Source organism: Ornithorhynchus anatinus, chromosome X2 (assembly GCF_004115215.2).
Source record: "Ornithorhynchus anatinus isolate Pmale09 chromosome X2, mOrnAna1.pri.v4, whole genome shotgun sequence".
NCBI lineage: Eukaryota > Metazoa > Chordata > Mammalia > Monotremata > Ornithorhynchidae > Ornithorhynchus > Ornithorhynchus anatinus.
This window is the reverse complement of record NC_041750.1, coordinates 7,789,469-7,926,118: the sequence shown is the minus strand read 5'-3', so window position 1 is coordinate 7,926,118 and position 136,650 is coordinate 7,789,469. Positions and strand designations below refer to the sequence as shown.

The following is a 136,650-nucleotide window of genomic DNA, read 5'->3' as shown; positions in this document are numbered from 1 at the left end:
ACTAAGGGCAGGGATAGATACAAGATTATCAAACTGGACACAGTCCCTGTCCCACATGGGGCTCAGAGGGTGGAGAGAACGGGTATTGAAACCCCATTTTATAGATGAGGAAACTGAGGCCCAAAGAAGAGAAGTGACTTGCTCAAGGTCACACAGAAGTCAAGCGGCAGAGTCGGGATTAGAACGCAGGTCCCCTAACTCCCAGGCCTGGGCTCTTTCTGCTAGGTCGTGCTACATCTCCTCATTCCAGAGACCCCCTCCTTGTTACTCCTTCCTCCTGGGATAGCTGCTGTTCCTAGAGGACCCAGAGACCATAAGAGACCTCCAGAGACCATGAGACAAAGCCTAGTGGACCCAGCGAACACTCCAGAGACCAGGAGACAAAGATTGACTCTCCCCCTCAGCCTTCTCTTCTCCAGGCTGGAGCCCCCTTTCCACCCCCCCTCCAATCCTTTACCTTTTCCTCGTGGAGCCTTCAATTCTGCCACACTCTGCTCTGGACCACCTCCCATGATTCTGCTTCCTATTTGAAGTTCAGGGCTCAGGACTGGGCTTAATTAACTAGGACATCAATAAAGATTTTCATTCTATGGTCCCAAGCACCCACTGCACCCAAAAGATATGCTAGATACTGATGATGATGATGTTTGGTGATGAGTCAGTTTCCTGGACCACAAAGTTGAAGAATACACCAGAACAAATGGAAAGGCGGCAGAACACTACTCTGTTAGACCAGGACCTGCCACAGACACCACATCCTACCAAATTTATTTTCAGGTGGCAAGACAGAATGTCATGTGACAGGGTTCCACCGCGAAGTCAGTCTCCTGGCACTGAAACTGTTTCCCTGAACCCGGCCTCGTGGGGGGGGGCGGCATGAGAGAAAGGTGGACAACGCTTGGCTACTCAGACACCTGTTGGACAGCGGTCTAGGCAGGGGCTACTAAAGGTAAGGGAACATTTTCAAGCACAGTCGCAAACGACGTGGCACCTCGGGGGGAAAATGGCAAAGGGCAAATCAGCCTGTCGGTCAGTGGGTCGTATTTATTGAGTGCTTACTGTGTGCAGAACACTGTACTGAGCACTCGGGAGAGTACAGCGTAACAATAGACAGACACGTTCCCCGCCCACATAAAGCTTACAGTCTAGAGGGGGAGGCAGGCATTCGTAGAGACCGATAAATTACAGATCTGTACATAAGCGCAGTGTGGCTGGGAGGGGAGATGAATAAAGGGAGTAAAGTCACAGGGAGTGGAAGAAGAGGGAAGGAGGGCTTAGTCGATGCCACAGACTGGAAAGGAGTGGTTCTTTTTGAGAAGAAGCTCTGGGTGGATCAAGGCGTGGGGAGATAAAAGGGAAAAGTTTTTTTCCTTTTCCCTGCATGGAACTTCCTCTCTTAATACGCGTAGAAGGAAGGCCAGCCCAAGAGGATGGATTTCAAAATTCTGAGGATAGGAGGTGGGGAGGGCCTAGGGAAAGAAAATGAATTTTATGACAGCAAAAACTAGCAGGCCGAGGACACCGGTGGGAAGGCAGGCCCACGGTGTAAAGGAATCCAGGCAAGGGAGCTGCTCTTCAAGCTGACGGTTTTACAGGTTCGGGAACAAACCCTCCCGTGGCACCCACGGGCCCGGGGTTGAGATTCGCCCCTCGGGGAGCCGCCGGGGATTCCGGGTCTAGTCAGTATCTTTATTGATGTCTTGGATGATCAGGCCCAGTCATTAATTCATTTAATCGTATTTATTGGGTGCTTACTGTGGGCAGGGCACTGTATTAAGCGCTGGGAAAGTACAATTCGGCAACAGAGAGAGACCAACCCTGACCACAAGTCGGGGGGGGGGGGGCATCAAAACAAGTAAAGGGGCGCAGTCCCGAGCCCTGCCTTCAAAGGATTTACAATTCTAATCGGGGGAGTTTGGCTTTGGAGGATTTGAGGGGGGCCTTCACTGTGCCTTGGGTCCGTCATCTGCAGCCCGGGGATTCCAAACCCGTTCTCTCTTCTACTTGGATGGGGAGCTCCGTGGGGGGATTACGTTGGATCTACCCCAGCGCTTAGTACAGTGCCCGGCACACAGTAAGCGCTCCGCAAACACCGTGATGACTGTCATTTAGCGAGTCCTTAACGGACAACCACAGTTATCACTGACGGGTTGGAGGCGAGGCTCTTCCCTAGCTTAAACCCCGCGTTGGGGGCTCCACTGCAGCTTGGAGCAGCCGCGGGGGTCCCAGCCCCCCTCCCGACGCCCGGCTTTTCCCCCTCGCCCGGATTCCCAATTCCGGCCCGGGGGAGAACGGGCCTGGGACCCTTCGGCAGACCAACGGGGCCCGAAGGGCGTAGCTTTAAGGCGCTGGACCAGAGGGCGATCGATAGGCAGAGCCCGCCGCCCCGCTGCCATTGTGCAGCTCGAGCGGGGGGTCCGTTAAGCCGCTCGTTCTCCTCAGCGAGCCTCCGGTCCCCCCCTCCCCTCTCCCCCGCCATGGTACGGCCCACCTCCCCACCTCGGGGTCGCCAAACCATCTCCCCGAGTCGAACAACGGAAAAGCCGCCCTCGTGGTGCCTTCCGCTTCCTTCCGTTCCCCCCGGGGCCCGTGCGAATGGTTCATGCCTTCCCCGGCTCCGTCGGGCCGTACGCTCCTCACCCCACCTCCTCTCCGCCGATGGTCCACTCCGCTCCCCCCCCCGATCCGCCCCCTTCTCCCCCCTCCCCGTTTCCCACCCCCTTCCCCCTCCCCTCGCGGCGGCTCTGGTTTCCGCGCGAAAAGCCGGCGGCCCGCGCGTTCATCTCCACCGAGACGAAGACGCAGCCGAGCCCCGGAGTCCCGGTCCCCATCTTTCCCACGATGCCGGCCCGCACCGCCCCGACCTCGCTCCCCACACTCCCGCTGCCGGAGGAGGTCCGGAGGCGGTAGGTGTCCGTGTGGCTGCCCTTTATCGTCACTCTCAGCCCCCTCCTCTCCCCCCCGCCCCTCCGCCCCATTTCGCGGAGGAGGGGGTTGCTCGGGCCGGGAGGCGTGGGGGATACTCGCAGAGCCCCAGAGGGGAAGGGCGGTCGAGGGACGGGGTGGGGGGTGGGGGCCGGGCTTCGTCCGGTCGCTCCACACTGACAGCGGGAAGGTGTGCGGGGGGAGTTGTGGAGAAGGGGTGCGCCGGGGGGCGGGTGGGGGGAGGTTCTGCCTCGCATTGGCGGCCGGGGAGCCCGTGCACGCCGGCCTCCGCCGCGGCTCTCGGTCCCTCGGTCCCCTCGCGTCCCTCGGTCCCTCAGTTCCGCCTCCCCGCGGAGCGTTTGGCGCCAAAACCCCCGGTGGAGGCTCCGAGGGGCCTGGGGTTGGAGACTGTAAGCGGTCTCCCTGTCCCTTGGCCACGAGGAAGGTGCGGGACCCTCCCGGGGTGAGGGCTGTCGTGGTCCCGGAGGCGGGGGGGGGGGGGGGCGGGCACGGACGGAGTCCCCGGCATTTCGGGGAGGGGGAGAGAAAGAACGGCAGGAAGTGGGTTTGGGGCTCCCCTCTCCCCCGCCCCCAACCGCTCCACGGTGTCCCTTTCCTCACCCTTTCCGGCACCAGGCCGGCCTGGGCCGTCGAGCCCGCCCTAGGGCTTTGTGCGCCGGGGCCTTAGGCCGCCCGGGCAGGCAGCTCTCCCCTAGGTCCGACAGCCTCCGTCCCCCCGGATCTGAGGAGGGTTTCCCTCGGATTGGGCCCCGGTCGACCTTTTGGGGATCCCCGTCCCCTCCGCCCTTCCCCCTCGCGAGCGGCGGGCCAGGCCGGGCCGGGGCGTGTACTAAAATTAAATTTCGAGGTAGGTTTTGGCATCAGGTGAGACGGGAAGGCCCGGGGTCAACTAAAACACTGCGGCTTCTCCGCGCCTCCGAATCCCCTCCTCCCCCGCCTTCCCTCTGCCCGGGCCCGGTCCTCCGCCCCCTCAGAATCACCTCCAGCGACGTGGGCCAAAACGCTTCATCGAGTGGCCTTTGTCGCCCGGTCGAAACACTTTGTATCACGTCTCCACATTCGTCTTCGGGAAGGAATGGGAAAGCGAGGGTCGTTGCCAGGGTGGATACACTTCCCGTGCCAAGCCTACTGTTGCCTGGCATTCTTTTCCCGAGGGAGCCCGCGGGCTCTTATTCAGGCCGGTGGGTTTGGGTTGTGTTGGAGAAGTTAGGCCGTCACGTGCTAGGGAGAATCATTTTTAGCAACTCGGGTCGTCGTCGGAACTCGGAACTTTCCTTCGCCCCGAATCCGACCTCGGCAAGATGTTGGCGAAGAAATTCAGGTAACTGTAAATAGCCCTCTCTCTCGGGGACTCGTGTGAAAAGAGGCCGCCCCATCTGTCTTCAGGCAGGGGGTGGTGAAGAGAGTTTTCTCGTGACGCCATCGACATCCTACTTTGAAACTGACCAGTGGGGTAACTCCAGATGAACACCGGGAAAGAAAAATGGCCTGGCAACCAGTCTAAATCTATAGTCTGGAGGTTAGAGCTGGGGGTGTGTCTCAAGGCCTGTTTTAGCCCGCTGACCGACTCTCCGTGGCCGGGAGCAAGACCCTTAACCCCTGCCTGTTTTCCCGTCGGGGAAATGGGATAATACCTACCTCGGGAAACCTGACTAATTAGTTGTTGATGGCCACCCCTTTACATCTGCCCGGTGCTAAATGTAGGCCCTTGATGGCTTTGACTGCTTTCCCCGCTGCCCATTAGGCCAGCTGATTATTCAAAAGAACGCCCTCGAAATAACACCACACCGAAGTTATAATGCCGCCGGTTAGAACGTATAACCGAGTCGCATTGGAACTGGAAGCACACTAAGATACTGTGGCGCAAGCCGTGTGGGTCGTGACCCCAGAAAAGGCAGATTGGGTCTAGCTGTTGTTATAGTGCGGAAAGCCTGAATGGATTTTGTAGTTTAGAAGATTTTGTGTTTGAGAATCTTTTGTTTCTCCACCCTGTGGAAGATGGGGTATCAACAGCCAGCTTTGCAGTCTGTTTGCCTGGGGAAGTGAATCCGATGCTCGGAGTTTGAGAGTTTAAAGAATTAGTCGACAGGGTCAGGGCATTTGTAGTCTTCACTAGGTAAGCTCTTTTTTTTTTAAAAAAAAAACAAAACAACAAACCAATTGGGGAGAATCTGGGCAAATTCAGGAACCCATCCCCATTTTCCAGAGTGCTTCAGGATGACCTAATGGAAGGGGCATGAGGGGACTGAGAGGAAGGCAGTCTGGCTTCTAATTCCAGCTTTGTCATTGGCCTGCTGCGTGACCACTGGCTAGTTACTTCTTCGTGCCTCAGTGTCTTCGTCTGTAAAACAGGCATGAAATACTTGCACTCTCTCTGTTGCTTAGATCGCGAACCCCTCGAGGGACGGGGATTGGGTCTCATCTGATTATCTTTTTCCTGCCCCACCGCCCAGCACAAAGCTTTGGCACGTAATGATTGCCTAGAAGATATTATTATTATCATTATTATTGTTGTTGCTATTAATGACCTCAACCGTGTACAGAGCAGCATTGGAGAGATACTGATTCAGATTTTGGCGGGGACACCTAGGGAAGATACTTCATTTCAAACTAGGGTTCCTCTTCTGACTAGGAAGTCAGCGTTAGGCCCCCGTCTCGGAAATGGAAACACATGAAGTACTTTGAGCTTCATGGAGGAACAAAGTATCATTATGAAAACACAGGCCTGGGGAGGATATTCCCTCTCCTCCCCTCCCCCCGGGACATCTTGCTAAGTATGCAAATCGGCACACTCACCCTCAGGAGTTTCAAATAGTTTAGGACAGGAAATTACTGAATCTAAGAGCAAGTTGCTAAACTTGCTGCCCTTGCCAGGTGGAAAGGAAAAGAAGGCAAACGAGTAGCTTATATGCACCGGTTGATTTGGTTGAAATGAGCAGAGCTTTCATTTCTGGAGGCTGGAGAAAGTGTTACACTTCAAAATAAGAAATCTTTGTTTAAAGTTATTTAAAATGCATAACTAAATGATTAAAGTCATATCCTTGAACATCTAGGAGGCTATCCAACACATTCCAAAAAGCATAAATTTCTTTAGGGACCTGTTGGTACATGTGAAAAGGATGTATTGATTTTGAGATGATTAAAATCCGTTTATAAATATTTCCAGGGGTGAAAAGAGTAATCAACTGGTACTTTACTGGTAATCAAATCATGCCCCTTTTTTCGTCTGGGGGTTTCCCAACCTGTTAATCCACCCAAATTATAGCTCTCCCAGGATTTGGTGCCTCTGTGTTTGTTGAAACTTAACCTGTGGTTGTGCTAGCAACTGTGCTGCGTAGCCTTATCCAGGACAGCTTGAAGGGGATTTAGTTAATGTTTACCTAGGCTTTTTTCTGGCCCTCTAAGTGGATCCCAAACGGTATCTAGGTGGTTGAGAGGAGTAGCCTGCAACTCCATTCTCTTTCAGTGACTTCCGTTGCTTCTTGTTTGTGCAGCTTGTCTGTGTATCCAACAATTGCTGAATATTTTATGGTTGCGTGTAAGAAGGAACTGCAAGTGCGCTTCTCTCCTATAACCAGGAGATGGAGAGAGACTTCCTGGAGAAGGTGCAGAGAGAATATTTTGTTTATTATTTTGGTGTTCAGATTCTCCCTTCGGGTGAGTTTGAATGCTGATTTCACACTTCATGGGAGTTTCACTTCTGTTATTGATTTTAGCTGGCGGGCTCAGGTAAACTGAACCATCCAGATGTGTTTTCCTCTAGCAAAAGCTTAAGATGAAATTGATCTTCATGGGCGTGGAAGAAAGAGTTACTTTAAATGGATTTAGGGAATGTTTTTTGAGGTTCCCAGACTTGCGGGAGCTTTGTCATCTCCGATCAGTAACGACCAGCAGATTTCATATCATTGGCCCCCCCAAAAGTATCGCTTAGGCTGTCACTGCCATCAGAGGATAATAGTAGTAAGGAGTAACCAGGTGCTGTGTGCTGCAGTAGGCCCTTTGGAAGGGGGGAGGGGCAGGGGGAAGTTCCCACAATATATTTTTTTTAAGTGGTATTTGCGAAGCCTTTACTTTGTGCCAGGCACTATTCTAAAAGCTGGGGTGGATACGAGCTAATCAGGTTGGACAGAGTCCTTGTCCCCCATAGGGCTCACGGTATTAATTCCCATTTTGCAGATGAGGTGACCGAGGCACAGAGAAATTAAGCCACTTGCCCAAAGTCACCTAGCAGACAAGTGGCAGAGGCGGGATTAGAATCCAGGTCCTTCTGACTGTCAAAGCTCACGCTCTCTCTGCTAGGCCACACTGCTTCTCACTATCGGAAGACTGTATGTTGGTTTTCAGGAGTGGTGATGAGCTGCCCTAAGCCGGGCGTGCTGGCATCACCTTTTGAGTTCAGAAGACAAAGAGACTTAACTTCGACGTGTATCCCTCTGTTCGAGTTGATTTGTTGTCAATGGAGTTCAGCGGTCCTTTTAATTGGAAACGTACATAAATATACATATATATGGTTGCCCTTTGGACCTGAAGAAAATGGCACTGATGGTGAAGAGTGTGTGTGTGTGTGTGTTTTGTGTTGCTGAAAAGACCACTGCCAGAGACTCTTCGTCCTCTGGATTATTCCTTCATTTGTGGGGAATGGGGAGCGGTGGTTTAGGTCACCTCTCCAAAGGTTGTCTCCCATTTTTGGTAGATCCAGTTCCCAGATGCGATATGTTAAGAATTCATTTCCATTTTCTTCCTTGACTATAGAGAGGCACAGACTCATTTTGCAGTCGTGCTAAACAAGAAAGAAAAGGAAAGATCGATTTTTAAACCAGCATTTATTTCCTTACAGGCTTAAAGACTTGGAAAAAGATGGGGATAGTCGGACTGAAAAGGTAATAATAGTCAAAGTTTTGGGGTTTTATACTTTCAAGTTGATTTATTGCATATGTTGATATCTGATTAGCTCTTTCTCATCGATGAGAGTATTCTGTTCCAAAGGGGAGAATCTGGACACTTGTCTGAATGTTCTGGCGTTAATTGTGATTTCAGGAAATTCTTATTTTCTAAATTAATTCGACTTCCCTGGGTCAACTAAACCTAACCCACTGAGTCTTCACATGCAGATTTTTGTTCAGGAATTTCCGTAGTCTTTGTCCCATTCTCTCCTCCCCCCCCCCCGCCTGCAGAATGTCTGCTTTCACGAGTTTGTCCGGTTTCCCAGAGAATCTTGTTCCTTTCTGAATCGATAGGCTCTCGCACCACTATACATTGCTGTTGTATGGCAGATAGTAGCATCATGGTTCTTGAGTGTTAATTTGCTTAAGGATTGCTTCAGTTTGTTAAATTGCTAAGGTTTTTTGTTTTTTTTTTCCCATGCTGTTGTTACCCATTTGCAAGTGTACCCTGAAAGGGCATGCTCTAAATCAGCACATTTCTCCCCCCTCCTTAGGAGTGCATGAAGGAGAAATTGAGCCTTTTGCATGGCTTTCTGCAAGCAGATGTACAGAATCAGTTGAATGCTCTGGAGACCAAGCTGCATAAAGAGGAGCTTTCTGAGGTAGGTCATTTTTCCAGAATTCACCGTCTGATGGGGGCTTGCCTTTCTTCCCGGAGGCGTTGTGGCATGTGGGTCCTGGGTCCCCATGCTCCGCCCCTCGTGGCCTGTCCCTGGCTCATTTGTGGGGAGGGAGAGGGGAGAAGGATAGTCTTTTGGTCTGCTGAGCTGCTTTCTCAGCTACGGGTCATTTCTTCCCCAGGAGGGATACCTGGCCAGAGTGAAAGCCCTGCTCCATAATGAACTGTCGGTGGAAAATGGCGATCATGCCCACAATCAGAAATTGAACGGCTGGTCAGAAAATGGCGCCTACGTCAGCGACGAGGATTTGGAGAAAAGTGCCCTTGATGTGGAAGACGACAGTACAATGGATATGGAGGAAGCCGCCGTATCACCTTCGACATCTGGGTCCAAGCCCCGCAAACCCAGAAGAAGCAAATCCAATGGAGAAAATAAGAGTAATAACGCTTCAAAAATTCACGTTACTTAAAAAAAAAAAAAAAAAGTTGTTCAGCGTTTACTGTGTGCCAACCACCGTGCTAAGTACTGGGGCAGATACAAGACAATCAGGTTGGACGCAGTCTGTGTCCCAAACAGAGCTTGCAGTCTTTAAGTGGGAGAGAGTAGGATTTCATCCCTGTTTTACAGACGAAGTGAAATGACTTGCCTACCGTCACATAGACAAGTGGCAGAGCCAGGATTAGAACCCAGGTCCTCCTACTCATTCGTTCATTCAGTCGTATTTATTGAGCGCTTACTGTGTGCGGAGCACTGTACTAAACGCTTGGAAAGTATAACTCAGCAACGACTAGAGACAATCCTTGCCCACAAGGGGCTCACAGCCTGTATTGGGGGAGACAGACATCAAAACAAGTAAACAGGCATCAGTAGCATCAATGGAAATACATAGAATTATAGATATATACACATCATTAATAAATAGAATTACAAATATGTACACATATATACACACAAGTGCTGTGGGGCGGGGAGGGGGGAAGAGCAGAGGAAAAGGGGGGCTTAGTCCGGGAAGGCCTCCTGGAGGGAGGTGAGCTTTCAGTAGGGATTTAAAGGGGGGAAGTGTTGCCAGTTCGGCGGATTTGAGGTGGGAGGGCCTTCCAGGTCAGGGGTAGGACGTGGTCCAGGGGTCGATGGCGGGTCAGGCGAGAACGAGGCCCAGTGAGGAGGTTAGCACCAGAGGAGCGGGGTGTGTGGGCTGGGCTGTAGAATGTGAGAAGGGGAGGCGAGGTAGGAGGGGGCAAGGTGATGGAGAGCCTTGAAGTCAACAGTGAGGAGTTTTTGCTTGATACGGAGGTTGATAGGCAATCACTGGAGATATTTGAGGAGAGGGGTGATATGCCTGGAACGTTTCTGTAGAAAGATAATCCAGGCAGCAGAGTGAAATATAGACAAAGTGGGGAGAGGCAGGAGGTTGGGAGATCAGACGCCCAGGCTCTTCATTAGGCCGTGCTGCTTCCCTGTGGGAAACATCCCCGAGTTTCAGTCAGTTGGGATGAGTTGTTTAGGAAGGGATTGTGAAGACACAGAAAGCTCTATCTAAAATATGTATTCCAATTGATCTGTAGTTTCATTCTGGTTTAGCATCAGGTTGCGCACATGAGAAATCCCAGGCTCTTGCTACAACCAAGAGCGGTCCGAATAGACTTGGCTGACCAAGTCCGTGTTGATTCTTTTGTGTGTTTTGGACGGAGGGAGGTTTAATGTTCTCCCTCAACCGTTTGGAATTTGTATCCATCTGTTCAGGTGGCATCTAAATTAAATTTCTGCATTTCAATTTTGAAGAACGCTTTGCACCAGTGTGATAGTGTGACGCAAATGATCACTCCACTTTAAGAAGTCAGAACCGGAGAGGAGGCTTCCTTCATCCTAAGAGTTTTTAAAAAAATTTGCTTCTGCTTCCTTTTTCTGTAAAATGGTGAGCTAAGTGGACAAAGGATTTCTAACTTAAGGAGTGACAAGAGAACATCAGGCTCTGAGTAAGACGGTCGTCATAGGTCAGACAGTGGGTCGCTCCCGTCCAGGACTCCGTCTCCGATAGTGGCACCAGAGTTCTTGGAGAAAGGCCGTCAGGGCTACCCTCTAGGATGTCCATCTTCATGGCTAGTGAGTAGATCCCCTAATATGCTCAATTTTTCCCGAGTATCACAAGCTCTACCCTCTTATTACTTGTTACGGTTCCCTCATTCGTAACTAAATTCTCCTTCAGCCTGTAGTTAGCTGTGAGGTCTCTCTCATTGTTCTAGTCGTGGTTTTTATATTTTAAGAATTGCTGAACCAAATTAAATGTATTTTTCACCCATAAGTAAATATATACATACATATATATTTTTTTCTTTTGCATAGAATCTCCAGCTAGCTCAAGGGTTACAAGGAGTTCGGGCAAGCAGCCTACCATCTTATCCCTGTTTTCTAAAGGGTCAGTATGTTTCTGTGACACAATTTTTCTTCCACCAGTGAAATTTCTTCTTTTTTTCTTTTTTTTTAATCGTTTCCTTTCGTTTTTGTGAACATGGGTGAAAGCATAAATGCCAGAAGGGGGGGTGGGTGGGTCATTTTTAGAGAGGGATGTGGACTGGGAAGGGGATAGGCCTCAAAGAGTGAACAGGCCGGAAAGCTGCCATTTTGGATCTCTTTAAATCCCCTGCTTGGTCGCTCTGTGATCTCGTAAGAGACCTGGGGGTGAGTGAGGTTTGTGGGGGGCGTCCAACTCAAAAAGTCCCGGGGCCAACCCCCCTCCTTGCTCCCATGGAGTCGGGACCTATCGGTGGAAGGCATTTCAGTGTTTATTTTGACTTTATTTTCCCCTCCAGGGATCCTTTTGACTCTGAGCTATCTTGTTGAATATGTAGGAGCTAGCGGCATCTGGCATTTGGTCTCAATTTCCTTCTATTTTGTGGGGGCTGGTCTCAGCAGCTATTGGGGATGGAGGGGGTGGTGGGGTGGGGGGGGCAAGCTGGGCGATTCCCTGCTTCTGGATTTTTTTGTTTCCCTTCCTGCTGCTCTTCCCTCCCTGATTTGAGGTAACTCAGGAAGCCAGGGTCTCTTCCCCTCAGTACTATCACAGTCTAGAGTGATGCTGTAGCTGGACCCGTTCTGGCAGTGACTGTCGGCCTTTTGGCACTAGGGAAGGCAAGTTATGAAATGACTCTTCATCTGGCTGAATGGGAGGGCAGTCAACTATAAAATGAGTGGAGCTCGTTTTGCCAAGTGCTCAGTGGCAGCTACTGAACTTTTGACTTCTCTTGAGCTTTTGGGTCATCTTGTTGGTGAAGTCTTGAAGAAGCTGGTTCCATTTAAAGTAAAGGCTTGTTTTGTTTCACTTTGAATGTATTAGAACAAATAAAAGGAAGTCAGAGGAGGTGAATGGTGAAATAAAGCAGGAAGTTAATCTGGAAAAGGAGGAAGAGAATACTGAAGAGAAGGTGAGCTATCAAAATATCTCGATTGCTATGTTCTTTTCATACACACTTTTGGGGGAAGAGGTAGACTGAGCTGGAGGTTCACTTTTGACATTAGGAACTGGGCACGCACTGCCTTTTTGAATAGTGGACTCCACCATTGACCCTGGGCTGCATCTTTTAATTTTTCATTTTTTGGCTTGGAAACTGTCCTCTTTGACAGGTTTTTGGGAAGCAACTACTTGTTTTCCCTTGAAATTATTTCAAACCGGTTGCCCACACGTCCCATCCATCCTTTTTAGCTGATGGCACTGGTCCTCCAAGAGCAAACATATCCTGCTGTGGTGTTTCGGCTGTTGGCGTTCTGGCAGCAGGGTTGGCAGTGTGGGAGGCGAAGGGGTGTGGCACAGTCAATAACATTTTGGCCTCCGGGGCGGGTGGGGGAGGGGACAGAGGTGCAGCAGCGAGATCTGAATGGAGGTTAACTGGGAGTTTGCTGAAGGAGACCACCTGTATCCAATCATGAGATCTGGCTATTGGGTCCTCCAATATAATGGCTGAAACAGATCAGCAAGAGACCCAGAGTTAATCTGGTGGTGTAGACATTGATGAATATCAACTCCCAAGACCCGTCCAACCGACCAGACATGCAAGTTAATATTCACCGTTGAGGTAATGGTGTTAAACGAGAACTATTCTAGAGAGCCTAACTGTTTAATCACCGAACCTGCCCGTTGCAGTAGCTGAAGTACTAATATCTTTAGGTCTTTGGTTTGTTTCCGGCTCAAACAAGCACGGAATCCGGCCCCTCCTCTCCATTCCGACAGCCACCAGACTGGTCCAGGCCCTTGTCATATCCCATCTGAACTACTGCATCGGCCTCCTCGCTGGCCTCCCTGCCCCCCAGTCTCTCCTCCCTCCAGTCCATACTCCGCTCGGCTGCTTGGATCATCTATATAAAACGCCATTCTGCACTGCACGTGTCTACTGCTCCTCAAAAACCTCCAGTGGTTGCCCGCTCCTCGCTGCAGCGAGCAGAAACTCATGATTTTTTTTTTTTTTTTAAGCCAGTCAGCTTCTCCCCCTCCCCCATGTATTCCCTCTCTTCTCCCACCACACTTCAGCTCGCAATCTTTGTTTCTCCCAAGCCGGCCTACTCACCGTGTCCCACCCTTGTCTCTTCCACTGCTGACCATTTGCTCACACCGTTTCCCATGCCTGGAACTCGCTCCCATTTCGTGTTTGACAGACCACTGCTCTCTCCCCATCTTCTAAGCCCTCTGAAATCACATCGGGGGGCCTGCTTCGATTAGTTACTCATTTCCCCTTTTCTAATTCTCTCCCCCCACCCCCAATCGAGATTGCCATTTCAGTACCACTTGAGCACTTGGGCCCTTAGACCCCCCTTCATGCTCTTCATGCTCTATTGCATCCTCCTATCTGTGATTTATTTGTGTCTATCTCCCCTGCTAGATTGTAAGCTCCTTAAGGGCAGGGATCGTATATCCTAAGTCGTTTGAACTCCCCTCAAGCACGTAGTACAGTGCTCTGCATACGGTAGGTGCTCAATAAATACTTTTGATTATTAAATATCATCTTGGTGCAATGCACTGTACCAGGCGCTCCGGAAGTTCAGAACCAAGAAGTGACACATTCCCTGTTCACAGGAAGCTTCCGCTCCAGTGGGGGAGACAGATGTAGAAATACTTAAACAACTAGAGTGTCATCAAAGTGAAGAATTAAATGCCCAGTTGGAAAAACAGCTGAGGATGGACATAGATAAAATACCATAAGTCCTAGAAATGGCTGGTGGGTTTGAACGGTTTTTGGGGTGTTAGGGGGTTAAGCGGGGGAGGCCTGTCGAAGGTGGGATTTTAGGGAGGACTTTGAGTCTGGGAAGGGCTGGCGATCTGACACATCTGGGGAGGGAGGAAGTTCTGGGCAAGCCAAAGTAGGATTTTGAGGAGTGAGGAGATGTATGCCGAACGAGGCTTCAAGAAGGTGAAATGTGCCACAGTGTGAAATATGGGTTGGAGGGGAGAGAGGCTGGGAGGAGAAGGCCGATACAGTATGACGAGAGATTGGACTGGCCGTTTGGGTAGAGAGGAAGGGGCGGATCCAGGAGGTGTGTAGGAAGTATTGGCAGGATTTGGCGGCAGAGCGAATGTGGGTTGCAGGCTTCTGGGACACGGAGGATGGTGGCGTTCTTGACAGAGATGGGAAAGTGGAGGAGGAGGAAGAGTGGATTTGGGATCCAGGATGACCAGTTCAGCTTTAGCAGCCATGTTGAGTTCGAGGTGCCGGCCGACATCCAAACGGAACGTCCCGGAGGCAGGAGGAGGTGTGGGATTGCAGGTCAGATGAGAAGTCTGGGCTCAGGAGGTAGATCTCCGAGTCATTGGCTTAGAGGTGGTCCTGGCTCTTTTTGTGTTTGCAAATAAAGAATTTCCTGGAGTGGCCTTCCTTGAGGTGGATCTCAAACTCGCAGCACTAAGTGGGGGCTAACTTGAGGATTGAGCAAAGCTGTGCAGTGCCTTATGTCAAAAAGCAGGGTGTTACCAATTTGAGAGAGTGATTAGGAGGTTGGAACTGGACCCTTTCTGAAGAGGATTTCTATTCTGGATTGCCACTTTGGTGGTGGTAATGGGAGGAGGGGAGGGTGGCCTCTGGTGCCACAAACAAATGACCCTTAATAAATGTTTTTGATGATGGCTCTGGCTTCAATCTTTTGTTCTTATTGAGTTTGCCATTTTCAGTTTTAGTGATTCTTGGTTTTTTTTTTGTTTTTGTTTTTTTTTTTTTCCTTTAAGGAGCAAGAGGAAAAGAGAATTAAAATTGAAGCCAAAGAAGGGTAGGGATATTGAATGTTTTGTGTTGTCATGGGTAGTTAATGAAATGACTCTGGGTGCTTTGGTCTGACGCAAAGGGTGGTGATAAAGTGATTTATTATGGTGTCCACACATCAGCTCTGTGTGAGCCAGAATTGAATAGGGAGTCAGTGGAAATTACCTCTCTTGTTCTGTTCCAGACTCTTGGGCCAGACTCTTATTTCTAACGCTTGGGGGTGAATCCTCGTAAAGCTGGGTAGAGTGAGACTTTGCCTCGAACCAGGTTGAGATGAACACAAATGGCTATTATGCTTGCTGGTTCCTTTCAAAAATGCGATTTTTCTCGCCTCTGTCCCCCCTACGAAAGTGACTTTTTTTTTTTATTTTTTTACAAAGCACTTTTCCCATTGGATCAACCTAAAGTGGGGGCAGGTCTTCCTGTTTACTCATGACCTGCAAGGGTGCAACATGGAGCGGTTGAGAGACTTGCCACCCAACAAGTCGCTGGCAGAGCTGGGGTTAGAACTGAAACCCGAGCCCTGTTTCAGGCTCTGCAGCTACATGGCTTTGCAGAGGTTGGTTGTGGTCTCATGGTTTTGCTGGAGACCATTACTGTAGGGTTTCATTGCTTCTCTTCATGTGCTTTTGCCTAGGTCGGAAGTGAAAGAAGAAGAGACTCGGGTTAAGATGGTCCCTCCTGCAAAGGTAAGTTGTGTTGTCTTCCCTTAGAGCATGTTTTTACAGCTTTCAGGCTTTTTCTTTTTTTTAAAAAAATGGTGTCTGTTAAGTGCTTACTATGTGCCAGGCACTGTACAAGCTAATCCGATTGGACACAGTCCACGTCCCACGTGGGGCTTGTAGTCGTAATCCCCGTTTTACAGATGAGAGAACCGAGGCCCAGATAGATAAGTTAAGCGACTTGTCCGAGATCCCACGGCAGACAGGAGGCGGAGTTGGGATTAGAACCCAGATCCTCTGACTCCCGTGCTCTTTCCACTGAGCCACATCATTTCCCAAGGCTGAACAGTGGAGTGGAATTGCATGTCAGTCATTCTAGTTTCAATGCCGTAGCCATCACTGCTGCTTGCAGATTCTAGAGTAGGAGCTCAAACAGTAGGTCCCCCTGTCAGGGCTATGGGGCCATCGTCTCAAAATCTCCTCATCTCCATGAATGGCGGCCGGTGGGAGGGAGGGGAGGTGTCGGTGGTGGGGCGGGAAATGACTTAAACATTATCCCCTTGCCTCAGGAACTGGAGGCATCGCCTAAATAATTGTACTACCAGGACTCATTGGGTCCAGATTTTCAAAGCTCCCCCCCCCCGCCCCCCCCACTCCCCTATACCATCTGCGTGCGGCTTTGTCCCGTGAAAGGTGGGCCGCAGACGGCAGGCGTGATTTTTCCCGGAGCCCATGAGCCCGAAGAAGGGGGCTCCTTATAGCTTAGGAGGGTTTGATTGATGTGCTCGGTTTCTGATGTATCTCTTCCTAAAAGCTGACTCAACTGGTGCTTCTTGCAGACCACTCCTCCCAAGTGTATGGATTGCAGGCAGTACCTGGATGACCCCGACCTGAAGTATTTTCAGGGGGATCCCGATGATGCGGTAAGTTTCCCCACCCCTCATTCGCTTGTTCCTCCCCTTGTTCAGTTTTTGGACCATGCAGATAACTCTTAATTGTCCCCCAGCTGGATGAACCAGAGATGCTGACGGATGAACGGCTATCCATTTTTGATGCCAATGAAGATGGCTTTGAGAGTTATGAAGATCTCCCCCAACACAAAGTAACGTCCTTCAGGTAATGCAGACCGCTTGGGGAAATTGGGGTGGATTGTGTCTTGCGTGGGTTTTGAGGTTCACTGAGATACAGATGGAAGGCTGTAAGTATTGGGAAGAAGAGCTCTAAAATGGATGTAACAGGAACCCAGTTTACATACGTTGGGTTTTCCTATCTGTGAGGAATGATATGCTGCTCTTCCACGGGTGACGCTCTTAATCGGGTCTGTGAAACCGGGCTTAAGGCGAAGGGTGCCAGGCGAAGTATCATCTCACATAATATAAAGAGTGTTGCTGTGTTCTCAAGATCCAGAAGATTCAGTCAGTAGTCTTCATTGAGTGTCTGCTGTGTGCAGAGCACTGTACTAAGCACTTGAGAGAGAACAATAGGATGAATAGACACAGCCCCAGCCCCCAAGGAACTTTCAGTCTAGCTGGGGGTGGGGAAGCAGACACTAAAATAAATTACAGATAGGAGGAAATAAGAAAGTACAGGGATGTACCGCGGCGGGTTGTGAGTACATGAGGGCTTCGGTGATGTGGAAATACCGAAGTGGCAGTTGAGGAAATAGATTGGGGAAGGAGGTATGATTTCAGAAGGGCTTTGAAGGTGACTTGGGAGGGATGAAGAGTGTGAGCTGGGGTGTATCGGGAGAAGGGAGCTGATAAGGGTGCCTTAAAGCCTTTGGCCAGGAGTTTCTTTTTGATCTGAAGAAGAACGGGCACCCATTGGACACTTTGAAGGAGTGGGGAGACGTGGGCAGGATGATGATGTAGAAGCCCCTTGTGGGCAGGGAACGTTCCTGTTTATTGTATTGTCTCCCGAGCACGTAGTACAGTGCTCTGCTCATAGTAAGTGCTCCATAAATACGATTGAATGAAAAGGGATCTGGGTGGCAGAGCGAAGTTCGGACTGGAGGCAGGGACGTCAGTGAGGAGGCTGATGCGGTCAGTAGTTGAGTCGGGATGAGGTAAGTGCCAGGTTCATCGGTGTGAAGACTAGATGGAGAGGATGGGGTGGATTCTAGAAAGGTGGAGAACCAACAAGTGTTAAGAGAGGGAGGGATCAAGGACAATGCCAAGATTTGGGGCTGGGGAGATGGGAAGGATGGTGGTGTGTCAATTGATGGAAAAGTGAGGTGGAGGGAGGGATTTGGGAGTCTGGTTTTGGACATGTAATAATAATTGAGCTTGAGGTGCTGGCAGGATATCCCTATAGAGACGTCCCGAAGGCAGGAGGAAATGTGAAATTGCAGAGAAGGAGAGAGGTCGGGGTTGCGAGGGATATGGGGAGTCAACCTCACAGAGATGGAAGTTGAAGCTGTTTGAGTGAATGAGCTCCCCGAGGGCGTAAGTGTAGATTGAGAAGAGAAGGGGACTCAGAGGGATACTCACAGATAGGGGGTGGAAGTCAGAGGAAGAGCTGGTGAAAGAGATTGAGAAGGACTGGCAAAGAGGGAGGAGAGCCAGGGGAGAAACCAAGATGAAGTGGTGTTTTCAGGAAAAGTTGCGGTCAACAAAGTCAGAGGCAACCAAGATGTCAAGGAAGATTAGGATGGAGTTAGAGTCTGTTTTATTTGGCGAGAAGGTGGTCATCGGGGCCCTTGAAGAGAGTGGTCCTGGGGTAAATGAAGCTGGTTGGAGAAGGAAGCGAGATGGGATCGAGTTGGAGGTAAAGGTGGAGTGGGGAGATTTTGAAAGCAGGTGGGTGATCTCTTCTTGAGATCACCGTTGAAAAAGATGAGACAGTGGATGTTGGGGTGGGAGGGAGCTGGAGAGGTGAGGGGGAGATTTTAGGGAGCTCCCGTCTGGTGGCTGCAACTTTGTCAAAATAGTTGGCAGATTCATCAGGGGCGAGAGGGGGTAGAGGTTGGGACACTGAGGGTTTCAGGAAGGAGTTAAAACCCCGGATCAGTTGGAGAGGGCGCAGTGGGAGTGAGAGTCAGTGAGGGAGGAGAAGTAAATGACAAAAACAACGTAAATCTATTTTAAAACAGTGCTTAAAAGCATAATAGTTACATGTTCAAATAGTGCCGTTTTGTATGTACCAATAATAAACTATTTTGATCTAGATTTTTTCCGCGTACCTTTGTATCCTCCTCATTTTCCAAGTGTTATTTAAAAGATCTGGCATTACGAAATGCTCATTTGAAATGGACTTTAATCAGTCTGTTCAAGGCCGTCGGTCAAACCGCTTTAAAGGTTGCGAAGGAAGACGTTTAAAGCCCAAGTAAGCTTTGCAGCTTTACTTCAAAGCCAGAGGTCATATAACATTCAGTAGGACTCTCTCCAAAGAAGAGTTATAAGGGGGATGGCTGTACCAAGACCCCAGACTGACTGAACACATTGGCTGCAGGAATTTATGGGAACCTGATGTGTTATGGGGGAGAATCCAGTTCTAAGATTTGAAGCCAAGGCTTATGCAGTTGAAGGCATTGGGCCCAGCTAATCTCTTTCCATCTGCTGCCTGTGACCCTCCCCTGCCTCAAGCCCATTAGTTGGGCCCCCTCTAGATCGGAAGTTCCTTGTGGGCAGGGAATGTGTCTACCCACTCTGTTTTATTGTACTCTCCCAAGCCCTTGGTACAGTGATCTGCACACAGTAAACACTCAGTAAATACCATTGATTTACTGGGATACCCTTATCTGCTGCTTTGCCCCGTCCTCCGTAGGCCACTTCCCAAAAGCCCACCTCCAGCACGACGCTTTCCCTAACTAGCCGTTCCTCGACCCCACTCAATGTAACCTGCTACAACCATCCGAGAACTCGTCTACACGTCGCTCCTTAGAAACAATTAAGTTCTTATATTGTAAGGAGCTTTCTGTGTTGGTGTCTATATTTTCCTCGTCTCTGCGTTTCACTGTAAGCCCGTCATCTTTGCCTTCTTTGGGAAACTCCTTCGAGGCCTAGTGGAGTACTGCCTGTAGCAGGCACTCGATGAATACGGGGACGAGAAGGTTAGGATAGTTATTTGAAAATATTCCATCTAGCATGTTACATTTTCTTCCCTCTCCGCCACAGTGTTTACGATAAGCGGGGCCATCTGTGCCCGTTCGATACCGGCCTCATTGAGAAGAATATAGAGCTCTACTTCAGTGGCGCAGTGAAGCCGATCTATGATGACAATCCTTGTCTGGATGGTAAGAGTTTACAGACGGTATTTCCCAATTATTTACATATCTAGTCACAGGGTTTCCATGATTTAGAATTCGAAGCCGTGGTGACAGTTTGCCGGAGTGTTAGGAATTCTGATCGCCAGTTTAGAATTTTATTCCTTTTAGTAAGTGGCTCAGTAGAACGGCTATCCTTTTTTGGGTTTGTGTGCTAAATTACTGCAGGCCTTGTTTGCCTAGCGTGATTGGATTTAACCTGAATTGGGAATAACCGTTCTTCCATTGGACTCGGGGGACCTTGCACAACTCCCCTTGGGTGTGTGTTGGAAGCCACAGTTGTGTGTTGCCTTTTCCTGTCCCTAAAAGGAAAAGCAAGGAAATGTTGTAAGTGCGTTTACTTCACTCTTACATTTTTGTTCTTTTAGGTGGGGTTAGAGCCAAAAAGTTAGGCCCCATAAATGCATGGTGGATCACTGGCTTTGATGGGGGAGAGAAAGCTTTGATTGGCTTCACTACAGGTGAGTTTCTCCCACTTATCGTGAACTCCTCAAGATGAAGGCGAGGGGGGGGGATGTATCTTTTTTTCTTCTGCCGATTTCCCAAGCACCCAGTATAGGTAGCACTTTGCACAGAATAGGCATTTAGTTAATACCGTTGATGTGGATGGTGAGTGTTTTAAGTGAGGGGAGAGAGACATGGAGGTTGGTAAATTTGATTTTTAGCTACTGACCACTGAATAGTCATAATATTAGTCATCCGAAACCCCTCACCAAGTCCTCCTGCTAGGTCTGGCTCATCTCGAAGGATGTTTCGAAACAGTCAGACGTGTTTGCCGGACATTTAGCATTATTCCTGGTCTCCAGCAAACAATAAGATGTATTGGTATCCACTTATATTTTTGCTCATTCCTTGGGGCCTCTTCTCCAATTGAGTGACGGGCAGAAGATGAACCCTCTTCTTCTCTAAATGGTCTTGAGAAGGTGGCCTGCAGGGGAGGAGAAGGCCACATCTTCATTCAGTTCAAATTAGAAACCAAACTCAAAATAGAAGCGAATCCCATCGTATACTGGGTCGAAGCCTTCTCCACCCACACGCCTGTCCTCCAGGATCTATTTAGAGGCTTCACCTCAGGGTGAAAGCTCTTCCTGAATTATTGAGTTCCTGCTTGTGCATCTAGCTACTTTTGGAGTCCTTTTAACGAAACTCCTCATCTTCCCTCACAAATCCTTTCCTCCCCCTAACTTTTCCATCCCAGCTGGGCTTCCTCCCTGTCTCTCTAGCCGGTCCCGGCCCTTGTCATAGGCCAGCTTGGCTACTGTATCGGCCTCCTTGCTGGTCTCTCTCCTTTTTCCAGTCCTTACTTCACTCTGATGCCCAGGTCGTCTTTCTAAAATGTTCTGCCCGTGTCTCTCCACCCCTCAAAACCACCAACCAACCGTTGCCCATTCCTCTCTGCATCAAGTAGAAACTCTTGACCGTCGGCTTTAAGGGATGCAATCAGCTCTCGTCTTTAGAAGCAGTGTGGTCTAGTGGAAAGAGCCCGGGCCTGGGAGTCAGAGGATCTGGGTTCTGATTCTGGCTCCGCCGCTTGGCTGTCTTATCCGGGGCAAGTCACTTCACTTCTCTGGGCCTCAGTTCCCTCATCTGCAAAATGGGGATTCAGTCCCTGTTCTCCCTCCTACTTAGACTGTGAGCCCCGTGTGGGACCTGAAGATCTTGTATCTACTCCAGGGCTTGGCACATAGTAAGCACTTAACAGTTGCCACAATTATTTTTCCACTCTCTTCCCACCTCACCCCAGCTCGCGTGATTCATTCCTCCCGGGCCGACCTATTAATCGGGCTCTTCTCGCCTCCCTTCCACCACCCACCTCTTGCTCATACCCTCCCCGCTGCCTGGATCTCCCTCCCCATCCACCAGACCCCTTCTCTGCACATTTTCAAAGACTTTCTGAAATCCCATCTCCTCCAGAAGGCTTCCCTGATGAATTTCTCTTCCTCCCCACTCTATCTCCCCACCAACTGTCATTTCAACACTTCTGTGTTACCCAAACCTTTGGGTTCTTCCCCTCCCCCCACGTGCACCATAGCATGTAGATCCATATCTTTATACTCTTATTTCCTCCTCTCTGTAACTTATTTTAGTGTCTTTCCTCGCTAGATTATAAGATTCTTGAGGGCAGAGATCATGCCTATTCTGTGGCCCTCTCCTGAGGGCTTAGTACAGTGCTCTGCACACAGTGGGTGCTCAGTGAACACGATTGATGAGATTGTGGCCCATCTCTTTGCAGTTGTTCATTTTTTAGGATACTCAAGTCCTAGCCCAGAAGTGTAGGCTTGTATTTGAGCAACATTTTGGATTGTAACTTTATATATATATATAAGCAGAGCTACAGTTGTGACCGTCTGTCTTTCCGTTACAACTTCCCGTCTTGCCTTTCAGCATTTGCCGACTACATTCTGATGGACCCCAGTGAAGAATATGCTCCCATCTTTGCACTAATGCAGGAGAAGATCTATATGAGCAAAATAGTTGTTGAATTTCTTCAGAATAATCCTGATGTCAGCTACGAGGACCTGCTGAACAAAATTGAGGTGAGAAGGTTTCTGGATTGTTCACGCTATTTGCCCCTGGCACTCTCAAAGCATTTTTGGCAAACATAAAAGCACCTCAGGGCAGTTTAGGAATCTGACCATGTTTTAAGAATGGGTCAATGAAGAGAGAAGGTAGGCTTGATTTGGGAGTAGCCATTTTAGGAGTAACGTGAAGAATGGGCAAGCCCCACATCGAGTCTAAATTTAGTTTGGCTGGTTGCTTTAGGAGCCAGGATCCCAAATGTGTTCACTGTTTGGCATGAAAAATGTTTTTTTTCCTTCTTTGAAAAGACTACAGTTCCTCCTGCTGGATTGAACTTCAATCGGTTCACAGAAGATTCTCTCCTTCGGCATGCCCAGTTTGTGGTGGAACAGGTCGAGAGTTACGACGAGGCCGGAGACAGCGATGAACAGCCGGTTATCATTACCCCCTGCATGAGGGATTTGATTAAACTGGCTGGTGTCACCTTAGGAAAAAGGTAAAGAGCAGTCATTGCTTGCTCACTACTCCAGCCTTAGTAGGTAGGCACATCAATCAGTGGTATTTATTGGGTGCTTATTGGGTGCAGAGCACCGTACTGAGCACTTGAGAGGGAGCAATATAACAGAGGTGGTAGACATGTTCTCCGCCCACAACAAGCTTACGGTCTAGCAGGAAGCCGAACAGAGTCGACGCTTCTCAATAGTCCACCTGGCAGAATCGATGAGATGGCAGTGACTCTGTAATGGTGGTTCAGTGTGTGTTTGACCCCCCCACTCTGCTGACAACCACTTTCTATACATATATATAAGCATAGCTACAGTTGCGACCATCTGTCTTTCTGTTACAACTTCCTGTCTTTCAGCATTTTGCTGACTACATTTGCTGACTCCTAGGTTCTTGGAAGGTGGTTTCTGGGGGCGCCCTGGGGTCAGATCTGGGATGGGCAGTGGTCTGCCTGGTAAGGCTGTCTTCTCGGTCCCCTGGGCCACGGGCCACCAACAAGTTAGATCCGTTTCAGGCTTTCCTTAGACTCGGAAGCCGCTTCTCTCAATTCTGATGTCTTTCCCTGCGCGCACCCCCAGGCGAGCAGCAAGGCGCCAAGCCATCCGGCACCCCACCAAAATAGACAAGGACAAAGGCCCCACCAAAGCCACCACCACCAAACTGGTGTACCTCATCTTTGACAAGTTCTTCTCCGAGCAAATCGAAAAGAATGAAAGGGAAGAGGACAAGGAGAATGCCATGAAGCGGCGTCGCTGTGGCGTCTGTGAGGTAATTTGGGTCACCCGGGGCGCGGTTGGCGTTGATTCGGCGTTCTGAGCATCCTTCCGGCCCCGAGCCTACGCCATGTTTATAAACATATCCCTTGTGGAACAGGTTTCCCCTCTTCCTTTGAGCCGGGCCTCGTTTTTATTGCCTGTAAAGAGCCGCCTTCTGAAGAGAAGTCGGGATTTACATTTTGGCTACCTGATCAATTATCCCGAGGAAATCGGGAACATCGACAGTTGCTGTAGGATGAGGTGGTTCTTATCCTTTGGCTCTAGCAATTTGAATGCTCTGGAAAGAAGAAAAGAAAAGCCATTGATAATGCTTCACATGATTCCTCAATGCAGTGAATTATTATTATATCCACTGTAATAATAATGATAGAATTTGTTAAGCCCTTACTATCTGCCAAGCACTGTTCTAAGCACTGGGGTAGATACAAGATAATCAGGGTGTCCCACGTGGGGCGCACGGTCTTAATCCCCATTTTACAGCTGAGGTAACTGAGGCACAGAGAAGTTAAGTGACTTGCCCAGAGACACACAGCTGACAAGTGGCGGAACTGGGATTAGAACCCTCCACCTCTGACTCCCAAGCCGGGACTTTTTCCACTAAGCCACGCTGCTTCACTGTACTAAGCAATGGGGTAGGTACAGGAAAATCAGGTTGGACACAGTCCATGTCCCACAAGGGGCTCACAGTCTTCATCCCCATTTTATAGATGAGGTAGTTGAGGCACAGAGAAGTGAGGTAACTGAGGCACAGAGAAGTGAAGTGACTTGCCCAAGGTCACGCAGCAGACAAATGGTAGAACCGGGATTAGAAGCTTCTGACTCCCAGGCCCCGTGCTCTATCCACTAGGCCCTGCTGCTTTTCATTATTTTGTGCAGAGCTCTCTGCTGGGTGCTTGGGAATAGCCAAAAAATATTTTAAGACACTCCCTTGGCCCCTAGGAGTTCACAGTTAAGGAACGGGAAGTGGGGAAGAAGATGACAAATCACACAAAATGACTTAACTTTTAAGTACAAAGTAACCATTATCTTCGCTTCCCCCAGCCCCAGTCCCGAAACAGTAAACTCCCCAACAACCTACATCTTTTTCAAAGCCGGGTTCCTTGTTCCCCTGGCTTCCACCAAAGCGGAAGGGTAGGCTTGGACACCTTGAGGGCAATACTCGCCAGAGGAGTCTCGAGTCCCAAAACAGTCCAGCTCCGTTGGTGAAGGGTTCAGGCCACTGCTCGCCCAAATGGAATATTCTCCCAAAGGTTCTGCACACACTTCTCAACAGTGCAGTTTCTCCAGAATCAGCCCGTGCTGCCATTTGGTGGGTCTCCAGGAGGAAGGAGAAAAAATATTCATCGAATCACATGAAATTGTTCCTGTTTCTCTGGGAACGTTGGCATGCCTGGCGGTCTCCCCCTAGCTTATGTTTATTGCTATTATTATTTTTATTATTGTAGTATTAAGCACAAATTAATTGGGTTGGACACAGTCCGTGTCCCACACGGGGCTTCACATTCTAGGAGGGAGGATAGGGATTGAAACTCCGTTTTACAGATGAAGCGACTGAGGCACTGAGATGTTAAGTGACTTGCCCAGGGTCACACAGCAGGAAGCTGGCGGATCCGAGAGTTAGAAGCCAGGTCTCTGACTCCCGGGCCTGGGCTCTTTACACTCGGCCATGCTGCCGTGGCCTAAATGAGGCTATCTATGCTGTAAGGCTTTTTCAGGCCCCCCAGTTTTCCATTTCATTTTCCTCTCATAACCTCAGTGGTTCCTATGGGGGAAGGCGGGGAGAAGGGTTCCTTTGCCCCCGGCCACAGAGAATGAATGCCCTATTTCTTTCAGGTTTGCCAGCAGCCTGAGTGTGGGAAATGCAAAGCCTGCCAGGATATGGTGAAATTTGGTGGGAGTGGACGAAGCAAGCAGGCTTGCCAACAGAGGAGGTGAATATGGGCCAATTGGGGGCTGGAGTGGGCTCGTTTTCTTGGTTCCCCTGTTTTCGCTTCTGACAGGCCCAGTGAGGGAGCCTTTGATCTAGGCCTCGGCCCTGTTCTGCCATCTAAGGAAGAAGCGATTACATTTCTTTCTGGACAGGACATCTGTGCCATCTCCAATTAGGGATGCCACCACAGAGTCCTGTGTGCAAGGGGAAAAAGGACCATTTTTTATTTGTTTTTTTTTTCAATTCTTCCCCATTCCCCCAGTTATCAGAGTGGTCCCTGACTTCAGAAGCTCTTCTGAAAGCCTATAATGAATGTTGGTGGTCTTCTAGGTGCCCGAATTTGGCTGTGAAAGAAGCCGATGAAGACGAAGAAGTGGATGATAATATCCCCGAAATGCCATCACCCAAAAAAATGCTTCAGGGTCGGAAAAAGAAACAAAACAAGACCAGGATCTCCTGGGTTGGGGACCCAGTGAAGGTAAGATTCAGAAAAGGTTCTGTGGCATGGATCTCCTGCCCTCCTCCTCCTCATTCCTTCCCTTCCTCCACCTCTTCCCTCCGACTCGGGCTGTGAGCCCCATGTGGGACAGGGACTGCGTCTGACCTGATGATCCTCTCTCTCACCCCAGTGCTTAGTACAGTGCGGCGCGGCTCGGTGGCTAGAGGCCGGGGCCTGGGAGTCAGAAGGAGCTGGGTCTCTACGAGAGAAGCAGCGTGGCTCAGTGGAAAGAGCGCGGGCTTTGGAGTCAGGGTTCATGAGTTCGAATCCCAGCTCTGCCACTTGTCAGCTGTGTGACTGTGGGCAAGTCACTTAACTTCTCTGTGCCTCAGTTCCCTCATCTGTAAAATGGGGATTAAGACTGTGAGCCCCACGTGGGACAACCTGATTCCCCTATGTCTACCCCAGCGCTTAGAACAGTGCTCGGCACATAGTAAGCGCTTAACAAATACCAACATTATTATTATTATTATCTCCTGGTTGTCTCGGGTTCGCTAACCATAAATGCCCAGTCTCTTAACTGGCCAACTCATTTCCAGCTGACTTAACAGGGGAGCTGCCTAACCAGCTTGTCAACTTCTCTGAGAGGAGCAGGAACAGCTGAAAGTCCGCAGAGCACTTTCTTCATGGCCTGTTCTCGTTCTTTGGAAATAGTCTTGGCAAATGCTCCCCCCTTCCTGTCCCCGATCTCTTAGTGACTCTGTCAACATAACCACTGCTTTATATACCTTTGCAGATCTATAATTATGGTCTCCAACACCAGCTTCAGTTTACTGGAATCTTCCAGGGAGGTTGATGTGTAGGTTGCTTGAGCGCTGAGTTTATTTTGTAAATCTGTATTTGTCTCTGGTCTCGCGATCTTTTGAGTTTTGCTGGCAAAACGTGTAGCTCTGGAATGGGAGCTGGCAAAATGACTCTCGGGAGAACGTATTCCGTTTTCTCCCTTTCATTAAGGAGGTGAAGACAAAGGCAGTACAGGGTATTTCGCCTTCAGAGTCACTCAGCAACCCAGATCAAGGGGGAGCCAGCTCTGTACTATTTTTAGTGTCCAGTGGAGTGGTGACGCTGTTACTGCTGTTGATAACTGGAAGGGTAAACGTGGGTGGCGGGGAGGGAATGTGGATTTGGGGCAAGGTTCTATGGAAACGGCAGGGTCAGCGGGGGACATCCCGCTGCCGCCCGGGGAGATAACAAGCCTGTTTGTCTCCAGAGTGATGGGAAGAAGGATTTCTACCAGAAGGTGTGCATTGACTCCGAAACCCTTCAAGTGGGCGATTGTGTGTCTGTCAGTCCCGATGACCCTACGAAGCCCCTGTATCTGGCAAGGTAACAACAAGTCCCTGACAGTACTGGAGGCGGGGAGGATTTTCCAAGATTGGGGGGATAAAGAAGAGATCGTTTTTGATTCAACTTAGAGGAAGAAAATGATCATTTGAATGAATGTAGCAGACCCTCCTTTAAAAAAAAAAAACAAAAAACAAAACCTTCTCCTTAGAGAAGTGAATGTGATCATTTTCCCCGATTCTAGAATCACCGCATTGTGGGAAGACAGCAGCGGGCAGATGTTCCATGCCCACTGGTTCTGTGCGGGCACAGACACTGTTCTCGGGGCCACGTCCGATCCTCTAGAGCTCTTCCTGGTTGACGAGTGTGAAGACATGCAGCTCTCCTACATTCACGGCAAAGTGAATGTTCTTTATAAAGCACCTTCAGACAACTGGTCGATGGAGGTGAGTAGCCCTTGGGTGGACCAACTTGGCTTCCCTCCCAGACAGTGGCTAGCAGCAGTTTTACAATTGGCAGGGAGCGGGCAGTTGGTTCCGCCACAGTGTGGGTTTCTTTATGCCATTTGGATTGAACAGAGTGTGGCACAGAGGGCCTTAACTGGGGAAGGAAACTGACTTTAACCTGATGCTGCGGTGCCTGGAGTGCCGATTCAAGACAGGATTGGTGGAAATTGCCAAGGGAACTAAGTGAATCTATTTGGCTATTTTTTTTTTTTAAGTAGTACAGAAATGGCAGAAAAACAGCTTGTTTCATTAGCCACATAACTTGAAACAAGCTTTGCGAGGCTTTCGTCTTCTGCAGTAATAACGATAATAATTGTGGTATTTGTTAAGCGCTTATTGTGTGTCAAGCACTGTTCTAAGTACTGGGGAAGATACAAGGTAATCAGGACAGACACAGTCCCTGTCCCTCACAGGGCTCACAGTCTGGAGGAGGAGAGAGAACCGGTATTACATCTCCATTTTACAGATGAGGGAACTGAAACACAGAGGAAGTGAAGTGACTTGCCCAGGGTCATTCAGCAGACAGGTGGCAGAGTCAGGATTAGAACCCAGATCCTCTGACTCCCAGGTCCACACTCTTTCCACTAGGCCATACTGCTCTGCCACCTTTGTGAATTCCCCCTGGGATATCAGAAGTCACCTACCAGTTCAGTTGTCTTCTGATCTTCTTCCTCTCTCTCCTTATTTCCCATTGAAATGGTTATCGTGGCTCAGTGGAAAGAGCACGGTCTTTGGAGTCAGAGGTCATGGGTTCGAATCCTGGCTCGGCCACTTGTCAGCTGTGTGACTTTGGGCAAGTCACTTAACTTCTCGGCGCCTCAGTTACCTCATCTGTAAAATGGGGGTTAAGACTGTGAGCCCCACGTGGGACAACCTGATTCCCCTGTGTCTACCCCAGCGCTTAGAACAGTGCTCGGCGCAAAGTAAGCGCTTAACAAATACCAATATTATTATTATTATTATTATTATTATCATAACACGGTTTTGGGACGACACGGAGGTCGGAGGGCACACACCCACGGTGAGGTAGGACAGTCATCTGTGGGTAACATCTTTTTCCTCCTCTCCCGCCTTCTCTCGTGCCTCTTTCCCGTCCCCCTCCTTTGAATCCCTAAAGGGTGGCTTGGATATGGAGATCAAAATGGTTGAAGACGATGGCAGGACCTATTTCTACCAGATGTGGTACGACCAGGACTATGCGAGGTTTGAATCGCCTCCCAAGACCCAGCCCACGGAGGACAACAAGTACAAGTATGTGCACCCCAGCTGTCATCCGGGAGAGATGTTGGGTGCCACTGACCATTCCTTTGTGACGTCCTCTTCCAGTTGTTACAGAGATCAGAAGCACATCTGCTTTCTGTAACCAGTGGTACTTGGGTGGGAGAAGTGGACCGTTCCCCTGACCCGACCTGGCACTCCGTGTTGTCAGCAGCATGATCACATCACCAGTACTCATGGAATGTCTGTTGTGTGCAGAGCCCTGTCCTAGGCACTTGAACATACAATAGAAGTAGAAGACCTAGTCCCTGCCCTCAAGGAGGTTACGGTGTAATGATCGTAGCAGTGGAATCTGAGCGGGGCTGGACTGGCTCAGGAAATATTACCAGGAAAGCATTAGACTGGTTAGTCTTCTCCCTTCATGAATGCTTGCTTGAGAGCAGGGTGGGGAGGGGTCTTGAGGAATGGCGCCCCACCCCCGGGCCTTCCCCCCAATCCCCCCCCGCCCCTTCACTCACCACTCACACGTCCCGCGACTGGCTCCTAGCGGCACCCTATCATCGCCGTCGCCCGGCGGCTCGTTCCCGGGGCCCAGACCCGGCTCAGGCCGGCCGTCTCCCTGCAGGTGGATACGGGGTGGGAAAGACAACTGGTCTGATTCCTCCTCCGTCAGCCTCGTCCTCATCCTCCTCATCGCCATTATCTATTGGGCCCCTATCGTGTCCAGAGCGCTGAACTAGGGGCTTGGGAGCAGCCCATAGTTGAGGGCACCATCTCTGTTGACGATCTAATGACCCAAGGTGGCACTGTCTGTTCCCTTACGCCGTCCAAATGGGAATCGGTCAGGTCAGCGACTCTCTTAACCCCAAGTCCCAGAGTTCTTCCTTTTCCACGTCCAAAAAGACAGTTCTGAAACCCCCGTAGAGAGGTGAAAGAGAAAGGCAGGCCCTTTCTTCATCCTGGTTCCTCGTGGCTTCGGTCTTTCTTCCTCCATCCAGCATTCAGCCCTCCCGAGAGCTCTGCTTTTCTTCACTGCCCTCCAGGTTCTGTGGAAGCTGCGCACGCTTGGCTGAGATGAGGCAAAAGGAAATTCCTAAAGTGCTGGAGCCCCTGGAGGAACTGGAGAACAAGGTGCTTTATGCCGGGGCGACCAAGAATGGAGTGCAGTACAGGATAGGAGATGGAGTCTTCCTCCTGCCGGAGGCTTTCTCGTTCAAGTTAGTATTGCCCCTTCAGTGCCGGGGGTGGGGGGGGCACAGAGGATTTGTCCCTCCTAGAAGAAACTTCCCCGATCAGTTGGCCGGCAGGGCTTACCTCCTTCCAAGCCATGCGTTCGCCGGCTGAGGGGCCGCTGTGGTCGGCTCGCTTTCCGTCGTGGGCGGAATCTTGTCGAGGCCATCTCAACGGGAGGGCCACGACAGCTCGCTTCCAAAGACTGCCGCCTGCCTGCCTCTTTTCTTTTGGCCAAGGGCCGTTGGCCACGGGAGTGGGGCGGGGGGCACCTCTTGCGGCTGGCCAAAGAAGAGGTGAAGTTGGGGATCAGGAGGCTGCCCTTATAATCCAGACGTCTCCTGCCCCTGCCCCCCAGCATAAGGACATCTGGTTACCGCCTCTCCGCAGAAGACAAACGAGTGATGAGGGTAGAAGAGCCTTTGAAGCCACATTAAGTGAGGGCCCGTTGGGGCGTGCAGTGGGCCTAGGGGTCCTTGGACACGTGGCAACCTGCAGTAGAAGTAGAAGACCTGGGCCCTGCCTCGGAGGAGCGTACACCGAATGAGGGAGAGAGGCAGGCAGGCACGGATAAAATGCAAATGAGGGGAAGGATAATACGCAACTGGCAACCACAAACAATAAGAAACTAAGAAGTAAATGAAATAATAAACCAAAATCCACCCAAGTGCTATAAGTGGCTGATGGACAGCCGTGATCAGGCAGGTGGCTGTGCATTTACTGAACACTTGCAGTCTGTACTAAATGCCTGGGAGAGTACAATGCAAAAGCGTATTCTTTGGTGGTGGTGTGGGTTTTTTATGGTATTTTGAGCGCTTACTACGTGCCTGGCACTCTACTAAGTGCTGGGGTAGATTCAAGCTAAATTAGGTCTATGTCTCACATGGGGATCACAGTCTTATTCCCCGTTTTGCAGTTGAGGTGAGACCCAGAGAAGTGAAGTGACTTGCCCAAGGTCACACAGCCGACAGGTGGCGGAGCCAGGATTAGAACCCAATATATTTAGAGTTGGTAGGTGGGGTCCCTGCCAATCACAAGGGGCATATTGGGTTTGAGAGAGAATTTGGTCTTGTCTTCAAATACGAAAAACCATTTTTTAGGTGTGACTTGGAAAAAGTTTTCTTCTTCTTTTTTATGTCTCCAGCATGAAGTTAGCCAGCCCAGGAAAGCGGTCTAAGAAGGATTCTGTGGATGAAGAGCTCTACCCAGAACATTACCGAAAGTACTCAGAATACATTAAAGGCAGCAACCAGGATGCCCCTGACCCGTATCGTATCGGCCGTATCAAGGAGGTCTTCTGCCATAAGCGCAGCAATGGCAAGCCCAACGAAGCAGATATCAAACTGAAAATTAATAAATTCTATAGGTAGGCAAGAGCGGTCGATAACCACGAGCCTCCGTCGGGGGCCAAAAGTGAAAACAATGAAGCTCAAGAAGAGTGATACTGACTGTTGTTCCTGCCCCCCCCCCTTTTTTTTTTGTTAAATTGAAGCAATGCTGTTAAACTTTTAAGCTCCCATTACCTAGGGTTCAAGCGTCAGTAGGGTGGAATTAAATGGCAATAGGGATAGGCAAGTGAAAGTGACTCTAAAGAACCAAAATTGTGTTCAACATCTCACCTCCTTCATGAGGAAATACTCTCTAAACCCACACAGGGAGCTATAGTAAGGGCTATTTCTCTTGATCTCAGTCAGTCAATCATATTTATTATTTACTGTGTGCAGAGCACCGTACTTAACGTTTGGGAGAGTGCAATATAACAGACACGTCCCCGGCCCACAGCAAACTTACAGTCTAGACTAGTATTTCCGTCAGCCGGAAAGGAGCACTTGTCTGCAGCATGTATTTACCCTCTTCCCTTAGACCCGAGAACACCCACAAGTCAATTAAAGCAAGTTACCACGCTGATATCAACCTGCTGTACTGGAGCGACGAGGAAGCGATCGTGGAGTTCAAAGCTGTGCAAGGCCGCTGTACCGTCGAGTACGGAGAAGACTTAACCGAGTGTATCCAGGACTACTCTGCGGGTGGCTCAGATCGCTTCTACTTCCTCGAGGTGAGGTTTTCCCCTCACCGTGCAGCCTGAGGGAAGGCGGTCATCGCATGGTTGGGTTTTGTGGTGACTCTGGGCTGATAGTTCCCCACAGACTGGTTAATTGGTAGGAGCCACACGGTGACTTCTCTGAAGCGTTTACTCCGTTCCAAGCCCTGGGCTAACGTGCTGGGGCAGGTACAAGATGAGCAGGTCAGACACAGTCGGCTGTTGGGGTAAGAGGATGCGGTATCCTGGTTTAGACTGTGAGCCCGTCATTGGGCAGGGAGTGTCTCTATCTGTTGCCGAATTATACATCCCAAGCGCTTAATACAGTGCTCTGCACATAGCGCTCAATAAATACAAATGAAAATGAATGGTTGTGCTTGAGCGCTTCTTTTGCAGATGGAGCAGGGCTTCATTCAGGAGAAAAATTAAGCTTTTGGGGTGCTTTTTTTTGTTTTGCTTCTTTAATTCTTTTTCTTCCCCCTCCCCCCGCTCCTCCCAAATCCATCCCAAGGACACCTGTTCTTAAGGTAATAATTATTCGTGTCAGTCTGAATAGCCAGACATGGGCACCGAAAACTGGCCAGGGAAAGTTCTTGAATCGGAATCCTGGTTCAGTCTTGACCCTCCTGTAGAAATTGAGCTCTCTCTATCTCTGGTGTTTTAATCGATCTAGGGCTTGCTTGCGGAGAAGGGCTCACAGCATCAACAATGGTCGTCGCTTCCCCTTTCCCGTGAAATATAGGGTTTGAGACTTCCAGAAATATCTTCTTTGGGAAAGACTTTGTTTTCAGCCAAACCCCTAAACTTTACTCCTACCTTCCGATTTACTGATTCTATGGTTTTCCCACCTAGGATGATCTTCGATTTTTTTTTTTTTCTTCCGTCTTTTCAGGCTTACAGTGCGAAAAGCAAAAGCTTTGAAGACCCTCCAAATCACGCCCGCAGCTCTGGGAATCGAGGGAAGGGAAAAGGGAAAGGAAAAGGTGAGCCGTGGGTTGGATTTGCTTTACTTTCCCAAGACTTTGCCACTCGTGGGCTCAGTAAAAGAGAACTTCTGAAGTTGACTTTGAGTTCATGGGGCTCTTGGTTGGGAGTTCTGCTCTGATTTGGTTGGCAGGGAATTAACTGCTGGTTCCTCTTCCCGGTTTGGAGGGAGCGTGTGCAGGGCGGAATCGTTCGTACAGAACAAGGGAGAAGGAGTTCTTGTTCTCTGTGGGAGGGACTTTGAATCGGGTGGGGCCGAGGCAGCGTGACCTAGAGGAACGAGCACGGGGCTTTGGAGTTGAGACCCAGTTTCTAGCCCTCCACTCTGTCCTGCCAGGTGGCCGTGAAGAAGACTCCTAACTTCTCAGTTTCTTGGTTTCCTCTTTTGTCAAATAAGGATATTATCCTCCCAACCTCACGGAGATGGTGTGAGGGTAAAATGTGAGGATCCGGTAAGGATGATGTGAGGTGATTGATAGGAAAGTGCTTTGGCTGGTGATGGTAATTACTAAGTATTACGTGTGCAGCACCGAGCTAAGCGCTGGGGTAGAGTTAGGATAATCGGACATGGGCCCCATCTCTCAAGGAGCTTACCTTCTTAAGAGGCAGGGAGAGCAGGTATCTTAAAACAGAGCTTGGCGCATAGTAAGCGCTTAACAAATACCATCAATATTATTATTATCATCCCCGTTTTTCAGATGAGGAAGCTGAGGCGTGGAGAGGTGAAGCGGCCTGCCCGAGGCCGTGTGACAGGCCAGTGGCAGAGCTGGGCCCCGAACCAGGGTCTCTTGACTTCTAAGTCCCGTGCTGTCTCCACTGAGCCCCGCTCCTTGGGTGGCTTTGGAAACGTAGGCGCTTTATTCAGACTCAAGGAACAATTATTGTCTTTATGAGATGGACTGAGTGGCTGCATCTTCTTCCCCTTACCCCTCCCTACTCTCTCTTCTCCCCCCCACCCTCCCCCCCCAGGGAAGGGCAAGGGCAAAACTCCAGTGGCCTCTGAGAAAAAGGAGCAGGAGACGGTGGGTGTGAAGCTGCCAAAACTGCGCACGCTGGATGTCTTTTCTGGCTGTGGAGGGCTGTCCGAAGGGTTCCACCAAGCAGGTAGGTGAGGGTTCGGCTGCCTTCTGATCGCTGGGAAAAAAAGGCCCACCCCCAGGCCTGCTTTTCTGCAGTCTTCCTTTAACCCTCCTTTCTGCCTGTAGAAACCCAGGGCTTAGCATGTGGCTGAGAAACTTCCACCCATTCTGAAAGCCCTTCTTGCCCTTCTTGCCCTCCTTCCCCTCCCCTCCCCTCCCCGTGTTTCCCAGAAATCTCAGAAACTCTGTGGGCTATTGAGATGTGGGAACCGGCTGCCCAGGCCTTCCGTCTGAATAACCCCGGGACCACAGTATTCACGGAGGATTGCAACGTCCTCCTGAAGCTGGTGATGTCTGGGGAGAAGACCAATTCCCTGGGCCAGAAGCTCCCTCAGAAAGGAGATGTGGAGATGCTGTGTGGGGGGCCGCCGTGCCAAGGCTTCAGTGGGATGAACCGTTTCAATTCTCGCACGTACTCCAAGTTCAAAAACTCCTTGGTGGTCTCCTTTCTCAGGTGAGCCAGTAGGGGAGGGCGTGACGGGGGAGGGGAGGTGTCCGTCAAACCACAGACCAGGTTCAGCCAGGCCCTAGGCCCGGTCGGTTGGGACCAGCCCACGAGCCGGCCAAGGAGGCGAGCCGCCGCTTCCTGGGACACGGACAGGCTCCGTGAGGGGGCTGCCAGCGGCTTCCGCAGCCGCCCCAGAATTGGGAAGGAGACTCCTCAGGTGGCAGTGGCTATGCTTTTCCAAAATTCCAGAGTCTTAACCACAGCCCGGGGGGGCGGGGGACGTGATGAGGTCTGCCCCCAGCCCTTTGGGTCCCAAGAAGTGGTTCTTGTCTTTTTCACCCCACGTCCCGCCCAAAGTCTTCCCCCCCACAGCTCTCCACTGTGGGTTGGCCTATAGCCACTTGGAAGATTTGGTCTCAGATGATCACCCTCCCTCAGTTTGGAGGGTCGGCATTCACAGGATCCTGGAATCTCAGAGGGTTGCTTTGGGACCCCCTTGGGTGCTCTCTCTGGTTCCGCGGTCTTGCTCCCGGACTCTTTGCCTTTGTTCTTTCTCACCTCAAGAGGCCGTGTGTGTGGGGGAGGTTTTGGGTGTGTGTGTGAGTGAGATGAGCTCTCAGAAGAGAATGGCTGTGGGAAAAATTCCCAAAAAAGAACAGTGGATTAAGCCTTGGATGTCTTGGGGGTGGGAATCCGAGTCGGTGGTGTTCTTCCATTCTGAAGGGGGTGGAAAAACTGTTCTAATCTTTTCCATTTAGATGGTGAGCCCCTCGTGGGTGAGGGATTTGATCTTCTTGGCAGTTCCCCCAGCACTTGGTACAGGGCTTTGCCCATTATAAGCACTGGAAGAAATGCTCGTAGTAACAACAGTCACCTTCTCTTTTTGCAGCTACTGCGACTACTACCGACCGAGGTATTTCCTCCTGGAAAACGTCAGGAACTTTGTCTCGTTCAAGCGCTCTATGGTGCTGAAGCTTACCCTCCGATGTCTTGTGCGCATGGGGTATCAGTGCACCTTTGGAGTGTTACAGGTAGGGTCTCAACTACAGCCCGGGGGGGCGGGGGGGCGTGACGAGGCCCGCCCCCAGCCCTTCGGGTCCCGAGAAGTGGTCCTTGTCTTTTTCACCCCACATCCCGTCCAAAGTCTCCGTTGGGACCCTTCCGGACTAGACCCGAGGTTGGCCGTCTTGGCTCAGACCGGATCCGGTCCTCTCGTGGAGTAACAGATTGGGATCGGAAGGGACAAGATGAGATGAGGAGGACAGGAGAAACAGCTTTCACCTTTTCCCCCAAGGGAAAGACCTGATGATTATTTAGGCCACTTGGAAATTCTTACCACCTGCTAGATCCAAGGTGCTCGATGAACCGGTCAGGGGGTGCCTCAGACCTGTAGATCTGGGTCTCTTCCCTTGCTGCTGGACCCACTGAAACGTGGGCGTGACAGAGGATTGATTGCCCAAGCCCGGGAAGAAAAGAAGGGTCAGCCGGCTGACCGGGAATTTAGAGGGGAAGTTACTAACTAGAGAGTGAGCCATGGTGGTGAGGAGCCAGTGGGTGATTTGGGGGAGTTTGAGTAGGGGCTTGTGGTCAGCACTGCAAGCAGACATGTAATTCAAGAGCTTCGTACTGTAGCTTGTAATTAGGTGACCCAGCAACTAATTCTGAGTGAGATTTTTTGGTTCCTGAGGCAAATGCTGAGAATTCCATCCCGGCCTCATGAACTGGAACCATTAATCCAGTGATTCGCCGACTGCAGAAATTTGGTTCCCACACGAACATCTCCCTCATCGTGCTTGCTGGTGGTCCCTCCAGAAACCCTAGTTGGTTTCTTTTCCCCCGCCATCACAAACCCAAGAGTCACGTGGCCAGTTTGGTTAAAACGGCGGGGGTGGGGGGGGTGGGGGCGGTGTAAAGGGAGCTGGCATCTGGGTAGCAGGGCTTGAGCTTTCTCCCTTTCGCCAGGCTGGACAGTATGGCATTGCCCAAACTCGCCGAAGAGCCATCGTCCTGGCCGCAGCTCCCGGTGAGAAGCTGCCCATGTTTCCAGAACCCCTGCATGTGTTTGCTCCCCGAGCCTGCCAGCTCAGTGTGGTGGTGGACGACAAGAAGTTTGTGAGCAACATAACAAGGTAGCCACGTTCCAGAAACCATTCCCATCCTCTAGACAGTAAGCTTGTGTGGGCAGGGAATGAATCCGTTTGTTGTTATATTATACTCTCCCAAGCACTTAATACAGTACTCTGCGCACAATAAGCGCTCGATAAATACAACTGACTCTCCTCCCCCCGCCACTTCTCCTGGGAGCCTTCCTCTAGCCGGCCAGCAGAGCTAAATCTCTGTCGATGGGTTTGGTCAGGTGGTATCCCGCTGATTTTTGGGGAGGGAGAGAAATGCACAGGTATTTAGAAGAAGTGGTCTACAGATTTTAGTGAGAAGAGGTTTGGGATGTGAATTTGTTCGGATGAATTAAAGAACTCCCAGACCTGATCTGGTACCAAATGCGATATGGTCTGGTTATATGGTTGGAGTCCTCAGTCTAATTGAGCACCGTACTTTAGAAAATGTGATGCTGTTAGAACATATTTAGGAAGCGGAGAGTGGAGTAGTTAATCCTAATGACAAAAATCCACTTTTTAAAGTCAGATCAGACTTGGGGGTGAGGGGGCTTCGCGTGGCATTCACTCTCACAGGAAATGGGGCAGCGGGCTCGAGGGGTGTTCGGCTAGTTCGGGGTGTTCATCCGCCAGGGCAACCCTTCCATGGTTCCCTGCAGCGTTCTGAGTGGACCAGGGACATTGCCGCTTGGCCTGGTGGAAAAAGTGTAAAGAGACCCCGGGGTCTGATCCGGACTCTCCCTTTGCCCCTGCTGTGTGACCTCAGGCGAGTCACTTGATTGCTCTGGGCCTCAGTTTTCTCAACTGGAAAATGGGGATTCAACACCTATTCATCCCTCTCCCTTAGACCGGAAGCCCCACGTGGGACGGGGACCGCATCTGAGCCGATTGTCTCGTACCGAAGCGCTTAAATGCCGTCGTTCTTGTTGCTGTTATTATCGTCACTGTTACGGTCTCGCCATCGAGTGGGTGCTCAGAAGGAGGAGCTGCCTCGTAACCAGTCGTTGCTCGTTTCAGGATGAACTCCGGTCCCTTCCGAACCATCACAGTGCGGGACACGATGTCGGATCTTCCGGAGATCAGAAATGGAGCTTCTGCCTTGGAGATCTCCTACAACGGAGAGCCCCAGTCCTGGTTTCAGAGGCAGATCAGAGGCTCCCAGTATCAGCCTATTCTCCGGGATCATATCTGCAAGGTATCTCCTCCTCCATTCCTTGTCACTGCCTCTCCCCCACTCAAACCACCTGAAGGAATCATTGCCTGGACTGTTCCCCCATCCTCTGAGTATAGCTTGTCTTTAGAGACGATCCCACAGACCTCAGCCACCATTTTAAGCATCGACGCACCCCCCAGAGCCCGGGGCAAAGGCGAGAAGTGGGTCCGACGGTCATTCCCCTCCTGGTTCACAGGATATGAGCGCGTTAGTGGCCGGCCGGATGAGACACATACCCCTTGCTCCCGGCTCAGACTGGCGCGACCTGCCCAACATTGAGGTCCGCCTCTCGGATGGCACCACCACCAGGAAACTCCGCTACACCCACCATGAGAAGAAAAATGGGCGTAGCAGCACCGGGGCCCTCCGAGGGGTCTGCTCCTGCGCAGAAGGTAGACCCTCCCCTCCCCCTCCAAACCCCCAGCCTCCTCTCTGCTAGCGGACAAGGTTTTACCCGCTGAGAGCCGGTTTATCCCAGGAACGCCCCCCGGCCTTTTGAGACCAGTGTCTCGTCATGGTGTGGAACGTGGGGTCAAGATGAGCTCTTGCCAAGCTCTTCCTCCCCGACCCCCTTTTTCTCTCTCTCTCTCTCTCCCTACCCACGTTTTCCCTGGGCTCGCCCCTTATCTCGGCTTGTCTTTCCTGGTAGGGAAACCTTGTGACCCCGCGGATCGGCAGTTCAACACGCTGATTCCGTGGTGCCTGCCCCACACGGGGAACCGGCATAACCACTGGGCAGGGCTGTACGGAAGACTCGAATGGGATGGCTTCTTCAGCACCACGGTTACCAATCCCGAACCCATGGGCAAGCAGGTACGAGGCGGGCTTGGAGTGGAGAGGGGAAGGGGCGGGAGGCGGAAGAGGTTAGCTGGATTGAGACCGGCGGAGTCTGCAGCAGAGGCACCTCGCGAGAAGGGATGTCGGGGGGGTGGGTCTGCCAGAGTAGGGTGTGGGCCCCGAGACGGACTAACGGCGGGGGAGGGTCGTGTGCGTGTGGGTGGGCGGGTGTGCATACGTGTGCTCTCTTCTGGAACGCAGGGTCGCGTGCTTCATCCAGAACAGCACCGGGTTGTGAGCGTTCGAGAATGCGCCCGGTCCCAAGGGTTCCCGGACACCTACCGCCTGTTTGGCAACGTCCTTGACAAACACCGCCAGGTCAGTCAGTATCTGCCTCGTCGGACGGATGGCTCATCGGAGGCCCTGCTGGCAAAGTGGGGCGGGGGGGTGGGGAAGGGAGAGGGGAGGAGAGTTTTTACTTAGGTTACGGGACTGAGAAATCCTGGAGCAGCCACTTAAATAGATTAATGAGACAGTGTGCTCATTTGGGGGAAGTGGGAAGTAATGGAGATTGCCATGCTCCGAGGGGATCGGTGTCACCTTCACGGCCTCTAAGAACCAGTGATCTAATCAAGAGGAGAGGAACTCTGGGTGATTTTTGTCCGCGTCCCATCCCCAAGGACCACTGTTAGACCGGCTCTAGGGATAAACTTCAGGAAGGCCTCGAAAGCGAGTGGGTGGGCAGGAAAGTGCCAGGTGATGCCTTCCAGGAAACCAGATCCAAACTACAGCAGCTGGATGGGTGGGCTTGGAGCACCTGGTAGAGCACCCTGCCTACAGTAGGAGCTCAACAAATACGGTCGGTGATGCAGTGAGGCTGAGGAAGGGGGAAATAAAGCTGGGGTGGGGACAGAGGCAAAACTTCCTTCTTTTGGACTTGGATCTTGTGACCTTGGGGCATTTGATGTTCGCCCCACCCTCAACCCCACCGCACTTACGTACATATCTTTAAATTATATAATATAAATCCTTCATTTATATCAATGTCCCCCTCTAGACTGTAAGCTCATTATGGGCAGGGAACATGTCTGCCGGTTCTGTTGGAGGGTGCTCTCCCGAGCGCTGAGTACAGTGCTCTGCGCGTAGTAAGTGCCCAATAAATACCATTGATTAATTGATTGGCTGTCACTTCCTTGTGGGTGGGGAGCATGTCTGCCAACTCCGTAGTATCGTACTCCCCAACTGCTTAGTACAGTGCTCTGCAGACCGTAGGCGCTCAATACCGTCGATTGATTAATTGTCGACAGACCGAAAGGATCCCAACAGGGCTTTCGGTCTGCCGGGACCCAGGCTGAGGCGACAGAATCGACAGTTGCAAAAGATTGAACGGGGCGAAGCCTTCTGGGGCCGACTGAGGCCGCTCGGTTGCAGGGTAGGCCCGCTAGACCGTAAGCCCCTTGAGGACGGGGAGAGTGTCTCCAGTATACTCTCCCAGGCGTTTGGTACAGGCCTCTGCACACACCGTGTGTTCAATAAGTACCATTGCGCTGAGCCCGGCGAGAGCCGACTTGGGACAGGTGGAACCGGACTGCTGGCGTGTACATCTGTGTGTATAGCTGTAATTCATTTACGTATTTATATTAATGTCCGTCTCACCCTCTAGACTGTGAGCTCATTGCGGGCAGGAATGTCGGTGGTTCTGTTGTACTCTCCCCAGCACTTGGTACAGTGCTTTGCACACAGTAAGCGCTCAATAAATGCGGTGGAACAAACGAATGGCATCGGGCCCGGCCCGCACAGGGTTTCACCAGGGAGAAGGGAGGCAGAGGGCCGTACCACATGGTCGATGAGTCCTTGTGCAAAACCGCTCCACCTTCCATCCTTCCCCACCTCCCGCAGGTCGGCAACGCAGTGCCTCCGCCTCTTGCAAAGTCCATCGGCCTGGAGATCCGATTGTGTGTGCTGGCCAAACTGAAAGAAAACTCCTTAGGTGCGTTGCTGCCCCTTGACTGGCGTGGTTTCACGTTCCTGGTGTAAGCGGCTCGGTGTTTCTCGGGAAGCCGGGCCACGCGTGATATCGGCTCCGCTGGCCCCGGGTTTCTTTTCCCATCACCGACCCTCTGATTCGCTCTGTCCCACCTGGTCGTGGGATCCAGGGGACTTTTGAGGGGGTGGGAGTGTCAAGTATTTGAATAAAGACCCAGTTGCTGGGACACCCAAGCCCTGGCAGGTGGCCCCATCTGAACAGGCGCCAGCCTCTCCCCCCACCCCCCAGCCCCCCTGTCAGGCCAGGGCAAATCAAGCAGCTCGATATCCGGCAGCTCCGGATTGAACCAGGATCTCTCTCTGGGTAACTTTTGGGCCCTCCCTTCCAGCGCCAAAACCATTTGTTTGCATCTGGGGTCCCTCACAGATGGTTTCATTTCTCCACAGACAACATCAAACTGGAGAAGATGGAGACGACAGATTAGTCCTTGCCTCTTCTGTCCTCGCTCGCCCAACCTCCACCACGTGCCCCTCCCCCGCCCCAGGACCCCTAAACGTGTGCACTGACTGATTTTTTTTTTTTATTTTTTAAATTTTTTACTTTTTTTTTTTTTTTTTTTTTTTGGGACATGCTGAACTATGTACTCGTAAACAGTGTTTGTCTCCGTGGCTGGCGTGGAGCTGTTATGTGATGTCCTCTCAACTAATAATCATCTAGTGATCCGACTGCAGTGCTCTCTGGATTTTAAAAAGAAACTTTTTATTATGCCCCGTATCAAGAATAATCTGCCACTTTGTATAAGTGGAAATTAATACTTTATGTAGTTTTTATATGTTGTAATATTTCTTCAAATAAATCTCTCCTATAAATTAGCTTGGGGTGTTGAGGTGGGGCTTTGTTCTGCTTGGTTCTGGCCGCGGCCACCTCTGCTCCTCGGTTGGCACAAAAGGGGAGTGGCGCCAAGCCGGACATGGAGCCATTAGCCAGTCAGTTGTATTTTTTGAGCGCTTACTGTGTACAGAGCACTGTACTAAGCGCGTGGGAGAATAGGCATTGGATTTCCAGAAGCAGAGCGGTGGCCATGGGAGCCAGTGACTAGTTCCACCACCTCTCGCCCGAGCAGTAGCCGCACAGCATCCCCTTAGGCCAGGTCAGCTGAGTCCCTTAAGATCTGAGCTTTGTCGGAATTCCCCCCTTGCCATCTCGATGGAAGCTTTAGGCAGCCACTCTCATCGTGCCCCATTTGGGCTCCCGACCCAATCCACATCTCTCCTGACGCACAAATCCACGCCTTCAACTCTGGCCTCCCCACTGAACGAGGCTCCCTTGCCACCCTGTCCCTCGGACCACCGGCCCGTAGCCCTGGATCACCTCCGCTCGAGCCGTGGAGCGCTGCGAGCGGCGATTCGGACTCGGGACCGACCGTGTCCATCTCAAATAGATCCTCATCTGCTTGCTTTAACTCTTCCTTCTCCACCTGGCAACATTTCTCCATCTTTGACTCTGATGCCGTTGCCCGTGCCAGCTGTTTCTGACTTTTAACTCCCTCCTCAAAGCCCGGGGCCTCTGTTCCACCATCTCGCGGGCCCCAATGATCTTAACTGCTTCACTAAAAAAAATTGAAGCCAACAGGTGTGATTAACCCAGTCCCAGCCCCCTCCTGCCCACAACCCACACTCATCCTTTCCAGCTGTCTCTAGATCTTCCACCCCCTCTTGAAGCCTACCCTTTGCACCGTACCAAAACACTTCCAGCCTTCCCTGACTGCCCTCTTCAGCTTCTCACTCTACAGTGGCTCCTTCCTCTCCACTTTCAAACACATCCACTTATCCCCTACCTGGACAGCAACCCTTCCATGACCCCAAGGCACCCTCAGCATGAGCCAGGGGAAAGAATCCTAGCCTGGGACTCAGTCTTATATTCTAATCCCGACTCTGCTGTTCACCTGCAGTGTGACCTTGGGCAAGTCACGTCACTGGCCCTCAGTTACCTCCTCCGTAAAGTGGGGATTAAGACCGTGAGCCCCGCATTAACAAATACGATTATTATTGTACTATCCCCTCCCCAAGCACTTACTACGTGCAGAGCACTGTACTAAGCACTCAGTAAATACCAATGATTATTGGTTATTGCCCCATCTCTCCTACTATTTCTTTCCAAACTCCTTGAATGAGCTGCTTCCACTTCCTCTCCTCCAGTTCTCTCCTTGATGACTCGCAATCTGGCTTCCATCCCCTCCACTCCAGAGAAAAATGCTCTCCAAGAATTCCAATGAGCTCCTTCTTGTCAAATCCGATGACCTCTACTCCATCCTAATCCTTGACCTCTCCGTATTGGCCATTGTTTCCCACCCCCTTCTCCTGGAAACATCATCTGACCTTGGCTTCACTAACACCGTCCTCTCCTGGTTCTCGTCTTTCTCTAGCTGCTCATTCTGTCTCCTTCGCGGGCTCCTCTGCCTCTCCCACTCCCTAACTGTGGGAGTCCCCAGGGGTTCGGTTCTAAGTCCTCTTCTATTCTCCACCTGCACCCACTCCCCCGGAGAACATATTTGCTCCCACAGCTTCAACTACCGTCTTTATGCAGGTAATTCCCAAATTTGCTTCTCCAGGCCCGTCTTCCCTCCTTCTCTGCAGTCTCACATTTCCTCGTACCTTCAGGACATCTCTACTTGAATGTCCGGCCGACACCTCAAACTCAACATGTCCAAAACTGAACTCCCATCTTCCCTCCCAGGCCCTCTCCTCTCCTTGACTTTCCCATCACCTTGGACACCACCACCTTTCTCCCAGTCTCACGAGCCCATGGCTTCGGCATTATCCTCTCTCATCTCGCTTCTTCAACCCACCCAGTCTGTCACCGTATCCTGCCGGTTCCATGTGCAAAATCAAGCAGTGATATTATTTGAGGCCTACTATGTACAAAACGCTATACTAAATCCTTGGTGAAGTACAGTAGAATTAGTAGAAATGATCCCTGCCTTCAAGGATTCAGTCACCAAGTCCCGTTGAGTTCTACCTCCACGGCTTCTCCAGAATCCACCCCTTCCTCCATCCAAACCTCTACCATGCTGGTCCAAGCACTCGTCATACCCCACCTCGACTACTGTGTCAACCTTGCTGACTTCCCTGACTCCAGCCTCTCCCCTCTTCAGTCCATCCTTCACTCTGCTGCCCGGATCATTTTTCTTAAAAACCATTCAGTCCCATGTCTTCCCACTCTCCAAAAACCTCAAATGGCTGCCCATCCACCTCCACGTCGAACAGAAGCATCTCACCACCGGCTTTAAGGCACTCAATCAACTCTTCCCCCGCCTGTCTTACCTCGCCCATCTTCTACAGCCCAACCCACACACTTCATTCCTGTAACGTTACCTACACGCTGCACCTTGATCTTGTCTAGCTCACTGCCGATCTCTTGCCCACATCCTCTTTCTGGCCTGGACCTCCCTCCCACCTCATATCCACCTCTCCTCATCTTCAAAGCTCTACTAAAATCACACATCCTCCCGGAAGTCTTCCCTGACTAATCTCTCTTCTCCCTCCCTGTTCTCCTTCCCTTCTGTGTCATCTGCCTACACCCTAAGCACTTAGACACTCACTCCTCTCCCAGAGCACCTCCCTGAATCGCCTTTACCTCCGTCGCTTCCCCTACCTGTAATTTATTTTAACGTCTGCCTCCCCCGCTGGTCTGTAGGCTCCCTTAGCAAGGGATCGTGTCTACCAACTCTCTTGTATTGCACTCGCCTAAGCGCTTAGTACAGTGCTCTGCACATGGAAAAGGCTCGATAAACACGATTCACAGATTGATGGATTGATTGAATGAACAACATGGCCAGGTGGATAGAGCAAGGGCCTGAGAGTCAGAAGGACCTGGGTTTTAGTCCCAGCTTCACCACTTGTCCACCGTGTGACCTTGGGCAAGTCACTTAACTTTTCTGTGCCTCAACGATCTCATCTGTAAAATGGGGATTAAGACCGTGAGTCCTGTGTGGGACGCGGACTGTGTAACTAGCCCAGTGTTTAGGACGGTGCCTGGCACATAGTGAGCCCAAATATCATCTTAAACACCGCCCCCCTCCCCCCCCAATCAAAAACATACAAGGTCGCACATCAGTCGATCTGTTGCCCAGCAAACTGTTTATCTAAAGCCCTAGTGGGCATTTGAGCCACGCTAGGCCCTTTGATAGAGAGGGGGAGAGGGAGACCCCCATGGGCTCAGCCTGGGCTGGTGGGATTGTAATCATAATTACGATATTTGTTAAGCACTTACTATGTGCCAGGCACCATACTAAGTGCTGGGGTGGATACAAACAAATCGAGTTGGACACACTCCCTGTCCCATTTGGGGCTCACAGTCTCATTCCCCATTTTACAGATGAGTTAACTGAGGCACGGAGAAAAGCGACTTGCCCTAGGTCACACAGCAGACAAGTGGCCAGAGCGGCATGGCCTAGTGGAAAGAGCACGGGCCTAGGAGTCAGAGGTCTTGGGTTCTAATACCGGCTCTGCCTCGTGTCTGCTGTGTGACCTTAAGCAAGTCACTTCACTTCTCTGGGCCTTAGTTATCTGTAGAATGAGGATCAAGATCGTGAGCCTCACAGGGGACATGGACTGTGTCCAACCCGATGACCTTGTTTCTACCCCAGCGCTTAGAACAGCGCTTGGCACATAGTAAGCGCTTAAGAACTGCTACAGTTATTATTATTATTAATAATCCATGGCCTTCTGATTCCCAGGTCCATGCTCTATCCACTACGCCACGCTGCCGTGCTTGTAACTGAGGCTCGGTGGGTGCTGGATCCCGGGGCCGGTAGGGCTGGGTACTGTTCCCCCGCCACCCCCTGGCTCCGGGCCCTTGGGCAACCAGCGGTTTTGCTCTCTGCCTTCCAGCCACAGTCCCAACGCCCAGCCTCTCCGGCCGAGCCTACGACGGGCAGAGGGGTCGCGTGGCATAGTGGACGGAGCACAGGCCTGGGGGTCAGAAGGTCATGGGTTCTAATCCCGGCTGGGCCACTTGTCTGCTGTGTGGCCTTGGGCAAGGCACTTCACCTCTCTGGGCCTCAGTTACTTTATCTGTAAAATGGGGATGATTTGCTTGACTCCACCCCAGCGCTCGGTACGGTGCCTGGCGCCCAGTGAGCGCTTAACAAATACCATAATTATTGTTAATACTATGACTGTCTCGAGTTGCTGCTGCATTATACTCTCCCAAGCGCTTAGTCCGGTGCTCTGCACACAGTAAGCGCTCGATAAATACGATTGGATGGATGGATGGATGGATGGATGGATGGATGGATGGATGGATGGATGGATGGATGGATGGATGGATGGATGGATGGATGGATGGATGGATGGATGGATGGATGAGGGGCAGAGGGGCAGAGGGACGGAAGGACGAGGGGAAAAGGCAGCGACCTCCCGGAACGTAGGGGGCGCTGTCTTGGCGCCTCCGAAACGGAACCTCTCTGGGCGGCGGCGGAAATCGAGCTCTCTCTCTCTGGCCCGCCCCCTTTCCGGTTCCTAGGCCCAGACCTCTGCTGCGTGGACGAACCGAAGCGATGCCGACCGGGGACTTCGAGTGAGGACGGGGCTGGCGGCGGCCAGAAAGGCGGAGCACCCGGGAGGCTCTGGGGGGCTTTCTAGGCCGGAGATGTGCGGGAGGGCGAGGCGCATGGCGAGCGGAAGGCCCTCGGGGAGGGGGGCGCGTGGCAGGAGGAAGGGGCGCGTGACGAGCGGAAGGAACGCGTTTGGGGGAGGGGGGCTGTGAATGATTCTCCGCTGACCCTCCCCGTTTTCCTTCCCGGCAGCTCAAAGCCCAGTTGGGCCGACCAGGTGGAGGAGGAGGGGGATGACGGTGAGTCCGGTGTCGCTCCCGCCCGGGCTTTGGCCGCGGCGGCCGGTTCGCGGCCGTCCGGATGGGACCGCGCCTCGGCCTGCCCCCCGGGATGTGCCGAATGGGGGGTGTGGAGTGGGTGAGGAAAAGCTCCCTCCCTTCCGCCTTACGATCTGCTTCTGTGCTCCCGCCTCTCCCACCAGACAAGTGCATCACCAGCGAACTTCTCAAAGGGATCCCACTCGCCAACGGGCCCGACCTCAGCCTCGAACCGGAATTGTTGCCGGGGGGTGAGTCGTGCCGCGCCCCCGCCACGGCGGAGCCCCCCGGATCTCGTCCCGGCCCTCGCCCCCCCGCCCGCCCCGCAAGGCAGGTTGGCCAAGAGGTGACCGGTTTCATTTCCTCCCCCCCGCCACAGCTCCACTCCCTGCCCCAAAGGAGGTGATCAATGGGAATATCAAGACCATTACGGAGTACAAGGTGGAGGAGGATGGCAAGAAGTTCAAGGTGATGGCCGACCCGTGGGGGAGGGGGCGACCCCGGTCGGTCCCTCAGATCCCCGACTCCATTCTCCTCTCCGGCAGATTGTCCGCACCTTCAAGATCGAAACGCGTAAGGCTTCCAAAGCTGTGGCGAGGAGGAAGGTGAGGACCTCCCCCGCCTCCCCGACTAGAAATTGGGAAGCAGCACGGGCCTGGGAGTCAGAGGACCTCGGTTCTAATCCCGGAGCCACCGCTTGTCTGCCGGGTGATCTTGGGCGAGTCACCTAACTTCTCGGGGCCTCGGTTCCCTCGGCCTCAGAATGGGGATTCGGTACCCGTTCTCCCCCCACCCCCCAATAGACCGTGAGCCCCATGTTGTCGGCAGTGTGGCTTAGTGGATAGAACGTGGACTTGAGCGTCAGAAGGACCTGGGTTCTAATCCCAGCTCCACCACATCTGTTGTGTGACCTTGGGCAAGTCATTTCACTGGGCCTCAGTTACCTCATCTGTACTATGGGGATAAGAGTGTGAATCCCCTGTGAGACAGGGACTGTGTCCAACCTGATTAATTTGTATCTACCCCAGTGCTTAGCCCACAGAGCTTAACAAATATCATCATCATTATTATTACGTGGGACAGGGACTGGATCCGGCCTGATTTAACTTGTATCTGCCCCAGTCCCTAGAACACATAGGAGGCGCTTAATACGTGTCATAATAATAGGAAAAACCTTCACCTCGCATATCTGGAAAGGGCTCTTGTTATTTGGGTTTTCCCCCCCATCTCCAAACTACTGTCCCCTCCCTAGAACTGGAAGAAGTTTGGAAATTCAGAGTTTGATGCCCCAGGTCCCAATGTAGCCACCACCACAGTCAGCGATGATGTCTCCATGACCTTCATTACCAGCAAAGAGGTAATGTAGAGGTGGGGTGGGGGAGGTGCTAGGGTTCAGGTAACGGGGAGGTCCTCGGGCAGGGGACTGGGGAAGGAGGGTGGCCCATAGCCCGGGTGCTCTCCCTCCAGGACCTCAACTGCCAGGAAGAGGAAGACCCCATGAACAAGCTGAAAGGCCAGAAGATCGTATCCTGTCGTATCTGCAAGGGCGACCACTGGACCACCCGCTGCCCCTATAAAGACACACTGGGCCCCATGCAGAAGGAGCTGGCTGAGCAGTTGGGGCTCAGCACTGGCGAGAAGGAGAAGTTGCCCGGAGGTGGGTGGGGGCCCGGGGATGAGGTCGTCAGCGGTTCTGGTCAGGTCAGTAGGGCAGCGGGGAGATCCTGGCACTGGGCGGACCGCGCTGGGGGTGGGGGGAAGGGGCACCCGGACCAGGGAGGGGAGGAGAGGCCGGCTTAGTGGCAAGAGCACGGGCTTGGGAGTCAGAGGATGTGGGTTCTAATCCTGGCTCCGCCACTTGTCTGCTGCGTGACCTTGGTGGACAAGCCACTTCACTTCTCTGGGCCTCAGTTACCTCATCTGGAAAATGGGGATGAAGACGGTGAGCCCCACCTGGGACAACCTGATTACCTTGTATCGATACCAGCGCTTAGAACGGTGCTTGGCACATAGTAAGGGCTAACACATACCGTCATTCTTATTCCCGACTTCCCTCGTATCACTGTCCACATCCCACAGAGCTGGAGCCCGTGCAGGCGGCGCAGAACAAGACTGGGAAGTACGTCCCGCCCAGCCTAAGGGATGGGGCCAGCCGCCGGGGGGAGTCCATGCAGCCGAACCGCCGAGGTATTTGGGGTTGGGAGACCGGCTGTGGGCTCTGGGATGGGCAGGTTCTGGAGAGCGTTCTTCCTGACGGTGGCTCTCTCTTCCCCCTACCCAAGCCGATGACAACGCCACCATCCGAGTGACCAATCTGTCGGAGGATACCCGCGAGACAGACCTGCAGGAGCTATTCCGTCCATTTGGCTCCATCTCCCGCATCTACCTGGCCAAGGACAAGACCACCGGCCAGTCCAAGGTGGGGGGCCTCGGGCAGCTGCTGGATTGCTTTCCGAAAGCGGGGCGGGAGTGAGGGGGGAGAGATTTTGGGAAGCGATGAAATATGACGCCTCGCTTCAACCCTCCCCCCAGGGCTTTGCTTTCATCAGCTTCCACCGCAGGGAGGACGCGGCCCGGGCCATCGCAGGGGTGTCTGGCTTTGGTTACGACCACCTGATCCTCAACGTGGAATGGGCCAAGTGAGTGATGGTTCCCCACCCTCTGGGCTGTGTTTCGGGCTCCCGACATTCCTGGTTGTTGGAGGTGGGCAGCGGCTAAGGGATTTGATTGGAAGGAGGCAGCCCCGACTATCCCACACCCACCCTCTCCAGCTGCTAACCCACCTCTCTTTTCCCACTACAGACCTTCAACCAACTGAGGCAGCTGCCCCCCGCACCCCATCCTGGGGAAGGACAAGTCACAAGAAAGAGAGACCCTAGCGCCTCCCTTCCCCAGCCCCAAGGAATAAACTGCAATCAACTGACAAATGTGTCAAACTGCCTATATTTGTATAGTCTTTGTCATTGCTCTGCAGGGGCCTAATGGCCATCCACCTACGTGGCTCAGTGGAAAGAGCACGGGCTTTGGAGTCAGAGGTCATGAGTTTGAATCCCAGCTCTGCCACTTGTCAGCTGTGTGACTGTGGGCAAGTCACTTAACTTCTCTGGGCCTCAGTTACCTCATCTGTAAAATGGGGATTAAGACTGTGAGCCCCATGTGGGACAACCTGATTCCCCTGTGTCTACCCCAGCGCTTAGAACAGTGCTCTTCAGATAGTAAGCGCTTAACAAATACCAACATTATTATTACCTTAGGGACTACCTACCTTAGCTGGGAAGGAGTGGGGCAGAGCTGGTGTTTTCATCCCACTGGGAGCCAAGAAGCAACTGAGGATGGGCTTCCAGTGCTCCATCTCTGGCCTCCTGGCACCGGGAGCCAGGTCAGCTGGTTTCTGATGTAGGGAGTTTGATCCGCCACCACCATCTCCCAGTTTAGGAGGGATGGATGCGGCCTGATATCCTCCCCACCCCACCCGTCCCCCCACTGGTCACGGGGTGGGGCCGAGTACTGGGCCTCTACCTCCCCATCACACTTCCTGTCCCAGGCCACTCCTGCTCCTAACCAGTGGCATTTATTTAACCCATCCTGTGTGCCTGGGAGAGTCCTTGCCTGCAAAAACCTCACAAGCTAACGGACACAGGTGGACACAAGCATCTCCAGGGAGTGGGAACAGGAAGAAACACAAAGACTTCATCTGCAAGAGTGAGAACAGAGAGAGGTGAATAAGTATAGGTAGATAAAGAGTAATTGTGGTTAAGCACTTACTCTGTATATGCATTTGTGCTAAGCACTGGGGGTGATACAAGAAAATCAGGTCAGACACAGTCCCTGTCCCACATGGGGCTCACAGTCAAAGGGGGAGGGAGAACAGGGATTGACTAAGCTCGCTGTGGGGGGCAGGGTGTGTTATATTGTACCCTCCCAAACGCTTAGCACAGTGCTCCGCACACAGTAAGCACTCAGTACAACTGAACAACCAATTGATGCCTTCCAGATGAGGAAGCAGGCCTAGAGCTCACAGAAGGAAAGAGGTAGCTGGTGTAATATTTAATAATTGAGTTTAAACACTATGTGCCAGGCACCATTCTAGGCACTGGGGTGGATACAAGCAAATCAGGTCAGACACAGTCCCGGTCCCACATGGGAGACTCAGTCTTAATCCCCATTTTACAGAGGAGGTGATGGAGGTCCAGAGAAGTGACGTGCCTTACCCGAGGTCACACAGCAGGCAAGTGGCAGAGCCAGGATTGAAACCCACGTCTTTCTGCCTTCCAGGTCCACACTCTAGCCACTAGGCCACGCTGGGGGAAGTAGGTCTTCCAGGCAGGCTGCAAAGGAGAGAGCTGAGTGTATCGCCAGTGCTTCTTCCCAGCTGGTTTTGGGTCTTGGCTGGGTGGCTCTGGGGAAAAGGGGCAGAAGGCATCTGTGGGGCTGCTATTGCAGGTACCCCACGGGCAGCCCCGGCTAAAGATTAGGTCAGTTCTCCCTGCCCCAGCCCCAGACTTCCACAGGGACAGGCCTGTCACGCTCCCCCCTGCTTAACTTGGGGATCTGTTGCTGAGTGCCAAGCACTTAGTACAGGGCTCTGCCCTCAGAAAGCACTCAAATACCACTGGCTTGATTTAGGCGGCCCTAGCCCGGGGTCAGTGTTGGCTGTAGGGGGCCAGAGTTGAGTTTGGAGCCCCAGCTTCCAGTGGGCAGGAGGCAAGGCGGTCATGGCGCCCTGGAGGGAGGACGGGCACAAGCCAACCCAAGTGGTGGAGGTGCCGCTTCCTCCGCCCTTCAATTTGTCTGCCGGACAGGGCTTGGGTGGGGGGGGGAGGGGGGGCGATGTCCACAGGGGCAAGCCGACTCCTTTGCCGCCTGCCTGCCTGCCGCTACCGTGCAAGTCAGCAGTAAAAATCCACTACCGTCTTCCCAGCAGTGGCCATCCAGGGCAGGATGCGTTGGCGGAGCCAGGCATCGGGTAGCCCCGGTTGCTCCCCTCCCCCAGCTCCGAGAAGCTCCAGGCCACGTGGTAGCCCTCCATTTTCTGTTCATCCCCCACTCCCGCCAGGGCCATGGCTTTCGTAGGGCGGCCGTGCCCAGGCTTGGCAGGCTCCATGGAGAGAAGGGGGTGGGGGGTGGGGGGGCGGGAGAGACTGCAGTCGGTCTAGAGGTAACCAAGGCAGCTGGCACACAAAACCCGTTGGAGGAGTTTGGAGTGGTAGCAAGAAGATGGGGCGTGCCGTCCCACATTAAGAGGTTAGAGACTTCGGCAAGGGCGGGAGAGGGGCAGCTCGAGGCAAACTGCTTCAGCCCCAAACCCCCACGATGGCGCTTACTGCCTGCCCCATGCCAGCCGCTAAATCGGCAACTCTTTAGGGCAGGGAACCCGTGTCCACTCCCCCATGCGCTCGGTACGGCACTCTACCCTGCAAACGCTCAAATCCCGATTAACACTTTGCCCACTCCTGACTAGCTCCAGTCGAGAGCTTCCCCGATAACGGCCAAGGAATTCACTCAAGACTCTTGCCTGGACTTGGACACCCCCACCCCCACCCCCGCTTTCAAAAGGCCCGGAGCCTTCTGGAGGGTTTGCTGCTGACGCACACCCTCCACGTTCAGCAGTTAGGGAGAAAACCGATTGGCTGGTAGTGAGCACACACACGCGTGTCCCCACACACACATCCCCCCCCCCCGCCGCCCCCCATGCCCCCCATTATACAGACAAAAGTATCTAAGTCAGAGCCTTCTGTTTCCCTTAGAGGAAGTGAGTCAACGAATCAGCAACAGTAACGTAGGCAACAGAAAAGTGCAGACAATAACAGTCTGGTTCTGCTCTTTAGTTTAATCTGGGTCATGCCCAAATTTAGCAACATCCATTTCTCTTCTCCCCGTGGAAAGCTTTTTGGGCTCGAGAGCCAAAGCACTGACCTTTTTGCCATTTGCATCTGGGAGGCAGAGAGAAGCAAGCCTGCCCCGGGTGTCCGGTTCATTTAACCCTTTTTTCTGACATCCCTTTGGCCTCAATTCTTTGTTCGTTCATTCGTACTTATTGAGCGCCATGTGCAGAGCTGCCTACTAAACCCTTCCAAGAGTAGAATAAGCACATTCCCTGCCCACAACGAGCTTGTTTGAACTGACAGTTCCAACTAACGTCAAGCAGTTGAGTTGGCCCAAGAGCAACCCATCGACAATCTATCGGTATTTACTGGGCATTTACTATGTTCAAAGCATTCCACTAAGCGCTTCGAGACTACACTACAATAAAGTATGCATACGGATTGTGGCCTAGTAGAAAGTGCACAGGACAGGGAATCAGGAGACCTGGGGTTCTACACCCTCCTGCCCTTCACCTGCTGGGTGACCTCAGGGCAAGTTCCTTCCCTGTGCCCATTTCCCCATCTGTAAAATGGGGATTTGATACCTGTTCTCCCTCCCCCTTTGCCTGAGCCCCAGGTGGGGCAGAGACTTAACCCCTCCCCCACCCCCAGCACCCGACCCAAGTGCTTAAAGACCACATCATTATGAAAACTGGTGTCCTGTCGTGAATCTGGGTAGACTGTCAGATAAGGGGACAGACAGTAGACACAGTAAGATCGAGAAAAGACATATGTAGCCAAAGAGATATGAGCTTGAGTCTTAGGGAAAAGGTCAGGGATGAGCAGAACCACTCATGCCCGGGTCTAGTGCCCAGAAAGGCATTGGTGGAGAAAGAGCAACATGAACCGGTACCTTTTACTTCCATCTCTTCTTCCCTTGCCCCTCTACACCCAAATTCACCATGACAGGTTGGCATCCCGGGGTGAGGAGATGGACATGTGGTGGGAGGTCGGGTTCTTGCCAAAATGGCATATCCGAGTTGTTAAAGTGAAGGGAGAGAGCACTGTCTTCTGGACTGGGGTGGAGAAGCAAGCCAAGCAGGGGTCACATCCTCACTGTGGATGCTGGATAGTCCCCAAGGGACAGTGGAGGTGGGAATGAGAGATGAGAGTAAAGCAAATATTTCCAGAAATAGAGGTGCGTCGTAAACCGACCCTCTCCTTGTGAAGTGGAAGGGGAAAGTAGGAGGCGGCGAGGTGAGGCCACCTTGGGAGAGAGGGGCAGAGGACAGTGTCATCATCTGCAAGTCAGAGCTTGGGGAGGAGAGAGTTGAAAACAAACTAGTATTACGTAGGGCAGAGGTAGGAATATAGTAGGTGGGTAGCGGCTGCCGCCGTGACCCACACGTACTGGCCGCACCCTAACTTCGCATAGCCTAGTGGATAGAGCACGGGCCCGGGAGTCAGGACCTAGGTTCTAAATCTCGTCTCCGTCACTTACCTGCTGCGTGACCTAGGGCAGCTCACTTAACTTTGCTGGGCCTCATCTGCAGAATGGGGATTCCCTCCTACTTAGATCGTGAACCCGACGTAGGACCTGATGAGCTTGTATCTACCCCAGAGCTTAGTACACAGTGCTTTGCACATAGCAAGCACTTAAACATCACAATTATTAACTCATCCACTCTCCGCGCCGCCCCCCCAGTTCCTCCCTCTCCTTCAAGTTAGGCAAAGTCCAGTCTGTCCATCATTTATTACAATAACCCCTGCCCCTTTATGAAAGGGGCGGGAGCAGGGAAGACTTGAGGTATGACTACAGCCGCCTCCTCTCAGTCCATCTGTGTCTATGTCCCCTTGTGGGAGGGTGGGGGAGGGGACCGGGCAGGTGTCAGTGTCTGGCTGGGGTCTTCTTCCCTGTCCGTCCGTGGGGGCCGGACCCCCTCTTCCAAAGCCGGGGACCGGCCACGCCCGGTGCCGCGTTTCGGGATCTGGAGGACTGAGGATCCCTGTGTCGGTGGCTCTGGGGATGAGGCTGCTTGGACTTGGGACCGCACGGGGGACCGGCCCGCCTAACCTTCTTCTGTGACCGTGTGGCTGGCTGACCTTGGCTCTGCCTCTTCCTCTGGCCAGATGGCTGGTATTTCGCCCCTGGGAACAAATCTGGGGGAGACAGCGGGTGTGGGTGGGACTGGAGCCAAGTCCAGTCTCTGTCCCCGACACCCCCAGCTGCCTCACCATCTTAGCTTACCCTCATCTGGCTCCTCCCCGACAGCCTGACGAAAATACTCCGCCTCATCCTCCTCGTCTTCTGGCTGGGTTGCCTCTTGCTGCCCACCAGTGGGGGGGCCGGGGTCCTCCGCATCACTGTCGCCCTCCTCCTGCTGCCTCTTCCGCTTCATCCCGGCAAGGCTTCTCTTCCTACGGATACCCGGGGAGAGCCCCCATCCCCACGGTCAGGTCTCCCCTGGTGGCCCCCCTGGAACCAGATCCCACTCGACTCGGCCCTTTCGGAACACACTTGTGAGCCTCCCGCTGCTCCTCCTTGCGCCGGATGTTGCTCTCCTGAAGGTTCCGTCTCTCTGCCTTCAGCTGCAGTTTCTGCTCCTTGAGGGCCAAGGTGGCCTGGATCTCCTCCTCTGTTTTGTGGACTGGATTGGGGGGAGAAGGGAGAAAGGAGAGTCAGGTCAAAGGTCCTCTCTACCACCCCCCCCCCCCGCACTCCCCAGTCCTAGGGGCTGACTGGACACCCACTGAAGCTGTGGTATAGCACGTTCCCCTGGCAAACGCCTTCCTGGATTTTAGTCAACTGAAGGGTCATCCTGGGGCCAATCTGTGGGAGAGAGGAGGGGAATGGGGACAGACGGGACACAGACAGATCAATTATGTTACTTCTTGTCCCTGTCCCATGTGGGGGGCAGAGGGATCAGAACTTTCACTTTGAGCTCTCACCAGCTTCACATTTCCCGTTCTCAGTCACCCCTTCCCCCCAATCGCACCTCAGTGAGCCGCACAGCACTCTGTTGGGCCTTCATGTTCCCACGTCCAGAGTACACCTGTGGCAACTCCATCACGTTATGGTCCCCGTCCTGCTCGGCCTCACTGTCCGACAGATTGGCGCCCCTGCCAGAGAAAGAACAGATTCCGGGGTCAGTTAGGACCCAGACGAAGATCCCTGTTGGGGCTCCCCCACTCCCCTGGCCCCATCCTCACGTGACGAGCAGTTCACTGATGTCCTGCAGGCGCCGCATGTTAGGGAATTTCTCCTGCAGCAACTTCTTCAAACCTCGGCTGGCTCCCACCGGCACAACCTTCAGGCTGCTGTAGTGAGGAAGGGACGGTCAGGGTTGGGTTGGGTTCAGACTCATCACCTCCCTCCTCCCTTCTGGTCCTCGAGGGTCCTGTCAGGCCACAGGCCCCAGGCTTTCCTCTAGTCCCCTCTCGTGGCTGACCCCCCTGGCTCACAGGTGCTTCCCACCGGTTACCCCGGAAGGACTGCCCCCTTCCCCTCCGCTGCATCAGCGCGTTTACTGAAACCAGTCATGATATTTCAGCCAGTAATTTGTCATCATGACAGCGGGGGTAAGGGTGGGGATGGAAAAGGACTCACTAATGCCGGAAGTCCAGGAGCTGTGTTTCAGGGTTGTAGCTGATGAGCAGGCAGCGCTTGATAGTGTTGAGGCTGACCTGGGGACAGGGGTGAAGAGGTTGGTGAGGTGCCCCTTCCCCCTGCTTCCACTCCCCCCATCCCTCATTCTCTCCGCGCTCACCTTGTGGACGTTGATAGACGGGAACATGTTCTGGAACATACTGGCCATGAGCTTCACCTGCATCCCCTCGAGGCCCATGTTGTTGAGCACGAGAAGCGGATGGTGGGTGAACTGCTGCTCGTGCATCCGGTGCCGCCGCAGCGCAGAGATCACGTCCTTGATCAGCGCATACTTTGGGGGGTTGGGAGTGTCAGAATGAATGGATGGATGATCACCCCCCCAACGGCTTGCAGCTGTTAAGGCCCCGGGCCTCCTATCCCTGCACCCCACTGACCTCAGTGACTCGGAAGGTGAGCGTTGGGCCCCCGGGGAGTCGGACCAGTTTCTGTGAGACAGAAGAAAAGATACAATTGTTGAGGGAAGAAGAAATGGTTTTTTTGGGGGGGGGGGGGGAGAATTAATCAAGCCCACCTCATTTAGAGCAGTGGGTGGCTGGATATCAGAGCTTCCAAATGCCAAGAAACATTTTTTATGGTGGTTATTAACCACTTATTTTGTGCCACGCACTGTATGGTGTATTGGGCTAGAGACCTGGGTTCTAATCTCTGCTCTGTCACTTTGTGTGACCTCAAGCAAGTCACTTAAGTTTTTTGTCTGTTACCGCATCTGTAAAAGGGGGATTAAGGCTGGGAGCCTCACGTGGGACAAGGACTGTGCCCAATCTGAATGGTCTGTATTTACCACGACGCTTAGTATAGTGCCTGTGATAAGTGCTTAAATACCATTGAAAAAAATACAAGATGGACGGTCCCCATTCCTGACGGGGCTCACGACTCAAGTAGGAAGGAGTAGGATTGAATCCATTTTACATATGAGATGACACATAAGAAGCAACTTTCCCAAGGTCACGGAACAGACAGGTGACAGAACCAGGATTACAAGTCAGGTTCTCCCAGGCCACTCTTTCCGCTAGGCCATGATGATTCTTTAAAGTCTGCCCTCCTCTGCCCTTACTTTGAATTTGTCCATAAAAGTTTGAAGATCAGTAACTCCTATTCATATCCTCTGTGTGAAAAGAAAAGAAAAATATCTCTGGGCAGTTGGCAACCCTGTACAGAGGACCCTAGAGCTGTGATCCCCGGGCACATCAGAGCGTTTACTTTGTTAGTCAAGTCACCGCGTGGCTCAGCGGACAATGGATTCATCACATGTGCCCGAGGGGGGTGGGCTGGGGATGGGCCGAGGAGGTTTACCAGGTGGATGTTGTTCTCGGTCTTGGTGAAGATGAGGAAATGGGTTACCCCCAGAGGGCCGGCCACGGCCACGCAGTCTTTCAGCGAGTTCTTCTTCCGCACCTGGAGGAGTTCGGGAGGGAGGTGAGGGGGACCGACGGGTCCCACGAGGTGGCCGTTTCGGGCATCTCCGGAGGCCGATTTGCGGAGGGAGGTACCTGAAGGGCGCTGGCCGTGTAGGGCTCCATAACTCGCCGCAAATCCAAGCTGAGCTGTCGGATTGTCTTGCCCACGGCCCCGCGCGAGAACACGAACGAGTGGGGGGCCGAACCGAAGGCCTCCTGGGCTCGGAGGAGGGCGGCCGCGCGTCCCCGTTTCTGCCGCTGCGTCTGGAGAAAAGAGAGTAAGGTCAGCGGGGAGACGGCAACAGCTCCCCACTCCCCTCCACTCCCGACTCCTACTTTTCCGTTGCGCCCCATGGCTCCGGCCGTAGGCCTCCTTCCGAAGGCTCCACGCGTCTCCCCAGGAGAATGACTTCCGGTGGCCACGCGGGGCTGGACACCCCCCTCCCTCCTGGCGCACTTCCGGGGCGGGACTTCCGGCAAACGGCGTTCGGCCTTTTCCGGCGGGGGCGGGAGCTAGTGTGTCCGCCAGTGATTGGCTCCCGAACGGGAGGGGCGGGCGCGAAAGGTAGAATCGAGGTCCTGACGAGAGCCCTGGTGCCTCACTGGAAGTGGAGTTTTGTTTATTTGCGTTATATTATTTCTAATCGCCGTCTAGTCTGTAAGCCTGTTGTGGGCAGGGAGGGTGTCCGTTTATTGTTGGATTGTTGTCTCCCAAGCGCTTAGTACAGGGCCCGGCCCACAGCAAGGACGCAGTAAATACGATTGACTGACCGACTGACTCCCCCGCCTCGTTCATTCACTCACTGGTACTTATTGAGCGCTTACTGTGTGCAGAGCACTGTACTAAGCGCTTGGAAAGTACAATTCAGCCACAAATAGCGACAATTCCCTGCCCACAATGGGCTGATAGTCTAGAAGGGGGGAGACAGACAGCAAAACAAACAGGCAACAATAGCATCAGTAGAGAGTTCTAGATCTATACACATCGCTAACAAAATAAATAGAATTCTAAATATGTACATCTATAGACAATATACATGATATAATGCTGCCTCGATGTCTCCTTGCTGTTGTCCCGGAGCCCCCTTCCCGGAAGACATGGCGGGGGCTCAGTCGGGGGGCTAGGGCCGGGGGAACGTGCGGCGGTCAAAGGCCTGGGCTCTGCTTACTCCCCTACTACTCGCTTACGTGGCCTGCTGTTCACTCAGGGAGGAGAGAAAAAAGAAGGAGCGAGAGACGTTCCAGGGATTCGTTCACCACTTTCTCCCCAGGCCTGAGCCCCATGGGCGCCTCCCCGTCCCCCTTTCCCCATCCGATCTCTTCTCTTACTGCACGGGCACCGGTGTTTGGCCCTGGGTGTCTGAGACAGACAGACAGTATGTGTGTGCGTCTGCGCTCCGGCACTGCTGGGTAAAGAATGTGCCTTTCCGTGCACTGTGGAACCTTGGTTAGGCTACTGGTAAAGCCCCCTCCGTACCTTCATCGACTTCTCGACTGAGCTCACTGTGGGCAGGGAATCCCCCCGCTTCTGGACTGTGAGCCCGTTGTTGGGTAGGGATTGTCTCTGTTGCTGAATTGTACTTTCCAAGCGCTTAGTACAGGGTTCCACACGCAGTAAGCCCTCAATAAATCTGTTACCTGTTGTTACCTGTTACCGATTTGTACATTCCAAGCGCTTAGTACAATGCTCTGCACATAGCGCTCAATAAATACTATTGAATGAAATACTATTGAATGAATAAATACGATCGAACGAATGGCACTGTTTATTGTTGTACTTTCCCAAGCGCTTAGTACAGTGCTCTGCACACAGTGAGCACTTAATAAATATGATTGATGAATGAATAAAATGGGGCAAATAATAATAATGACGATGGTGTTTGTTAAGAGCTTACTGTGTGCCAAGCACTGTTCTAAGCGCTGGACAAGATACCTGCCCTCCAATGGCTCCCTCCACATCAATCAATCGATGGTATTGAGTGCTTACTATGTAAGAGCACTTAGGAGCACACTCACTGGAAAGAGCCCCGGCTTGGGAGTCAGAAGTCATGGGTTCAAATTCCGGCTCAGCTGCTTGTCAGCTCTGTGACTGGGCAAATCACTTAATTTCTCTGTGCCTCAGTTACCTCATCTGTAAAATGGGGATTAAGATTGTGAGCCCCACATGGGATGACCTTGTATCCTCCCCAGTGCTTAGAACAGTGCTTTGCACATAGTAAGTGCTTAACAAATGCCATTATTATTATTATTATGAGTACACTGTACTAAGTGCTTGGGAGAGAAGCAGCATGGCCTAGTAGATAGAGCAAGGGCTCTAGGGGCGGAAGGACCTAGATTCTATTACCGGCTCTGCCGCTTGTCTGCTGAGTGACCCTGGGTAAGTCATTTCACTTCTCTGGGCCTCAGTTACCTCATCTATAAAGTGGGGACCAAGACTGTGAGCCCAAATGGGGCAAGGACTCTGTCCAACCCAGTTTGCTTGTATCCATGTCCAGCACTTAGTACAGCGTCTGGCACAGAGTAAACAGTTAAATACCACAGTTATTATTATTATTATTCTTACAACAGCACTCTCAGACATTCCCTGCCCCAGGCATCAACCCCGCTGCCCTGGGGAATGCTAAAGATCTGCAAATGTTTCTGCCTTTAGCTAGATGAATATGTGTTAGCCAATAGAATCAAGATGTTAATTAGGAATGGTGTATTTTTTTGATGGTATTTGTTAAAGCGTTTACTATGAGCCAGGCAAGTTATTCAGCAATGGGGTAGATGCGAGACAATCAGGTAGAACACATTCCAGGTCCCACATGAGGCTCACAGTCCTAATTCACATTTTACAGATGGGGTAACTGAGGGACGGAGAAATCAGGTGACTTGCCCAAGATCACACAGCAGAGCTGGAATTAGAACCCAGGCCCTCTTACTCCCAGGCCCGTGCTCTTTCCACTGGGCCATGCCGCTTCTTTGTTAACTGGGAAGTTGGAAATGAGCTAGCATGTTAAGCCTTGAGCCCAAACAATTAAAGCCCTCTGGCTAGCTGAATCCCAAGGGGCTTGTGGGGCTTTAATCCCTGTGGAAACTGTGGGTGTGGGGGCCCAACTAAAGGCTGCACTCCAAGTCTGTCTCTCAGAGTTCTCTCAGCATTTGGAGACACTGGTGGTGGCCGGGTCGAGTGGGGGCCCTAGGGCAGGGTCTTCTGGTTGCCCTCTCCGCCTCTGGGCCTGGTTTCTGCTGATGGGCAGGATATGTGTTCCTCGCTGGACAGCATGAGAGCCCCACCCCCGATGCTGTAAGGTCAAAGCTCCACACCCACACCCACACGCTCATCTGCGCATGCGAGAGGGGAAAAAAAATCGCTGAAGAACAAAGTGCATATGCCCGTTGGTTGGGGCCCTCACGGTTTCTGGCGCAGTCAAGATGTGGCTTTGGATCAGCCCGGGCTCATCTTTAAACTTCTAAACCTCAACTGGTAAACAGAGCAGTCAGAAGTCACACCACAGCTGAGCCAGCAGATCCAAACAATTGAGCAACGGACCGGATTCCCGCCAAGACACCATGCATGCCGGGTGGCCCTGGCTCCCCCTCCACCCCCACTTTCCCCCCCGCCCCTCTGCCTTCTCCACCCTCCCTTGGAGAATCAGCCCACACCCTGGGGCCAGATCTGGCCCTCCTTCCTTCCTTCATTATCCCTCTCTCCATGTTCTTTTGCTCATCCTACTCTCCAACCCTCCCCTCCACCCCTTCCCTCTCAACAGTAGTCATCGATGCCGAAGGCATTACTCTCCCCCTTCGAAGCCTTATTACCGGCACCTCTCCTTCGAGAGGCCTTCCGAGGCCTTCCCTGACTACACCCTTCTTTCCTCTTCTCCCACTCTCTTCTGTGTTTCCCTGACTTGCTCCTCTTATTCACCCCCTCTCCCAACCCCACAGCATTTATGTACATATCTGTCATTTATTTATATTAATATCCGTCTCCCCCTCTAGACTGTAAGCTCTTTGTGGACAGGGAATGTATGTATTATATTGTACTCTCCCAGGCACTTAGTACAGTGCTCTGTACACAGTAGGTGCTCGATAAATGCGACTGTTAGAGCTATGTACCACGCACTGTGTTAAGCACAGGGATCGATACAACATAGATTGGACACAGTCCCTACTTCAAAATCTAAAAGGGAGGGAGAGCAGGTATTTTATCCCCATTTTACTGATGGGGAAACTGAGGCACAGAGTGGTTAAGTGATTTGCCCCAACATCACACAGCAAGAGTATGTGCTGAGACTAAAACCTCCCCCTCTATACTGCAAACTCCCTCTGGGCAGGGAACGTGTTTACCAACTCTGTTGTAGTGTATTCTCCCACATGCTTAGCACAGTGCTCTGCACACAGTATGTGTTCAATGAATTCCATTGACTGATAGAATCCAGATCTCCTGAATCCTAGTCCTATGCCTCTCTTCTTCCAGGTGTTGTGGCCACCCCAGAAGTGGCGGCATTTCGGGCTCAAGCTGGCTAGGCTGGCATGGCTTGGACAGTGCTTGAGTTGGGGGGGTGAGGGTGGGCAAGACTCAGTGTGGACTCCCATCTGCCTAACCCCGGGGAGCCCGGTTACCCCAAGCAGGGCCTGCCACGCACTGTGCCAGGCTGGGTGGCCCAACCTCGACTGGCCCAGCTACTTGGCTATGGTGAGGGGGACACGCAGGCCACCAGGGTGCCATCGGGAACTTCAGACCTGCCCGGGCCTGTGCCGACTGGGGTAACTCGGGCCACTCAACAACGTCATGGGCTACGAAGCACCGTGTTGGGCTGCCCAACGCCATCCCGGGGCCCCTGCCGCTGGTGTCCAGAGGTTCCCGGGGAGCAGAGGCAAGCCACAGTGGCCCCGCTTCCAAAGCTGCTGACTCCCTCGTCCCTGGGCATCGGGGCTACCAGGGCGACTGAGCTCACAGTCCGGCTCGGCAGTTTTGAGGCAAGGTCGGCAGCCGTAGCTAGCCCGGAGCCATGGGTGAGGAGAGCCACGAAATAAGTTGGAGAGGGCTGCCGGAGAACCTTTAGGCTAATTCATTCGCTGGTATTTATTGAGAGCTTTCTGTGTGCAGAGAGCTGCACTAAACGCTTAAGAAGTACAATTTAGGAGCCATGTCTTTGACTAATATTGGGTGCTCCCAAGTGCCTAGAGCGGCGTTCTGAGAATCGCTCTGCGCTGGGTAGGCGCTTAATAAATCTTGGTGATGGAAGAGTTTGGGAGGTTGGGGGTCAGAAACCAAACTGTTTCAGGAATGAAGGAGAACTATGGGGACACCGAGTGGATGGGTCTGGGAATTACAAGGATTTTCCAAGGATTGAAATAAATCAATGGAATTTTCAGGGAGCAAGACAGCCCCGAAGAGCAGAAAAAAGGCAGAAAGGGAAGTTCGCGGAAATCCAGATTCCGGGCCTACCTCGTCCATCTCAAACTCATCCTCACCCGCTATAATTGGGCCCGGCGAGGAGCGTGGCTCGGTGGAAAGAGCCCGGGCTTGGGAGTCAGAGATCATGGGTTCGAATCTCGGCTGTGCCACTTGGCAGCTGTGTGACCGTGGACAAGTCACTTTTCTGGGCCTCAGTTACCTCATCCGTAAAATGGGGATGAAGACTGTAAGCCCCATGTGGGACAACCTGATTACCCTGGATCTACCCCAGCGCTTAGAACAGTGCTCTGCACATAGTAAGTGCTTAAGAAATACCGGCATTATTACTATTATTTCTCCACTTTCGTTGACTCCTATGCCCATTGCCTGTGCAAACTCTTTCAGACTTAATTCCCTCCTCAAACCCTCATCCCTCTGCCTCTCCCAATTCTTGACCATAATGATCTTGCCACTTTTTGCATCGAAAAAAATTGAAAGCATTATGTGTGAAATCCAAAATATCTCCCCTTCTTATCTCCACTTCCCTTTCCTCCTAACCTCTCTTTATCTTCCTATCAGACAGTATCTCGAGATCTTTCACCTCCTCTTAAAATCTACCCCCTCCACCTGCACCTCCAACCCCAGCCTTTTCCACTTTATTAAAACATTTTACCCCCTCCCTTTTTCCCTCCCTGACTGCCATCTCCAACTGCTCACTCCCTAATGACTCTCGCGCTGCTTTCAAATTTGCCCGTGTATCCACCATCCTACCAAAAAGACCCTTAGCCCCCACAACACCTGCCAGTTCTTGCCTCATCTCCCTCCTATCTTTCCTTTCCAAACTCCTCTAGTGAGTTGTTGACACCCACTGCCTCCATTTCCTCTCCTTGATCTCCTGCAACCTGGCTTCCACCCGCTGCTTCACTCCACCAAAACTGCCCTCTCTAAGCATAACAATGACCTCTTTGTTGCCAAATCCAATGGCCTCTACTCCATCCTAATCCTCCTCGACCTCTCGAATGCCTTCGACACTGTCGACCACCCCCTTCTCCTGGAAACACTATTTAACCTTGGCTTCACTGACACCGTCCTCCCCTGATTCTCCTCTTAACTCTCTGGATGCTTCTTCTCAGTCTCTTTTGCAAGGCTCTTCCCCTGTCTCTAATCCTCAAGGCTCAGTTCTGGGTTCCCTTCTATTCTCCACCTCCACCCACTTCCTTGTAAAACTCATTCACAACCACGGCTTCAACTACCATCACTACATGGATGATTTCCCAAATCTACCTCTCCAGCCCTGACCTCCTCTGCATCCTCGCGTTTCCTCCTGCCTTCAGGACATCGCGACTTAAATGTCATTCATTCATTCAATCGTATTTATTGAGCGCTTACTGTTTGCAGAGCACTGTACTAAGCACTTGGGTGAGTACAACACAAAAAGAGACACGTGCCCTGCCCACGACCAGCTTCCCGACACCTCAAACTTAACACGTCCAAAACAGAACTCCTCATCTTCCCACCCAAACCCTGCCTTTCCCATAACTGTAGTCAGCAGCACCACCCTCCCTGTCTCACACGACTGTAACTGGCATTACTGACTCATCTCTCTCATTCAACCCACGTATTCAGTCTATCACCAAATCTTACCCGTTCTTCCTTTACAACGTCTTTAGATTCTACCCCCTCCTCTCCATCCAAACTGGTACCACACTGGTCCAAGCACTTTTTCTATCGCGTCTCAACTACCGCATCAGCCTCACTGACCTCCCTGCCTCTGGTCTCTTCTCACTCCAGTCCCAAGTTCAGTCTGCTGCCCAGGTTATTTTTCTAAAAAGTTTTGTACACAACTCCCCATTCCTCAACACCTTCCAATGATGGCCCATCCCTCTCCGCATCAAACAGAAACCCCTTACCATCGGCTTTAAGGCATTCAGTCAGCTCCGGCCCTCCTACCTGACCTTGTTAATCTCCTACTCCCCGCCCCCCCCCAACCCTCCACCCGCAGCCTGCACACTTTCCTCTTCTAATGCCAACCTACTCGAGCTCGCTTATCTTGCTGCTGATCCTTACTCACATCCTCTTTCTGGTCTGGAACTTCCTCCCCCTTCACATATGACAAGCCACCACTTTCCCCGTGTTTAAAACCATCCTAAAATCACAGCTCCTCCAGGGAGCCTTCCTTAACTAATCTCTCATCTCCCCACTCTATTTGCCCTCCCTTTCTGCCTCACCTATGCACTTAAGTCTGTACCCTTGAGCACTTTAATACTCCACCCCACCCACAATCCCACAGAATTTATGCACGGATCCTTATACTCTGTTTCCTCTGCTACCTGTAATTTAATGCCTGCCCACCCTGTTGGATTGTAAACTACCTGAAGGCAGGGTTCATCTTTGTGCTCTACACACAGTAAGTGCTCAGTAAATCCCATTGATCGATTAAATGTTACACTTTCCTGGCCACTCCACCTCATGTGTATGTCTGTCTTTTTGTTATTTAGGCAATTGCTTATTCAATTATTTCATTTTGCTTTCATCACCCATGTCTACATTCTAACTCTTGTTTAGTCATGTTGTGCCCGCTCGCCTCCCGTATGACCGGAAGCTCCTTAAGGGCAGGGACTATGTCTTGTTTTTTTCTTTATGGTAATTGCTGAGCACTTACTATGTGCCAGGCACTGTACTAAGCGCTGGGATAGATACAAGCTAATCAGGTTGGACACCGTCCCTGTCCCACGTGGGGCTCTCAGTCTTAATCCTCATTTTACAGATGAGGTAACTAGGATACGGAGAAGTTAAGTGACTTGTCCAAAGTCACACAGCAGAGAAGCAGCGTGGCTCAGTGGAAAGAGCATGGGCTTTGGAGTCAGAGGTCATGAGTTCGAATCCCAGCTCTGCCACTTGTCAGCTGTGTGACTGTGGGCAAGTCACTTAACTTCTCTGGGCCTCAGTTACCTCATCTGTAAAATGGGGATTAGGATTGTGAGCCCCATGTGGGACAACCTGATTCCCCCGTGTTTCCCCCAGCGCTTAGAACAGTGCTCTGCACATAGTAAGCGCTTAACAAATACCAACATTATTATTATTATTATTACAGCAGGCAAGTGGCAGAGCCAGTAGTAGAATCCAGGTCCTTCTGACTCCCAGGCCTGTTCTCTATAATAATAATAATAATTGTGATATTTGTTAAGCACTTACTAGGTGCCAGGCACTGTACTAAGCGCTGGGTTGGATACAAGCAAATCAAGTTGGACACAGTCCCTGTCCCAAATGGGGCTTACAGTCTCAATCTGCATTTTACAGATGAGTTAACTGAAGCCCAGAGAAGTGAAGTGACTTGCCCAAGGCCGCACAGCAGACAAGTGGCAGAGCTGGGATTCCAACCCTGGTCCTTCTGACTCCCAGGCCCATGCTCTATCCACTAGGCCATGCTGCTTCTCGTGTCTCTTCCTCTTTCTACTCCTCCAATGTCCCAGTTCAGCTCACTGAAGGAGCACAGTGCAGAAAGATCCTGGGATAGGCCCACCCACCCTCACCACCTCCCAGCCTCAGGGAGGGAATCGGCCCAGACTTCCACTACGACAGGCCAGCTGTCTTCCTCTAGGGGCAAGCAACTGAAGGGGCACATGCACACATGTAAACACATACCCGAGTGCCATGGTGGAGGGTGGTGAGGGGTCCCTGTTCCATATCTCAGGCTTGTACCGGCCTGATGAATCCTCCTGTCTGAGCCCCATCTCCTCTTGTGGGAGATTTTCCCTCTCAGCCACATCAGGTCTCTCTTCTCCCACCCCCAGCATTGGAGAGACACACGAGGCCTCTGGCTGAAGGAGTCTGGCCCATCGCTCACTCTACTTGGGCAGAGGAGGAGTGATCCCTCTCCACCCCCTTCAGTGGGTCAGGCAGAGGCCCTGCCTGGAAGAGACCAGACCAGCCAGGGTCCCATTTAACCCCATCCTCTTTTTTGCCTGGGGACTGACGGACTCAGGGTGTTGGTAGGTGGAAGGGAGCAGGACATGGGCCCAGCTTGGCATATATGCATTTATTACCTCTCTGATCCCACCGAGATGGCCAGGAGTTGGAGGAAATGTCCAAACAGTGAGGATGAACGGCCTCGGCGTCCCGTCTGTCCCCCTCCCCTTCCCCCCCACCAACCACTCAGCTAGGCCTCACCATCATGGCCACCCGCTTCAGCGAATAAGCCCCGCCACGGAACGCGGCCCAGTAGACGCCATCCTGGAAACGGCTGCGGTAGTGGCCGCCCCGGTACCAAATGCCATTGAGGTTGGAGTGGGCGCATGTATGGTACCACCAGCCTCCCTTATGGTAGTGGGCACAGTTCCCTGTGGGAGTGGGGGTGGGGGAGAGAGAGCGAGAGCGAGAGATCGATCAGAGGTTGGAGATCCCGTGCTGCTGACCCTCAGTCCCTTCTGGGGTCCAGGAAGCTCCGGCTCCTCCTCCTCCGGCACACTGTGTCCCGTCCCTACTCCTCCTCCCAGGGGAACCCTTGAGCTGGGTGGCGCCCACCCCCCTCAGGGGGTGCTCCCATACCAGCGTAGGCATCGCGGTCCCGGTCCTGGGTGGTGAACTGCTTGTCGCTGTGCCAAGAGAGCGAGTCGCCGGCATTGCCGTGATACCGCCCCAGCCGTAGGCGGTAGTGGTCACTCTCGGGCTCCACGGAGAAGCCGCTGTAGCGGGCGTGGGCCCATCGGCCCTGCCAGTCCTCCAGCAGCACCAGCAGCTCGTGGTCTCCTCGTTTGGTCAGCTGGTGCAGGGTCTCCAGCCCCAGCCAGTGCTCCCCTTCTGGGCTGCCAAAACCATGCTTGGGGGTGGGGTGGCAGGGGGGAGGGCATGTTTTCAGCTGGGCAACCCCCAGAATCTCCCCCCTCACCTCCTCCGTAATTTCACATATACCTGGTTCTATGGCAGTGGCCCGCCTCATCCCCGTACAGTCTCTCCCCCGAACTCCTGCCCCAACTGACCTTATACTCCTGCCAAGTGGTGAAGAAATTGACTGAGCCATCCTGCCGCCGCTGGATCAGGGTCCAGCCACCACCTTCATGCTGCTGGTCACACCAAACTGGAACTGGACGGTGTCCGGGGTGAGGATGGATCACATACACACCGCTGGACTCCTGACCACTCTGCTGAAGCTCAAGACAGTCCCGCCGCGGGCCTGTGGGCCAGGGGAAGCGGGGGGGATCGATGTCGGGGCAGTATCTTCCCAATCGCTGCTCACAGCCCCACCTCCCTCGCTCCTTTCCAAGGGGTTAATGAGCTCTCAGCGGCCAGCTCTCCTAACTTCCCACATGGGAAGCCCCTGCTATCTCTGATTCTGTTGGGGAAGAGGGGGCGGGGATGGAGAGCAGATTCCCAGGGAGGGGGAAGAGGAGGGAGTGAACACTAACCCTTCAGCTCAGGGCTCTCCCCCCACCCCCCCGCCCCGGTCTGGGGGAAATCGCCTTGTTTCTCCAGCAGCCAGGGAAGGGAAAGGGTTGGAATCCCGTTCCCCCCCGCCCCCCCCAGGCTCCACAGGCTTCTGGGAATAGGGCCAGAGCGCCTAAGTCTGGGGTCAAGACCTCTTGAGCCAGAACAGGAAGCAAAGGATGCAGGGTCCTCCGGCCACTCTAGGGGACACTCAGCAGACACAGATCATGAGGAGGATCCCTTGGGGCGGCGAGAGCTCGAGAGCTGTTTCCCCTACCCTGGGTGGAGGGTGGTCTCAGGCTCAGGGAAAGGGATGGAGGAGGAACAGGGTCCCTCGATCTTACCGGGCGCCTTGGTGGGAGCCCCGGGGGGAGGCGGAGGAGACAGCGGAGTGGAGGCCAAAGATCCATCACGCCTTTCAGTCTGATCCTGCTGAGGTTCACCAGCAGCGCCCTGGTCTCCTTGGCCCTCGTGGGAGCCAGCTGCTGGGCTACCGGGCACCCCCGGCACCCCCGGCAAAATGGGCAGGGCCTATGGGGGCAGAGTCACAGCCAGGTTGGGTGTCCAGTGTCCGGCTACCCCCGTCCTCTGGTGGGCCGGATTGACCTCTCCCACTCCCCCCCAGGGCTTCCGAGCCCCTCCCCAGTTAGGACCGCCAGCTATCCCGGAGAGGGAGTTGGGGAGGGGAGTCGGGACCTAGACAGACCAAAGGGGGGGGAGGCTGGGCTGTTGGGGAGAGGCCCAACTCCAGAACCCTGTCTGCCCCCCCTCCTCTGGTAGGTGGGCAGACGCGGACCTCCCCCCTGCCCCCGCGTTCCCCAACCCAACAGGGGGCTCCCGGCGTCATGAATACAAGCCCACCAGAGGGCAGCACTAGCCAGAGCAGAGCCTTCCTAGTCCGGCTTCACATCTCCAGGGCAGGGCAGGGCGGGGAGGGAGAGCCTTGGGTGGAGGGGGCAGGCGGATGGGGGCTAGGGGGGAATGGATGAGGCAGGAGGGGAGGAAAGGCTGGATGGTGGGGATAGAGACCCTCAGGGCTGTCGACCACCCACACCCCTCCCTCCCCCAGAGACCTGGACTGGAAGTGCCCCCGGCCCGCCTTCCCACCAAGTACCTGTTCCTGGTTCCTCCCGCCCTCCGCTCCCTGGCACCTCCACTCCAGTCGGGCGATGGCCACACTCTGCTGCTCGACCAGCCCGGCCAGGGCCCGGTAGCGGCTCTCCAGCTGGCGGTACTGGGCAGCCACCCTCTGGGCCCAGCTCCCCGGCCCGGGCCCCTTCCCGGCCCCGGCCCGCCACTGCAGCTCCTCGATCTGCGCCTGCTGCCGCCCCACCTCGGCACGCAGGGCCCGCAGCCCCTGCAGCTCGCTGGCGTTCAGCCCCGCCGGGGCCAGGTGGGGGGATCCGATCCAGCAGGCGGCCCCCGTCCCTGACCCCGGCGGGACCACGAAAGCGTAGGTGCAGCGCGAACTGCCGGCCGAGGCCTCCCGCGCTCCTCGCCAGCCCGCCAGAAGGGTGAATGTCAGCATCAGCTGCCCCAGCACCGCCATAGAGCCTGCTGCAAGAGATGGGGAGGGAAGAGAAATGGCGGGGGAAGGATGGTTGGGGTCCCATTAGCTCTGGTTCTGTCTTCCCCACAATACCGTCCCAGGCCGGATTTGCTGCTTGGTCCACTGGGACTGGGTCAGTGATCGGGTTTGTTCCGAGCCTCCGGTTCCACCAACTGAGCTTTAGGCCAGCACGGGGCTGGGCCCCGTCCCCCCAGCCAGCCTTCATCCTCCCTTCCCCTCCGCCACTCCAGCCTATAGCTTGCTTTAGGGGCCAAGCAAATTGTGAGGTAGGATGGGGGAAGGGGACAAAATTTTTGTTTCTTCTTTCTTTCTTCTCCAAGCCCCCAGCACCCCTCCCCTCCTCACCAGCCTGAAACAGGGAGGGGGGAGAGTGAGGGGCCCTGAGGGAGCTCGGAATTGTGTAGAGATCAGGATCAATTATCTGAACTGCACGGGAGAGCCTGGGCCCCTGGTTAGGCTTGAAATTGACAGGGATGTGTTAGGGTTCTGCCAATCGAGCAACAAAGAGCCCCCTCCTCACTCCCCGCCTGTTAGGGTCACCCCTACATACACACACACCACAGCCATACAGTCATAATCACACAATGTCACAAAGTCTCATATTCAGTTACGCATGGCTTCAGAGTTGCACACACATGGTTTGTGCTGGTACATACAAGTATATCTGCAGACCCATAAAAGCATCAATACATACCCACACCCAGATACACAAATATGGGTAAAGGCAGGCACACACATGCTTAAACTCACAAGTACACCTAAAACCACATTTGAATTCCCCCACCAACTTAAGTACACACACACGTAGAAACCCAGGCACCGACAGAATCTCTCTCTCTCTCTCTCTCCTCTCTCTCTTCCCCCTTACCCCCTAATGCCTCCACCTTGGCCAAAATTCCTTGAAATTCCTTGATACAGTATGAAATGGAGGCGGGAGACTAACCAGAACCAAACAGCCCCCCTCAAACCCCTCCACTACCAGTTCTGTGGCTACTGACCACTGTCCCCCCTGCCCCACAACATCAGATGAGATACTGCTAGTGAAATATAGCGCACAAGACAGTGAGGGGGTCGTGGGGGGGGTGACCCCACCCTCCTGCCTCTGCCCTACAAGAACAACCCCTGGGTGTATATCTGTGTGTTCATATACCCGCCCAGGACTAGGAACATTTCTCTTCTGCTCTGCAGATTCCCCCACCTCCTCTGGGTCCCCTCCTCCTACTCTCTGCACAAATAACCCCATAATCTCTCCCCCCGCCCCATCTTGAAAGCCTCCCTTCCGCCCTGCTTCAGGGCCGATGGAGGCCCCCAGCCCTGTGACTCACAGTCCATGGTCTCAGTGCCGCCCGTTCTCTTGAGCACCGTCCCCTGCGGCTCCTCAATCCTGGCCACAGCCCAGAGCAGGGACAGCAGAAGAAGGATGAGAGCCCCCAGGCCTGCCTCCCAGTCACCCCCCCCTCTCCCCTCCCACCCAACTTCCCCCATCCAGATCCCTTACACAGTGGAGACAGGGCAATCATTTGTGCTGTAAACATCTGGAGACAGGGCAATCTGTGCTGTAAACATCTGGCAAGGAGGGGTGGTGGTTCCTGCAAATCTTCAATAGGGGTGGTGGGGGTTACTTCCTCTGCATCCCCTCTGTCAGTCCCTCCCTGCCAGAGACTCAGCAAGATGAACTAGGCCCCAGGGGGAGAGACTTGTGGGGAGCAAACAGGAGAGAAGCCAGTTGGGAAGGTCCCCATCCCCTGCGTGTCACTCTCCACCCAGGGTGGTGGGGGTTACTTCCTCTGCATCCCCTCCGTCAGTCCCTCCCTGCCAGAGACTCAGCAAGATGAACTAGGCCCCAGGGGGAGAGACTTGTGGGGAGCAAACAGGAGAGAAGCCAGTTGGGAAGGTCCCCATCCCCTGCGTGTCACTCTCCACCCAGTTCCACTCCTGCTCCCCACCAGTCCACGGAAATCTCCACTCCTTCCACCCTGCCACCAACCGGTCTGGAACTGGGGTACTGGCATAGAGTGGGGAAGGGGCATATTTCACACTTCTGCCACGGCTAGCTGGGTCCAGAGATGCCAGTTCTGTGGGATCTATGCCAGGCAGGGTAACCTGGAGCAGAAGGAGGGAGGGGCGCTAAAATGACCGAGAGTCAGAGTTTCTCCTCTTGGGATAGGAGTGGGGGACAAGGGGAAAGGGGGGGAATCATTCAGGCCATAGGGAGAGGAGTCCAGAGGAAGGAAAGGGGATCAATCTGGTCCCTCTCCCTGCTCCCACTCTCCCCTAAAGACATCCTCAGGCTGTACTTCACAGGGTCTATGTCCAGGCACCAAGCATCCTGTCTCCACTCCCCAGAGAGGCACTGATAGCTGGGGCTGTCGGTATAAGAGATGAATTGAGAGAGAAAATGAGAAAGCTTCAGCTGCAGAGGGGGTCTGAGCAGGAGTTGCTTAGGGACAGGGGTGAACCACATGTTGGGTGTCTGAGCTAGGGAGCAAGTCAGGGCGACGCAGAAGGGAGTGGGAGAAGAGGAAAGTCAGGGTTGTAGTCTTTCAGAGCTGATTGAGTCATCCACACCCTGATGACTCTCGATTCCACCTTCTGCTCTTCACAGCTCCCTGGGCCCCTCCTTGGGCTCTGGGCTTATAGAGGGTGTCACCAGGTGTTAAATGCCTACTTTCAGGGCCTGCACAAGCCAGGGTACGACTCATCAACTGTCTTTTTTCTCCTCTTCCTGTCTATAAAGGGCAAAGGGTGTCTTCAAGCCCACCCACATACACGCATTCACAAGTCGTCCTCCACCAGGGCAGGTTAGAGGGCTGAGGTAGGAGCCAGCCAAAAAACTTTCTCGCTCTCATACCACCAATCCACAACCCTGGCTCCCCACTACTCTTCTCTTGTGCTGGAGCTGCAGAGCACTGCTGGTGGAAATCCAAACATCAGGCTAACCATGTCCATCTCAAATCAATCAGTGGTATTTATTGGGCACTTACTGTGTGTAGAGCACTGTACTGAGCATTTGGGAAAGTACGACAGGCTTGGTAGACACGATCCCTGCCCGCAAAGAGCTTCCAGTCTAGAGGGGGAGGCAGACATTAAAATAAATGATGGATAGGGGAAATAAAGCATGAGGATCTGCACATAAGTGTTGTGAGGTTGGGGTGAGTGTCAGAGTGTTTAAGGACTACACAGTCAAGTGCATAGTCAACAGAGGGGAGGGCGGTTAGAGGAAATGGGCCTCCACTTCCTCCCCTCCAATACTCTCCTTGTCTCCCTGCAAGCTGGTTTCCACCCCCTCTGCTTTACAGAAACCGTCCCCTGTAAGGTCCCCAATGAGCTCCTTCTTGCCAAATCTAATGGCCTTTACTCTATCCTAATCCTCTTCGACCTCTCAGCTTCCTTCAACACAGTGGACCACCCCCCTTTCCTGGAAACATCATCTGACCTTAGCTTCACTGACCCTGTCCTCTCCGGGTTCATCATCAATGATATTTACTGAGGGCTTACTAATGTGCTGAGCACTGTACTAGGCCCTTGAGAGAATACAATACAACAGGGTTACCAGACATATTCCCAGTACAAAAATTTACAATCTAGAGTCCTGGTTCTCCTCGTATCGCTCTTCTCTCATTGTCTTTCACCAACTCCTTCTCCGCCTCCCGCCCCCTTAATGTGGGAGTCCCTCAGGGTTCAGTTCTGGGTCCCCTTCTATTCTCTATCTACACCCACTTCCTTGGAGAACTCATTTGCTTCAACAACCATCGCTATACAGACGATTCCTAAATCTACCCCTCCAGCCCTGACCTCTCTCTGCAGTCTTATTTCCTCTGGGCCTCAGGACAGCTCTACAGGACATCCCACTGACATTTCAAACTTAACATGTCCAAAACACTACTCTTCATCTTCCCACCCAAACCCTGTCCTCTCCCTGACTCTTCCATCACTGTAGACACTCTCCTCCCTGTCTCACAAGCCAGTAATCTTGGCATCATCCTCAACTCCTCCTCTCATTCAACCTGCATTTTCAGTCGGTCACCAACTTCTGTCAGTTCTACCTTCACAACATCTCCAAAATCCATCCCTTCCTCTCCACCTAAACTGCTACCTTGCTGATCAAAGCACTTGTCATGTATCATCTCTACTACTGCGTCAGGCTCCTCGCTGACCTCCCTGTCTTCTGTCTCTCCCCATTCTAGGCCTTACTTCATTCTGCTGCCCGGATTGTTTTTCTAAAAACTGCTCGGGTCATATCTCCCCTCTCCTCAAGAACTTCCATTGGTCGCCTATCCGCCACCATATGAAACAGAAACTCCTTACCGTCGGCTTTAAGACACCCAAGCAGAGGAGGAATTAGAACCCAGGTCCTCTGACCCCCCAGGCCCGTGTTCTTTCCGCTAGACCCTACTGCTTCTTCGTCTGATTGTGTATTTTTCTCCACCCAAGCTGTACCTGACAGCCTGGGAGCCAGAAGGTCATGGGTTCTAATGCCGGCTCCACCAGTTGTCTGCTGTGTGACCTTAGGCAAGTCACTCAGTTCTCTGTGCCTCAGTTACCTCATCTGTAAAATGGGGAATAAGACTGTGAGCCCTATGCGGGTCAGGGACTGTGTTCAATCTGATTTGTTTGTATCCACCCCAGCGCTTAGGATGGTGCCCGGCACATAGTAAGTACTTAACAAACACCATAATAATTATTACTAATGAAAAGGAAGCTAGAGAGTGATCTCCTCCTACAACCCACTTGCTCCTCTAACTCCAATTTACTCGCTGTACCTCAATCTCTTCTATCTCACCGCCCACCTCTTGCCCACATCCTCCTGCTGCCCTGAAACTCCCTCCCCCTTCATATCGGACAGACCACCTCTCTCCCCACCTTCAGACCCATATCTCCAAAATCATATCTCCTCCAAAAGGCCTTCCTTTCTAAGCCCTCCCTTAATGCGTCACCTACGCTCTGCCCTCCCTTAATGCGTCACCTACGCTCTCCGGTCTCTTCCCCTCAAGCGCTTTTATATTCCACTCCTGCCACAGCCACCCAGCCCTTATTTCCAAGGCCGTGTGTAATTTATTTTAATGTCTGTCTCGCCCTCTAGTGGGAAGAGATTATGTCTGCCTACTTTACTGTACTTTAGGCACACAGTGAGTGCTCAATAAATACCATGGCTTGATTGATTACAATGGGTGATCTCTAGGGACTGCAAGACAAAAAGTAAACCGTATATAAAGCTGACCCCTTTCCCACATCCTCCCTCTGGCCTGGAACTCCCTCCCCCTCCACTTATGCCAGACCACTTCTCTCCCCTCACCCCCCTCCACCTTCAAAGCCTCATTAAGGTCACATTTCCTCCAGGAGACCTTTTTCTACTAAGCCCTCATTTTCTCAACTCCCTCTCCCTTCTGCATTGTCTAACCACTTGGATCCGTCCCCTTTAAGCACTTGTTATTCACCCCACCCTCAGCCCCGCAGCATTTATGTCTATAGCCATAGTTCATTCATTTATATTAATGTCTGCCTCCCCTCCTCTATTGTAAGTTCCTTGTGGGCAGAGAATGTGTCTACCGATTTCTCTCCCAAGTGCTTAGTACAGTGTTCTGCACATAGTAAGGACTCAAATACCATCGACTGAGTGGTGGTGGGAGGCGAGGGGCAGGGAAGGAAGAGGCTCACTGACCTGTCTACCATTTTAAGAGGGGGCTGAAGAATGCTTGTGGTTTCCTTTCTCTCTGGCTCCTTCACCTTATTCACCTTATTCCAGTTTATACTACACGTTGCTGAGTGTAGTATATCCCTCCATTCTTCAAACACCTCCAATGGCTTCCCCATGTTTAAAGCCTTCCTAAAATCCCCATGTCCTGCCGCTGGCCTGAAGCATCCTCCCTCCTCAAATCCAAGAGACAATTAATTATTCTCCCTCCTTTCAAAGCCTTATTGAAGGTACAGCTCCTCTAAGGGGCCTTCCCTGATTAAGCCTTCCTTTCCTCTTCTCCCTCTCCCTTCATTCATGCCCCCTCCCAGCCCCATAGCATTTATGTACCTATCTGTAATTTATTTATATTAGTGTCTGTCTCCCCCTCTAGACTATAAGCTCCTTGTAGGCAGGGAATGTGTCTATTATAGTCTACTCTCCCAAGCACCTAGTACAGTGCTTTGCACACAGTAATGCTCAATAAATACAATTGACTAAGTCCTCCCTGATTAGCTTCCAACATCCTAAGTCATATCAACCCACCAGCCACCTATAGGAACTTTGAAAGGAGCAATTTGGGCATCATCTTAATGCAGGGGGGATTTTAGATCAAACCCTATTTCCCAGCTTTACCTAAAGCAAAGCTCTCAGGCAGTACCTTCCTCACCTGTAGAAATAGGGATTCGATACCTGTTTTCGACTGTGAGCCCCATGTGGAGCAGGGTCTGTGTCTGATTTGATTATCATACTCACGAGTGCCTTTTACACTTCTGCTCCAAAAATATTTCTCTCTTTTCACTTCACCTGATCCCTAAACTGCCTCTTAATCAGCAAATCCACTTTGCTTATTGACCTCTTCCAACCAATAAATCTACAAAATACCCCTTGGAGACACAGAGATAAAGAACTAAGGGGAAGGTGGTGATTAGCACCTATTTATATCAATCACATCCTCCACAGCTGAGCTAACTGAGAAGACTGAAGAGAAGGTTGAAGCTGCCTGGATTTTAAAGAAACAACTCCGGGACTTGTAAACTACCCTTTTGTGCTGACAATTTCCAGCAATTTAAAGGGCAGCTTCTCTGGGCTGTTTCAAAAAGCACACTATTTTCATAATATCTCAAGAATTATGATTTAGACTGTGAGTCCTTTGTGGGACAGGGACTCTGTCCAACCTGATAAACTTGTATCTACCTCAGCGCTTGGAACAGTGCTTGACACATAGTAAATGCCTAACAAATACCATCAAAAAAGTGGTGACTACGTGGATGAGATCAAGAGAGGGTATGATTTGGGCGGCTACCCAAGGCCCCCCCGTAAACCTGAGGCCCCAGGCTGAAGCCTAATTTGGCCTTTGTGCTAATTTATCCCTGATCTCCCTCCCCCTTGGACTGTAAAGTCCATAAGGGGAAAGGGGTGGTGCCTGACCTTTCATTCATTCATTCATTCATTCATTCATTCATTCATTCATTCATTCATTCATTCGTATTTATTGAGCACTTACTATGTGCAGAACACTGTACTAAGCGCTTGGAATGTACAATTTGGCAACCTGTTTCTCTTGTATCAACCCTAGCGCTTAGAACAGTGCTTGCCACATAGTAAGTGTTTATCAAATATTATAATATTATTATTATTATTACATTCATATTGGGACTACATTAGTGAGGGATAGGGCTTCAGAACATCCTTCTGAACATAGCTATCAGCCCCAGTATAGAGCAGGGTTGGATAATGAAACCCTGTTTAATTCCTGGGCCTTTCAGGAGTCTGTTAGACTCCAATTTGTGGGTTTTTTTTCCCTCAATGAATCTAAATTGGGGCCACTTTGCTGTATAACACTGCTCTAGGGCTAAATTAATCTATCAATGGTATTTATTGAATGCTTACCATGCATACAGCACAGTACTAAGGCTTGAAAAGTACTGATCACCCAGTGTTTGATATCCTGGGCAGATATGGTATGAAAAAATCACATCAGGACCCCCTGGCTAGTCAGTGACCATGACTGATCCAAACTCCCAAACCAGATGAGATGAGATGAGATGAAAGTTGGGATCTTTTCCAATGGGAAAAGATCACAACAGGGAATCCGAGGACCAGGTTTACAAACAATATTTACAAACTCTGAGGTTTCAGAGTGCCAGACATCCTCTAGTTTCCTTTTTATTATTATTAATAATGATAACAATTATGGTATTTGTTAAGAGCTACTACATGCCAGGCACTGTACTAAGCGCTGGGGTGGATAGAAGCAAATCGGATTGAATACAGTCCCTGTCCCACATAGGGCTCACAGCCTTATTCCCCATTTTACTGAGGAGGTAACTGAGTTACAGAGAAGTGAGTGACTTGACCAAGGCCACACAGCAGACAAGTGGCAGATCCGGGATTAGAACCCATGACCTTCTGACTCCCAAGCTCTCAGGTACAGCTTGGGTGGAGAAAAATACACAATCAGACGAAGAAGCAGTATGGTCTAGTGGAAAGAACATGGGCCTGAGAGTCAGAGGACCTGGGTTCTAATCCCTCCTCTGCCATTTCTTTGCTATGTGACCTTGGGCAAGTCACTTGAGCAAGTGCCTCAGTTTTACCTCAACTGTTAAATGGGGATGAAGATGGTGAGCCCCATGTGGGGCAGGAACTGTGTTCAACCTAATAAACTTGTATCTACCTCAGCGCTTAGAACAGTGCTTGACATGTACTAAGGGCTTAACAAAATACCATTAAAAAATCACTTCTAACTGGCTCTCAGGAAGGAGGCGGAGCCCAGAACTCAGACCACAGCCAGCTTTAAACTTTCTCAGGGGAACTCAACTTTACTTCTGGGTGGGGGCAGGGGGAGGCGGTGAAAACGCGGTCTTCCTCTCCTGGCCAAGAGGCCAGTCCCTTCCCAGACTATTCCTAATGACCCTTGAGGAGGGGGGTCTGGCCCTGTGACCTTGGTCTGGAACAAATGATGGTGGGAGCGATTTACCGGAGAAATCTCTGGGGGGCTCTAGCTGGGAAACATTTCTGCAGGAGCTCGGAAGTCTGCAACAAACAACAAACTCTCACAGTTCAGGGCAGGAGTGAGGTGGTAGTAAGCCTCAGTACCCCAAGGAGTGCCCAGGAGGAGGGCAGGGTAGGGGTTTAGTCAAAGAAGCCCCAGGCTACCCAGCTCCAATTGCTATAATATCTGGTTGAGAGCATGGGTCCCTGTATGTGCGTGCCTGTGTATATGGGAGGTTGTGTTTAGGTAGTCATTCATTCATTCATTCATTCATTCATTCATTCAACCGTATTTATGGAGTGCTTACCCTGTGCAAAGCACCGTACTAAGCGCTTGGGAGAGTACGATATAACAGCAGACACATTCCTGCCCACAACGAGCTCACAGTCTAGACGGGGAGACAGAGTGTACATCTCTGTGAGTACGTGTGGGAAAGTATCTGTGCGTGTGTACATGTGATGTAGGACTGTGTATATGAGAGTGTGTGTGTATAGGTGTATATACGGCACTTACGTATATATCTGTTATTAATTTATTTATGCATATTAATGTCTGTCTCCCTCTCTAGACTGTGAGCTTGTTGTGGGTAGAGAATGTGTCTGTTTATTGTTATGCTGTACTCTTCCAAGCGCTTCGTACAGTACTTTGCACACAGTGGGAGCTCAATAAATATGATTGAATGAATGAATGAATGAAGGTGTATCCCCAGGATACCGATGTACTACGTTCCTCAAAAATGTGGTGTATTGTAAACCATTGCAGTGTGGGGTTTTTTTTTCCCCCTTAGACTTAAATGAAAAGATGGACAGATACCTGACTTCTGGCCCTGCCTCCTGGTCCCAAACACTGGCGAGTCCATTTGTTTTGACCCAGCCACATTCCTTGCCTGTTAGGCTCAGCTAAGAGGCTGCAGTTTTTATTGCCATGGAGACCAGGCATTGCTTTGGCCCATTTACAGCTGCTTAGGATTTGAAAGCTACGACAACAGATAGCAAAGACTTGAAAGCAGTTAATGAATGGAAAGTGGGGAAGAGGGGAGGAGCTGAGTGGGTTTCTCTTATTTTGGTGGAAGGCAGCACAGAATCCGAGCCCGAGAGAAGAGAGCTCCATCCTTTCCATTCCCCGCCATTCCTGCCCCACCACACAAGTCACTGATGGGCAGGCAGGGCAAGGGGAGGAAGCAGGGGGTAGATACAAGTTAATCAGATTGGACACAGTCCCTTTCCTACATGGGCTCACAGTCTAAGTACGAGGGAGAACAGATCCCAGCAGCCTTGTGTGCAGTAGAATGTTGGATATATGCTCCAAGCTCACATTGTAGTTTAGAATCATTATTCTGAAAAATGGCCTCCAAACCACCAAAACAGCTGATCATTAAGCTGGCGGAGAATGAAGATACCTGCAAGAAGCTCTGCAGCAACATTACAACAGCCCTGACTGAGACAAGAAAATGAACACTCCAAGGTCAACAATGACCTCCTCCTTGCCAAATCGAGTGGACTCTCTCCTAAATCCCCCTCGACACTCTCTAACCTTGGTTTCACCAACAAGGTTCTCTACTGATTTTCCTACCCCTCTGGCCACTACTTCTCAATCTTTTTTTCTGGTTCTTCTTGCCCTTCTCACTCCCTAACCGTGGGTGTCCCTCAAGGCTCTGTTTTAGGTCCCCTTTCCTTCTCACTTGACATCCATTCTGCTCTCATGGCTTCAACTACCACCAAATCTACCTCTCCAGCCCTGCCCTCTCACCTCCTCTGCAGGCTCACATTTCCTCCTGCCTCCAGACCATTTCTACTTAGCTGTCCTGCCAGAACCTCAAGCTCAGTATGTCCAAAACTGAACTACTCATCTTCCTGCCCAAATCCTCTCCTCCACCTTAATCTCTCATGCTAATAAAATGTGTCATTTGTTAAGCTCTTACTATGTACCAAGCACTGTACTAAGCGCTGGGGAAGATGAAAGCAAATCGGGTTCGACACAGTCTCTGTCCCACATGGGGCTCACAGTCTCAATTCCCATTTTACAGATGAGGTAACTGAGGCCTAGAGAAGTGAGGTCACATAGCAGGCAATCGGTGGATTTATTTATCTTCCTCCCAAAGTTATATCTCCGCATCTACCGCCTCAGTGCTTCTGCACCACGTACACATTTGTCTACTCACAACTACCCATAGCATTTCTGTACATGTCGACTTACATATCCTACTATTCAATCAGTAACTTATGTACATATCCACTTCTCCTTCTTCCTCCTATCCATTAATAATTTTAATGTCTGTCTCCCCCACTAGATTGGTAGTTCTTTGAGGTTAGGGAATCAGCCTACTAACTCTATTGTACTCTCTCAAACACTTAGTACCACGTTCTGCATTCAGTAGGTGCTCAATAAATTCTACCGACTGAATGATTGATGTGAAGGTTAATAATAATAATGATGGGCTATAGATAGATGTGTGTATGTGAATATTTTCACATGAGTGTCTGTGAATGCACATGTGCGTGTCTACCAAGAAGCAGCGTGAGAAGCAGCGTGGCTCAGTGGAAAGAGCCCGGGCTTGGGAGTCAGAGGTCATGGGTTGGAATCCCGGCTCTGCCACTCGTCAGCTGTGGGACTGTGGACAAGTCACTTCACTTCTCTGTGCCTCAGTGACCTCATCTGTAAAATGGGGATGAAGACTGTGAGCCCCACGTGGGACAACCTGATTATTCTGTGTCTCCCCCAGCGCTTAGAACAGTGCTCTGCACATAGTAAGTGCTTAACGAATACCAACATTATTATTATTACCATGTGTGTATCTGTGTATGAGTTTATGTGGGTGCGAGTGTGTTTGCACAAGATTTTTGTGAGTCTCTGTATGTTTGTGTGCTTGTGCATATGACTGAATGTGAGTTTGTGTGTGGGTGAACCCCAGAAAGGGCTGGGGTGGCTTAAGAGGAGGCGGTGACTCTTCTTTGTTATGTCTGTCCTTACATGGGGACTCTGTCGCCATTAATGTCCATCTGGCAGCCAGACAAAGAGGATCCCAATCACTGGGTTGATGTTTGCTGGTGCTCAGGCCAAGTGATAGGTCATCCTGTCCTGGAAAAGACCCAGACCACCCAAAGACCAGTTTACCCTCCCTACCCTGCTCACCCCTACCCCCAGACCCCCTCCCACTCCCCTTCCATGACCCCAGCTGAATCAGGGGATAAGGATAGATAGAACTCGCATCAATTTGGGGAGGGATTTTAAACTGAAGATCTACTGGGTTCGTGGAGGCAACAACTGAGGCTGGGGACTCCCTCTGACCTTCCCTCTCTTGCCCCCGCCCCCTTCACTCGGGGATGATCCTGCGGCGGAAGCAGTTGCAGGTGACGCAGCGGAGGCAGCAGAGGCTGAGGCGGAACAGGGCTCCGTAGTTGAAGAGCAGGCGGTAGAAGGTACGGACGGAGAGGGTGCCAGAGGGATCGGCGTACTTCAGTGCGGTCAGGGGCGTGTACAGAAGATTGGTCTGGGTGCGGAATGGGGGCTGCTCCAGGTCAATGACGTGAGCAATGGCCTAGAAGGAAAAGTTGGGCACTTAGAGGGAGGGAGCCAGTGGGATGGAGATCGGATAGACCACAGGGATTGAGCCAGGGGAGTGTTGCTTCTCTGACTCCAGTCCCCCTCCTCCCAATTTACGATCCTAGATCGTGAGCTCCTCGAGGGACAGGGTCCCTGTCTAATTCCCACCTGTGTACTTTTCCAGTGCTTTGCCCACAGTGAGTGCTTTAGTACTGTTAGTATTGGTGGGATGAATTTATCTAAACCTTCCTGAACTTCTTAAGCTTCACAACATTTCCTTCTAATGATTCCTCGTCTGCAGATCTACCCAAACCCTTCTTGAAACTGCTGGGTTTTCCACTCACCTAACTTCCTAGGGGGATGGATCCCCCGGGGTGGGTGCTGACCGTGGACGCCTTGGGGGAAATCCCCATCCTCACCTGGGCCACGGTTTGGGGACTCTGCCCCATGGTCATGAAGATCTCTCGGGAGGCAGGAAGGTAGATGTCCTTGAAGTAATGGATGGTGTCCAGGTCTGTCCCTGGAAACTCCGAACGGGAGATCTCATCCATTAGCTTGGCCTCGAACTTTGTGTTCACTGGGCCGGGCTCCACCATGGAGATGCTGGTCGGGGCGGGAGGAAAGGTGTAAGAGGAGGAGATCGAAAAGAGGGAAAGAGGTCATCCTGCATCCCTTTCCTATCCCAAGTCAGCACAGGACTACACCATCCCAAGGCTACGGCTTACAGTCCTTTAGACTATAAGCATCTTGTGGGCAGGGATCGCGTCTACCACTTCTATCTTAGCATACTCTCCTAGGTGCTTAGTCCAGTGCTCTGCACACAGTAAGTGCTCAATAAATACCATTGCTCGATGGATAAGATCATGAGCACAACACAGTCCCCTGCCTCTCTCCCCTTACCCTCCCTCTTCTTCCTTTCCCTCCCCACTCCTCTTCCTCCCTTCCTAGCTCTTCAAGGATTGTCTGCTTGGGGCAGGAGGGCTCTTTTGATCATTCAAAGCAGGCTGTGCTGGAGTTTGGGGATCCTGGGGCAGAAGGTGGGGGCATGAGACTGATCGTTCGCCCTCTCGTCACCTTCCATTCTCTCCCCTTTGTCCCCTCCACCTCTTCATCCTCCAACCCTCCACCATGGGGCCCAACAACTCACAAGATATTGAACTGGAGGAGCTGAACGGCTAGACTCTCGCAGAAACCCTCTATGGCAAATTTGGAGGCCGCGTATAGATCATTGAAGACAACACCTGGAAGGGATATGGTGCAGGGTGTAGGTAGGGTGTGTGTATGTGTGGGAAATGGTCAGCAGGGAGAGTGAGGACAGTAGTGTGGGGGGGTGGCGGTGGAGACTTTCCAGGCACCCCATCTGAGGTGGCCCTGAGCCACTTAATGGAGAGAGAGAAAATTCAAGTGCCTGGGTCCTGCACAAAGTGGACAGCCTAGGGGGCCACGTAACCCCCTCCCCTCCCCATCACCTCCCACAGAATTTGGTCTCAGGCTGGGTTTGAGGAGAAGCCCCTGGCTTCGACCAGCTGAGGAAGAGTTCAGTACCTGGATCCCGCCCTGAGTGGGCAGTCTGAAGGAACCAGAAGCCTTCACCCTGGCCTAACCTCTATTGTGGGTCAGGCACCAAATGAGGGGGCTGTGTGGAGGTTAGGATGGGGTCCATTTGACCCAGCATCTAGGGCATCTCCCCACCTGCACCATTCTCCCCCCTAGTGGTCCTCTCTCACCCTGCAGTCCCATAACGCTGCTGACCACCACGATGTGCCCGCTCCTCCGCTGCTTCATGCCAGGCAGGATGGCCTTAATGGTCCTCACAACGCCAAAGAAGTTGGTTTCAAAAACCTTCTGCATTTCATCCAGGCTGATGCTCTCTATGGGACCAATCTGGCCAATTCCAGCATTGTTCACTGTGGGGAGGGACCCCCATAAGGAGGGATCAGCCCACTAGCTCCTCCTCACCCCACTCCCACAAAGCCTAGTACTCTCCCACCCATTTCTGCCCTCCATATCTATGGCAGAGGGTCAGGCACGGGCCCGGAGTCAGGGGATCGTGGCTTCTAATCCTGGCTCTACCACTTGTCTGCTGTGTGACCTTCACTTCTCTGGGCCTCAGTTACCTCATCTGTAAAATGGGGATTGTGACTGGGAGCCCCATGTGGGACAGGGACTATGTCCAACTCGATTTGCTTGTATCCACTCCCGTGTTTAGTACAGTGCCTGGCATACAGCAAGCACTTAACAAATACCACTGTTATTATTATTAGGTGGCAGCAGGAGAGACTTAGAGCCAAGGGGGACTTTTTCTACAGTCAAGGGGGAAGGAGCAAGGGAGAACATGGGGCTCCCTTCCTTTACCAACAGGAGGGCCCCCGCCTCACGGGTTGGACTGGATTAGGGCTAGTATTCATTAATATTGTTGGGGGCATGGGGAGGGTCTGAATGACCTCTGCAGGAGAGTAAAGGGGAGGAAAGGGAGAGGACCAAACCTTCATCTCACCGAGGACATCGACTTCACCACCCAAGTGGCCGCTCAGACACGCAGCTACGGACTCGTCCCTGCAGACATCAAGTTGGGCCACGGTCAGTGTCTGGCCCAGGGCCTTGCCCGCAGCTGCTTCCAGCTCTTCCTTCTTCTTCAGGTCCCGCATAGTGGCTATGACTGGAAAGAGAGGGTGGAACTGACTGGGCCTGGGCCCTAGGAGGGTAGGCTGGGGAGGGACCTTTGCCCAGTCTCCTCCCACATTATGCTCAGCCACCTGCTGAGGAGTGTCACTGTGTGGAGTGGGGGGTGGTACCGTAGAACCCAGCTGGTGAGGACTTCTTGTCCAATCCTAGGGTGCCCCACCCTGCCGGGGGGTCAGGCGCCCGCTACAGGGTGTAAGCGATTCTGGGTAGTAGGGGAGTAGTGGGGGTGGGAAAACCAATTGGGACAGCCAAACCTTAGCAAAGTGAGCACTGAAGAATCTCCACATCTCTTGAGCAACAGTTCCTTTTCACTCACATCAGTCCTGGCACCCAGCATTGGTAACTAGATGTGTTAGTCTGGGGCACAGGGCCCCTGGCTCGTGTCCCTTCTTGTTTCTGTCCTCTTGCTCTCTTCTCATCTCCTATAACCCTCCCGAGCTCACAATCATTCTTCTTTCCCTTTTCCCTCCTCTCCAGCCCCCCTCCAGTCCCTTGGGAGAAATAATGGGGAGTGATTTGCAGGGCCGGGGTGTAATTCTCCTGCTAAGTGGGGGATAACTCTGTAGGGGTTACTCTTGGATGGCTGCCCACCACCGAGACCCACAAGGCTTGGCTCAGACCACCCTGGCCCTTAGGCTCCTGATCTGAGGGGGAGAGACCGGGCAAATGGTCAAGCTGCCCAGCCCCTCCTGCCTGCATGAGGACTAAGGTCATAAAAGGTGGTTGTGTAAGAAGCTTAAATCTTCAGCCCTTAATCCTGAGGAAGGGGCCAGGCATCTGTCTGGGGCTCAGCGGCAAGCCTTGGGGGGGTGGGAGTGGAAAAAGGGGAGAAGAAGGAGAGTGGGTCAGGGTGTTGGGATAGGAAGGGGTGTGGGGGCCCATCCTGTGATGAAGATTCTGATCCCCTTATCCCTGAAACGAGCAGGTATGAGAGGAAGGGATGGCATAAGTGGGCATGGGTCTGAGGGGAAAGCCATTGGTGTACTTGGATGTCCTATCCCTCTTTCCCTGCCCAACTGCACTGTTCCATTCCTCTCCTCCACTGGTCGCCGGGTGTTAGTGGTCCATGAGTGGCCATGGGTGAGCATGCGGACGTGGGACTCGGACAGGTATGGGAGTGCACGTGCAGGAAGGTATAGGGATGTTACATGTGCTGGTTTCCTTCACCTGCTCCTGGTGCTGAGACCATTTAGGACTCCAAAATGCGAGGAGTCTCCTCCGCCTCCCCCCTCCCCCTCCCCCCCTCCCATAGAGATTCAGCTTGCTGGAGAATCCCGGGGCACTCGTGTCCCCTCCCAAGCCCCATCCCTAACCCAGCAAGAAGCTCACCCTGGTAACGCTGCCGGGGGTCGTGGGCCAGTTGGACGGCCAGCTGGAGGCCAATTCCAGAGGAACAGCCGGTGATAAGCACGGTCCTCTTGCGGCTCTCTGTGTCTCGGCTTCCAGCCATATCTGATCACCACCCCTTTCTCTGTCTGTCTGTCTCTCTCTTTTTCTCTGATTAGCAGTCCTTCAGTGGATGTCTGGGTCCTGGCTCTTGGTCAAGACAGATGTCCCCCCCCCCTTCGCTCCTTGAAGGATGAGACGCTTAATGGCTGGGTGGAGGTCATGTGACTTGCTAGGTGCAGGCAGGGCAAGACCCCGACACTTGGGAACAGGTGCTCATGCAATAGCTGGGAGGGCTGTGGGGAGGAGAGAGGGTCATTGGCCTCCTCCCCTATAGTTGATCATGGACACTGACTGTCCCCAAATTATTAAAGGAAGGGGGCTACAGAGGCTCTCGGAATCTTAGGGAACCCACTCCCCCAGCCAGTGTTTCTTCCTGTTACTGTCTCTGTATCTTCAGTGGCATTTATTGAGCATCTATTAAGTGAAAAGCACTGAACTAAGTGTTTGGGAGAGTCCAACAGAAGCAAATCACATGCCCCTGCCCTTAAGGAAGTTACTGTTTAAGCGCTCTGCTCTGCTCTCTCTTTCTGTATCTCTGTCCTCATTGACTTTGTCCCTGTGTCTCATTGTCTCTCTATGTCTCTGCTCTGGGTCTCTGTCTCTCTATTTCCCTGATTCTCTGTCTCTGCTTCAGTACCTCTTTGTCTCGGACTGATTCTCACTCTGCCTCTTACCGTCTCTCTCCATCTCTTGGGCAGTGCACGTCTCTCTGTCTCTCTCGATCTCTCTCACGGTCTCAGTGCCTCTGCCTGCAACCTGCCACGTCCTTATCTTCCCCAAATCAGGCGACATTTACAACCCTCTGAGCCTACACGTCCCCCTCTCCCTCCCGCAGCAAGGCACATTCGAGTTAGACGTAAGGAAGAACTTGCTTCTCCAGTTTGGGATGGGAAAAAGATTGGAGGAGGAGAAGAATGGGCCAGGAGCTGTTCTTGCGCTCCAGGGCCGCATGTGGGGAGGGAGGGGGGGAGGACCCAGAGTTCTGGACCTGTATTGCTCTGCGTGCCTTCCCGCTGCAGTTCTCCTGGTCCCTGAACTCGAAGTGCCCCCAAGGTCCCCTTCTCCTAACCTGTCGGAGTCACCTTCTCCAAGAAGCCTTCCGGATTGCCCCCAGGCAGCACTTCCCCAAGCCCGCACGCACATACACGGTTGTGCACACGAAGATTAGACTGTAAACCCGTCAAAGGGCAGGGACCGTCTCTATCTGTTACCGATTTGTACATTCCAAGAGCTTAGTACAGTGCTCCGCACATAGTAATCGCTCAATAAATACTATTGAACAAATAAATATTTGGGGGGGTGGTCTGCCTGTGACCTTGCTCGAGAGATCTGCAAGCTCTCTTCCCCCTCTATCTCTCCGTCCCCCACGGTCTCTCTCTTCAGTCTCTTCAGTCTGAGAGGATGGTCCCTGTTTTTACCATCTCCTCCCCCGCCTCATAGAGAGCCCCGGGGTAGGGGTTAGGGGTGGGGGAGAGATGGTCCCCAATTACTTCGTTCCCCCGCCCCGGCTCTGTCTTATTTCTCTGACGGGTGCATCTAGGTGTGAGTAACAGAATGACGGCCCAATCGGGGAATGGCTAGCCTCCCTCCTACTCCGCCCCCCTCACACCCTCACCCCCCGACGACTCCCCCCACCCCCCACGCCCACAACGACTCCGAGTGGATCGAGGCCGGGAACCGTCCGGGATTCCCGCTTCCCCCACCACCACGCCCGTCCTCCCTCTTGGCACGAGAGGGGACGGGGGCGATTCAGGAGGAAGGAGCGGCGGCGGCGGAGGAGGAGGAGGGCAGAGGAGGAGTCAGGATGGGAGGGGGAGGAGGGAGGCATTGGGGAGGGGGCGCTGGGGGAGAGGCGGGGGCGGGGGCTCCGGGGAAGTTTCCTAGCCGACTTTGAGCACCACTGTGAGTATCCGGAGCGGAGCGAAGCGAGGTGGAGAGCCCCCCTCGCCCCCCGAGAAACACGCCCCCCAATCCGCACTCCTCGCCCGCCCCCCCACCCCGGCCCCCAGCCCGCGACAAAGGGCATCCGGATCGGAAACGACCCGCTCAGATCCCGACCCGGACCCGAACGGGAAGCTCATCTGACCTGGAGAACCCTTCCCCCTCACTGTCCAGGCGGAGCCGGGGATGGAGAGGCGGTGGCCAGGAGGCCGCCGTTGGGGCGGGCGGGCTCTCTGCCTGATGATTGCCGTCCTGTCGGGGCTGCCCCGCGGCCGGACAGGTGAGCGGCCCGGTGTAGGATCCAGCAAGGAAACCCCACCCACCCGTCCTCTGGGACCCCGGCCTGCGGGGAGGGGTGGGATGGGGCTGTGGGAACGGGGAGGGCAGTGGGAGGGGGGCGGGACCTGCCGGGGGCCTTCTCCGGAGTGCTCTCCTTCCCTCCTTCCCCACCTTCCCCTTCCCTTTTCTCCTTCCTTCTTCCCCCTTTTCGTCCTTTCTTTTCCCTTTCCTCCCCCCTCCACCCCCGCCCTTCTCTTCTCGTCTTGCAATTGGGTCAGGGAGCGGTGAGGAGCGCAGGGATGGGAGCGAGAAGGAGACGGGGGCGGGGGGCGGCGGTGAGGGACCAAAGGGCAAGGTAGTCTAGGGTGGGCTCCGGCCCCTTCCTCATCTCCCGGGCTTTGGGGGTGGGGGGGCTGGGGGGGTGGTCCCTGCCGCCGAGGGTCCTCCTCGCACCCCTGCACCCCCGTCTCCGGTTCTCCGACCCCCGATATTCCATGATGGTTCTTCGCGGACTCCTGGCCGCTGGATTCCTCCTACCTCCCGGGTACCCTCACCCTTCCCTCCCCACCCCCCCCCCGGGCTGGGGGCCAGAAGATCCCGCGGGGCTCAGCACCATGGACAGGGCCCCCCGACAAGGTGCGACCCTGACACCCCACACCGATGGCCCGGACAGGGGGTGTGACCACCGAGTTGGGCTGGGAGGGCAGGGGGAAAGAGGAAAGACGGACTCGTCTCTTTTCCCCGTCTCTTTCCTCTTCCCCTCTCTCTTCCTTTCCCCTTTCCTCTTCCCCTTTCCCCTTCCTCTTCTCCCTGCCCTTTTCCTCCTTCCTCTTCCTCTTCCCCCCCCCTTATCCCCCCCTCCCCACCCCACTTCTGGTTGTGCCCTCTTCTCCTGGAACCGCTGGGGATCAGCTGGACCCCGAGTTTAATTTGTTTTTCCTGAAGAATTTCCCTTGCTTCTTTCCCCCTCCCCTCCCCGCTGGGAGAGAGCCGTGGCTTTGGGCCTGGTCTGGGATGAGTCAGTGTGGTTACACACAGCCAGCTGCTCACATCTGGCACGGGGGGCTCCTCACCCCGCTTTGGCAACGACGCTGTGGATTATAGTTAGGGGTTTTGGAACGAGGGCATCCCCCGAGAAAACTCCCCCACTCGGATTCCGGAGCCAGGGAATTCCCTGGGGAAATTTATCCGCTCTCAGATTTTAGACTGAGGGAAATCCCACGAATTGCCTCCGTTCTCAGTTTCCAGTGGACTCCACTCTAAGGTTCGCCCCTCCACCCCGCCCCTCCTGCCCCCATCCTTAACGGCCTTGCCTCTCCTTCCCCCTGGCCTCAGACATCTCGGCCTTGTTTGCAGACATGCCCCTGCCTCTGGCCACCCTTCCTCCAACCTTCCCTCCTCTGTTTGTGCTCTAGTCCTCCTCCTCCTGCTCCCCCTTCTCCTCTTTCTCCCAGGAGTGGAGTTTCCTTCCCCCCTCCTTCCCCCTCCCCGGGGAGTGTCAAGACAGTTCCTGGGGGAGGGGTTGGTGGGATGTGTGGGAGATAACGTCAAAACTTCGATTCACTGTCCCTCCCGGCCCCCTCTGGCTTGTGCTCTTGATTCCCTCTTCGTGCCACCCCCTCCCAGCCACCCCCATCCAGGAGACTGAAAGGACCTTGTGTTCTGGTCCATGGCATGCAGGGGAGGGGTGGGGAGCAGTTGGGGCTTACAGAGAAGGAGCCAATCTGGATTGGGCAGGAAGGGAGGGATGGGGTATCTTGGATGGGAGAGGAGGGGGTTCTGGGGCCGGCAGTAGGGCTGGGGAGGTTGGGGAATGGGGAGGGATGGACATAGGGTCGTGGGCCCCACATTCCATCAGGAGCATGGGGGAATACTGGCTCGTACAGTAGGTGGTGGAAGATCAGATCTTGGGTAGGACTTGGGCTCAGGAATGGGTGTGCTACTGGGTAGGCCAGGGGCTTTTTTTTAAAAAAAAAAGGTATTTATTAAGCAGTAACTATGTGCCGGGCACTGTACTAAGCCCCTGGGGGCGGGGCGGGGGGGATGTGTAGATACAAGCTAATCAGGTTGGACACAGTCCATACTCCACTTGGGGCTCATGCTCTTAATCCCCATTTTACAGATGAGGTAACTGAGACACAGAGAAGTGAAGTGAAGTGACTTTCCCAAGGTCACACAGCAGACAAGTGGTGGATAGGGAATTAGAATCCACGTCCTCTGACTTCCAGGCCCATGCTCTTTCCACCAGGCCATGCTGCTTCTCTTTTGGAGAGATTCTGTCCGTCTATCTGTCTGGACAGGGGAAGCGATGAGGGGGCGGATAGGCCCAGAAGGGTTCTGGATAGGCTAAGGTGGGGGGTTCAGCCCCCGGCAGTTATGTGGGGAAGGGGCTGGCCCTCCCACAACTTCGCTTCCCACTGCGGGCCCGAGAGAGAGAGAGAGAGAGAGAGAGAGAGAGAGAGAGAGGACAGAGAGGATCATGATCCCAGCCCTTGTTCCTGCTCCTGCCCCTGTCTTCGACCCTGTCTTCCATCCATGCTCCCCTCCCTTCCTCCCTTCCCCCCGTCCCGGTCTCTGCCCTTATCCCTGACCAAGAGACCCTACCCAGGTTCCCTCCCAAGCCTTGGTTCCTGACCCTATCTCCTGTCCCTACTCTGCCCCCATTTCTCTCCCCGTCCCTGCCCCAATCAGTGCTTCCCCCCTGGCCCCCACATCCTCCTTCCTTCTTCCCTCCCGGAGCCTCAACTCTCTCCCCACCACATCCCAGGAACCCTCCGAGGCTTCTCACAGCTGTGAGGTCAGTGGCCAGAACGGGTGAGATCACCGTCCGGCCGCTGTCGGCTGCTGTGGAAATCTCAACCTCCGCCAGCACTCACGGGGTTGGGGGTCAGTGGGACAAGGCGGATGGAAGGGTGAGGGGGGAGGGAGGCCCCGAGGGCTCTTTACCCCTCCTTTCACTCCCCTCCGCCCCGTCCCCCCAGCGGGCTCTGCACCTGGGCAGCTTGGCCAGAAGGGAAGGTCCGTTTGGTTCCGCTTAGTGTCCCGAGGAAGTAGGGGGCGGGGGCTGAGCTGGGGGTGGCTACTGCTCCTTCGTACATCTCCAAATGGGCAGGTTTGATCGGGGTGGGCACGATTCTGTATGTACCCTGGGGGGAGGTGCTGAGGGAAACTCGAGGGTGGGGGGCAGGCAGGCAGGCTGCACAGAGCCAGCAGGCCCAGAGAAACCCAACTGTCAGTCTTCCGGCCGCTCGGGAGCCCCGCTTAGGAGTTCACGGGGGTGATCGGAGACTGGGGGCGAGCCAGGGCCCAGGCCCAGCCCAGATTGCCCGGCGGAAAACGATGACCTCTCTACCCCCAGCCCCAGCACCCCCTGTCCTGTCTCCCTATGCCCCCTTCCCAATCCTGGGATTTCAGACGTAGGAACTGACCCTAGGTGGGGTGGGGCGGGGGAGGGAGAAGAGGGGGATTGAAACATCTGTAGGGGGCGGGGGGTGGGGCGGGCAGTGGATGGCTGACAGAGAGGAAACGGCTTGGGGGGCGTTGGGGAGGCTGGGAGAAATGGCGGGGGGTGGGGATAGGGACGACACAAGCTCAGTACAATCCCCTTTAGAGCCTAAACTTGTCCCAGCTCCTGGTCAGGGAGGGAGGGGAGTGAAGGAGAGGGGCAGGGAGGGGAACCCTTGGGGCCGGGGTTGGGAGGGCTGATTCATCCTTGAAAGTAGGTCAGAGACTTTTCCCATTGAAATAAAACAGGAATCTTGTTGGGGGGTGGTGGGCAGGAGTGGATGGTCAGGGGATGTCCAGGGGTTCCATTTCCTCCCTTGGGGTCTTGCATCCGCTCTCTGTGCACCTCTTCTTTTCTCAGCCTCTCGGGCGAGCCTGTCTCTGAAAAGCTGGTTTGAAGACACTCCCTACTTGCTTGCCCCCATAAAGGAATATAAGGCTGCTATCCTCTGCCCCTGTTCTGCCTCCCCCAACCCTTGATGCCTTCCTAGGTAATGCTATGCTGCCACATTCCCTTGCAGCTGACCCCGTGGACATCCTGGAGGCCCTGGGGGTCTGGAAGGGTCAGAATGGACTCCCCATGGTCCCTGGATTCTGCAACCAGACGGGAAAGGATCAGGGTCCCGGACAGGCCTTCTGGGTGGGGAATGAGACCCAGCTGAGCATCCCTACCAGACTTCTCTTCCCAGGTGTGATGGTCGGGGAGAGAGACCAGGGTGGGGGACTGAGGGCTGAGGGGGCAGGTTGGGGTTGTGTCCTGAGACTGAGTCACCCCCCACAACCACCCCTCTCCCCCGAGCAGATGGCCACTTTCCAGACAATTTCTCCCTGCTGACCACTCTGCGGAGCCTTCCGTCTGTCCACCCCATCCTGCTGTCCATCTATGATGAGTGGGGGACCCGGAAGCTGGGGTTGAGACTGGGGCCGGACTCTTGGCCCTCCCTCCCAGAAACCTTTGGTTCCCACTCACCCCCTTCGCTGACCCCAGTGGTCAATCTCACGGATGGTAGGTAAGTTCGGCCACCCCAAATCCGCAGGCTGACCGGTAAGCTCCTGGAGCTTGGGGTGGGTGGGAGGAAGACTGGTGGGAGAGGCCAGCCGAGCCCTCCTCCCTTCCCCTTCCCCCTCCCCCCACAGGTGGCACAGGGTGGGGGTCAGCGTGGAGAATCAGACGGTGACACTGGTGGCCGATTGTGAGCCGCAGCTCCCCCTCCCCCGGATGGTTCAGGCAATGATTGGTGTAGATGGGGACGCTGTGCTGGACACCAGGTTGGCAGCTGAGTCAGCATTTGAGGTGAGGAGGATGAGGCAGAGGAGCAGTAGGTGTGGGTGTTTCTATGTATTTGTGTGTTTGTGTAGGGGTGTTTGTTTAGACGTATGTATGTGCATGCATAGATGTGTGTTTGGGTGTATGTTTGTGAATGTGTGGGTCTGTGTCTTCGTGTGGGCATGTCTGTGGAAATGCCTGTGTCTACATGGGTGAATTTGGGAGTGTGTTTTGTCTGTGTCTGGGGAGGTGTCTCTGTATGTGCATGGGTAGTTATGTGTGTGTTACTGTTGAGTCTGTGTGTGTCCAGTATGTGTTTGTGTGCAGTTGTTTTGTGCTTGCATGAGTGTAGGCTCCTGCGCCTATGTGCCTATGTGCATTTGTGTGACCTTTGGTCTGTGCATATCTGTGTGTTATTGCATGTGTGTGCGTGTTATGTGGATTACTCGGATCTAGATGTCTGAGTTGCTGTATGTTTTTGTAGGTGTCTCTGTGGGTTTGAGTTCGTTTATGTTTGTATGCATGTGGGTGTGTGTACTTGCCTATGTTTATGTATGTGCATGTCTCTGAGTAGGTGTGTTTAGGAGTACATGTTTGGGTGTATGTCTTTGTGTTTGTGTGTGTGTGTGTATTTAAGTTTTGGAATGTGGGTGTTAGTGTTTATGCCTGCATGTGTGTGTTACTGTGTGTCTGCATCTCTGGCAGTGAGCGTTTGTATGTATGTATATGTATGAAGGGATGTGTTTCTAAGGGTATGTGGGTGTTTGTGTGTGCATTTATATCTTTGTCTGTTTGGGAGTGTGTTTATACCCGTGTACGAAAGTGCTTGTGGAGAATAAGTGGGTGGAGGGTGCCAGCCAGTCTGTTCTGTGGGAGAGGTCAGAAGTGGCTGGTCTCATTGTAACTCTTAGGCTCCAGTGTCAGCTCCCAGCGTGGGCACCGAGTAATACCGCGTGCCCGGTCTAGGGAGCAAGAACTCCGATCCCTTGCTGCTCCTCTCTCTCTGTCCCCGTCTCTGTCTGCCTGTCTACTTCTCTCTGAGACCCACTCTCCCTGTCTCTCCCTTTCCTGTGAAGATCTTTGCACAGGATGAGGAGGAAGGGGAGGAAGAGGAGGAGGAGGAATCCCATTTCCCAACAGGCAGGGGGCTAGTTGGGATAAACCCTAGAAGACGGGTCCTGGACAACCCATCGTAACCCTCTTCTTTTTCCCCGTCCCTGTTTTCCTAGGCTGTGGATTGGGAGGTGGCCAGGGGGTGGGGTGGGGGGAAGAACGGGTGAGGAAGCTACAGGAGCTCAAGGCCCTGGACTGTGGGAGAAAATGTGTGGGATCGTGTCAGGAGGGAGGGAGGGGAATCAGAAAGAGAGGGAGGAGCGTGGCCTGAACTACCCCTCTCCCTCCCACGTCCCAGATCTCAGGCTCTTGGCCCCAGTCCCCTCTTCCCCCACCCACTTGCCCCAGACCAGCCGCTCCTGTGACTCACTCTAGAGTCATGCAGTGTGTTGGGGGGGCGGGGGGCGGGAAGCGGGGGTGAGGAGTAGGGCTGGGAGAGGGAGGCGGGCTGGACCATGACCTCTGGCTCTGATGGCCCCCCTTCCACCCTGAGACCTCCACTAACCTTTCCCTCTCCTCTCTCCCGGGACCCCGCCCAGCCCCGGCCTGCCCCTGGAAGATGGGAATGGTGGGTTTGACGATCTGTGTCCCTGGGAAAGGAGTTGGGGTGGGGAGGAGTGGGGCTCTCAGGACTGCCCTGTCTCTGCGTCCAAAAGCCCCTCCCCTCGGGGAGCAATGGGAAAGTGAGGTCTGGGGCTGTGGTGATTGGGATTGTGTGCATGGCTGTGGCTGGAGTTGTGGTTGTAGCTGTGGCTGGGGAGGGGTTTCCCTGTCTGGGAGTGGCAGCTCTGGGGGTCTCTGGGACTGCAGGGGACCTTAGGACCCTACAGACAGCTCAGCACCATCCCTTCCCCCCTTCCCTTCCCTCTGTTGGAATTTCCTGGTTGGTCTCTGGGGGAAGAGAGAGTGTGTGTGTGTGTGTGTGTCCATGTGTATATTCCCGAGCATTCATGTCTGTGGGTGCATATGTACTTGTGTGAGTGCACGTGTGTTAATGTGCACATATCTGTACACATGTAGGTGTGCTTGCATTTGTGTGCTGTTTCTTGGGGGACTCGAGTCTATGTGCGTGTGTGTCTGCACACCGACTGGGTCTCTGCGTGTTTGCAAGTCTGCATGGAGGGGTGTTTGTGTGTGTCTCTGGGTGTGCTGTGTGCATAATTCTGTGGGTATGAGGTGGGGGGATCAGAGGATCAGCTCGGGGTGAAGGTGGTGGACAAGCTGATGAGCAGGGGTGGGTGGGCAGGGATCCCCCATTCTTCCCCTCCTCCATCTGACCCTGCCCTATGCACACAATGGCTCTTCTGTTTTCGCGGGGGGGGGGCGTGGGGGGAGGCGGGCCTGATCCCGAGGCAGGGGAGGGATGGCATAACCAGGGGGTAGGAGAAGTTTCCAGTTTGGGGCAACTGGACAGAGGGGTCATTGTCCTGGTGATGAACTGGAGACCACTGATGTTCCTGGGGCCTGGGGATGGGAGTCGGGGATCAGGACCGGGACCTGGACTAAGGTGGTGGAATCCAGTGGTTGAAATGAAGGGCGGGGCCAGGCAAAGCGGAGACAGCTGCACTAGGATAAGAACAAATGGTCCTGATCAGTGGTCTGGGTAGGCTAATGATGATGATGATAATCATAATAATGACACTTATTCAGTGCTTATTATGTGCCAGGCACTGGGGTGGGTACACGATGATCAAATCGGATCCAGTCCCCCTTCCACACAAGGCTCACAGTCTAAGCGGGAGGAACAGGCATTTTATTGCCATCTTACCGATGAGGAAACAGAAGGTGTTTTTTTTTTTATGGTGCTTGCTAAGCACTTACTATATGCCAGGCACTGTACTAAACTCTGGGGTAGATACAAGTTAATCAGGTTGGACACAGTCCATGTCCCCCATGAGGCTCACAGTCTTAAACCCCATTTTACACCCAATCCTGTGCTTGTTCCACTAGGCCACATTGCCCCTAAGCTAGAGGTGAGGGGGGTTGGTCCAGAGAACCAAGGCACCAGGGAAGGTAGTGAGGGAAACAAGAGGCAACAGAGGCCCGAGTCAATAGGCAAGCAGGAGGAAGGGCTGAGAGCTGTTTCCGGGGATCTCATGCTAGTCGCCTACTGAGCGGGCTGGACTGACTGGTCCTGGGGATTCATTTCAAGAAGGAGGTGCGTGTGCGAGGTGGGGAATGGACGGATTGGGTCTGGGTCCCCATCTCCTCCAGGAGGCATTCCATGATTAATCTCCCCATCTTCCCGGTCATGTCACCCCGTTACACTCCTAGGCACTCACCGATCTGTCTGCACGTTGGCGATTGATTGCGCCTATTATTTTTCTCCTTGCTCTCACTCTGAATTATGGAATACATGCCCTGTCTCCTTCATCAGAGGCTCCGCTTCTCGAGGGCAAGGATTAGGTCTTTTACTTCTGTTTATCTCCCAAGTGTCCGGCACTGTCTTCTGCACATAGTAGGCCTTCAGTCTACCCTGTGAATACTGGTCTGATACAGGAGGCTGGGTCCGATTTAATTATGTGGTACCGACCCTAGTGCTCAGCACAGTGCCTAGCACCTAGGAAGTGCTTAACAATTACCATCATTATCATTATTACCATCATTTCCTGCCCTCTCTGCCCCCGTGTCCCCGGGCACGTCCCCACCCCAGCTCTGCCCTGTCCTCACCCCAACCTCTCTGACCACTCGTCCTTCCCAGGGCAGCATCCAGCACCTGCTGATCGTGCCTGATCCTGGTGCCGCCTTCCAAGCCTGCGAACGCTTCCTGCCTGACTGTGCCAGCCTCCAGCCCGTGTCCCCCCTGCCCGTGTCCCCCCTGCCCGTGCAACCCACTGCCGTGAGCGACCTGCTGGAACCCCCGGGGTGGGGGGTGGGGGAGGCGTGGTGACGTGAGGAGCCAGGGGGATGGAGGCACGGGCCTGAGTTGGACTTTAAATAAAGCTGTATTCCCCCTATCCTCCTTCCTGTTCCTCTAGAGCCAGCTGGAGACCTCACGCCCCCGAGGCAAAGGAAAGGGGAAGGGGAAAGGAAAGAGGAAAGGGAAGGGGAAAGGCCGAAAGGGCAGGAAGAAGAACAAGGAGCTGTCCGAGAGGCCGGGCCACCCCCCTGTTGAAGGAGACCAGGTAGGGGATTGAGCATGGTCGTGTCTGGGGAGACTTGTGACCCTAAGAGACTCCATCTGGGTGGGCTTGGGAGAGTTAGCTGTGAGAGACTCCCTCTGAGAGGGTCTTGGGCTCCATAGTCTTGAAGCCACAGGGCCCTGCAGTTGCTCCCCATGTGGCAGCCAAACCATGGAGCGAGGGAATGGGGAGGTAGGAAGGGCTGCGGTTGGGGGAGTTGGAGTTTAAATGTCAATCAGAGCCAGGGGAGGGCACCCACTTCCCAAACATGCTGACCAAATACCCTCCTCACCCTTTTCCCTCCCCCAGGTGACCCCTCCCCCGACTGAGGAGACCCAACTGGGAACCGCAGCCCCCAACCCGACCCGTGAAGATGCCCTGAACCCCTCCCTTGGGACCGTCTCAACTAATGAGGTTCAGGTGGGTGTGGGCCAAGAATTTGGAGGGTGGGACGGGATGAAGGAGAGTGGCTATACTTTAAATCCCCCATTCAGTCTGTCTCTAAAGGCTTCCTTTTTTTTTTTCTACACATTTCCCCGATTGACCCCTTCCCATCTACCCAAACAGCTAACCTCTTGTCCAGGTGCTGGTCCTAACCCTGCTTGGCTACTATATCAGCCTCCTCATTGGCCTCCTCACCTCCAGTCTCCCGTGTCTCCAGTCCATATTTCACTCTGCTGCCTGGCTCACCTAACCCAAATGTTGTTTGACACGTGTTTCTTCCTTTCTCCTCAAAAAACCTCCAGAAGTTACCCATCTCCCTTTGCATCAAGCAGAAACTCATGACCCTTGGCTTCAAGGCACTACCTCTTTCCCTGTTATATACCAGCTCTCTTCACCTGCTACTCCCTAGTTGGTGTTCTTCACTCTTCCCAGTGAACCGTCTTACTGTACCTCAGCCCTTAGTACAGTGCTTGGCACACAGTAAGCGCTTAATAAATACTGTTATTACTATCTCTGACCCAGTGCTCATGCCCTTCCCACTTCCTGGAACTCTCTCCTCTTTCAAATCCATCAAGCCACAGCCTTCCCCATATCAAAACCCTTCCTGAAAACCCACCTCCTCCAGGAAGCCTTCCCCAGTTAAATTCCACCTCCCCAACCATCACTTTTGCTCTTAGGTAAGTACAGCCATCCTTGGCCCATGGGTACATCCATTTCCACACATGACTTATTTATTCACATATTCACATATGCATCTTTCCTTACTTTTGCTTGTCCGCCCTCCTGCTCCCACTGTTTGTGTCTGCCTGTCTTCCCCATAGATTATAAACGCCTTGAGGGCAGGGGCTGTGTCCTTTACCTCCCTTGTTCTCTCCCAAGCATGTAATATAGAGCTCTGCATGCAGTAAATGCTCAATAAATATGATTAATCAATTGACAGGGGTTGGGTGTCAGAAGAGAAAGACGAACAGGATTCTCTGCTTCACTGATCACGTGGGGTGCCCCCCCCCACCCCTCACTTGCTCCCCTCTAACTTCCCAGGATCCTGGAGCAGAATCAGCACCCGCCAAAGGAGAGGAGTTGAGAGGGGGCGGACAAGAGGAAAAGGGGGCAGCAGCCAACATCTCCGTGGATGCTGTGGCCCCTGGTTTCGGTCCAGAGACCCAAATCCATATCTTCCCGGTAAATAGGGGTGAGGTGTGGTGGGGAGGTAGGAGGAGATTGCTGGGGGTGGAGGGCGTGATCGGTAGCACAGGTACCCCTAATGATTGGGGTCATGGGACTGGGCAGTGGAGAGGGGACTGTTCCACTGGAGGGGAGGGGGATCCAGACAAATCACGAGGGGTAGTCAGCGGTGGGCTGCGGGCTGTGAAGGCAGGGTCTGAATCTCAGCCTTTTCCCACCAATGGGTTGGGTCTCTGTGGAGGTGGTGTCAGGGCTTGGGAGAAGGGGAGTGGGCCTAGGTGGCTTTGACCTCCTCTTTCTTCCCCTGCAGGATGCTGGAGAGAAGGGGCAGAAGGGGGAGAGAGCAGTGATTGAGCCAGTGAGTGGAGAAGAAAAGGGGGGGAGAGGGGACGTGGGGGTGGGGCTGGGGGCAGGATCAGCTCACACTCTGTCTCTCCTGCAGGGTCAATTCTTCGAGGGACCTCCAGGCCCTCCTGGCCCCATGGTGAAAATCAGCACCCTCCCCCATTCTCTCCTTCCCTTCCCCAACACTGGACCCCCTCAGCTCCCCACTGGCTCTTCCTGATCTGTTAGCCACTCTTAGTTTGACAAACCTTCCTGGTTCCCAAGGACTGGAGCCACAGTAAACTTGTTGCTGGGGAGGTTGGGCTGGCTTGAGGGTCCGGCGGCAGTGGGGGCAGGGGTGGGAGTAAGGGGGATGATGATGAGGGAGGCAAACACGGTGTCTCCATCCCCTTTCCTCTTGTATCTGCTTCTCTGACTGTCTCTACTTCTCTCTCTTTCCCCCAGGGTGTGGAAGGCCCCACCGGACCCCCTGGCCCTCCGGGTTTTCCTGGCGACCCTGGTGACAGAGTAAAACCTGTTCTCTTCTGGTCTTGAGGGTGGAGGGAGAGAGACGGGAAGGGGCAAAGAAAGGAGAAAAAGAGTTGAGGGAATGGAGTGAGGCCTGGGGAGAGGCATGTTATCTTGGAGTGGGAACAGGGAGATGGGTCAGATGCTGCCTGATGTCTCTGAGTCTCTCTCTGTCTCTGTGGGTCTGTCTCTTTATGTTTCTGCCCTACCTCTGTGGTCCCTATCTCTCTGTGCATCTCTTTTATCTCTCTGACTCGCTGTGGCTCTGTCTCTCCCTACTTCTCTTCTGTTTCTCTGTCTCTGAGTCTCTTTGAGTGTCTTTGTGTGTCTGGGTGTCTCAATGTTTCCCTGAATCTATCTTTGCCTCTCTTTCCATATTGGCATTTCTCTTCATCCTTATGCATTTCTGCCTCTCTATTCCTCTCCCTGTGCTTCTCTGTGTGTCACTGTTGCTCTCTGTGTGTCTGTCCGTCCATCTGTCTGTCTCTGTTCCCAGGGCCCGGTTGGGCGCCTGGGTCTCCCAGGGACGGATGGTGTCCGTGGTCTTCCTGGGAATGTGATCCTCATGCCTGTGAGTGTTTCTCAAATTTGGATGGCCTGGGAAAGGGGTAGGAGTATGTGGGAGGGCCTGGGGGAACTGCTGGCTTCCGGAGGGGTGGTGGGAGGGGTCAGGGAGGTGTGTGTGTGGGAAGACCAGGAACCCTCTCCCTCTACTGTCCCCCACCCTCCAGTACCAATTTGGAGGTGAATCCCACAAGGGCCCCTCAGTGTCCATCCAGCAGGCCCAGGCCCAGGCCATCCTGCAGCAAGCACAGGTGAGGAAACTCAGGGTGGGGAAGGGGGCTGGGGGTGGCCCTCCTGACTCATCTCCTTGTGGTGGGGAGCTGCTGACATGTGGAGCCCCCCTAGGGTCGGGGGAAGGTTAGGGTCCCTCCTCACTCCCATTTCCTTTCAGCTCTCCATGAAAGGGCCTCCTGGCCCCACTGGACTCACTGGCCGTCCTGGACCCCTGGTGAGTTTTGGGAAGGACAGTGCTGGGGTGGGTCTCTTGGGGCTATGGGTGTTGAGATACTGGGAGGCTCAAGGAGAAGTCTGGCGGTTGGGAGGGGGGCTGTGCTCAGTGGTGGTGATTATGGTTTTTATACTTGGAACTGTTCCTTTGCCTCCCCCAGGGCCCCTCCGGATACGCAGGTCTGAAGGGAGAGTCAGGGCCAGTGGGGCCACAGGTGAGGAGTGGAGCAGAGGAAGATGGGGAGGGGGTTCCGACCAGGGCTGGGAGGGGGTTGTCTCTGAGTTAGAGGGTCCTAAAGAGAGTTGGTTGAGGAAAGGGGAGGAGGGTCGGCGGCGTCTCTGTGATAGAGGGCCCTAAAGACAGCTGGTTGAGGAAAGAGGAGGAGGCCCAGAACCTCCTCTCCCCAACAACCAGGGACCCAGGGGACTGCAAGGACCGGCTGGCCCCCCCGGCAGAGAAGGAAAGCGGGTGAGTGACACTGCCTCCCCCCGACACTGCTGATCTCTCCCCCTTTGCTCCCTCTCTCCTATTCCTGACTAGCAGGTAACTAGCCCCACTGACCAATGTCTCTTCTCTCGGGGACTCACAGGGTCGCTCAGGAGCAGATGGAGCTCGGGGCCTTCCTGGGGACACAGGACCCAAGGTGGGTGATGGGCAGGGGATCCTTAGGTGAGGGGACTTGCATGGTGGTGTGGGATGAAAGCTGAACTCTCCATGGGGGCCTGGGGGGTGGAGGATCCGTGGGAGACCGAGGCTCAAAAGTCTCTCCTGCCAGGGAGATCGGGGCTTGGATGGACTTCCTGGTTTGCTGGGGGAGAAAGGCCAGAGGGTGAGTGTCCAGAGTTTTGATACATCCCCATTCCCTCCCACCCCAAGCCACTCCACCTTCCGACCTCCCCCAACCTGTTCCAGAATATCTACCCTCAAGTGTCAATTCTTTGGTTCCCTCCCAGAGCATTTAACCCTTCTAAATTGCTTTTCTCTGACCCCAATGGTACTCTCTGCTTTTCTCACCTCCCCGATCCAGGGAGACCTTGGACCCCCAGGCCGCCCAGGCCCCCCGGGTGAGAGTGGAATAAAAGTGAGTAGAGTAGGGCTCTAGCAGGGGCCCAGCCCAGTGGGGGGGGGGAGTGGTGGGGTGTTTGGCTGGGGGTGTCGAGAAGAGGTTCTGCTGGAGACTGTAGCAGCATACTCCTCCCCCCTTTTCTCCACCCCACAAACATTTGCCCCCCAGACAGACACATGCAGTGGAGCGGGGGTGGGGGGTGTCTCTTTGACAGGGCACAGAGGGACCCTCCGGACCGATGGGACAGGCCGGAGAGCCCGTGAGTATCTACAGACGCTCCCTCACCATTCTTCCCTCCCTCCACCTCCCCCACCAAGGGTGGCTGAGTCCTGGAACTCCTGGGTCCAATTCCCAACCCTGACACATGCCCCTCCACCAGGCCCCTCTTCTCTAGGCAAGAGGCCCGGGGATGGAACCAGCCCCCTGACAAGGTCTCTTCACAGGGACCCCGCGGTCTGATGGGCCCACGTGGATCCCCTGGACCCCCTGGGCAGCCGGTAATGAACCCTCCCCAACTGGGGGGGTGGTAAGGGGAAGGGAAACTCACATTCCAAGTCAACTAGAAACAAGCAAGCTCTCCATCAATAACCATCTTCCTTTTTCCTCCTCCCTTTTCACTCTGTTCACTCTTTTCACCCACTCCACCCCAGTTCACTCCTCCCAGGCTAACTTTCATCCAGTCCTTCATTCTCAACTTTTGTCTCCCTGGCTCTCCTCTCTCCCATCTCAGATCCATTGCCTCATGCCCTTCCCCCTGCCTGGAACTCCCTCCCTCTTCAACTCTGCCAGATCACAGATCTTCCTATCTTCAAAACTCGGCCGAAAAGACTAATTAATCCTCACCTCCTCAGTCATGTTCTCTTGCCAACCACCCAGGGTGCTTCTTACAGGTTTATTTCCTCTCCTCGGCACTTATGTACATACGCAATTATTTATTCAGCTATTTCATCTCATTACCTTCGTCCTACTGCCGGTTCTCACCCTCTCCCCCCAACTATTTGCAAATCGATTTTGTCTTTCTACCCCATCGAACTGTAAGGCCCTGGAGGGCAGTGAGTGTGTGTTTTGCTTCTGTTTTCTCCCAAGCACTTAGTACAGTATTTCATGCTCAATAAATGACTTTGATGCAGCAGCTGTTGCTGTCCATAACGAGGGTGACATGCATTTATCTTTGGTTTACTTTTTCCTCTTGTTCCTACTGCATGTTTATGATCCTCTAGACCATAAACTCATTATGGGCAGGGAATGTGTCAGTTATATTGTTGTGTTGTACTCTCCAAAGCGCTTCATACAGTGCTCTGCACACAGTAAGTGCTGAATGAATACGATCAATTGATTGATCTGTGCCTGCCGGCCTGCTTTCTTTCCCATTAGATTGTAAACTCCTCAAGGGCAGGACCTTTGTCTTTGATTTTTACAGCATGTTCCCAAATGGCTAGTACATTGCTCTGCACATAGTAGGCAGTGCCAGTACCGTGGCTGTGGGGTCTGTCTCTGTCTCTCCTTGTGTGCCTCCAAGTTTTCTTCTTTCTGCAGGGTGTGGTTGGAATTGATGGTGCTCCAGGAGCAAAAGGCAATGTGGTAAGAGCCTGCTGCTCCCTCTCCATCTATCACCCCCATCCCCAGCCTCACAGCCTCCCACTCCCCTAATCTCTCCCTCCCCATTCTAGTCTTACACTGGGACAGCAGCTCGAGGTTCAGGGTGGGGCTCCTCCATTCCCAGCCCTATCCCTAGCTGATCCCTCTGACTCCCATCCTGATCCTTCCTTTCATGGCTGACCCTTCACCCCACCACTGTTTCCATCACAGGGGATCCAGGGGGAGCCTGGCCCTCCAGGTCAGCAGGGGACTCCTGGACCCCAGGTATGAACCCATTCCAGGTTTGGGGAAAATGGATGGGTGGGAAGGGTTGGGACGGTCTCACAGGGGTATATATCCCTCCCGAGCCTGGCTGGGATCTGATCCTTCTAGCCACCCTCTCCATCCCCAGCAGCCTCTCACTGACCCCACCTTTTTTCTGATTTATCCCAGGGTCTTCCAGGACCTCAGGGCCCTGTTGGGCTACCTGGGGAGAAGGTGAGTGTGTGTGTGTGTGTGTGTGTGTGTGTCCCTAGCCCCATAGGAGAAACTGTGGGCTGGGGTGTTGCACTCTGGTAGGGGGTAGGGGCTTTTTGACTGCTCCATGTTCTGGACCAGAGGTCACCAAAGGGCAGATCCAGGATCCTTCCTCAGGGTGCTGGGCCAGGTGTCCTGTCACCAGCAGCCAAGGTCCTGACTTTTTCTCTCTCTCCTCAGGGCTCCCCTGGAGAGCAGGGTCTGCGGGGACTTCCTGGAGCTGACGGCCCCTCGGTGAGGCTCTTGCAGGGTGGGAAGGGGAATGGGATGAGACAGGAGGGAGCTGCCTCTGGACTCAGAGGTGGGATGGATAGAGTCCTGAAAGGTGGGAAGGGGAAGATGAGACCCCAGACAAGTGAAAAAGAGGTGGCCGGGAACTGGAGGGGGGTTGGGGACTCCCACCCTCCTCCCCACATTCTCCTCTTTGGTCTCTGGGGAGGGGACAGCCCTGATTACCCCATCTCAGCTTCCTTTCCCTCACTCCACAGGGTCATCCTGGTCGTGAAGGGCCCTCAGGGGAAAAGGGGGCTCAGGTAAGTGTCCTGGGGAAGGCTGGAGAGTAAGGGATGAGGCTGAGGGAGTGGGGTTGAGGGAGGGGAAAGAAAGATTGGGGAGACAAGGGAGGGGAGGAAGGGATTCGGGGGCCCAGAGAGGTAGGAGGAGGGGGTTTGGAAGTCAGTTGGGTGGTGTGAGAGGTGGGGATTAGGTACTGACCTCATCTCTGTCCTTAGGGTCCATCTGGGACCTCGGGCTCTATCGGGTACCCAGGGCAAAGAGGTGTGAAGGTGAGGGGTCCCAATTTCCTCTCCTGTGATGTTTAGGGATGGTCCTAGGAGGGGTTTGGGGAGATGGTCCTGGGGGAGGGATCTGGGGAGGGATTTTCTGGGAGGGTACTAAGGGGGTAACATGCAGTATGTGCTGGGAGGGTGTACCCTGGTCTGAACTCCTTAGAACAGTGCTTGGCACATAGTAAGTACTTAACAAATACCATCATCATCATCAACTCCTGCCCGTTGCTTGGGTTTGGGCTTTGAGGGAGGCCATATGAGGGACCTGGGCTGGGGGTGGGGTGGGGTGGGGACGGACACCCAGGCTCGATGGCTCTTTCCTTCACAGGGCGCCATTGGGGTTCGTGGTCTGAAAGGTGGAAAAGGGGAGCAGGTAATTGCTGGGGGAGGCTTGGGAGCGGGATGGGGAAGGGGCTTATGCTGGAAGTGGAGGGGCTTATTTGCTTCCTAAATCCTTCCCCCTCCTCCCTGGGAGCACACACCACTTCCCCTCCCCTCCTTTACCAAGGATCTGCCCTTCACCCTCTGACTTCTGACTTTTGACCTTTTGGACAGGGAGAGGATGGCTTCCCTGGGTTCAAGGGGGACATGGGACAGAGAGGAGAGTGGGTAAGACTGGTCCCAGGGGAAGGGGACTGCAGGTGGGGGTTTGGGGTCGGTAGGGATCTGAGCTGGAGGGACTGGGTTGTGGGTTGTGTGCAGGGTGGGGACGTGTATTGGCAAGGGAAGTGGCATCTGGGCGCTAATGAAGCGTTGGTTGGTGCAAAGGAATCTGGAGTGGTCTGGGGCTGGCAATCAATCAAGCGATCAATCATATTTATTGAGAGCTTGCTGTATGCAGAGCACTGTTCTAAGCTCTTAGGAGAGTACAATACAACCATGCAAAGGATCTCTTCTGTGCTACAGGGTGACCCTGGAACCTTGGGTCCCCGGGGAGAAGATGGACCGGAAGGGCCAAAAGGACAGGAGGGGCAGCCGGGTGGGGAGGGGCCACCAGGCCCAGCTGGGGACAAGGTGAGAGGGTTTGACATCCATTCCTGGACCCCTCTCTCCTGAACACCCCCTTATGGGCCTTCCCTCACCTCCCTCCACATCGCCTCACTTTTCCTCCTGCCCCGCCACTCCCCCATTTCATCTCAGTAGCTGGAGTGAACTTAACCTCCCCTTGCCCTGGCATCCCTGTCCCCTTGCCTCCATCCTCCCTGGCCCAGGCTCACCCTGACCTCTGACCTACAACCGCTCTGCAGGGCAAACTGGGTCTTCCTGGCCTTCCCGGCTATCCAGGGCGCAGAGGACCCAAGGTAAAGGGTGGGGAGGGGGAGGGCGAAGAAGAGGGAGAGTGCAGAGGGTTGGGGGAAGGAGGGCTCAGTTAGACAATTATTCCCATTTCTGCTCCACAGGGCTCCGGCGGGTTTCCCGGGGCCCAGGGTTTGGCTGGCGAGAAAGGGAAACGGGTGAGTGTTTGGGTGAACCGTTGTGTCTTAATCTTGGGGTTTCCCAGTCTGCCACACTTTCCGTGATGTGAAGTTACAGGTCCCCTGAAAGGCCCGTCTCATCCAGGATACCGCTCTCCAGCCTCACTCTCCGCTGGAGCCAGTAGCTGGGCTCGCAGGGGTGTCTCCAAATCCCAACCCCTTCCTCGGGTGCACCATCCTGATACAGATGTGGGGGCCCAGAACACAAGACACAATCACTCTCTCTTCGTATTAGAAAGAGAAAAAAATCATTTTACTAAAGCTAAGGTAGCTTATTATGGTATTGGAGTAAAATCCTAAGGAACAATTGGAAGTGAACAAGCTCACAGCAGATAAGGTTGCAACAGCACAAAGGCAAAGGAGCATAAGGTCAAATCCAATTATAGCCTGCAAATCTCCCCTTGGATCTAGACCGCTCCCTGAGCTAGGATCCAGGGTTCCCTAAATCTTTCCAAGGGCATTTATCTGTCTCTGGGGCTTAGCAGGTCACTCTTGGGGTTTAAAGCCTCTCACTTCTTGTCCCTGGGGGTTTTATACCCTCCTTTGTGTCATGTCTATGAGGGTGTGTGAGTGTGTGCCTGTCATGTGTGTCTCTCTGTGTTTGACTATAAGTGTCTGTCCATGTGTACTCTTGCCCAGTGTATGCTTCTGTATGAACTCCTGTTCTCCTGGGGCCTGTTGGGTCCTATGTGAGTCCCATGTCCACCTCATATCTCCCTTTCTGCGACCCAGGGCAAAGCCGGGCAGGCTGGACTGGCAGGAGAACAGGGCCCGACGGTGAGGAGCCCCCACCCCATTAGGCTTCCTGACCCAATCCTCATTCTCCTTCCCTCCCTGACCCCACCCATACCAATCTTCCTCACCAACATGGTCAGGGGCTTGGAGCCAGCGGGGAGGAGAAGTCGGTTGGAGGGTATGTGGGAGGGGTTGTGGGGAAGGCAACACAAGAGACTAGGACAAGGGCCCCTAACTCCCCCCAGGGATGGGGGAGAGGAATGGGGTTCACAGATTCTTCTAAGTACTGGGATTCCCATGAGAGGGCTGAAATAGGTGGGCTACTGACATGATCCTGTCCATCCAGGGCTCCCGAGGCGAGAGGGGTCAGCCTGGCCCCACTGGGAACCCGGGACCCAAGGTATGTACAGAGAACACCCCAGAAACCCTTCTCCTTGTCCCAGAGATGCAGTCTCCAACCCCCTGAGGCCCCTCTCTCTACCCGGAGACCCACCCTCTTCTCCCCAGGGATCCATTCCCTCTCTCCCCCCAAGACACCCCAGGGAAGAGTGACCCACAGGGAAGGGAAAGTGGTCCATCCCTGTCTATTTTTGTCCTTTTTAGTCAACCTCAGTTTCCTGTTTCAGGGCAAGAGGGGAGTGGTGGTGGGGGGAGAGAAAAGGAGAGCAGAACTCAGTCCAGCTCCTTCTGTCCTAGGGAGACCTAGGCCACCATGGGGCACCAGGAATTCCTGGAGAGAAGGTCAGTGTGGACACACAGTATGGGATGAGGGTTGGGGAAAGGATGGGGAAGGTACCGGTTGTGAATAAGCATGAGTGCTTAGTCCAGTGCTCTGCACAGAATAAATGCTCAGTAAATACTCAGGAGGTTGGGGGAGAGGCTCAGATCAATTATTTCCCCCTTTCCTCTCAGGGTCTTCAAGGGCTACAGGGCCCCCCTGGATTCCTTGGGCCTAAAGGTCCCCCGGTGAGTCACTCCCTCCCCACAATCCAGAGCAGGGATCTGGGATGGGTTTGGGGAGGAGGGAGTCTCTAGCCCAAGCCGGGTTGGTGTGGGAGGGGGGAAACTGGTGCTTAAAGAATGTCAGAGGATGCAGTAGGGCATAGTGGAAAGAACTAGGGTAAGTGTGTGACCTTGGTCAAATCACTTAATGTCTCTGTGCCTCAGTTACTGCATCTGTAAAATGGGGATTAAAACTGTTAACCCACAGGGGTTAGGGACTGTATCCAACCTGATTAGATTGTATGTACTCCAGCACTTAGAACAGTGCCTGGCACAGAGTAAGCGCTTATCGAATACCATTTAAAAAAAAAAAGGGCATGGGTGTCACAGGACCTGGGATGTATTCCCAACTCTGCCTCTTGTCTAATATGTGACCTGGGGCAAATCACTTAATTTATCTGGGCCTCTGTTACCTCATCTGTAAAATAGGATTTAATCCTCCTACTTAGACTGTGAGCCCCAAGTGGGACGGGCTGTGTCCAACCTGATGTTTTCCAGGGCCTGGCATTTAACAAGTACTGTTTTTAAAAAAAAATGGCAGTAAGAGGTGAGGGAGGTCCCCAGGGACCCTGTGCACCACCCCGCTACCTCCATCCAGCTTTTCCTTGTATCTTGCTCTATCTACCAGGGCCCCATGGGAAAGGAGGGTCGACCAGGCCACCCAGGTCAGCGGGGAGAATTGGTAGGTGACTTTCCCCACCCCTGCCCATTCCTCCTCCATTGTCCTTCACCAACCCATGTCGCTCTTCCCTATATCTCCTCCGTTACGTGGCTTAACTGCTCACGAGGTTTCATCATCATCATCATCATCATCAGTGGTATTTATTCAGCTCTTATTGTGTGCAGAGCACTGTACTAAGCTCTTGGGAGAGTACAATACAACAGAGTCTGCCTAAAACGAGCTTACAGTCTAGAGGGACCTTAAAACTTACATTTACATTTCCAGCCCTGTGCTCTTCCATGCTTTACAACCTTGTATCTCCTCCTGCCTTCACCAGTTGAATTTATGTTTCCCTTTAGTTCACACTTTAATTACACTGGCCACCATGTCTGCCAGTCTTTCCCCCTCCCCACACCCCAAATTAAACTGTAAGCACCTCAAGGGCAGGGGCTAGGCCTTCTCCTTTAATGGTATACTCCCAAGCACTGAGTTCAGTGTTCTGTACAGGGCAGTTGATAATGATAATGTCTCCCATCCCTAGCCCCTCTGCTTTACAATCTCTTATTCTCCTGTCACTGGGACATCTCCACCTGGGTGCAGGTCACTTAACTCAATATATCCAAAACAGAATTCCTCATCTTCCCTCCTGAACTTTCTCCCCCTAACACTTTGGCATTACAGTCACAAACCTACCATCCTTCCTTTCCCAGAAGCTTTCAATCTCGGTGTCAGTTTTGACTCTTTCACCTAAATTGTTTGCCACTGTCTTGCTGGATTTTCCTCCACGATATTTCTCAGATATGATCCTCCCCATCCACTCTTACAGCTCCTGTTATGGCACAAGCCCTCATCCCCTCCTGCCTAGAATAATGCATAAACTACCTCATTGGTCTCCCTGCCTCCAGTCTCTCCCCTTTTCAATCTAGTCTATCTACATTGTGTGGTCAGTCATCTTCCTAAAACTCCATTCATAACCTGCCACTCCCTTCCCAAGACAGCTCCAATGGCTACCAATAATCCTCCACAGCCGAATTGAAACTTCTGACATATGGCCTCCAGGCTCTCTTCTTACACCTCTGCTCTCGTCTCCTCACACTCTTTGCACCTCCCCAACTCACCTCCGAACTGTACCTCACTCTTGAATCTTCCATCTCTGACTCATTAAACATGTCTTTCTCCCTACCCGGAACTCCCTGTATCTTCCCATCCAGAAAAACATGCCCCTGCCCACTTTCAAAGCCTCTTAAAAAGCCAGGAAGCCTTCCCCGATTAATTCCCATCTCCCTGGTCACAACGTTCTATCAGCCACCTCAGCACTCCTGTGTATGTCTATCCACCTATCTGTTGTTCATTTATTTCTCCACGTGTCTGGTATAAATATAAACTGATTCCTAACTATGGGCTATGTGCTCACTTTTGCCTCCTACCTCCCCCATCAGTCTGTGAGCTTCCCCATTACCAATCCCTACCCCTGGTTGCTTGCCCTCCCCACCCTGGACCCTCATCATGACCCCATTCCCCTCTCCCATCCCTGTCCTCCTATACTCCCATTACCCATTCCTCATCATCCAACCCTCATCCCTTTCCATTCCTCACCCTCACCCCCTCATTAAACACTCCCCTCCTCCATACCAATTGCTCCTGTCCCTCATTCAATTCCCCAGTGTCATTTTCCCTGCTCCCCCTAGGGATTCCAAGGCCAGACAGGCCCTCCAGGTCCCACAGGGGTGATTGGCCCCCAGGTAAGTACCCTCATCTCCAACTCTCACTGCCTTTCTACCTTGAGGGTCTCTGTCACAATGTAGGTCCTGGGTCCCTCTGGCACTGTACTGGTAACTAAGAGTCCGGAGCCCACTTCTTGAACAACCCCCTGACCCTATCCATCCTGCTTCCCTATACCCTCTGGGGCCCTGGGGCATGGGGGCTGCATTGGGGGGTGAAGGGGAGGTGCCGGGGGGATGGGGACATGAGAGGCTTTACTCACGTAGGGTAGGGGGAGCTCACATGGGCCATCTCCCTTTTCCTTAGGGCAAGATCGGTGACTCGGGACCCTTGGGTGAGAGGGGTCACCCAGGACCTCCTGGACCTCCTGGAGAGCAGGGGCTTCCGGGATTGGCAGGCCGGGAGGGGGCTAAGGTGAGACCGATCCATCTCAACCTCTCCCAATCTCTCCCATGCCCCACCCCCCAACCCAAGCAGGCTGATCTGGGGGAATGCCTCCCAATCCCACACTGAAACCCTTGGGGGGAGGAAGGGGGAGATCCCCCCCTCAGGGCTTGACCACTCCCCACTGCAGGGGGACCCTGGCCTGGCCGGACTCTCTGGGAAGGAAGGCCCCCCAGGCATAAGAGGATTCCCTGGCCCCCGTGGAGACACTGGAGACGTGGTAAGTGTGCCATACCCTCCCTCACTCCCTCCCCGCAACTTCTGACTTTCACTAAACACCTCCTGTCATCAGACAGAGCCTAGTAATCCAGAGGGGGAGGAAGGGATGATTGGGAAGTGGGAGGTACATGGTGGCTAGCTCAGTCCTTTAGCTGCTTATTCTGCCCTCCCAGGGAACAACTGGTCTGAAAGGGGGGGCAGGTCCTCCCGGACCCCCCGGCTCAAATGTAAGTGAAGTTTCCTTCCCTTCTCCTCTCCCTCCTTTCTCCTTTCCCTCCCCCTTCCTCTCTCCTTCCCCCTCTCCCCCTTACTCACAACCTGGATTGGGCTGTGAGGGTAGAATTTGAGTAGGGGAAACCCTCTTCATGGTCTGAATCCCCTCAGGGGTCTCCAGGTGAGCGTGGCCCGGTGGGCGCGCCTGGGGGCATCGGACTTCCTGGCCAGAGTGGAGGGCAGGGGCCTCCAGGTGCCACTGGAGAAAAGGGATCCTTGGTAAGTGGTAGCTCTCCTGGCCTGCCAAGTTCTCCTCAGACCCGATCTCCAGACTTCCCCCAGCCTGGTTCTAGGGGTTGGGAGTGGAACCCATACCCCATCCCTCAGCCCTCCCATTCCTATTTCCCCTACTCATCCTAGTCCACGCCCCTGCCACTGCCCCATCCTGCCATTTCCATGCCACTGACCCCCACCATTTCATCCTGCTGCTTTTCCTAGGGTCCCCATGGGGGAGGGTAGAGGTGGGCGGAGGGAGTCTCTGGCCAGCCCCTTCCAGAAGTTCCCTGGACATTCCCTGATACTTCTCTCCTGGGTCCAGGGGGAGAGTGGTCCTCCAGGTCCCCCGGGCCAGGTTGGAATACCGGGTTCCGCAGGATTGAATGGGGCTGCTGGAGCCCAGGGTCCAGCAGGGGAAGATGGAGACAAGGTAATAGGGAAGAGGGGAGTGGGGACAGGGGATGGGGCTGGGGGGTTGGATATGGGGTTTAGGTGGCAGGGGATGGTGTCAGATGGGGATTAGGGTTGGAGCAAATGAGAGTTTTGCTTCTGTCTCTCTCACAGGGGGAGCTGGGGAGTCCCGGCCATAAGGGCAGCCGAGGGGACCAGGGTGAAACGGTGAGTCGGGAGTGGTGCGGTGGTGGTTGGTGGGAGGTACAGCTCTCCTTGAGGATGGGGTGGGGGGATTAGGGAACAGGTGAGGTCTCCTCCCCTTCCTCTGTAGGTCCCCATATATAGGGTGGGAAGGGGGTGGGAAAGGGGCTTCTCTTCCTTTCCTCTTTTCTCTCCCTTATCCCTCTCCCCAGCGTCGTATCTCATTCTCATCTCCTCTCAGGGTCCACCCGGACCGACTGGGATGCAGGGTGCCATGGGCCTCCGTGGTCCTCCAGTAAGTGTTACCCACCCCGCTACCTGCCCCGTATCCTTCCTATTCCCTGCACTCCCTGTAGGTCCCTGTGCTGATTTGGGAATAGGTGCCTCCTCCACGACCCTTGTGCTCTGTCAGGGCTTTTTCCCACCTTCAGCAGATGGGGATTCCCCTGACTCCACAATGAACAGAGTCTTTCATAGTCTCAAAGTCTCCAGCTTTCTACATTCCAGCAGGAATAAGCATAATCATGGTATTTGTTAAGCACTTATTATGTGCTAAGCGTTGCCCTAAGTGTTAAGGGATGTTTCTCTGCTGGAGCCACCCCTCCCACCCTGAAATATTCCCCAGGTTCATCACTGCCACCATCCCATCACCTAAAGTTTCAACCCCCTGAAGCTGTGGGAGTCACCTGAGGTTCTGCTCGAACCCTGCTCTCCATTGGGGCCGGTAGCTGTGCTTCGGGTTGGGGATAGGGAGGCATTGGCTATCCCCTGCCTCAGGAGCTCTACCCCAATATGGTTGTGGTGGCCCGGCACACAGGTCACACAGTGTCCTCTTGGAAAAGAATAGAAATGTTTTCCTAAAGAAAGCTTGTTCCGCTGTTAAAGTCAACAAGTGGAAGTGAACAAGCTCACAGAAGGTAACAGAGTTGCAGCAGTATGAGGTCAAAGGAGCATGAGGTCAAATCCAGTTACAAACCTCAACTCTCTCCCTGGATCCACACCGTTCCCTGAGCGAGGGCCCTACTTCCCCAAATCTTTCCAAGTTATTTATCTGTCCTGGGCCTTCGCCGTCTTAGCTTTGGGCACCCACTGAAACTAGAGGGTGGCAGGTTCACAACAAATTTAAGGAAACTTTTTCACCCAGCCTGGGGGAGGACATGGAACATCATTCTTTCAGGAAGCTGGAAATATCAGCAGGTTCAAGAGGAATCTGGATGAACATTCCATTCTGGGGTATCAGAGGACAAGTTAAGGATGTGGAGGGGGAAGTTAGAGGCGCTAAATGACCCATTCTTAGCTCAAGACACCATGAAGTTCACAAGGTTCCTCTAAACATCCTGAGGCCCCTCCTGGAAGCAGAGTCCTTAGCTGAACAGGCCATTTACTGCTGAATTGTACTTTCCAAGCACTTAGTACAGTGGTCTGCACACAGTAAGCACTCAATAAATACAACTGAATGAATGACAGACTGCCTTGGACAGCTCAGGCTCTGATGCCCTGCTTTCTGCTCTCTTTGCTGCTCAAACAATGTCAATCAGTGACACTTAGTGAGCGCTTACTGCGTGGAGAACACTGGACTCGATGCTTGGGACCATATGATACAACAGAATTGGTAGACACGATCCCTGCCCTCAAGGATCTTACGGCCCAGTCACTATCTCCTTGCTCTCCCTCCCTTCCTCACCTCACTGCTAACTTCAGGATGGCAGTCAGGAAGGAGTTGGGCCAGGGGCTTCTTACCTTTTCACCTCAGCCCCACCCCTCCTTCAGTCCTCATCTTCCCTCTCTCCAGTGGACTCTCCCCTTGTCGCCTCAGGGAACGGACGGCGAGCGCGGTCGCCGGGGTCCTCCGGGCCTGTTTGGACAGAAAGGGGATGAGGGAGTGAGAGGTTTCCACGGAAAGGCTGGACCTCTGGGCCTGCAGGTATGACTCTGCAGGGCCAAGGTGGGTGAGAAGGGGTGGCGGAGGATGGGGAGGCCATTGGAGAAGGCTGGGAGAGTTGAGTGGGTCTGGGGCAGGGCAGCTGCCTGGGGGAGGCTGGGGGTACAGGGACCGTCTCCGTCTCTCTGTGATACCGTCTCTCCACAGGGGCTGCCAGGAACACCGGGGGAGAAGGGGGAAATCGGAGACGTGGGCTCCCTGGTATGCACTGCCTCCCCGCTCCCCAGGGACTGGCGGGCAATAGGGATACTGGTGCCACTGGGGAGGAACTGCGATTCCTGTTGATGCTGGCTGGGGGGAAAACTGGGTGCTCCAAGGTCACTCTCCACTATCCCTCCTTCCCCCGCAGGGTCCTCCTGGCACTCCAGGCCTCCGGGGGCCTCCAGGACTGACTGGAGGGGAGGTTAGTAAGACCTTATTAATGTCTGTCTACCCCTCTAGACTGTAAACTCGTTGTGGGCAGGGAATGTGTCTGTTATATTGTTCTCTCCCAAGAGCTTAGTATAATGCTCTGCACAGTCAATAAATAGAATTGACTAACTGACCTGGGCTGGAGAGAAGAGGGATCACTCTTCATAGGGTGGTAGGTGGGGGGAAGCTGGGAAGGTCGGGGATGAGTTGTAGAGGGGGTTGGGGGGGTGTCACAGGCTGCAACAAGCCTCACATTCTACCCCCTTCTTCTCTGCAGGGTCCCCAGGGTCAGGCAGGAGGTCTTGGCCAGCCGGGCCCAAACGGAGAGAAGGTGCAGACTCCTGTTCAGCTCCTGAACCACCTCCCCTCTGCTTCTCCCCCACCCCAACCTGCTCTCTCTGACCCTCCTACTCCCTCCAGTCCCTCCCGTCCCTTCTTGCAGTCAGTCACCAAGCTCCCCTGCCACCACCCACACCCCATCCATCTTCACGCAGGGTGACCCTGGAGCGGCCGGAGAGCCTGGCCCCCCTGGCAAGCCAGGACCCTCGGTGAGTGTCCGAGCAGGTCGGAACCATCTGTTCATCTCCAGCATTCCAGGGGATGAGGATGAAGGGATAGGATGGGGGTGGGGGGGGGGAGGGCTGAGTCACCTGTCTGTCCAACTCTGAGCTGCCTTTGCCCTTCGGCAGGGTCCCCGAGGGGAACTGGGGGAGAAGGGTGATGCTGGACAGCCTGGAGCTGCAGGACCTGCAGGCAGGAAGGGTCCCGGGGGCCAAGATGGGGCAGAAGGAGAACGGGTGAGTCCTGGGGTGAGGTGTAGGGGCGGGGAAGAGATGAGGAAGAGGGGAGGGAGTACTTGGAGAGTGGGGGTTGATTCAATGTCCACTGGATTGCAGGGTCCCAGAGGCTTCCGTGGAGACCCTGGCCCCCCTGGAGATCCCGGCCCTCCTGTGAGTGTCCATCCACCCTCCCAAGCCCTCATCCCCCCCCCAGCTGCCCCGTTTCCCCCCACACCCTGACCCCAGGACCTTCCAAACTGCTCGCAAGGTTCCCTCAAACCCTCTGCTCTTCTCAGTCCCCAACCTAGTCTTCTCAGCTCCCATCCTGCAGCTGGGCTTCAGGCCCTCTCCCATCCCAATGGGGTTTGTCTGTTGGCAGGGCGCTGATGGCAGAGCTGGGGACAGGGGGTCCCGAGGAGAGACTGGGGTGCTGGTGAGTTATGGGGTTGACACAAGTTGATCGACTGCAGGGGGGTCTGGGAGGGTCGGGGCTGGCGGGAAGGCCAGAGGATTGTGGGGGGTATTGGGGAGGGCTGGGGGTTCTCTTCATGGGAGTCTCTGTCCCCACAGGGCCCCCCTGGTGCACCGGGGGAACCAGGTGCCCCTGGTCCTCCTGGGAAGAGGGTGAGTTGGATTCTGCTGCTGTGGTCCCTCCCTCCACTAGGTCCCCCAATCTGTTTGATCCGGATTTACCCCACTTCTCCAGGACTCTGAACAGGGTGGTGGGAGGAGGCTGGAGAGGAGGAAGGGAACACGGGAGTTGGAGTGGGGGAGAGAGATGGGACCCTATCTCTCTTTTCCCTTCTTCAGGGCACACTGGGTCATGAAGGCCATGAGGGCCCAAGAGGAGAGAAAGGAGCCAAGGTGAAGAGGAACCTCCTTCCTTCCCCTGAATGCCCCTCTCTTGCCCCCTCCCCCGCTCCCCCGGCAGCTGGCACCGATCAAGCTGGACACACCGGACCCATACCCTGACTAGCAGCCATACCGATCTCTGGCGGGTGGGGGTGGGGGTGGCAGAAGTGGGAACAAGAAGGAGAGGGGTGATGGACCAGCTGGATGCTGGTCTGGTCCCACTAATCCTGCTGACCCATTTCTCCTTCCCCCGATCACAGGGCGGGAGGGGCAGAGATGGCCCCCCTGGCAGAACAGGGCCTGTGGGGGTACAAGGCCCCCCTGGGAGACAAGGATCTGAGGGTCTTCGAGGGATCCCTGGGGCCACGGTGAGGGCGGACCACGGTAGGGGTGGATGGAGTGGTGGAAGGGGGTTGGGTAGGGGAAGGTGGATAGGAGGATGGGCAGTGGGGGTGGATGGGGAGACAGACAACGGGATGGATGGGGGAACGAGACGGGGGGAATTGGTGAGGGTTTGGAGCTAATTCTCTTCCAATTGGGGGTTTTCAGGGCGAGCAGGGACTCCTGGGTCCCCCGGGCCAGACAGGTCCTCCCGGCCCCCTGGTGAGTTCCTGTTCTGTCCTGGAGAGGGGACGAGTCTGCTCGGACCCTGGCCCCTTGCCCAGGACTCCCTTCCCCCCCCGCATCCATGCTGATCCCCGAGTCTCCCATCGAGCCGAGGGGCCGGATTTCTTCCGGAAAGTCCACTCCGCTGCTCCAAGCCTCAGTGCCCTGACACCTGACACTCCCAGTCCCCTCCCCAGTCCCATCCCCAGCGGGCTGGCAGTCACCACCCCCACCCTCTCCCCCTGCCCCCGCCTCCGCCCCAGGGTCCGAGCGGCCTGCCAGGTCTGAGAGGGGATCCCGGCTTGAAAGGGGAAAAGGTAAGTGTCCAGGGCTGGGTCTGGGCATGGGGCCGGGCATGGAGTTGGGGCTAAGACTAGGGGCTAGGGCTGGAGCCCTCACCCTCACAGTAATTCCTCACCTCCCCTCTCCCCGCTTCAGGGCCACATCGGTTTAAATGGACTCTTTGGCGCTCCAGGGGAGCATGGAGAGAAGGGAGACAGGGGGCTACCAGGCCCCCAGGGCACACAGGGTCCAAAGGGAGAGCCGGTACGTATGCGGTTAGCAATGGCCAATTTATCAGCTAAAGAGTACTGACCTGAACCTGGAGAAACACATTCCTTGTTCTCAAAGGGCTAATGATGGAGGAGACAGGGCACACACTCACACACACCATGTGTGCACACAAACACACAGAGTACTAGATGCTGGGGAGGAGAAACAGAGGGAGGAGAGGCAATCTCTGCCACTGAGGGGCACATCTGCTGTACTGGGCCTTGGCATATTGTGCCTTGGCTGTTACCACCTGCAACAGCCAGGAATTTCTCCTTCCCCCAACCATTAGTGTTTATTGTAATCTCATGTTCCCAGCCTTCCAAACTCCTACAGGAATGTTTCCCAGCTAGAGATCCCCCAAAAGTCCTCAGGGAAACCGCACTCCACCTGAAAGGGACAGAAATCATGTGGGGTTTCACCAATCTGATCTACTCTTAGCTGGGCCTTTTTTTAAAAAAAAAAATAGTATTTATTAAGTGCTTACTATGTGCCAGGCACTGTACTAAGTGCTGGGTAGGTTCAAGCAAATCAGGTTGGACATAGTCCATATCCCACGTGGGGCTCCCAGTCTTAAACCCCATTTTACGGATGAGGTAACTGAGGCTCAGAGAAGTTAAGTGACCTGCCCAAGTTCACATAGCAGACAAGGGGAGGAGCTGGGATTAAAACCAGGTATTTCTGACTCCCAGGTCTGTGCTTTATCCACTAGGCCATGCTGCTTCTCTGAGCTTGGAGGGGCATCTCTGATTCCCAACTGCTTCCTCGGGAGTGCAGTCCCTATAGGGAATTGGGGCCCAGAACACAAGACATATGACCTTTTCCTCTTTGAAACAGAAAATAAACGGTATTTTTCTCAAGCTAATGAAAGATACCAAGTTTGCAGCGATACAAGATCAAAAGAGCATCAAATCAAATCCACTTACAACTACAAATCTCTGCCTGGTTCTGGACCACTCCCTGATCTGGAGTCCAGCTTTCCCAAACTAATCCAAGTTAGTCAGGCTCTCTCCTCATGGTTTCCCTCACCTCCCCCATAGCAGGTGTCCTTTGCAGATCAATCTAATGGTACCCCTACCCTGTGGTAAAAAGCCCCCCAGACTTTTCATTCCCTCACTTGCCCCCAGCCCCTGGACCCAATTCCTGAACTAATTCTGCCACAGCAGCTCTAGTGATAGTGGAAGTTGTGAGTATGCAAATTGCCTCTTTCATTCCACCACCTATTTTCTTTATAGCAAGTTGGGGCTCTGTATACATTTCACCTAGAGACATTAGTGCAAGGATTGACAAAGTGTTAGCCCTTAGAATCACGGTCAGATTGCCACATAATGTTGGTATTTGTTAAGCGCTTACTATGTGCCGAGCACTGTTCTAAGCGCTGGGGTAGATGCAGGGTAATCAGGTTGTCCCACGTGAGGCTCACAGTTAATCCCCACTTTACAGATGAGGGAACTGAGGCACAGAGAAGTTAAGTGACTTGCCCACAGTCACACAGCTGACAAGTGGCAGAGCCTGGAATCGAACCCATGACCTCTGACTCCGAAGCCCAGGCTCTTTCCACTGAGCCACGCTGCTTCCCGACAGTATGATGGGGAAACACACACACACACACACACACCACTGGGAAGCCTGCACTAATGTTTTTCCTGTTTCCTCCCTTCAGGGTCTTCGCGGCCCCGTTGGACCCCTCGGACCTCCTGGGTCTCCGGGTTTGGTGGTGAGTGAGGGGCAGTGGAGGGCATGTGGGGTCAGGTAACAACTCTTTGGATACCAACTATGAACCAGTTAAGCCTCGGCCAGGTCCACTGACTTCTGGCCAATCACAGACATCCCTCTCATCATCAGAACGAGTCATCAACCCCCACCAAACCTATCCCATTCCCTGACCAAAATTCTAACCCTCACCCTAGCCTCTCCTTTACCCCAAATCCCTATTCCTTGTCCCCATCGTGGCTCTGACCCTGCCACAAATCCTAACTATAACCTCTTTCAGTCTGGGGATAGACTTGCCTCTATCTTGCCACCCTGTAGGGCAGATCAGGCGCTAGTCCCGGGATTCTTCGGCTAAAACCCCCTATAGGGCTCAAGGTTGTGCTGTGACTTGTCTTAACTGGCAGAAGCCAGGATTTGCCCTAACTTGAACTGTTTGAATTTATTGTAATTTCATGTTTCCAACCTTCCACACTCCTACAGGAATGTTTCTCTACTAGAGCTCCCTGAGATTCCCTAGATTAAGTTTCAGTCCCCTGAAGCAGTGTGAGTCATTCGGGGTTCCACTCTCCTTGGGGTTGGTAATTGTGCTTGGGGGTGGGGGGAAATGGGCTAACCGCTTGTTGCAAACCCCCCGGCTCGTTCCAACCAGGGCCTTTCTGGACTAGGGGAGCCTTGGTGAGACATAGTAGAGTTAAACCACCCCATCAACCACCAAGGTTACTGTGGAAAGTTATTTAGTTAGTTCTACCAACGTGCAAGGGAGTAACACAAACACACGCTCATTCACTCCACCAAGGGTCCATACCAGCTTGCTGGTCGAGGCAGCCCATTCTGCTAATGCTTTTTCTTCCTGCTTCCAAGTGCTGCTTACTCCCTTCTTGCTTTTCCTCTTCTCTGCACGCTTCAGTGTTGCTTCCTTACAGGCCTCCTGCATGCTTCTTCACGATTCAAAGCGACTGCCTTTTATCTGCCTTGGGTGTGGCAGCTGGGGCTTTACGTAGCAGCCATTGATTGGTCCCGGCCCCTTCCTGGGTAGAACAGAGAGAGAAGGCCACCCCTCCCTCCATGTTCTGTCGCCACAGGCCTGCAATCACCTGTCTCGAGTTGATCGCATCAGTGCCTTCCCGAGTTCTCTTCCCGAGTTCCTCTTCCTTGTTGTTCACAGGATCACAAACAGTCACTAATAAGGCATCTTACTGTGGGCTCACCACACCCCTTCCTTGGGAGTGCCACCCCGATTTGGATTTGGGGGCTCGGACACACGAGTCACGTGCTGTTCTCTCGGAGAAGAGATAGAAATATTATGCTAAAGCTAAGGAGAGCTTGTTCCAGTATTAAAGTCATAAGCAACAATTGGAAGTGAATGAGCTCACAGCAGATAACAAGGTTACCACAGTACAAGGTCAAAGGAGCATAAAATCCAATCCACTTACAAACCACAAATCCCTTCCTGAGCTAAGATCCAAGTTCCCCCAATTTTTCAGCACAGGGCTTCCCTCAGCTCCCCCGTAGATATCCTTGGAGGTAAATCCTCCTCATCAAGAAGCCCCTCGTGTCTGGTCTCCAGATGTTTTATATCTTCACCTGTCCCCAGCCTCCTGACCCCATTCTTGCCCTGGCATTGGTTCAGCTATGGTCAACATAATAATAATAATGTTGGTATTTGTTAAGCGCTTACTATGTGCAGAGCACTGTTCTAAGCGCTGGGGGAGATACAGGGTCATCTGGTTGTCCCACGTGAGGCTCACAGTTAATCCCCATTTTACAGATGAGGGAACTGAGGCACAGAGAAGTGAAGTGACTTGCCCACAGTCACACAGCTGACAAGTGGCAGAGTCGGGATTGGAACCCATGATCTCTGACTCCCAAGCCCGGGCTCTTTCCACTGAGCCAAGCTGCTTCTCAATCAGATCAGTTGTCTTTCCTATTTCTCTGTTTCCTCCCCTCTTAGTCCAGGCTGGGAAAATGCCTCAACCTCTGTTGTATTGTTCTCTCTCAAGCACTTAGTACATTGTGCTCTGCACACAGTAAGCACTCAATAAACAACAACGATTGATAGATTATGTGATGGTCAAGGGTAAAGGCACTAAAACCGCTCCCCAGGGTTCCCCTGTGTTGTGCTGAGGCTTGCTACCACCTCTTCCCTCTCCTGAACTGTGGGAGTTGGCTGTAATAACAAGGTCCCCAGTTTTCCTGACCTAAAGTTACAGCTCCCAAGAAAGGCACCAGAATCATTCAGGGTTCCACTATCCAGCCCCCTCTCCTCTGGGGCCAGTAAATGGGCTCAGAGGGGTGCTTCCGAATCCTAACTCCTCCCTCGGGAAAGCAGTTCCAATACAGACAGGGTTCTCAGAGCAAACACACACAGCCTGTCCCTCTCTATATTATAAAAGAAAGAAAAAGTAGTTTACTAAAGCTCTAACAAAGTAGCTCTAGTAATAAGAGTAAAATCATAAACAGCACAATTAAAAGGGAACAAGCTTATAGCAAATATTCAGGTTGCAGCAGATCTCTCCCTGGCTCTGAACTACTTTTTGAGCTAGGATCCAAGTTCCCTGAAATCTTGGCCCTAGTCCTCTCCACACGGCTTCCTCACCTGCCTCCAGCTCCCCCTGACTCCACTCTTGAACTGGCATCGGCTCAGCTCTGTTGAGACTATCATTAGATCAGTTGTCTTCCCTGTCTAGGCCAGACTGTGCATGAATGGCAGAGGGAAATCCATCTGCAGAATTTCCTATTGTCTCAAAACGGGCTGGTCCCGGTGTGATGGGCCAGTTGAAAAGTGAGATTTGGCTCTTATAATATACCAGTATTCCAGAGACATCAGTGCATGGATAGGAAGGTTGTTAGCTCTCAGTGGCTTGGTCAGGAGCACAGCCCCACAGCACTCATGTCTATATTTGCCAATTCCCTTCACTGTAATTTATTTTACTATCTGTCGCCCTCACTAGACTGTAAGTTCCTTGAAGGCAGGGATCTCGTCTACGAACTCAGCAGATAATCCTGGCTCCACCACTTCATTCATTCAATCATATTTACTGAGTGCTTACTGTGTGCAGAGCACTGTACTAAGCGCTTGGAAAGTACAGTTCAGCAACAAACCACTTGCCTGCTGTGTGACATTGGGAAAGTGACTTAACTTTTCTGTGCCTCAGTTTCCTCAACTGTAAAATGGGGATTACATACCTGTTCTTCCTCCTACTTAGTCTATGAGCCCCATGTGGGGTAGGGATGGGGTTTTACCTAATTAAGTGATAACTGGAGGTCCCAGTGCCAGAGTAGGCTGGTCAAGGTCAGTCACCTCCCCTCTCTTCCCAACAGGGTCCTCTGGGCCAGAAAGGATCAAAGGGATCAGTGGTGAGTATTCTCCTTCCCCTAGCTTTGGTGAGGGGTCTCCAGCCTCCCAGTGTCCCCAGCCACCTGCTTCTCCCAGGCTAACCCCTAACCTTAGTTCCCCTAGCCACCAAGGGACACTCCCTGTCCTTCAGCCACCCTGCGAAGGGAGGGTATCCGCTCTACCCCTGCCCTTCCCGCTTACTCCCCACAGTTTCCTCACCCTTCGCACCTATGTTCCTTCCCCTCTCTCCCTCTACCCCACCTGGGTCCCACATGCCTGACTGGGTTTGTCTCCCGTGAACTGGGAGCTTGGGCACTGTCTTGTCTGAAGTGAATTCCTCTTCCCTCCCAGGGACCCGTTGGCCCAAGAGGAGACACGGGACCCCCCGGACCTCCCGGGCCTCCGGTAAGTTCCATGACTCTCAGCCTTAAAGGGTGGGGTAGAGGGAGCGAGCCGGGTGCCATGTTGGGGTGGGGGCAGGCTGGCCCCGTGTGTGTGTCTGTGGTGGGGGGAATCCCTTCTGCCCCAACCCCCGACCCTGGGCCCTCCAGCCCCCCTCTTTCCCACTTCCCTTGACTAAGCTCTGCTTCTCCTCCCTGACCTAGGGTCGTCCTGCTGAGTCCCTGTCTGTGGCCGGCATGGCTAGGAGGCGTCGGTCTCCTGTCAGTTTTGGGGGTCTGGGAGATGGCGTGGAGGAAGTCTACGCCTCACTCAACTCTCTGAAGATGGAGGTGGAGAGACTGAGACTGCCAGAAGGCACCCAGGACAGCCCTGGGCTAGTGTGCAAAGAGCTATACGTGGGCCACCCACACCTGACAGATGGTGAGAATAATTGCCAGGTGGGGTGAGAGAGGGGGAAGGATAATAATAGTTATTGTGGTACTTGTTAAGTGGTTACTATGTGCCAAGTGCTGTACTAAACGCTTGGGTAGATACGAGTTAATCGGGTCCCACACGGGATTCACAGTCAGAGAAGGAGGGAGAACAGACAATGAATCCGTATTTTGCAGATGAGGGAACGGAGAAGTTAAGTGACTTGCCCAAGGTCACACAACAAGCACACGGAGGAGCTGGGATTAGAACCCAGCTCTTCTGACTCCCAGGCCTGTGATCTTTCCACTAGGACACACTGCTTCTTATGTTGATCAGTGTGGGACATTGGAGTAAGAGGTGGGCTGGGGTCAATCCTGCTTTGGCTCCCTGGATTCCTAACCTCCTCTGCTCCCCAGCTCTGTTACCTCCTTCCCCAGGCTTATGCTTCTTCGGCCCTGGGCCCCTCAGTAACGGCTGGGAGTAGGGGAAAGATGAAACATCTGATGAGGGTCTGGCTGGACCCTGGGAGGGGCCATGGGACTGTAATCAAGTCCTGTTCTTCCTCCTCCTCCCACTCTCTGGTCTGTGCCATAGGGGAGTACTGGATCGATCCCAATCAGGGCTGTTCCCGGGACTCCTTCAAAGTTTTCTGCAACTTCAGCGCTGGAGGAGAAACCTGCCTCTTCCCCGACAAGAAGTTTGAGTTGGTGAGAAATCCCCACCCAACCAAGGGAGGGGAACTCCCATTCTCCCCTCCCCAGCCCCAGTCTGCATTTTTCTCCCTTTTTCTCTTTTCCCATCTCCCCTCCTATCTCGGTCCCCATTCCTTCCTCATCTCCTGCTGGTGGCTCTTACCATCGCAATCCCCTCATAGGCCCCAAATTCAATCGGTCACCAGTTCCCACCCCATACGGGCCCTTCTCACCACCTCCCCTCCCTTTGGGGCTTTCCATCTAAGACGGGACCCGACTAAGTGTCCTGGTTGGAGGAGCGTAGCTGGGGGAGGGGTTGGGAAGAGCAAGTGGTAGGAAGGGGAAGGAATAGTGCTAAACAAGCCCCTCCCCCCCGACCCCATCCCGACCGACTCAGGATGGAGGGGCTGGTTTGAGCTCTTGGTTTCCCAGATGGGGGTACCTAAGCGACAGGGTCCCTGCCCCCTCCTCCCTCCTGTCCCCTCCCCTGATTGCTGACCTAGGTGAAGCTGGCCTCCTGGAGCAAGGAGAGGCCAGGGGGCTGGTACAGCACATTCAGGAGAGGAAAAAAGGTGAGTATTTAAGCCACTGGGGGATATCAACCTTCGAGACTCATCTTGGGTTGGTCGGGGGGGGGGGCACATTATCTCTGGGTGGATCATTTTTGGGGGTAGGGTCTCAGCTCAAAGAGCTGAGCACTCAAAGCAACCCACTGACCTCTCCCTTCCCCCTTCAGTTCTCCTACGTGGATGCAGAAGGTCATCCAGTCCTCCCCGTCCAGCTAACATTCCTGAAGCTACTGAGCGGGTCTGCCCATCAGACCTTCACCTACCACTGCCAGAACTCGGCTCCCTGGTTCGACGCCACCGTGGGCAACTATGCCCATTCCCTCCGTTTCCTGGGTGCTGACGAAGGAGAACTGTCCCACAACCAGACTGCAACAGCTATCCGAGTGCATTCTGACGACTGCAGGGTATGGAGGAGAGGGAACGGGAGGGGCGTCAATAGACCTGGAGCCCTGTGAAGGCAGGGACTGGGGGCATTGAATGCTGGGGTGGTGTGGGACCGAGGATCCAGAAAGGCACCCGGTAGGTACCAGTACAGCCTTCATTGTAGTTTTCAGTATAACCCCTCCCACACCCTGCCCCCCACATACGTCCCAACCCTCTCGTCCTAGACCTCTCAGTCCTTCCTGGCCTCATAAACACCCCCTCCACCCATCCTCGTTTCCCCTTGACCCTGGGTCTCAGGACCCCTTGACCTCCTTGCCCGACTCCAGCACCTTCTTGGCTCCACTGGCCACCACCAGCACCCCCAAATCCCCCCAATCCCCACAGTCTCCCACTGAAACCCCTGAGTCCTAGCTCTCCCACCATGTGGCTGAGTCACCCGCAGCCTCCCTGACCCCCTCCAGTTTCTCCCGGCCAGCCCCTATATGCGCCCCCCTCCCCCCCACCCCGGCCAACCACCACACACACACAAACATACACACGGCTGTAACCTGCTCTCTCTCCCTCTCCCTCCAGATGCGGAAGGGACAGGCCAGGACGGTGCTGGAGGTGTTATCCCTCCGGGTGGGTCAGCTTCCTCTCCGAGATGTGGCCGTGTCAGACTTTGGACAGACCAACCAGAAGTTTGGGTTTGAGCTGGGCCCGGTCTGCTTTGGTGGTTGAGAGAGGAGGAGACTTTGGTGCTAGGACTGGGAGGCCCTGAGCCCAGACAGACCTGGTAGGGGGGTGAGTTTCAGGACAGTGCCTTTCCTGCCCTCCTCTCAAGGCAATGGGCACACAGGAAAGGTGGGCGGCAGACAGCCAGTAGGAGTCCCCGTCCCCTGAGTCCTCCCCTCTCCCTGCGTCCGGCCTCATCTGCTATTTATTCCCAGAGTCCCCAGCCTCGTTTCCAGTCCCTCTGGTGTCTGCTCTGAAGCCCTTGCTGAGAGGAGGGAGTGTGGTGCTGGTGGTGGGGGGGTCACTCGGATCAGATCTCCCCCACCTCCTCATGCCCATGTCTGGACGGTCCTGTGATCCCAGCACATATTTCTGGTTCAGGGTCTGTTGTCCCCCTCATCACCTCCCCACCGCCCCCCCCCCCAATCCCGAGGAGGTGCAGCTCTTAAATCTCACTTGCGGAAGAATAGGGGGTCTGCCTCGTCTCTCCTTAGCCCTCCTGCTCCTGGACTGGGTCAGAGTACCCCTCTGCCCCCCGACTCTCACCCCGGCTCTCTGGCTCGGGGGATGGTGCTCTACCCCCTCCGCAGATTTTGTATGGTGCTTTGGCTCTGGCCTCCTGTAACCCTACCTGTATTAACGAGGACAATAAAAATCCACCTCAACACCACTTGTCTGATCCCGGCTCTGCCAGTTGCTCACTGTGGTGGGTGGGTCACTTGACTCCTCTAGGTCTCAGTCGCCTCAGCTGCAGAATGGGGATTAAAATGGTGTTCTCCTTCCTACTTAGACTGTGAGCCCCCTGTGGGACTGGGACACGGGATGGGAACTTCAGAGTTTACCTTACCTTACCTAATTCCAGAGACATTAGAGCATAGAGCAGCAGAATATCAGAGGCCTGGCCAGACTGCTACAAGTTATATCACTAAGTCCAGAGCACTTGGGAGAGAACGATACAGTTGGTAGACAGGATCCCTGCCCTCAAGGAGCTTACAGTGTACCCCTGATCTTGTGTGGAAATCGGGTGGGGTTCAGTATCTGGTCAAGACATAAGTACTGCATTGTAATTTCTTCTTAACATGATGTTTTTCAAGAACACGACTCTGGACTACATAAATAGTGCGTGGAGTGGCCTTGGTATCGCACACACAGGGGTGAAAGGAATTAGTTAGGAAATATGGACGGGAGGAAGTGAGTTTCAACAGGACACTGAAGATGGGGAGGGCTGTGGCCTGGCGGATTTGAAGGGGAGGGAGCTGCAGGTGGGGAAAGGGTGTGAAGGCAGAGACGGAAGAGTGGAGAGCAAGGTATAAGGCGGTCAGCTTTGGAGAGGCAAAGAGCATGAACTGGAGAGGATCAGGTGAAGAGAGTCGATATGTGAGATGGAGGGAATTAGTGGAGACCCTTGAAACCAAGAGTGGAAATAAGCCAGAACCCCCTGGCATAGTGGTAAACTGGTTACCAAAAAAAAGAACAAAAAACCTTCTGGTGCAGGCATTCTGGTATGAATTGTTTCAAAGCAGATGCTTTTTTAGGTTTTCTTCTTCAGTGCCAAGCCTCCCTCTGCCATGACTCAGGAGAGGGGCTTACTACCCACTGTAGGTCTTATTCTCTATTGGAGTGAAGGGTCTGGAAGGAGAGCAAACATAAACTGCAACTGACCCAGTATATACTAATTCATTACAAGACAATTTTTTAGGTTCCAGAGTACACACTCTGATGTCCTCAGACACACTCATGCATAGTTGCCATTCATTGGTTTGGCAATAATGGGGGCCAGAGCCCTTTGAAGCAGTTTGGTCTAATGGAAAGAGCCTGGGCCTGGGAGGCAGAGAACCTGGGTGCTAATCCTGACTCTGCCACTTGCCTGCCGTGAGACCTTGAGCAAGTCACTTCACTTCTCTTAGCCTCAATTTCCTCATTTGTAAAATGAGGATTAAACCCTACTCTTAATCAGACAGTGAGTCCCATGTGGACAGAGACTGAGTGTGATCTGATCATCTTGTATCTACCCCAGTGCTTAGTTCAATGCTTGGCACACAGTAAGCACCTAAAAAGTACCATAATTACTATTCTAAATGCAGCGAAGCAGTGGTCCTACAGCACCCACACAACTTCGATGGATATGCCATCTTCCTCTCCCTGGTTTTTCTAGATGGTCCTTGAGCAACATCCCTTTTTTTCCATTCCATTTCACTTCTGCTTTGCATCTTGTTCAAGGCTTATCCTGTTTTCCTCCTCAGTTGCTGACTGTTTGTTCTGTACTGATAGGAAGAGTCATGCAGCATTCTTCGGGTGATAAGAAGAGCTTCCTGGCTTGGGTTTCTGCTTTCCTTCACAGAGGCACTTTTCGTTTCTTTCATCCAGCTTTGGTCATTTTCCCTCCTGGACACTTGCTTACAATCCTTCTCATTCAAAGGAATCGTTATTTCTTACAATTTTAAGATGAACTCATTCACATCTTGATGAGGGGCTCCATTCCGGCAAGAGGGGCTGGGTTGCCCCTCACTGCAGGGAACTATTGATTAATTGGTTGATTGGCATGTGGGCCAAGGAGCGAACTTGGCCCCGAATGTGACACTGGCCCCGCCTGAGGTTCCAGCGTGCCAGGCAGCCAGTTGGCTTCCAGCAGTGCCATCTGCAACTACAGCAAGCCAGCCAGGCTCAGGGTGGAAGGTGGGCATGGGGGCTGCTCCAGGATGAGGACCAGGATGAGGACACTGTCGACCATCCCCTCCTCCTCCATACCTTATCTCACCTTGGCTTCACGGACTCTGTCCTCTCCTGGTTCTCCTCTTACCTCTCTGGCCGATCATTCTCGGTTTCCTACGCCGGAGCCTCCTCCCCCTCCCATCCTTTAACTGTTGGAGTTCCTCAAGGGTCAGTTCTTGGCCCTCTTCTGTTCTCCATTTACACTCACTCCCTCGGTGAACTCATCCGCTCTCACGGCTTTGACTACCATCTCTACGCAGATGACACGCAGATCTACATCTCCGCCCCTGTCCTCTCCCCCTCCCTTCAGGCTCGCATCTCCTCCTGCCTCCGGGACGTCTCCACCTGGATGTCGGCCCGCCACCTAAAACTCAACATGAGCAAGACTGAGCTCCTCATCTTCCCTCCCAAGCCCGGTCCGCTCCCAGACTTCTCCATCACCGTGGATGGCACGACCATCCTTCCCGTCCCGCAGGCCCGCAATCTCGGTGTCATCCTTGACTCGTCCCTCTCGTTCACCCCACACATCCTATCCGTTACCGAGACCTGCCGGTTTCACCTCTACAATATCGCCAAGATCCGCCCTTTCCTCTCCACCCAAACGGCTACCTTACTATTACGGGCTCTCGTTATATCCCGGCTAGACTACTGTGTCAGCCTTCTCTCTGACCTCCCTTCCTCCTCTCTCGCCCCGCTCCGGTCTATTCTTCACTCCGCTGCCCGGCTCATCTTCCCGCAGAAACGATCTGGGCATGTCACTCCCCTTCTTAAACAACTCCAGTGGTTGCCTATCGACCTCCGCTCCAAACAAAAACTCCTCACTCTAGGCTTCAAGGCTCTCCATCACCTTGCCCCTTCCTACCTCTCCTCCCTTCTCTCTTTCTACCGCCCACCCCGCACGCTCCGCTCCTCTGCCGCCCACCTCCTCGCCGTCCCTCGGTCTCGCCTATCCCGCCGTCGACCCCTGGGTCACGTCCTCCCGCGGTCCTGGAACGCCCTCCCTCCTCACCTCCGCCAAACTGATTCTCTTTCCCTCTTCAAAACCTTACTTAAAACTCACCTCCTCCAAGAGGCCTTCCCAGACTGAGCTCCTCTTCCCCCTCTACTCCCTCTGCCATCCCCCCTTTACCTCTCCGCAGCTAAAGCCTCATTTTCCCCTTTTCCCTCTGCTCCTCCACCTCTCCCTTCCCATCCCCACAGCACTGTACCCGTCCGCTCAACTGTATATATTTTCGTTACCCTATTTATTTTGTTAATGAATTGTACATCGCCTTGATTCTATTTAGTTGCCATTGTTTTTACGAGATGTTCTTCCCATTGACGCTGTTTAGTGCCATTGTTCTTGTCTGTCCGTCTCCCCCGATTAGACTGTAAGCCCGTCAAACGGCAGGGACTGTCTCTATCTGTTGCCGACTTGTTCATCCCAAGCGCTTAGTACAGTGCTCTGCACATAGTAAGCGCTCAATAAATACTATTGAATGAATGAATGAATGAATGACCGGGTGGGGAAGGAGGGAAAAAGGGAGATGGTGAGCCTGAACTGTAGCGTGGTCTGGTAGATAGAGCATGGGGCTGGGAGTCAGAAGGACCTGGGTTCTAATTCAGGATTTGCCACATGTCTGCTGTGTGACTCGATTCCTGCAGGACCAGGGGACTCTGGGGAACAGTGAAGTTGGGGACCTCCAGATTACAAAACGGTTGCCAGTCTATTGAGGAATCAGATCTGCAACTAGGAATTCCCTCTCTGCCACCGGTCTAATTTACATTCCAAGTTGCCCCAGGGGCCTATACTTTCCTGGAAAAGGGACATCCCGATCCCCCTCCTGCTTGACCGACAGAGAATTTCTTTCAGTTCATTCATTCGTTCACCGTTCAGCTGCTAGATCGAATCAAGAGTGAAAGTCAAAATCAACTCATCCCGGAATAAAGCCAAGGGATATAAAAGAGCCGCGGTCAAGGTCCCTAGGTCGGAAGAAGGCAGTAGGAGCGGGGGCTCATTTTTCCCCGGGCTCACCCTGGAGTGGCTCTCCTGGTCCTGCCCGGAGCCAAGCTGGCTGATTGGGAGCTGACTGGCTGTCTGGCACACCTGCAGTTCCAGAATCCCAGAGGGAAGAGGCAGGTTGCTTCCAGATGATAAGTATATTATCTCTTTAGCTGATGTTTTTTGTGCTATACTAATGTGCTAATGAAGTAATGTGCTAAATATCCTATCTCTGACACTGCTGGGAGGAGCAGGAGGAAAGGTAATTTCATTTAGCACCATCCCAGGCCAATGAGCAGCAGAGCGACTTAATGAGTTAGGGGACCTGGGTTCTAATTCCGGCTCTGCCACGTGCCTGGTGGGTGACCTTGGGCAAGTCAGTTCACTCCTCTGTGCCTCCATTTCCCTTTTTTCAAATTGGGGTTAATTACCTGTTCTTCCTCCCCCTTAGACTGTGAGCCCCGTGTGGGACAGGGACCGTATCTGACCTGTTGGTTATCTTGTATACACTGTGGCGCTTAGCACGTAGTAAGCACTTAACAAATGCCACAATTACTATTAATCAGGAATCCAAACTGGAGGAAACAATCGTAAAGAAAGAAACCAAAGCTCTCTTCCTCCGTTGAGTCTCCCCACTCCCCCCAACAACACACACACACAACCCGGTCAGAGATTGGGGGGATGGGTTGGGGGGAAGGGATAGCGGACTACTATAGTGTTATAGCGGTACAAAGGCCAAGAAGCCATAGAGGACTGGGATTCAGTCATCCCCACCAGTGGGCAAAGAATCAATCAATCGATCGATCATATTTATTGAGCTCTTACTGTGTGCAGAGCACTGTACTGAGCCCTTGGGAAAGTACAATACAACAATATAACAGACACATTCACTGCTCACAACGAGCATACAGTCTAGATGAGGAGAGAGACATTAATATAACTAAATAAATTATTGATATATGGGCTGTGGGGCTGGGGTTGGGGGTGAATAAAGGGAGCAAGTGAGGGCAGAGGCAGAAGGAAATGGTGGGAAAAGAGGAAATGAGGGCTTAGTCAGGGAAGGTCTCAGACCCAAGCTTCTCACCAGGGAACCCAGGAAAAGAAGTGTCTATAGAGGAGGGCCTGGAAGAGGACCTCAGAGCGTGAGAGCAGGCCCTGGGGGAAATCTCGGTGGGGTGACCTGCACCCCATCCCAGCAGAGGTGTCTCTTACCCACAGGGAGAGTGAGTAGGGGAAAATGAAAGGTCTAACTAGGGGGATTTTAGTAGATTACTTCCACAGGAAGACAGACCTAGGACATGGGAACAGCAGATGAGCTGTGACCAAGCAACATGGCCTAGTGAATAGAACACAGGCCTGGGAGTCAGAAGGACCTGACTCTGCCACTTGTCTGCTGTGGCAAATCACTTCACTTCCCTGTGCCCCAGTTACCCCATCTGTAAAGTGGGAATTAAGATGGTGAGCCCCATGGGGATGGGAACTGTGTTCAACCTGAATAGTTTGTATCCACCCCAGTGCTTACTTCAGTGCCTGGCACATAGCGCTTAGCAAATGTCACATTTATTAATAATACTACTACTACTAATAACAATAATAAAAAACCAAAGCTTAAGCAGCTGAATGCCATGACCTGCCCGATGTGAGCTAATACTGACCAGCTGACTGCAGGCTCCTGGGGGGACATTTCACACTGGAGCCATGCACTGAGTCATATTCAGGAGTGGATGCAGGCAGATGGGTGCCCACAGCCTAGGGAATCCCTCTGATTCCTCCGGAAGCCCACTTCAGGGCCTTTAACAACCTCCTCATGGTCTTTCTAACTCCAGCCTCTCCCTCTGCCAATCTGTACTGCATGCTACTGCACGGCTCATCTTTTCAGTGGTTTTACTTTACTCAGTGAATTTGCTAAACTGCATCTTGGGATTATCAATTCCATTTTCTGTCTGAGCAAAGAAAGAAAAATATCCTGGACACACCCCTGATCTAAACAGCGGCATCTCACTGACAAGGTCACAGTATGACCGTATACAGATATATAGAATCGGCATGCCTAAGTGGATAGAGCACAGACCTGGGAGTCAGAAGAACCTGGGTTCTAACCCCAGCTCCGCCACTTGTCTCCTGTGTGACCTTGGCCAAGTCACTTCACTTTTCTGGGCCTCAGTTATTTCAGCTGTAAAATGGGGATTAAGACTGTGAGCTCCATATGGGACAGGAACTGTGTCCAACCCGATTTGCTTGTATCCACCCCAGCGTTTAGTACTGTGCCTGGCACATAGTGAGTGATTAACAAATACCACAGTCATTATCATTATATTTATTATATATGGATCACAGTAGCCACGTGCAGAGCAGAGTGCTAGATGAAACATTCAAGCCAAGTTCACATTAAGCAACCATTGTGTTCACAATGGTTTCCAAACCATCAAGACAGCTAAATATTAGAATTAGAAGAATGAAGCTATCAGTGAAGAGCTCTGCAGCAAATTTCAACAAACTCGTTTGGAAAAATTCATTGCACTCGGATTTGCACCCTTTCTTCACCCCTCCCTCAGCCCCACAACCCTTATATATATATATTTGCATAATTTACTTATCTATATTAATGTCTGTCTCCCCCTCTAGACCGTAAGCACGGGCAGGGAACGTGCCTAACAACTCTGTTATATCGTTCTCTCCCAAGTGCTTCGTACACTGCTCTGCATCCAGCAGGTGCTCAATCAATAAATATTATTCATCGACTGATTGATAAGGAACCCCAACCACCATCTTGAATATAAACAACAAACAGGCATCTCTATGCAACACCGTCTACCAGACAGCTGCCAAGATACTGGACATGGCCAGATGAAGTCATCAAGACTGGTTTAATGCAAATGACTCAGATACAAAAAAAAAAATCTACTTGCAGCAAAACAGCAACTGCATCCAAGCCAAGAACTTCCTGCTCTCTGTAGATGTTCTATGGCCTGGTCTGTACCTGACGCACCGACACCAGTGGAGAGTGAAGGTGGCCCCAGCCTCATCCCGGATCAGGAGAGAAAATCAGAGAGCTGACAACAAACACAACAACAACAGCAACGACCACCCTCAATGATCTCCTCAACACACCCTTCGCTACTGAAGGTGAGGTCCTGCAAAGCAGAGAAACCTCCCAACTTGCATGGAGGGAACACCCTGCTTAAAAACTTATACAAACTTCTCCTCAGGACAGTGGTGTTAAGCTATTGAATTTCTTAAAGGAAAGAGCTCTCTCTCAAGTGTAGATGTGGGCATAACCTCTGGTTTTGTAGCAAGTACAAATATACCCTGAATCAAACCCCTCCTGCTTTTCACACTCTCTGTCCTTTCCCACCTCCTCAACCTTTGAAATATTTTTTAACTGACTCGAATAGGGAGATTAAGAACCCATTTCAACAACTGTTTGTTCTTCCCCCGCATCAGATTTATGAGAGATCTTTCTCCGCTAGCACGAGGTGTCTTTTGCTGAAGAAGATGTAAAAGATAACACTTTGAAAATTAAATACTTCGACCTGTACACCCAAAAATCAAATCTGCTCATTACGGGTATTTTTTTACATTGCTATTTGATTACGTTACTATGTTGAGTTTTTATCACTTTTTTAAAAGATATATTTTACATCACTTCAGTCGACAGCATTTTTTGGCTCTTGGAATGCATTAATGCACTTTACATTATTTCCTAAACATTATTGTTTAAATGCCCTATTTTCACGGAGTGCAAACAGAGGCGATGCCCCAGATCTTCAAAAATGTCACCATCATCACTATCTTCCAGAAAAAAAGGGGGAAAGATCAGACCGGCAATAATGGAAGCGACTCACTACTTTCCGTTGTCAGCATGATCCAGGCTAGCTAACTATCACAGTGTGGCTTCAGACCACAGGGTGGCATAGGAAACATAATCTTTGCAGCATATCGGGCACAGGAGAAGTGCAGGAAACAGCACCAAGATCTCTTCACAGTTCCTATAATCCTTACGGAAGACACTGACACCATCATCAACAGATCTGGAAAACTGCTTAGTAAATTTGGCTGCCCCGAGAAGTTCATTAAGAATTTAAGACTTCTTCATGATGGCATGGCTGGCTGGGTCACAGCCAGGGGTTCCCTAACCCCTCCATTCTCCACTGCCAATGGATTGAAAGGGGATGCATATAAGCATGTCAGTCTTATCCGATTTATTCTATGCAGCCATGCTGGAGGATGCAACGATAGACCTGGATGCAGGTGTCGAGTACACTTCTACTCTTCTGTGAAACTCTTCCAACACAGCAGGCTAAGAGAATCACCCAAAGTCTTTCAAGAATTGCTACTAAGAGCACGGTCCTGGGCGTCAGAGGAGCTCCGTTTTAATCCCGGCTCCACCACTTGGCTACATTTCATTTCTCTGTGCCTCAGTTTCCTCCACAGTTCTCCTTCCTACTTAGGCTGTGAGCCCCATGAGGGACAGGAGCTGTGTCCAACCTGGCTCTTAGAATGGTGCTTGACACATAGTAAATGTTGAATAAATGTCATCAGGAATTGCTTGGCACAGGAGATTGCTCCCACGAAGATAAGCAAATGATCGAATCAGCCAGACACTATGGACTGATGATAAATTTGTTGAAAAACTAAAGTAATGCATCAGCTTGCACCAAACAAAATCCAAGATCTACATTGGAAATGTGGATTCTGCTACTTGGGCAGCACCCTGGACAATAATACAATGATGGACAAGGAAGCAGAAAATCGAATCAAGAAGACCACCCATCCCTTGGGATACTGTCAGTGTGGCAGTAGTCTGATGATAGTTTTCAAATGAAACTGAAGGATCTTCAAAGCTGTAGTGAGCTATCCAACCTTCTCTACAACCGTGAGACCTGGATTTCCCAGATTCTCAAAACCAACTCCTTAAGCAGATCCATCAGTGTCACTTATGAGCTTATGAACTACACTTAACATCCAGTGATAAAATGGGATTACGAACCACAAAGTTCAGGAATGAAGTCAGTATCCTAGCACCTCAACAAGCTTCACTGGCGAAACATGCTAGGAAAACGGATGACGGTAGGCTACCCAAACTGCTGCTAAATGATGAGCTGAACTTGGGCAACAGAAAACAAGGAGGACAGAAGAAGGAATTTAAGTGTGCATTAAAACAAGGCAATATCGCTTCTCAGCTGAAAACTGGGAGGTAACTGCAGCAAACAGATCAGCATGGCACCACACAATCAAGGAAATAGAGGCTCTTTTTAGGTAAAAGCTTTGAGGGGACGATGAGACCAAAAGGCAAAAGCGAAAACAGGGTTAGGCTCTGTAAACGGCAAACATGACAACATCATCATCATCATCATCAACAATGATATTTATGCACCAGAGGGTGAAAGTGTCTGGATCCGGTGGCCTGCAGAAGGATAGGGGTATGTCAAAGCACCCCACCAAGGAGAGAGGGGGGGAATCTTATTCTCCATCCTTGACTTCTGGACCTGTTGACCGGACACTCACCTCCCCTGCAGCATCTTCTCTGACCCCTGGCCCCACCTTAATAATAACGACGATGTTATTTATTAAGCAGTTGCTAGATGTTATGCACTGGGCTAAGCGCTGGAGGTAGATACGAGTTCATCAGATCAGACACAATTCCTGTCCCTGTTCCGTACAGAGTTCATAGTCCAAGAGGGAGGGAGAACAGACACTTCACCCCCATTTTACAGATGAGGCATGGAGAGGGTAAATGACTTGTCCAAAGTCACAAAGCAGGCACGTGGCAAGGCTAGGACCAGAACCTCGGTTGTCTCCTGACTCTCAGTCCCAGGCTCTTTCCACCGAGCCACTCCGCCAAGTGAGTTGGGGGGTGAGGAGGTAAGAGCGGCCGGGGATGATGAGGCTGGGGGGGGGGGCGGGGGCAGCTCAGAGTTCTTTTCTGGGAGAGGGGGAGCTGTGGCCGAGCCCGTGGGGAATGGTGTGGAGGAGGGCAGCTCCATCCTCTCTCTCAGGGTTTTAGTGCAGGGTGGGATAGGCGGATTAATTTAGGAGAGGGGATCTGACTGGGGGCAAGATCCCTCCTTTTCCTCCCTTTTCCCCTCCTCCCCAGTTAGTGCAGCGTGGCCTAATGGATAGAATACAGGCCTGGGAGTCAGGAGGACCTGGGTTCTAATCCTAGCTCCACCACTTATCTGCTGGGTGACCCTGGACTAAGGCACTTCACTTTCTCTGTTCCTCAGTTCCCTCATCAGTAAAACGAGGGTT

The 136,650-nt window shown here is 53.0% G+C and overlaps 6 protein-coding genes across 10 annotated transcripts; 3 read left to right on the top strand and 3 right to left on the bottom strand.

Moving 5' to 3' along the window:
* Positions 1 to 2,755: 2,755 nt before the first annotated feature.
* On the top strand, positions 2,756 to 41,435 carry DNMT1 (DNA methyltransferase 1). 4 transcript variants are annotated; one of them, XM_029052976.2, is made up of 34 exons: positions 2,756 to 2,906; positions 7,784 to 7,826; positions 8,384 to 8,491; positions 8,691 to 8,946; positions 10,853 to 10,925; positions 11,844 to 11,931; positions 14,718 to 14,758; positions 15,389 to 15,440; positions 16,253 to 16,336; positions 16,420 to 16,529; positions 19,529 to 19,647; positions 20,046 to 20,138; positions 22,063 to 22,214; positions 22,506 to 22,693; positions 23,280 to 23,469; positions 25,311 to 25,408; positions 25,738 to 25,885; positions 27,117 to 27,232; positions 27,435 to 27,636; positions 28,814 to 28,947; positions 29,958 to 30,131; positions 31,289 to 31,510; positions 32,008 to 32,200; positions 33,078 to 33,168; positions 34,139 to 34,273; positions 34,480 to 34,762; positions 35,646 to 35,787; positions 36,719 to 36,885; positions 37,888 to 38,065; positions 38,280 to 38,475; positions 38,733 to 38,896; positions 39,122 to 39,238; positions 40,760 to 40,850; positions 41,294 to 41,435. In XM_029052976.2, the coding sequence occupies exons 1-34, from the start codon at positions 2,842 to 2,844 to the stop codon at positions 41,329 to 41,331; spliced, it is 4,551 nt and encodes a 1,516-aa protein (XP_028908809.1). In that variant the 5' UTR covers positions 2,756 to 2,841; the 3' UTR covers positions 41,332 to 41,435. The 4 variants fall into 4 exon arrangements, with proteins under 4 accessions (XP_028908809.1, XP_028908811.1, XP_028908810.1 ...); XM_029052977.2 differs by lacking the exon at positions 2,756 to 2,906 and adding an exon at positions 3,815 to 4,267; XM_029052978.2 differs by lacking the exons at positions 11,844 to 11,931; positions 14,718 to 14,758.
* Positions 41,436 to 46,331: 4,896 nt separating this feature from the next.
* EIF3G (eukaryotic translation initiation factor 3 subunit G) lies at positions 46,332 to 49,648 on the top strand. The gene is made up of 11 exons (XM_029052379.2): positions 46,332 to 46,427; positions 46,657 to 46,703; positions 46,886 to 46,972; positions 47,101 to 47,189; positions 47,267 to 47,326; positions 47,974 to 48,078; positions 48,189 to 48,378; positions 48,801 to 48,908; positions 49,004 to 49,140; positions 49,254 to 49,360; positions 49,524 to 49,648. Exons 1-11 carry the CDS (start codon positions 46,408 to 46,410, stop codon positions 49,537 to 49,539), a joined length of 966 nt encoding a protein of 321 aa, XP_028908212.1. The 5' UTR covers positions 46,332 to 46,407; the 3' UTR covers positions 49,540 to 49,648.
* Positions 49,649 to 54,385: 4,737 nt separating this feature from the next.
* On the bottom strand, positions 54,386 to 57,943 carry PPAN (peter pan homolog). Its single transcript, NM_001204460.2, has 12 exons — positions 57,926 to 57,943; positions 57,683 to 57,853; positions 57,486 to 57,587; positions 56,567 to 56,617; positions 56,293 to 56,463; positions 56,133 to 56,209; positions 55,736 to 55,843; positions 55,522 to 55,645; positions 55,277 to 55,355; positions 55,044 to 55,173; positions 54,774 to 54,943; positions 54,386 to 54,685 (listed from the first exon to the last, which is right to left on the bottom strand). The coding sequence occupies exons 1-12, from the start codon at positions 57,941 to 57,943 to the stop codon at positions 54,414 to 54,416; spliced, it is 1,473 nt and encodes a 490-aa protein (NP_001191389.2). The 3' UTR covers positions 54,386 to 54,413.
* Positions 57,944 to 66,902: 8,959 nt separating this feature from the next.
* ANGPTL6 (angiopoietin like 6) lies at positions 66,903 to 71,369 on the bottom strand. Of its 2 annotated transcripts, none has more exons than XM_029053196.2 (6): positions 71,295 to 71,369; positions 69,514 to 69,956; positions 68,744 to 68,930; positions 67,955 to 68,148; positions 67,524 to 67,794; positions 66,903 to 67,315 (listed from the first exon to the last, which is right to left on the bottom strand). In XM_029053196.2, the coding sequence occupies exons 1-6, from the start codon at positions 71,299 to 71,301 to the stop codon at positions 67,131 to 67,133; spliced, it is 1,287 nt and encodes a 428-aa protein (XP_028909029.1). In that variant the 5' UTR covers positions 71,302 to 71,369; the 3' UTR covers positions 66,903 to 67,130. The 2 variants fall into 2 exon arrangements, with proteins under 2 accessions (XP_028909029.1, XP_028909031.1); XM_029053198.2 differs by having other exon boundaries at positions 69,514 to 69,953.
* A 10,462-nt stretch (positions 71,370 to 81,831) lies between these two features.
* On the bottom strand, positions 81,832 to 86,344 carry RDH8 (retinol dehydrogenase 8). The gene is made up of 6 exons (XM_039910531.1): positions 86,196 to 86,344; positions 84,679 to 84,840; positions 83,909 to 84,088; positions 83,329 to 83,422; positions 82,601 to 82,784; positions 81,832 to 82,176 (listed from the first exon to the last, which is right to left on the bottom strand). Exons 1-6 carry the CDS (start codon positions 86,314 to 86,316, stop codon positions 81,952 to 81,954), a joined length of 966 nt encoding a protein of 321 aa, XP_039766465.1. The 5' UTR covers positions 86,317 to 86,344; the 3' UTR covers positions 81,832 to 81,951.
* Positions 86,345 to 88,373: 2,029 nt separating this feature from the next.
* Positions 88,374 to 126,375, top strand: COL5A3 (collagen type V alpha 3 chain). The gene is made up of 67 exons (XM_029053380.1): positions 88,374 to 88,536; positions 92,561 to 92,728; positions 92,842 to 93,049; positions 93,177 to 93,333; positions 97,121 to 97,258; positions 97,398 to 97,544; positions 97,851 to 97,961; positions 99,027 to 99,167; positions 99,481 to 99,528; positions 99,613 to 99,654; positions 99,960 to 100,022; positions 100,519 to 100,593; positions 100,754 to 100,837; positions 100,978 to 101,034; positions 101,195 to 101,248; positions 101,449 to 101,502; positions 101,624 to 101,677; positions 101,810 to 101,863; positions 102,062 to 102,115; positions 102,315 to 102,359; positions 102,544 to 102,597; positions 103,637 to 103,681; positions 103,910 to 103,963; positions 104,132 to 104,176; positions 104,396 to 104,449; positions 104,704 to 104,748; positions 104,947 to 105,000; positions 105,332 to 105,376; positions 105,559 to 105,612; positions 105,910 to 106,017; positions 106,251 to 106,304; positions 106,404 to 106,457; positions 107,211 to 107,255; positions 107,560 to 107,613; positions 107,910 to 107,954; positions 108,126 to 108,179; positions 108,844 to 108,897; positions 110,565 to 110,618; positions 110,905 to 111,012; positions 111,173 to 111,262; positions 111,435 to 111,488; positions 111,646 to 111,753; positions 112,073 to 112,180; positions 112,315 to 112,368; positions 112,586 to 112,639; positions 114,161 to 114,268; positions 114,434 to 114,487; positions 114,636 to 114,689; positions 114,975 to 115,028; positions 115,192 to 115,245; positions 115,387 to 115,494; positions 115,594 to 115,647; positions 115,856 to 115,909; positions 116,047 to 116,100; positions 116,287 to 116,340; positions 116,589 to 116,696; positions 116,878 to 116,931; positions 117,198 to 117,251; positions 117,373 to 117,480; positions 119,147 to 119,200; positions 122,518 to 122,553; positions 122,885 to 122,938; positions 123,139 to 123,355; positions 123,941 to 124,053; positions 124,542 to 124,610; positions 124,775 to 125,011; positions 125,565 to 126,375. The coding sequence occupies exons 1-67, from the start codon at positions 88,443 to 88,445 to the stop codon at positions 125,709 to 125,711; spliced, it is 5,295 nt and encodes a 1,764-aa protein (XP_028909213.1). The 5' UTR covers positions 88,374 to 88,442; the 3' UTR covers positions 125,712 to 126,375.
* The last annotated feature ends 10,275 nt before the right edge of the window (positions 126,376 to 136,650 follow it).

What these genes read in the sequence shown, in the direction of transcription:
- DNMT1 (XM_029052976.2), top strand. Translation starts at nt 2,842, where the DNA reads ATGCCGGCCCGCACCGCCCCGACCTCGCTCCCCACACTCCCGCTGCCG. An exon ending in AGATGGTCCCTCCTGCAAAG is followed by an intron (nt 15,441 to 16,252) that starts GTAAGTTGTGTT and finishes TGCTTCTTGCAG; the next exon opens with ACCACTCCTCCCAAGTGTAT. An exon ending in ATCGCTTCTACTTCCTCGAG is followed by an intron (nt 32,201 to 33,077) that starts GTGAGGTTTTCC and finishes CCGTCTTTTCAG; the next exon opens with GCTTACAGTGCGAAAAGCAA.
- RDH8 (XM_039910531.1), bottom strand. Translation starts at nt 86,316, where the DNA reads ATGGCTGGAAGCCGAGACACAGAGAGCCGCAAGAGGACCGTGCTTATC. An exon ending in TGGTGAAGTCGATGTCCTCG is followed by an intron (nt 84,089 to 84,678) that starts GTGAGATGAAGG and finishes CCCTCCCCACAG; the next exon opens with TGAACAATGCTGGAATTGGC. An exon ending in CAGCGTTATGGGACTGCAGG is followed by an intron (nt 83,423 to 83,908) that starts GTGAGAGAGGAC and finishes TATCCCTTCCAG; the next exon opens with GTGTTGTCTTCAATGATCTA.
- COL5A3 (XM_029053380.1), top strand. Translation starts at nt 88,443, where the DNA reads ATGGAGAGGCGGTGGCCAGGAGGCCGCCGTTGGGGCGGGCGGGCTCTC. An exon ending in GTGGAGACACTGGAGACGTG is followed by an intron (nt 111,263 to 111,434) that starts GTAAGTGTGCCA and finishes CTGCCCTCCCAG; the next exon opens with GGAACAACTGGTCTGAAAGG. An exon ending in CCGGACCCCCCGGCTCAAAT is followed by an intron (nt 111,489 to 111,645) that starts GTAAGTGAAGTT and finishes GAATCCCCTCAG; the next exon opens with GGGTCTCCAGGTGAGCGTGG.
- ANGPTL6 (XM_029053196.2), bottom strand. An exon ending in GGCTCCCACCAAGGCGCCCG is followed by an intron (nt 68,149 to 68,743) that starts GTAAGATCGAGG and finishes CCTGGCCCACAG; the next exon opens with GCCCGCGGCGGGACTGTCTT. An exon ending in GGACCGCGATGCCTACGCTG is followed by an intron (nt 67,316 to 67,523) that starts GTATGGGAGCAC and finishes CCACTCCCACAG; the next exon opens with GGAACTGTGCCCACTACCAT.
- PPAN (NM_001204460.2), bottom strand. An exon ending in GTGCTGTGCGGCTCACTGAG is followed by an intron (nt 55,356 to 55,521) that starts GTGCGATTGGGG and finishes TCTCTCCCACAG; the next exon opens with ATTGGCCCCAGGATGACCCT. An exon ending in GAGCAGCGGGAGGCTCACAA is followed by an intron (nt 54,944 to 55,043) that starts GTGTGTTCCGAA and finishes GGGTATCCGTAG; the next exon opens with GAAGAGAAGCCTTGCCGGGA.
- EIF3G (XM_029052379.2), top strand. Translation starts at nt 46,408, where the DNA reads ATGCCGACCGGGGACTTCGA. An exon ending in CCTTCATTACCAGCAAAGAG is followed by an intron (nt 48,079 to 48,188) that starts GTAATGTAGAGG and finishes CTCTCCCTCCAG; the next exon opens with GACCTCAACTGCCAGGAAGA. An exon ending in GAAGGAGAAGTTGCCCGGAG is followed by an intron (nt 48,379 to 48,800) that starts GTGGGTGGGGGC and finishes CACATCCCACAG; the next exon opens with AGCTGGAGCCCGTGCAGGCG.